General features: G+C 42.7%; 6 protein-coding genes across 13 annotated transcripts; 3 read left to right on the top strand and 3 right to left on the bottom strand.

Annotated features, from left to right (window-relative positions):
- The first annotated feature begins 5,880 nt into the window (after positions 1-5,880).
- sars1 (seryl-tRNA synthetase 1) lies at positions 5,881-14,002 on the top strand. Its single transcript, XM_068733483.1, has 11 exons — positions 5,881-6,056; positions 7,170-7,240; positions 7,394-7,474; positions 7,642-7,800; positions 8,782-8,925; positions 9,529-9,684; positions 11,060-11,281; positions 11,363-11,492; positions 12,322-12,479; positions 12,631-12,760; positions 13,082-14,002. The coding sequence occupies exons 1-11, from the start codon at positions 5,921-5,923 to the stop codon at positions 13,240-13,242; spliced, it is 1,548 nt and encodes a 515-aa protein (XP_068589584.1). The 5' UTR covers positions 5,881-5,920; the 3' UTR covers positions 13,243-14,002.
- A 5,701-nt stretch (positions 14,003-19,703) lies between these two features.
- On the top strand, positions 19,704-23,825 carry LOC137889316 (PTB domain-containing engulfment adapter protein 1-like). The gene is made up of 7 exons (XM_068733113.1): positions 19,704-19,777; positions 19,867-19,943; positions 20,163-20,234; positions 20,670-20,768; positions 20,894-21,031; positions 21,143-21,247; positions 21,364-23,825. The coding sequence occupies exons 2-7, from the start codon at positions 19,896-19,898 to the stop codon at positions 21,424-21,426; spliced, it is 525 nt and encodes a 174-aa protein (XP_068589214.1). The 5' UTR covers positions 19,704-19,777; positions 19,867-19,895; the 3' UTR covers positions 21,427-23,825.
- A 1,781-nt stretch (positions 23,826-25,606) lies between these two features.
- tmem106c (transmembrane protein 106C) lies at positions 25,607-32,346 on the top strand. 2 transcript variants are annotated; one of them, XM_068732666.1, is made up of 8 exons: positions 25,607-25,692; positions 26,041-26,306; positions 26,630-26,693; positions 27,953-28,112; positions 28,883-29,023; positions 29,571-29,620; positions 30,160-30,213; positions 31,022-32,346. In XM_068732666.1, exons 2-8 carry the CDS (start codon positions 26,099-26,101, stop codon positions 31,173-31,175), a joined length of 831 nt encoding a protein of 276 aa, XP_068588767.1. In that variant the 5' UTR covers positions 25,607-25,692; positions 26,041-26,098; the 3' UTR covers positions 31,176-32,346. The 2 variants fall into 2 exon arrangements, with proteins under 2 accessions (XP_068588767.1, XP_068588766.1); XM_068732665.1 differs by having other exon boundaries at positions 25,637-25,774.
- A 136-nt stretch (positions 32,347-32,482) lies between these two features.
- tns2a (tensin 2a) lies at positions 32,483-85,315 on the bottom strand. Of its 7 annotated transcripts, none has more exons than XM_068732657.1 (28): positions 84,561-85,315; positions 65,026-65,131; positions 64,071-64,108; positions 53,163-53,201; positions 52,678-52,719; positions 51,491-51,540; positions 51,137-51,320; positions 50,823-50,873; positions 50,597-50,719; positions 49,006-49,070; positions 48,513-48,596; positions 46,716-46,828; positions 45,762-45,822; positions 45,318-45,393; positions 44,840-44,969; positions 42,807-42,872; positions 42,534-42,650; positions 40,772-42,343; positions 40,355-40,520; positions 38,281-39,488; positions 38,063-38,194; positions 37,852-37,947; positions 37,610-37,687; positions 37,235-37,312; positions 36,973-37,141; positions 36,787-36,855; positions 36,423-36,452; positions 32,483-35,053 (listed from the first exon to the last, which is right to left on the bottom strand). In XM_068732657.1, the coding sequence occupies exons 1-28, from the start codon at positions 84,687-84,689 to the stop codon at positions 34,915-34,917; spliced, it is 5,211 nt and encodes a 1,736-aa protein (XP_068588758.1). In that variant the 5' UTR covers positions 84,690-85,315; the 3' UTR covers positions 32,483-34,914. The 7 variants fall into 7 exon arrangements, with proteins under 7 accessions (XP_068588758.1, XP_068588760.1, XP_068588759.1 ...); XM_068732659.1 differs by having other exon boundaries at positions 40,772-42,340; XM_068732658.1 differs by having other exon boundaries at positions 52,678-52,716.
- Positions 85,316-113,031: 27,716 nt separating this feature from the next.
- Positions 113,032-115,884, bottom strand: LOC137889645 (keratin, type I cytoskeletal 18-like). The gene is made up of 7 exons (XM_068733602.1): positions 115,384-115,884; positions 114,737-114,819; positions 114,498-114,654; positions 114,144-114,308; positions 113,925-114,050; positions 113,604-113,827; positions 113,032-113,215 (listed from the first exon to the last, which is right to left on the bottom strand). Exons 1-7 carry the CDS (start codon positions 115,801-115,803, stop codon positions 113,086-113,088), a joined length of 1,305 nt encoding a protein of 434 aa, XP_068589703.1. The 5' UTR covers positions 115,804-115,884; the 3' UTR covers positions 113,032-113,085.
- A 2,122-nt stretch (positions 115,885-118,006) lies between these two features.
- Positions 118,007-124,175, bottom strand: krt18a.1 (keratin 18a, tandem duplicate 1). Its single transcript, XM_068732650.1, has 7 exons — positions 123,612-124,175; positions 121,481-121,563; positions 120,862-121,018; positions 119,364-119,528; positions 119,145-119,270; positions 118,712-118,932; positions 118,007-118,599 (listed from the first exon to the last, which is right to left on the bottom strand). Exons 1-7 carry the CDS (start codon positions 124,047-124,049, stop codon positions 118,485-118,487), a joined length of 1,305 nt encoding a protein of 434 aa, XP_068588751.1. The 5' UTR covers positions 124,050-124,175; the 3' UTR covers positions 118,007-118,484.
- Positions 124,176-127,529: the final 3,354 nt, after the last annotated feature.

Below are 127,529 nucleotides of genomic sequence, written 5' to 3'. Positions count from 1 at the left end.
GACTCACTCACCGATTCAGATGCCTACACACGATCACAGACACGGAGCACGCACCAAGAACATGCTGAAGTTCTTACCTTAATCTTATATTAAAAAAAGCTTTCCTGGCCAAGTCCGCCTATGCACACAAACATGACGGTTGAATCACCAACAAGACAAACCACAGTTTTTAAAAGGGGACAACAAGATGACATCACACAGGATGTTTTATCAACAACAAATGTTCATGAAAATTAACATTTAAAGTGGACCAAAACGAGATGTGTTACCAGAAAGTATTACCAGACCGAGTTCTGATAATAAAACCGTGTGACATAGAAAAGAGGATCACACACAAGGCCAAACATCTGGAGCACAGGTTCATTCATTCAACATTCATGGAAAACAGGTCAAGTCTCACAAAACAAAGAACTGGTTCGAAGGATTTCCAGCTCTGAAAGTGAACATCCAAAACTACATTTGTATTTTATTTTAACTTTGTTGAACCAGATAAGTTGAGCTAAGGGTGACCGTGGATAAGTGGAGAGCAGGGCCGCCTTTCAATCAGCGGTTCGATCCCCGGCTCCTGCCAATGTGTCCTTGAGCAAGACACTTAACCCCAAAATTGCTCCCGTAGCTGCGTCTACAGTGTGTAGATAGATACTGAATTGTAAGTCGCTTTTGATAAAAGCGTCTGCTAAATGACCGTAATGTAATGTAATGTAATGTAAGTCAATTGAGGACCAGTTCTCATTTACAAAGACAACCTGGCCAAAAAGGCAGCAACAGGAGGCGAGTCGTTACAAACAAATAAACATGGAAACATCTCAATCAATCTCGTACAAAAATGACATCATAATATGTACAATAAATAAAATGAAAAAACAGTGTTGGAATGACCATGTTGATGACATTGCTAGAGAGTAAGTTGCGGTTACTGTTTTTTTTTTTTAAATCAATTTTACAGATGAACTGGATTTAAAGTCATCATTTTAGAGGTGAAAACTATCATGTTTAAAGCCTCCTCTGGTTGGAATAATCTATTTGATCCATGTCATCTCTACCCTTGTTCAAAAATACCATCTGCCTTCTTATTACATGATCATTTGTCCATGATAACACCTCTGTCATTAGTTTATTACAATGCTATCACTGACGTGGATCATTTTCTGTAATCGATCAGTAAATGATCTGTTGTCATGCTGGGACTATGATCTCCTGATTTATTTATTTTTTATGTAATTTTTTTTGTGATCACATTTATTTTAAATGTTTCGTACTCTGGGAAAGAGTTTCATTGTAATTTCAATTCGATACTTTCGATTTCATCTCATACTTTGCATGGTCAGCGTCACTTATATCTTCTAATTTGATATTTATTAATTTATTGTTTTTGTCACATTATCAACATTGTTTTCTGTTAAATGTCTTGTCTAATTGTTTAATAGTTTTAGTTAAATCATAAATATATAATAGTAGCATACAGATTATATACATTATATTGAATGTAATAGTATTATGTCAATAATCATAGACACCCCTGAAGCTAGAATAGATGTGTTCAGAATAGAGCGGTGCTTCCTGCAGGTTTTATGGTTCATTTACCTTTTCTGTCTGCTGCCGTTAGAAGTAAATAAGTAAATAAACTATTCTGACCATCTTTACTGACATTTCCACATCACCTTATAATATCTTGAACAGGTAAAGCAGCCGTTTAGAAGAAATGTATAAGTTTGATGAATCATAACTTTGTTTTATGCATGTGTTATTGAAAACCACAAAAGCGCACAAAAGAAGAAAAAAAAATACAAACACTTTATCTCTTTATTATTACCATCTCGTAATTACGAGAAAAGATCTACTAATCATGAGACCAGGATCTCGTAATGATGAGGAAAGTTGAAGTTGGAAAGATTTTCACATATTCAGACTTCCCGGATCAATAAGATAAGATAGACTTTATTGTCTCGAAGGAAATTTGTCTTGGAAACATACAGTGTCTGCTGTTAAAACAATACAAAATAACATATTGCATACATACATTACATGCACAGACTGCCACCAGCCAACAAATACATTTCACACTGCCCATACAACACACCTGTAGTGTATAGTTAACATAATAAAAATCGGTGTTAGAGGGGTTAGGCTCTGGCTAGCTTGCCATTTAGGACTTTGATGGACAGGGGGACAAAGGAGTTCTTAAAGCGGTTCAGCCTGCACTGGGGGACTCTGAAGTGTCTGCCTGAGGGAAGAAGCTGGTATTCAGGGTGGAGGACATAATGGGGTCTGAAATAATCTTGTGGCTCTGTCTGATGATAGTTTCATCAAAGACAGCCTGGAGTGTGGGATGCTGTCTGACTCCCATGATGTTCATGGCTCTTTGTCTCTTTGTAATCTAAGCTTTCAGCTTGTACACTGAGGTCGCCAAACCAGGCTGAGATGCCAAACCGCAGGATGCTCTCAACTACGGCGTGGTAGAAGAGGAGCAAGACTTTCTGGTTGACACCAAAGACCCTCAGCCTACGAAGGAAGTGTAGCCGCTGTTGGACTCTAGTGCAGACATCTTCTACCTGAACACTCCATGTCAGTTTGTTGTCAATGTGTATGCCCAGGTATCTGTAAGAGTCAACCTGTGCTATGTTCTGGTCATGGATAACCACTGGTGAGTGGTCTCCAATGTATTTGGGGTCAAATACCATCTCCTCTGTTTTCTTGACGTTGAGGATGAGGAAGTGTTTGTCGCACCACTGGACAAAGTTCTGAATCTCGTGTTTGTATACAGCTGTATCTGATGTGTCAGGGGTTGACATTCATCAGCTGCAGGGATTTCAGGAGACCATGAGGCTGTAGGGTGTTAAAGGCTGAACTGAAATCTACAAACAACAGTCTAGCCAAGGCCCTTGGAAGATCAGCAAAAGGAAAACAGAAGTGATGACTCTGAACATTCCAAATCCCTCACCAATTCAGGTTAACGGAGAAGATCTTCCCAAAACTGACGAGTTCACATATTTGGGCAGCACTGTCAGACACGATGGGGGCACAGATAAAGACATCAAGAATCGTCTTAATAAGGCAAGGAACGCTTTCAAAGTACTGAATAACATATGGAGGTCACAGCTGTACACCATCAAGACTAAACTCAAATTGTATCAGATCTGTGTTTTATCCACCCTATTGTATGGTTCTGAATTCTGGAGAATGACACAAGAAGACCTCAACAGACTATCTTGAACTGTATGACAAACAAGAATGAGAAGAGGATGGAGATGGATAGGACATGTGTTGAGAAAAGACCCTGCTGATATTACAAGAACAGCCTTACATTGGACACCAGAAGGGAAAATAAAAAGAGGCCGACCAAGAAACACATGGAGAAGAACTGTGGAGAAGGAGATGCAGAGCCTAAACCACTCATGGGGCACCATCCAGCGACTCGCCCTGGACAAATGGGAGTGGAAGACTTTTGTTGTTGCCCTACATGCCAGGAGGCATAAAGGGCAATGATGAATAACTCATAAGCGACATGTTGTTAAAACACAAACGATGCCGCAACGAACTCCACCCTAATGTTTTCTCAGAAGGAGCCGTTCTCTGAGCCGGACTAATAATACTGGTTTCTGTCAGCGGTAAGTGGAGTGAGCAGGGACCGTCTACAAAGTGCAACAATGAAAAGACACACGGTAAACATGTTCAATAACTTTATTGTCACGTGTGACCAAAATCACTTCATGCATCAATGGTATCCTCCGGATTAAAATTGAATTACAATGGTCATATACATACAAATCTGACCTCAGCATTTAGCCCATAGCCTTTAGGAGTAGTGGGCTGAAGCGCCCCGGGGAGCCTATTGGGGTTCAGTGTTTTGCTAAAGGACTCCAAGCAGGAGGCAACCTCCGGTTCTGCCAAATGAAGCCATGCAGCAGTGTCTTAAAACTGACAATATGAACATTCAGGCTCCCTCATGTGGCTCAAAAGGTGAACTGCAGATATACAAGTTCAATTAAAAGACCGTGGAAGAAATTGTGCAGATTTATTTGGCGACCCTAATAAATTCTCCTGTGACCCAGCATGTGGGTCCCGACCCAGTCTTTGAGAATCACTGCTGTAAACTTTGATTGATCTGCAAACACTTTTTCCTCCGCCGTGTAAAAGCAATGACAAAACTTTGATCACAAAAAAAAAGTGTCTTTTTGCATCAGTGAAAACATGAAGTCACATAGAGAACTGTTTTTTTTTTATTTGTTTATGTTTCAGCTGTAAAGTGTTACAAACAATTTCAGAGATCAAACATTGCACCCCTCACACTTCCTGTTAAACTGATGTTTTAGGAATTTATGGTTGGGATGATTCAATAAGCAAATGTTTTGCAAATCCATTGGCAGAAATGGTTGACGGGTATCAAAAGCGTGGCAGTCGGTGATGGAAGAACTATTCAGATCATTCACTTAAAGGCCCTTCCCTCCCGAACCAAAATCTGAACACTGTACATAAGTGAAATACAAATGAATGTGATGATGATTATATGAAATGGTGCAACAAGCGGAAGCAATGTAATTCAGATTTCTCCAGTGCATTCAACACCATCCAACCACTGCTGCTGAGTGAGAAGCTGCGGGTGGTGGGGGTAGACATGTCCACCGTCTCCTGGATCACTGACTACCTCACAGGCAGACCACAGTTTGTCCGACTGGGCCGTGTGCTGTTTGACACGGTGGTCAGTGATACTGGAGCCCCACAGGGAACTGTTCTGTCTCCCTTCCTGTTCATCTTATACACCACTGACTTCCAGTACAACTCGGGGTCACGCCATCTGCAGACGTTCTCTGATGACTCTGCAGTGGTCGGGTGTGTAAGGGACGGACGGGAGGAGGAGTACAGGGCAGTAGTGGATGACTTTGTGGAGTGGGCCGGTAGAAATCACCTGCTTCTGAACGTGGCCAAGACCAGAGAGACGGTGGTCGACTTCAGGAGGAAGACGACGGCTCCACAACCGCTGAGAGTTCTGGGAGAGGACGTGGACATGGTGGAGGAGTACAAGTACCTGGGTGTCTCCATCGACAACAGACTGAACTGGAAGACCAACATAAACGCTGTGTACAAGAAGGGGATGAGTCGACTCTTTTTCTTGAGGAAACGTCGATCCTTCAACATGTGCAGCAAGATGTTGGAGATGTTCTATCAGTCTGTTGTGGCCAGTGCACTTCACTTTGCTGTAGTCTGCTGGGGGAGCAGCATTGGAGCCGGAGACACCAACAGACTCAATAAACTGGTTAAGAAGGCCGGCTCCATCATCAGCTGCAAACTGGACACTCTGGAAAAGGTGGTGGAGAGGAGGACACTGAAGAAACTATTATATAACCTGGATCACCCTCTCCACCACCTACTGCAGGGACAGCGGAGCACTTTCTCCAACAGACTGATCCAGCTCCGCTGTCACAAGGACAGATACAGGAGAACATTCCTGCCCACTGCAATACGACTCACCTCTGGCCAAATCACTCACTCACCTGTTTGTTTAAATCTTTGCACTATTGTTTAGTTAGCTTATCTAATATTATTCTATTGTATTGTATATGTAGTGCATTTTTTACAATTAATATTTTTACAACGTAAAGTATCTATTTATCGATCTGTTTGCAGGTGTTGCTGATGCTGTAGGTTGCCAGGCAAGTGGAAACACTTCCGTCTTTTTGTATCTAAAATAACAATCAAAATGTTCTTCATAACTTTATAACTTCAACTGAATGAAATTAGATTGTGTTTTCAAGCAACGTATTGGTGTCTTAATAATGAACCTTCCATGTATGTATCATTAACGACTCAAATTGGGATTACGGTTTAGTGACTTGAGCAACAAGACCTGGCAACCCGATTGGAGTCGTCGTCACTGTGAGCTCAGTCCGGCTCTCTCTCTGACAGACAGCGTGGACAAAAGATGGTGCTCGACTTGGACTTGTTTCGCACCGACAAAGGTGGCGATCCGGAAACCATCCGTGAAACCCAAAGGAAGAGGTTCAAAGATGTAACGCTGGTCGATAAACTGGTCGCTGCAGACACGGAGTGGAGAAAATGTAAGCGCCCTGTCAGTTCAGTCATAGTGTCTAACGTTAGCGCTGTGGCTAATGATGCTAGCGTAGCGTCAGGGTATCTTCCGCTGGAGAGGAGCTCACGCCCAACTCCTTTAAGAAATCGGGCATTTTTATTCTTAGTACATAAATAGAGCTGTCTGTTACATCCCATCTGGGACACTTAAAGACATCAAGCATTTATAGGACCAAGTCTTCTATTCGGTACCTTGAGATGTATTAAAACGGCTCTAAAAATGTCTTTTTTACAACGAATTTGCTTGTTAACTCCACGCTCTTCCACGGCAGTAACGCCGGCTGAAGGCTCGCTCAATGCACTGCAGTGGACTGCGAAACATTTCAGAAAGTAAACTAGTGAATAGTTTAGAGTGCTGCTTGGTGCATTATATTTACGCCGTATTTACCACTGGATACAATTTTAACGGGGTGTAAACGAATTTACCTTGTACAATGAGCGAGTTTTTGTCTGAAGCGTTGGCAACAACTCATAGCCAGATTTGAACGAGGCTCGGCATGATGACACCGCTGAGGAAGAGAACAGCACGCAGTGGGGCTAATGTTAGCGCGGCTAGCGAATCCAAATGAACCATATGGTTACCCTCCACGGAGCGAACTGTAGTTACTTAATATCAGGCTTTTAAGAGATATTAACCAGGCTGTAGTTAATCACACATTCCCATAAGTTGTATCGGCGGATACGATACAGAAGGTTGGCTAATGCAAGGGTTAGCTTTGCGATGCCGGCTCATAGCGTGAAATCTGATGCAATCCCAGCCTGCAACACAAGTCAACCTCGTCCCGCAGTGTAGCTACGCAAAGAGTCATTCTGATCCAGCATGATAGCACCAATGATTTGTATCAGTACATTGTTGCTGGTGTTTAAGTGACAAAGGTAGTTTTTACATCTTTTAATCGGGTTTCATTGCGTGAGGGTGAGTTGCCACAGACGGCCACACCTGTCACCAGGTCACCAGTCCTGCAATTCCAGCTCTCTCTCTCTGTCTCTCTCTCTCACACACACACACACACACACACACACACACACACACGTAAGCAGAGTCCCATGCACTGACTGACTTTTATTTAACCTCCCAACAGGCCGCTTCACTGCAGACAACCTGAACAAAGCGAAGAACCTCTGCAGCAAGAGCATTGGGGAGAAAATGAAGGTACGGAAACATCTGGACATTAAGAAGACACAATGAGTCATTGTTGATGTAGATTGAGACAGGAGGAATAAAACCTCTGTCAGTATTATGTGTCCATTAGACAGTCCTGAGAGGGAGTTCTTCTTTAACACCTTTCTCATGTTGTAAATGCAGAGGAAGGAGCCAGTTGGGGAGGATGAGTCTGTACCTGAAGAAGCACAGAACGTGGAGTCCCTAACAGCTGAAACGCTCTCGGTATGACGGGTTTTGTGCACTAAGCCACTTACCCCCCCCCACCTGTGTGGCTGTGCTTTTGCATGTTGCTACACACAAATCCCCAAAAAACACAGACGGACCACACACATTTCTTTCCTCGCTCTCTCTCTTGTTTGCACATCTACATTTAATTTTTTCTGCGTCAGCCCCTGACGGTTACCCAGATCAAGAAGGTGCGTGTGTTGGTGGACGAGGCGGTGGAGAAAAGCGACAGCGAGAGGATAAAGCTGGAGGCGGAGCGCTTCGAGTACCTGAGGGAGCTCGGCAACCTTCTGCACCCGTCTGTGCCCATCAGCAACGATGAGGTGAGACACAGTCTGGTTAAAGTAGGAGCCCATTACATGACTCTGATTTAATCATACATTTCAAGTTGCTGTAAATCCATTGATTGACGTGGTCTTCTTCAATAAATAGATAACAAATAATGACATATCTTACCTACAGATTGAAATATCGTTTTTCTACATTTTTGCATCATGTTTATGCCTGTTGAGCAGGTGTATTGATCAAGTATTGGCTTTTTACGTGCAACGGTTTTACTGCACGTACAGTAACGAGCGTCGTCAACCCGACTACTTTTTGAGTTCACTCCACCGTTGCCTCTCCGCTCTGCTGTCCGCTGACACTGCTCTGTGTGTGGATGAGGACGAGCAGAGGAGACGCTGCAGCGTGGAGATAAATTATACCAAAACGTTAAAGAGAACCGGCAAACGTCTGAGCTCATCAATGCTAATACTGGGATTCAAGGCTGATTTATTGTCATTATGCAACACGGGGATGCACCACAAAACAACAAACGCATGACAAACAAAAGAAAAAACAGTAGTACCTTCCTGTAGTACATTTTTTGAATTTGCGTCATAAGGAATGTAAACGGCAGCAACGAAAACAATTCTCTGGTCAGATAATATTGCTGACATCTTCACATTAAATATTCTACATGAGAAAAAAAAACATAGTTCATCAACTGTGACTGTGTTTGAGCACCAAGCATCATGACGTGAACACAGAGTGCTCCTCCTCTGGTCCACCAGAGTCCTGAGTCATCAAGTGCAGCTTGATCCTGGACCACGATGGATCCAGGTCTCTGAAGATCTGGGCTCAACAGTCACCGAAACGACAGAAAAAAGTAGCCGATCCTCACATTTTCGAAGTTAGAACCAGAGAGTTTTTGCCATTGTTTTTCGATAAATGACTCCTTTAATCATCTAAAGTGTCGCAGATTGACTTTCTGCCAGTCGACTTATTATCTTAATGTAATACTCGCTGTTGTTTCCTCCTGACAGGACGCAGACAACAAGGTGGAGCGTACCTGGGGCGACTGCAGCGTCCAGAAGAAGTACTCCCATGTGGACCTGGTGGTCATGATCGATGGCTTTGATGGAGAGAGAGGAGCTGTTGTGGCTGGGAGCAGAGGCTACTTTCTGAAGGTGAGTGCAAGTTACACCCCAAGTCCTGCACCTCTATGGAAACAACAGAGTACTCAACAATGCTTTTTTCTTTCTGCAGTATTAACAAAGTTACCATTCCATAAATCATAAAAAATACGCAATTTGAATTTCTTTGATAAATGATTTTACAAAAATTGGAAAACGATAGAATCTATATATCCAACATTTTTGTCCACAAGTGTTACAAATGGAGGCTCTACCAGTTCAGTGAAGTTTCACAGAATTTTTTACACGTGACTGTTGGTCTCAGTTGAATCAATCATGGCTTCCTAGTTGTGCCGATGAGCGCAGAATTTATAGTTGTTGTTTTTTGTTTTTTTTACAGTTTTTGGTTAGAGCAAACAGTTTATTTGGGGGCAGATTTTGAATGAGACAAGTAGAATAAAATGGGTCAGAGGGTCAACACATGCATGACACACACGAGTAAGGACGTCATTGCAGACGGACCAACATTCCCTCTACTTTTGAGGTTTTTCTCCCCACATAGGAGAAAAATTTGCATCCACAGAAGACTCGCAACCGCCCTCTTGTGTCCTGCAAATAAAGAAAGCCGTTGTTTTTCCTCTCCTCCGTTGTGTTCAGGGCCCCCTGGTGTTCCTGGAGCAGGCCCTGATCACTTACGCCATGAGGATACTCTACAGCAAGAACTACACCATGCTCTACACGCCCTTCTTCATGAGGAAAGAGGTCATGCAGGAAGTCGCCCAGCTCAGCCAGTTTGACGACGAGCTCTACAAGGTACGGAGGCCTTTACTGAGTTCCTCAACTCTCTCTCTCAAAGAGGGATATTCTGTCCTGCAGAGTCCTGCAAATGAGCTGACTTTATTTTAAGTAGTTTGGAAATCAAACACCAGCCATTGTTTTGGAATGAGATGTTCAGGCGTCCACATACTTTTGGTCATGAAGTGCCACCTGGAGGCCCAAACGAAGAACTGCGCATCATTAGATAGTACAAGCAGTAGTACATATTGTACTGTGACGTTTTCAGCTTTCAGCCGCCACAGAAGTTTCTTCTAAACCTTCAAAATTAGCAGCAGAGCTGTCAAACAGTTCACTGCATTAACACTCTATTTGATTATGTTACATGATTTTGCATCACTTGCCACATCATGATATAGACTTCATATGGTCAATTATTTTAATATTGTGTTATTCATTGTTAAAGGGAGACACTACAGGTGAAGAGTGTAAAAACGTGACAAATAGAAATCACTATTAAACTTCCCCAGTTTATTACTTTGATTAAGATAGTTACATTTTGTTATACAAGTTTTCTGAAAATGTATATTTTAATATGGAAATGAAGCATTATCTTTATAGATATGTGCTAATTAACATTAATTCACAATATATATACAGTCCACAGACATAAAATGTTTTTGGGAATAAATATAAATAAAATAGCCCAAAATCTCAAAATTGCTCAGTGCTTAAAAAAACCCCAATGTTTTTGCCAGTAGTGTTTCCCTTAAAGGAATAATTCACCAAAGAACAATATTAATTATACATAGTACACACATCCCGAGGCTTTCTGTGATCGTAGAAAACTTTTTCTATCGAATGGCGTGAAGGAGAGCAGAGCGCTGAAAAATCAAAGCATATCATCAGACCTCGACGAAGGACGACAATAACAAAGACGTTTTCAAAACGTGCGGATAAACTTATTGAAATTTCTTGTACAGTATTATCCAGTGTCTTGTTTCCTCTTGTGGAAATCCAAACACTGTGTGTGTGTGTGTGTGTGTGTGTGTGTGTGTGTGTGTGTGTGTGTGTGTGTGTGTGTGTGTGTGTGTGTGTGTGTGTGTGTGTGTGTGTGTGTGTGTGTGTGTGGCGGTGTGGTTGTAGATCGCAACCAACTGTAGGTTGAGACACTTCCTGCGTAGTATGTCGTCAAATTGTTGATTTAAACAAATACACAGGTTATTAATACTGATGATCATCAAACCGTAGAATGTTTATGATACATGTTCTATGACTCTTCCCAAAACATTAGGATTTCACTTTTTCCCTAAACTTACCTGAACCTGAAAAAATCCAAATTCAAATTCAGCGACCGTTTCCAGGTTTTTTGATGACCGTGAACCTTTCTGTCCGTTGCACTCGTTTTCCCCAGGTCATCGGTAAGGGCAGCGAGAAGTCTGACGACAACTCCATCGACGAGAAGTACCTCATCGCCACCTCCGAGCAGCCCATCGCGGCCTTCCTGAGGGACGAGTGGCTGAAACCCGAGGACCTGCCCATCCGCTACGCCGGCTTCTCCACCTGCTTCAGGCAGGAAGTGGGCTCCCATGGCCGAGACACCCGCGGGATCTTCAGGGTCCACCAGTTTGAGAAGGTCTGTCGCGTTTTCTGTGACTTTTCATCGTCATTGGGGTACAACATTCAGATAAATAAATGACGGAGGATCTCTTTGCAGATTGAGCAATTCATCTACGCCTCGCCGCACGACGGCAAATCGTGGGAGATGTTTGACGAGATGATCGGGACGGCAGAAGAGTTCTACCAGACTCTGGGAATTCCTTATCGCATCGTCAACATCGTCTCTGGTAGGTCTTCAGCACGCACTCGTAGACCCTTCTACAGTATGTGAATGATGTAGGGGTGGGAGACGCCACGTAAAATGTATTACAGTATGTTTGCGGGGGGTTACTGCAGTGATGGTAATTCATCACAGTATTAGGAAATAGGAAAGGGTTAAGCAGCTCTAAGATGATTCTACCAATCTCCACTTTATTGTGAACACATCTTAAAACCCTCTGAACCCAAAACCCACCAGAGGGATGGAAGAAGCATTTCTTCAAAACTACACCGTTTAACATAGCCAGAAGCTGTAAAAACATAATTGTCAGATTTTCTTCTTTCCCGCGGTCTTTGAACACATCATGTGTGATGAACGCTGCTGTCAGAAAATTCAACCGAACCCAAGCTTAAAATTGTTATTTCATCAAAAACCCTTTTTTTCTGAATGCCTCATTAAAAATCTCGCCCCCAGTAAACCGTTTGAAGAAACCACATCCTGTAAAAAATATTAAATTCTGAGCTCCTCAGCGAAACTTAGAAGCCATGATTGATTCGGCTGAGACCAATAATCACGTGACAAAAATTCTGTGAAACTTTGACTGAACTGCAGGATGCTGAGCACAGAGAGGAGAGGAGGTTGTAAAAATGTGAATAGAATAATAATTATTTTTAGCACGTGGACCCTCTATTTTTTTTTCCTACACTGGTAACACTTGTGGGAACTTGGAATTGCCAATTTTTAATCACTGGAGAGAAATCAGGACTTAATTACCAGCTGCTGTTGGAGCAGTGAGCGTTAGCATGAAGATCCTACCGTGATACCGGCTAACTGTCTGCTGCTCTACGTCTGCACAGGCGCCCTGAATCACGCCGCCAGCAAGAAGCTGGACCTGGAGGCCTGGTTCCCCGGCTCTGGTGCCTTCAGAGAGCTGGTCTCCTGCTCAAACTGCACGGACTACCAGGCCCGGCGCCTCCGCATCCGCTACGGTCAGACCAAGAAGATGATGGACAAGGTGAGGCGCGCTGTTCCAGATCTTTTTTTCCGACAATGCGACCTCGGCTGTCGTTGGGCGGCCAGTTTAATTCCAGAATACGGTAGACTAAGGCTTTATCCAGACTGCAGCTGCATACTGTAAACACACCACCTCTCTGTGCGTCACGCAGGCCGAGTATGTGCACATGTTGAACGCCACCATGTGCGCCACCACTCGCGTGATGTGCGCCATCCTGGAGAATTACCAAACCGAGGAAGGCATCGTTGTTCCAGAGATGCTCCGGCCGTTCATGCCTCCTGGTAAGCTGTGCCGAAGGGTTTCACATCCAGTGTGTGTCGAGTATAACTAATAACAAATAGATCCTGTGAAGCATTGTGGTCAATGAAGACCTTAAGGCAAAGTGAATAATGAAAAGGGACTTATTATTATTATTATTATTATTATTAGCTTAACTTGTAGTTCTTTTGGTCAATGTATTAATTAGAGCTACACTGATAAATCAGCCAGACCCAAAATGTTAAACTATTCCTTTAAGTGCTGTCGCAGTAAAAACAAATTTGGTGGTGTTTTCCAGGATGTATGTATTTTTTATTTTTTTTTTCACCCCAACTTTCCTCCAGGTTTGACGGAGATCATAAAGTTTGTGAAGCCCGCTCCCATCGACCAGGAGATGTCTAAGAAAGCCAAGAAACAGAACGACGGAGGGAAGAAGAAGAAGCAGGGAGGGGGGGGGCAGAACCTTCCCAACGCCATGGAGACCATGTCCGTCGACGACTCGTAGGCCGCGGCCACAGCGCCGCTTCACCAGCGCCACGCAGATAGACACGGATGGAACGGGGCCTCCCGGGTGATGACCGTGGGTCAGCTCTGCTGTTACTGTTGTCCTCATGAAGGAGAGCTCCGTCACGTCTGTGTCTGTCTGAATGGATGGTGTTCATCTCAGCTGTTCCTCCCCACGTTCACATAGAGCGCACTGACTAAGGCCTCCTACATCTACTGTTCACTTTCTCACCTCTGCAGCAGTAAACGGACAGATGACACTACTGCTAAAATTCTGGCTTCACATCATTGCAGTAGTTACGAAAACTTAAACATTACAAGTTAATGTTTACCTCAGCATTTTTCGGGATCTGTAATATACAATAAAATGTGTGGGTTTTTTTTCTTTTCCACATTACTGATCGGTAACTGAAATCTCCATTCATCCGCTTTTTTTACGAGAACGACTCCTGCATCTCTTCTGTGAAACTTAATTCTTTAAGTCTGAAACGGCTTTGAAGTTGATCTAAATTCTACTCTTCAGAAATCAATCTCAATCAACGATCGGGTATTTGAACCTGTCTGATTTAGGCTTCCTTTCGTCTTCTCTGACCACAATCATCATCTTCGACCATTGATGCGCAACGTCATTGTTGACCATAATGCTTTTCCTGGCTTATGATTGAGACATTGTATGAACTCGCTTCAGATATATGATTGAGCATTCAAGAAGTGGCACTTATTGTAAAACAAATATTAAAAACAGTTGATATGGAAGAACATTTTTGTGTTTGTTTTTTTTCCCAGTGAGTCTACAGTACTTGTGGTTTATTTGTGCAGTATGTGTATATTTACAGGGAATTACTTGAAGTATGCATGTACACAAGAAAGAACTCACTGGGTTAGTTTACACAACTCTGATGTAGAAATCTGTTTCTCAAAGCATCTGATAGAGGGAAATACCAGCTTACCATGTTGGGGTCGGAAACATAGCCTTATTTTGGCAAAAAGAAAATGGATTCGTTCATTCCTTAGAATGAACAAATCCAGTCTCCATCAGACCATGGGCCCAATCCCAATCTCCACCTTTAAGTACTCGCAGACTTTGAGGCGCACTCCCGCAAAATCTGTGTGGGTTTATTTCTGTCCCACTGTCAAATCATCGAGTGTTTGAGGGCTCTCTGGCAGACAAGTCAGCATTAGATACAGACTTTTCCCAAGGGAATTACCCACAATTCATTGCAATGGAGCGTTAAACACGGGGTAACCAGTGGAAGCATGGAGACGTAAAAAAAAGACGGCACAAGTGTGTTCAGCCTGTCATATTAAATTTACTCAGATGTTTATTTATTCATTAAACATTTAATTTTGTCATTGAAGCTGTTTTGAGAAAAAATAGTAAATAGATTACGTAATGACCTCTCATCTTGTGAGAGAGCCTGGAAGCATTTTATGAAATTTGGCCCAGGCTCCATATTCCTTTTTTATTATTTTAATTTCAATTAAATCTAGAAGATTTGATGCCAAAATAAGTGTTTTCAAACCTTTTCACTAGTTGTTAGCACATTCCACAGATGTCCCGCCTTGACATTCTGTCCCTCAAATAATCATTTTACACGAGTGTCTGTTTCCACCAAATCTGTGTTTTTCCAACAGGCCTGATAGTATGTTGTGAACTGTTCACCTTTAAACTCAAAAAATTTCACTCATTTCTACACTGAGAACACTTTTAAGGATTCAAGGGGATTCTATGTTGCAAAAAGTACATTATTTTAAGGTTACCCAGGTCTCAAAGTTTATTTGTGTCCATATAAAAGGTTCTGGCATTAAAGTAAAATTCCTTCCTCCGATACTCTTTAACTGTACAGATGATCAGACATTCAGTCTCAGCTTTCCTTGTTTACTTCTACTTCAGTTAGTGATTTCTTAAACTTAGTGGGAGCGCAAAGAAAACTACAAATGTCCAAATGTCCAAATGTAGATTTAGTAATATGAACATGAGGAGGTCCAAAGTGGTGCGTGCTGCCCAATTCTACCAACCATCATGTAGATGATGTCACCGGACCAATTCCAGCTGCTGGAATAACCCAAATTTTGTTATAATAATGAAAACATGATGAAATAACCAAATGCTGGATGTACAAATAGCCTAAATGTATTATATAACTACAAATTTATTTCAAATATGTGTATGCTGTTAGACAGTTAGTGGTTTGATATTGTACACATGCATTATAGGTCTAATTCCTTTCAGGGTTAGACAAACTTTGTTCATCTGACAAAAAAAATCAGTCCTTTTCACAGAAGTGAAGTTCTAGTCAATGTAGGGATTTCATGTGAGTAAAGTGTAGAGCAGGGGTATTCAATTAAAATTCCAAAAGGTCCAGATTGAGAAAATCTCCTTGCGCAAAGGTCCGGAAAATTACAATAATATCTAACTTGCACTATATATATATATATATATATATATATATATATATATATATATATATTCAAGAAGTCTAGTAGTAGTAACGTCTCTGTGTAGTCAACAACTGTTAAATCAAATAAAGAAAGTACACATCAATTATATTTCAACAATTATTATTCTCAGTTTTCAAATTGAACTGGATGGATTATAAATAATACATAGAAATACATGAATAAATGTTCTTCTCATTACAAGTAAAATAAAGGCTGGATTAAAGAATAACTGACATAACTGCAAACTTTCAAAACATGTAAAAGCATCTTAAGAGGAAATGGTGCATAGTTACGAAATCATTTCACCTCAGGTGCATAGCAGACCACCTCAAGGTTTCACTCAGAGAGAACCAGGACATTCTGATGTAACATTTCAAAATTAAAGCCCTTCAAAATCGCATGCATGAGCTAACTTCAAATCACATTCATGAGACAATTTGTCTAATTTCAGATTAGAGTGACACCTTGAGGTGGTCTGCTATCAACTGAAATGATTTCGTAACTATGCACCATTTCCTCTTAATAATCGTCACGGTCTCTGAACATATGAGACACACTGGTTTTAAACTGTCCGTGGGAAGAATTAACCTATAAGAGTCTGTTCATTCTTGGTTAAAGACTCTGGTCTCTCTGACCACTTTTCTCTTTTCGGAGAACGTCATGTGAAAACACTCCTCTGACTCACGTAATTATTCACCTGCCCTTCGTTCTTTTTCCTCTCTCAGCCCCGTGTGTGTACATCTCACTCGAGTCGGGAAACGTGTCAGAATACCCATATTTGATTGAGTGAGCTGCATCACGTGATGTGATTTACAACGCATGAATTGGTCGGTTTGTTTCCTGGACCACTGACCGAGAGCCGTAAAGGCTAGAAAAGCTGCGACTATTAAAATATAGGCGCTCCGTCAAAATGTAATAATTCTCAATTATCTATCGGTTTTAGGTCCAGGGTCCGGAAACAACGGCGTCTGGGTCCGGATCCGGACCGCGGTCCGCTTATTAGTGACCCTTGGTGTAGAGCATTAACTGGGTTATTGGTATTTAAAAGATAATATATTATATTAAAATAAATTGGAAGACAAGACCTACATGTTCACACCTACAAGTGTGAACATGTAAAGAATAGACTAAATAGTCTGAAAAATAGTATTACATTGAAAATGTATGGCTTGGTAAAACAAAATACTCTATAGAGCCTTTAAAGTCAAGTAAAATCAATTGTATTTATATAGCCAAATATCACACATTTTTCACAGGGATCATCATAATCTGTGAAACATACGACATCCTTTATCGTCAATTTAAGTGAGGAAAAAAACTCCCAAAAAACCCTTAAACAGGGAAAAGGGAGAAACCTCAATATTTTACCATCAATTTGAAATGGGAGAAAACTCCCAAAAAAAACTTTTAACAGGAAAAAAGGGAGAAACCTCAAGAACCTCCATAAGAAGAACAGAGAAGGGATCCCTCTTCCAGGAGCAGCAGACATGCAGTATATGTCAGGTGTACAGTTTAGACTGAAGGATCAAGAGTTACAATTACTGTTAAAATGAAACAGAATTACAGTATTAAGTAGATTAAGTATAAAACATGTTGTGTTACGTGAATATGAAGAGTAACTGGACATGGCTGCAGAATACTATAATCACCAAGAGCTGGTGGGGCCTTGGCTACTAAACCTCCACTGTACCACAAAGATGCCTAAAAATAAGGCAGACTACAGGAAACTATTTTGAGTTTCCATTTTATACCTTCATCACGTTTTTTTGAGTTTTTTAAAAGTTTTTTAAAAGTTTTACAATTGCTTTAAGTTGAAACTGTTTTGATGCATGGTTTAAGTATTCTAAGTTTTCATTTTATAACTCCATTAAGTTTAATTTTTTTTTGAAGGTTTACAATTGCTTTAAGTTGAAATTGTTTTGATGCATGGTTGAAGTATTCCAAGTTTTCATTGTATACCTTCATTAAGGTTTTTTGAAGTTTTACAATTGCTTTAAGTTTTATAGTTTTATAGCAATTTCATTCATAGTATACAGAACTCAGTAGGCTACTATAATACAATCTTTGTAACTTTGTTATTTAGTTATAGACACAATTACCACATCGGAATATTGTGTTTATAACATAATCTTTAGTTTTACAGTTGCCTAGTCAAATTTGACCGTTCATATTTAGTTATCGTATAGTTATTTTGCTTTGTATGCTGTTATTAATTCTGAAATGTGGCTTATGGTGAGCGAAGTTAGCTTATGTTACAGCATACAGAATAGCTAACGTCATGTTAGCTATGCTATGTGCTGCATGAATTGGATGAGTTAAAAGTTAACAACAGGATTCATTTCTGTTTGGGAGGTGTGTTGATGTTTAAATAAGTGGGTCAGTGATTTTATTTCAGTCCTGAGTGCATATTACGTGATTTCAGGAGAACAAGACCCCAGTGTAATGTCAGCTATGGCTAATTAACGTTAGCTAGCGTTAAGGCAGGTACTGGTATATGTCTAGACTGAGCTCAGTGTTTAGGTTGATATCTATTTGCATTTCGGCAAATTGATTCCATTAAATTATGCAGAACAAACGTAAGCTGTCAGCAGTACCTGTCCGCAGTGTCATGAATGAACAGACTATGACTGGATGACTTTAATACTGACGAAAACCTAAACATGTTCTGAAGCTCTTTTTATATATATATATAAGCGAATTAGTGGACGTAATTTGGCAATTTATATGTTGGCGATGTCATCCTCAGGAACCTTAATCACGCTGAAAGGGCTGCTCTTTGAGAAGGAGGTAGTGGTGTAACGGACGGTTCGTCAACGGTGTCGATCCGTACAGACAGACCCCCGCAGTGTTGGTGAGAAACTTTATTACATGCAGTTGTTTGAAGGAAAAGTTTTCACAGCAATAGACATTTGAGAAATAATTATGACCCGTTTACCTTTCTTACACTAGCTCGAAGCAACTTCATATCATTAAAACCACTAATGACCAGATTTGTTTTAATCAAAATACAATCTTATAGTGTCTAGAATAGTGTGTTTTTATGAAGGAAAAAACACTCCACAGAGGGGAAATGGACATGCTTTATAAGCACAAAGACAGATTACCAATAAATAAATAAGTAAAATTAAGAACAAATATAAAATAAGATAAATATACAACTAGTATATGTGTAAAAACTGTACAAGTATGCTTTGTAGCAAATATATTCTATAGCATATAATGTGGTAAGACATTACTACACATTAATTAAAGTACAGCCACTCTCTCTGTGTGTGTGTGTGTGTGTGTGTGTGTGTGTGTGTGTGTGTGTGTGTCCAGTGGCTGAGTAAACACTAAGACACAGTAATGTAATGTATTCTAATTATGTGTTCGGTTGCAGCTTACCGATCATTCACATCTGTTGGACGATTACCTCATCCTTTCCTGCCACACAAGAGAAGTAAGATCCAATAGTTTTGAACTGATTATTATATTTAAGATGTTCAAATCAGGGAGTACAAAGTATCAAATAAATACCCACAATTGTACATCATATTTTTGTTGTTTTCACGGTAACGTGGTCCCATTTCTATTCACACCATTTCAAGCCCTCACAGTCTCTCACACTCAACCACTTACCAGGTGATGTCAGTAAGTCCCTGATGAGGCCTTAGGGAGGACATTGGTATTGGGTCCTGGTATCAGTGGGAACTCACCATAACCATGTTTTCATTTCAATTTATACAAATCTGAACCTTTTTAATGTAAGAATTTGCTTAATTAAGATGGTCAGAATGACCGTATTTTGATGAAAGAACCCTAAATTGTAAAAAAAAAAACGTTCTCTAGTGAAAGCACTACCCTACAATTCTGAAACCTTGTAATGTAGAAATGTGTTTCTCAGACCGTCAAGCGTGAAATACCAGATTCTTGAACATGCGGTTACATTCGGGACTCTACGGTGGTTTTGAATTTTCCATGCACCCTAGATCTCTGATGAAAGAGCAATAAGGAAGACACAAGAGTTACTCATTAACACCAACAGACTTTACACCCTTAAGTTTGTAATGCAATAAAAAGCCGATTTTCTCCGGTGAAAGTACATTTGCACACAGGTAAGATGAATTTACAGTATCTCTTTCATGTTTAAAACATTCATGTCACCATGAATATTTTCATTTTTCATCTTTACGTCCGCCTGCAGGGTTCGGTTTGACATCAGACGGGTTAAAGATGAGTGACACCTCAGAGGATGATAATGAAATTTCCTTTCCAGTAAAGGTAAATACGGATTTTTGACAGCTCAAAATGGCATTCTGAATGTGGAGAATCAAGTAGAAGGTGAGACAGTTGTGATTAATAATGGCGGCTGATCAATAGTGTGTGCGTTTGGTTCCATTAGGCTCGTATCAGCAGCTTTTCTTCATGTGACTTTAATCTGATAATCAGCCTTCTTTAAAACTTTCCACTTTCATGTGTATTTCTTTCTCCAAACTGCAGTTTCTTGGCCGAGTTGAGGTGGTCCGCCCTGATGGACTACAGATCCTGTCTGAAGCGGCTCAGAGCCTAAAGGTCAGCCACTACCGCTCACATCCCATTTTAGTCGGGTATTCCTCATTAACAGGGAAACAGACTTTCCCTTTATATCATTTCCATGTAGATGTTAATGCAATTCTCTGACTTGGATGCTGGGATTCTTCTGCACATCAGGAACTTGTATTCTAGTGGGAAACTAAGTTTGTATCCACTATATTATATCTCTATATGAGCTTAACGTGTCGGCTCTACAGATGCTGTCACCAACTATCTTATATTCTGTTTTTAGGTTTATTTTGTAACATCTGCCTCTTGGGACTACAGATGAAAAATAGCCTCTTGGCTAACTCTGGTGCATTTACAGAAATGTTTTTATTAATGTGCACTGTCCCTTATCAAATTAACCAATAAATATAAAAAATGTTATAAAAAAACTAACATGACGTGTAATCCATCAACTCTCATCCCTAGACACCAGATAAATTCTCCTCAGAAAAGGCAGCGAAGAAGAGCAAAGTCCATCTCTTCCTGTCGCTGAGTGGAATTGACGTGTTGGAAAACAAAACCAAGGTGTGTGACAAAGGTGTACCAGTTAATCGCACCAGTCCAAGGGTGCAAATGATTTGATCGAACGTTTTCTTTACTGTTGAACTATCACTTTTAATCTTCTCTCTCTCTCTCTCTCCTACCCTCAGTTTTTGTTGTACTCGTGCCCTCTGTCCACCATTTCCTTCTGTGCTGTCCTGCCGTCTTCGCCCAAAGTCTTTGGGTTTGTGGCCAGACACCCTGCAGCAGACATGAACCACTGTTATCTGTTCCAGAGCAAGATGTTTGTGAGTTAATCCAGTGCAGCTATCCATTCCCTACAGGAGGAATTTGGTTGTTTATTGTTTTATTTGTGTGGGAGATCATCGATATTAATATTGGAAGTATGAATTTTTTAGTCTCACGTGCTGGTCTCAGTTATCGGGGATGCCTTCCAAGCTTCAAAAAAGGAGGAGAGCACCAGGGGAGGAAGAGACCTGATCGTGGAGGCCCTCAGACATAAGGTCAGTTCTGCTTTGGATTTGACATTACTATCAGAGCTTGGGTCAGAATTTATTTTTTCCTTTTTTGGTTCTCAGTTTACCTTCGTTTTTCTCATTCTTTCCTCTTTTTTTCTCAGAACAAAATACTGCAAAGAGAGAATGCTGAGCTGAAGAGGCTGCTTGCAGGACAGACTAACTAACTACAGCTACTAATATATGCTGTTGCACTTATGCAAACATACACACTAAAACACTTGTAAAAGATAAACTACTGACCCTGTTATATACTGTTTACCCTCATAATTAATAATAATTATGATAGCAATAATTGCTGATGTTGTGTTATTATTCTTTTTCATGTTGACTCAATTGTAGGTGCGTTCTTGTGCCTTCAGGAAGAACTTAAGGAAGTCTGAAGTACCACAGAAAATATATATATATATATATATATATATATTTATTGTAATTAATATATTACAATGAAGGGCAGCAAGTTTGATCATATTCAATAAAAAAGGAACAGTTACATTTCTAGTGTCCTGGGGCCTGTTCCAAAAAGCGAGTTTACCAAATAAGCCAGGCTTATTTTGGTTAGTCTGACTCATTTTCAGTTTATTCGGTTCAGTAAAGCAGACTGTATAGTTTAAATAAGTAATATAGTATGTTAATAGGTAGTAAAAAATGTTTTAAAATACCATATATAGTGTGTAAAAAAGTCACAAAAAAGAAATTAGAAAAAAATTATAAAACCATAGAATGTTATGTCAAAAATAGTGATATTAAGGTATGTCTTAAAAAGTCATACAAACTTAATAGTAAAGTATGTTGAAAACATTCATAAACATGCCATAGTATATTATATTATGTTGAAAAAGTAATTATATTGTCATGTCTAAACAAGTCATAATATAGTATAATAAAAACAGTTATTTATAGTATATAAAAAAAATTCATTACATTTTAATGTTATATTATGTCATAAACGTTCATAAAAAAACCATAGTGTAGAATGTTGTAATAAGTCATAATAAAGCCGTCGCATAGTATGTTGATAAAAGAAATAAACGTATAATTATAAAAAGCCAGAGTATGTTATGTCAAAAAAGAATCATTAAAAAAAAATATAGCAGGTCACAAAAAGTAATCAAATAGCCATAGTATTGTATGTTGATCATTTATGAAAAACTCCTAGCATACTATGTCAGAAATTGTAATATAGTATGTAGAAAACAGTCAAAAGGAGTCATAAATATGTCATAGAATAGCCTGTTAAAAATAGTTAGAAATATGCTATACTATAGCATATTTCTAACTAGCTATAGCAGCTATAGCATATGATGTTAAAAAATAAAACAAAGCACGTTGGAAAGTCATGAAAAAGCCACAGTACAGTATGTTGATAAAAGTCATAAAAATGTCATAGTATAGTATACTAAACAAAGTCATAGTATACAGTATGTGGAAAAAAGAAAACAGTGTAGTATGTCAAAAATATCATATTATTGTATGTCGAAAGAAATAATAACATCATATTATAGCGTGTCAAAAAAAATGATATAGCCATAGTGTACTGTGTCAAAATATCAATATTTAAATTGATAAAATCATATTTTAGGAGGTTGAAAAATTCAGAAAAACATCATAGAAATAGCATATCAAAAAAGTCTTAAAAGTCATTGTATATTGTCAAAAAAATTATAGTATAGTATCTCGAATATGTCATAGTATAGAATTTTGAAAGAAATCCAGGAAAAGCCAGATAATAGTATGTCAAAAGAAGCCATAGTATGTCAAATAAATCATTAAAATGTCAGTATTGTGTCAAAAAAACTTTAAACTTAAAAATCTTTTTGGGGAAAAAAGCCATAGTATGTAAAAAAAAATCATAAAAAACATAGTGTAGTCCTTGAGCACAACAGTCAGACACAATATAATAATATAAATATATATAACAATATAAAACACAAAAGGAAATTCTTCACTACGCACAAGGATAACCCTATGAACACTGAGGCCAATATCTACTGCAATGATAGCGGTGACAATCTGCTTGAAAAGCATGTGATAAAAAAAACGTGTGTGTGTGTGTATATATATATATATATATATATATATATATATATATATATATATATATATATTATACTATGACTTATGACTTTTATAGACATACTATTCGATGTTTATTTGTTGATATTGTAACAAAAATAAGACAAAGTACACACACAAGAACAGTGAATAACTGAAAAACACACTGGTTACTGATCGGTGTGACTAGGAATAATCCAGCCTGGCTGTTAGACGGATCTGGAGCCGATTAGCTGCACAGACTAGTTGAATCTCTGGGGTCATGTATGTGCCACTGCTTTCATGAACCAGATTCACGGCTAAATTGAACCAGGATAACTAGAAAATCACAGATTAATCCACCATCTAATGTTTTTGATGCCAGCAACTACTGATTTGCTTCTACACAACAAGTGGATAATAAATCAAATGTGAATGTCTGGTGTATACTGTATTGTATAGCTTGAAGCTGGTATTGGAACGTTCATGTGTGAAACTGAAACTGTGGAATATTAAACACAATAAAAACAAACACTGATTTAATTAGTGATTACTAATGTTATAGTGTCATTGTTCTTGATATTTCCAAGTGCCTTCCACATTTCAAGTGTTAATCGTGAAAATAAACATCGTGTGGAGGGCAGAAACCAACTTTGAAAGTAACCAACATTGGGAAGGAGTATATCCAGAAGGAGTAATGCATTAAACTGCTGAAAAACCTCAAAGAAGAAGCAGAATGCATGTTTTTACTGATGGATCTGAAGACCCAGCTACAGACAGTTCCTAGTTCCAAAATTGAAATATTTCAACGCACTTCGATTGTTTTTGCTGTGTATACTGTTGTGTTTCAATGAAGAACTCCCGGAGGAACAAAGGACGCCTTGGATCAAAAGTTATAATAAAACGTATTTAATAAAGTAAAAAAGCGTTGTGAATAGAGAGTACAAACATCTCAGCTGAGCATTCGCCGGCTGCAATCCACAGGCTGCTGAGCAGTTAGACTGTCTCTTGCTCCACCCGCGCATCCTGAACAAAGTACAAACACAGGTATATATACACAAACAGAAGAGGTGCGATTCATCCCGTTGGAGCTCTTCTTGATGAAAGGATTAAGTTGGTGAGGTAGGCAGTGTCCACACCCCTGGGCACGTGACGTCTTCGGTGCGTTCAATGTAACTGGATATTTCGTATATGTCTCTCCGCCAATGAACGTGGCGGTACCATCAAGTATTACACTGCATGCATTTCTTTATTAATTACATAGTTTTAAATTCCTGGTACAATGGAGTATTATACTGAATGCATTTCTTTATTAATTTCATAGTTTCAAAATCATAGCGGTACACTGGTATTACACTGAATGCATTTTATTAATAGTAAGATTAATGAGCCGGGTTATAAGTTTGTTTATAAAAGAGTTGTATGCATTTTTTAAAATGTATTTATATGGATTACAGCTCACACAGGTATCAGAGGAAATTAAAAAGTGGACAAACTAGCTGAGCAAGCACTAAAGAAAAACAATATGGACATCTGTGGACAGCCTTCCACTCAGCACTTATTGTATTCATACTAGTTTGTAGCACTTATTGTATTCATATTGGTTTACTGCACTTATTGTATTTGTTTGTTTCTGCACTGTACTGTTGCTCTGGTTTATGCTCTGGTTCATGCTCTTAGATGGTTGTGTAAACAAGGAGATGCACTTATCACTTCTGGTGACTAGTAGTTCTCTTGAATACCTATGTTGAATACACTTATTGTAAGTCGCTTTGGATAAAAGCGTCTGCTAAATGACTGTAATGTAATGTAATGTAATGTATCAAGTTATCCAAAGCAGAGGGGAAAGGGCAGCATCAGGAAAAAATATGGAAACAACATTGGGACCAGAAGACGAGGGGGAGACCCCTACATTCAATGCAAAATAAAGCGGTCAATGTAAGATATAGGGGAGGAAACAAATATCCTCCCATATATCGCAATATCAAGGCTGAGAATAGAACACTGGAATCCTCCAACTGGCCTCTGTGAGTACTGCCCGGCACCAGAAACTGTGCTAACATGCTATCACCACTTACAATAGACCTATTTAAAAACAATGTTGGGGGAGGGGGGCATGCTGGAGGAAATGCAAAGTATGGGTATGAGAGGAAGAGAGCTAAAGAATATTGTGGAGTGGAGCTAAAGTATTCTGGGCTCTACCAACTTCTTGCGAGTAACGAGACTGATCGGAAAAGTTTAGCAGGTGGACAAGGTGGAAACTGTCTGAGACCGGAAGGTGGCAGTAATGCAACTAATAGTTTGCAAACTGCCGTTAAACACCACAGAAGGAGAAAAAGAAGCAGAAGAAGAAGACGACTGTTGTACGCAGCTATACGTGAAGGCAGCACATCATGAACGTAGGTATGGCGGAAGGCACAGCGTGTACGCCGGTGTAAACCCAATTTTGGGATGGATACGTTGAGCTGTTTGGTCTAGAATGTAAGTAAAGTTTGAGTAAGTAAGCTAACTAACGTTACGGATGGCTACAGTCACTGAACTTCAACAGCTCACTTGTAGAACACTTCTGTTAGCAAACTAGCTAGCAGAGAACAACATTGAAGCCCGCTAACGTTACATTTTGACTCCGTCAGCTGTACCGTTACTGGCGGACGCATGAGGGGCATTCTGTCGATAACCAGCTGACCTGAGTCAATATGCTGGCGTGTGTATTCATGGCTGAACGGCTCCCTCTCATTCCCACGCAGACCGCCCGGCTACTCTGTGGGAAACTGGCTTGACCGTCCACGCGTTGAGCCCTCCGCAATGGGGACACGGTGGTCTCGCAGCGGCAGCAGCCTGTCGCTCCTCCCGGAGAGGCAGCGCTCCGAGTGGCGAGAGGAGGATGCGGACAACGCCTCTCTGGACGGGCTCGTCCGACCGGAGGACATCGCTCAGTTCCCCTACGTGGAGTTCACCGGCAGGGATAGCATAACGTGTCCAACGTGCCAAGGCACCGGACGGATACCCTCAGGTGAGTAGGACCAACGCTAGCGCAAATGAAGCTACGCCCCTCACTGAAGATGGACTCTAACCTGGACAAAAATATTGATAATTAAACTTAAACCAAGGCTTAAGAAGTGTGTGGCCTTAATGATAAATACACATGTCATACATATTCAATTCCAGGCTCAAAAGTGTAACATTGTTGTTTTTGCTTGATGAACATTTAATAAGCAGATCATTGAATGCATTGATGCAATCTCAGAGGCTTCGCCCTGTGTCCCAACCAAATGTAGTCGAAGGGGGAGACACTAATCAGCATGTTGCGTGATCCGCTATCTCCCCTCCCGATAGATCAAGTGAATGAACTGGTCGCATTGATCCCGTACAGCGACCAAAGGCTGCGGCCCCAAAGAACGTGAGTAATCTTACGGGGTTTATTGGTGCTGAAAGAAAGAGACAGTGAGTGGCGTTACTGACAGGGTCAGACCTCAGGACCTCGGGTAAGCGAGCGGCACCCGCCGAGAAGCTGCCGAGCGGGCGGGGCCACAATTAGAGAGAACACCTGTTACGACAGGTCAGCTGCCGTAAATCGGTTTGAATGATTATTAGTTGAGTCACCTGAGCCACCCGTTCTCTTCATACGTCATTAGAGCAACCACGTTGTACTTTTGTTGTTTCTCGTTCATTTAAATTCCTAATGATTTCGCTCGTTTTGAAACGGGTCGAACAGATATCTGCACACTTTAATTTACGCAGAGAACACTTTTTTTCTTTTTCTTTTAAGCTTTCGGTCTTAAGGACCTTCATCAGAGCACCTGTGGTTCAGCTGGAGTGGCAGGTGTACAAAGGAACACATCACACCCTAATCACTGGATGCAGGACACCTGTGCACACTCTGACTCCGCCTCCTGTAATTTAAAGTGCTGAATGTAGTACTGAGAGGTTTACAAGTGGATGCCACACTTGCTCAACAACAAATAATGCACAGTGGGTGGAGCACAGTGTATATAGACAGAAATATATACAATCATGGAGCACCCTATAAGTATTGTATAACTTTATTACATAGTAAATTGGGCTTAGAGAGGGATCAGACTGGAGCCATCGTTAATCAAAAATCCCCAGAGCTATAAGAAACAAAAAAAACATCTCAAAACAAGTATAGAACAAGGTGCTGTGAAGGGGTATCAGGCAGGGGCTGTCATAAAACATGGATCTCAATTTCTAAATTCTATAACTTTGATGTATGTTAACTAACTTGGACGATTATTTTTAAAATTTATTTTCATTATTATAGCCGAATGTTGTAAATGACTGTAAAAGTAATTATTTGTAAAGTGTCTTGTTCCTTTTTGTTTCAAAACTAGTGAAATTGTTGGTAAATCAAATGAATGAGGAACACAAAAAGTACAACGTGGTTGCTCTAAGGATGTGTAAAGAGAATGGAGGACTAAAATCCTAAAAAACAATTTACAGCAGCTGACCTGCCGTAACAACAGGTGTTCTCACACATAAGAGCAGCTTCTCCACGGGTGCCGAGATGAGAAGCTTTCTGTTGCACGCTGTACATTTTCTGTAGTTCTGAAAGTCAAGTTGTTTTTATACGTCATTCAAAATCTGTATCCAAGCTTTAGGTGAGAGAGGACCTACTTTTTGTTTGTTGTTGTGTCGTAGGAAGCTGTACGTGGTCCTGTCGGTGGTGTTGTGCCTCCTTGCTTCCTCGCTCGTGGCCTTCTTCCTCTTCCCTCGCTCCGTGGTGGTGGTGGACGATGGGATACACTCGGTGACCGTGCTCATCAACCCCTCCGGCATGAACGTCCTCATGAACATGACGGTAGGGTTGTTTCTCATTTTGGAGGATGAAGTTTGTGGCATCACACACAGAGGTGTTTCTCCCTCAGTGATTATAGAAACGTCAACTCTCTAAAGTCTGATTTGTGTGGCTCGCATAATAAACCTTATTTGTTTGCATCCTCACTTTTGGCAGATGTGGTAAGTGAGTGATCCGGTTCAGTGGAGTCCTTGTTCTGTTCTATGCAGCTAAATGAGAGCTCATGTGATGAGTAGATCAAAGGAGAACATTAAGTGATGATGGTCAACGTGTGTAAATGTGTTCTCTTCAGTCGTGCGGATTGGATGCTTTTGTTTTTGTCATAATAACGTCAACAAAATGTTTAAACTTAAATTTATAATTTTTATAATAATATAATTGTGTGTATATTTATTTTTTGACCGAACGGTGAATCGATGCATTTAGAAAATATTTTATAATGGTGTTGAAAGTAGTTAGTTGCAGCCCTAATCCAAATGTCCCTATAAATTATTAATGTCTCATATTTAGTTTAATATTTGCTCTTATTCTATTTCTGTGCAAGTATATCAAGAGGGATGCAAAACAACAGTCTAACTCCATGTACTTGGCAATTAAATGTGATTTCTGGTCTGAACCTGAAGTGTCTCATGGAAAAATCTCATTGGAGCTGTTCTCTGCAAATGGAGCCTCTGTCATACGAGAGTCACATGTTTAACCCGTAATCTAATATAGGAGCCACGCAAGACATGTTTCCTTTTGTGAAGCTGCTCTTTTTTTAATTTTTGACACAGAGCACTCTGAACCTCAGCAACCCCAACTTCTTCTCGGTGCTGGTGCAGAGTGTGAGCTGCCAGGTCCTTTACATGAAGACGGTGATCGGAACTCAGCAGCTCGACAGCGTCACTACCATCCTGCCGCTCGGTCACAGTCAGGTAAAACACAAAACCCTGTGTGTGTGTGTGTGAGCAGTGGTGATGTTTACTTTGTGCATAATAAACATTATCACTGGTTGCTCCCGGTACAGAGTTCAGTATGCAAACAATCCCTTTTTAAAGCATGCATAGGCGCGCTGCAGGATCTGTTTACAACACGAGCTCCACTGCAGACTCTCCCGCTAAAGGGTTAAATGCTCCTGAAGACACGAGTGCAAGAAGAACACACTGAAAGAATGAGGCTGGCGTCATTCTTCATTACTCAATGTCAACAACACCAGGGCTGACTCCAGCTCACCGGTGTAGCCAAAGCCTGACATGTCTCCTCTTCCCCCTGCACTGTTGACTAGCATGGAGATGGGAACTGTAGTTTATAATCCATCCAACACAAGTACAGCACTCGCCTCCAATATGTGCAGATTTTTTATATTTTGAAGACATTTAAAGACATCGCCTTGGGCTTTGAGAAACCAGGACGGACATTTTTTGATGTTTTGTCCTCGGCTCTAGCTACCGTTAAAGCATGCTGTGTTTCTGTCTCCTGCAGGTGAACTACACCGTCAGCGTGGAGATTGGTAGCAGCGCGCCCTACGTCTAGTAAGCTTCTTTTTTTTAAATTTTGATGATGATTTTTAAAATTGATGATGATCTCTTTTTGAGCTGTGAATTCTCATCGGCTTCAAGGGTTGCTCCAGTGGTTTCTACATGTAGACTTCCATTAAGTAGGGGGAGTCGAGAGAGACAGATTAATGAAAGAATGATCAAAGTCGAAGCTTTAAGTCCCTAGTGTAGGTCAAGCTCTAAACACGGCCGATCCTGTTTCCCACGATGCAATGCGACAGCCTCTTCTGTTAGAGCCTCCCTGTCTCCTAAATGTCTACATCTTTTCAGCTCCACACCTCCAGTTTGTAACACAGGCTTTCTTATATTGTACATTTGTACTCTGCTCCTTTTTTTAAATTTTTTTTTTATTTTTACTTTTTAACACATTAAAGCAGGTTTTTTTCAGTTTTTTTTTTTTTTTTTTTTTTGTGCTGTGTTGGCAATAAAGCCATGTGTAAATTACACAAAGAACACGGGTGGAATAACGTTCCAAGTCAGTATTCCAATCTAAACCTTTTCTGTTTCTTTTCCAGCGCCTTCTGCTCCATGCCCAGCATTAAGGTCCACAACATTGTCGTATATATGCAGTAAGTATCTCTCTACCTTTCAGGAGTACTGAGGCGCTATACTTTAGTAAAGGTACTGATACAACTGTGTGAAAGTACTCTGTTACAAGTAGAAGTCCTCTGTTCAAAATGTTGCTCAAGTAGAAGCTAAGAAGCACTGGCAGCAAAATACTGTACACTTGATTAAGTACAGTTCTTATTACCTACTTTCTAAAGTTCAAATCTTAAATATCTCAATTTCATAAACACATTTCTGTCCTAAACTATTTTATAACTACTCATTTAAATTAATTTAATATTTTTCCTTGAACATGAACGGATACTGCAGGTTGCAACACAAGAATATCTTTAGAAAATTCTCAATCAACTTCGAACATTTGGCATTTTTTTAAATAAGAAAATAAAACTAAGGACTAAAATGACTTGATTGTTGGAGAATCCATCACATTTTAGAAGCTGAAAATATGTTTTGTTAAAAGAAGAAAAAAAAATACAAAATCTGCAAAGTAACTCCAGCTGTCAGATAAACATAGCTGAGTAAGTATGAAGAAGCATAAAACAGCAGTACTCGAGTGCTTATCAGTCAAGAGGCAGCTGTGTGTTCACACAAGAGCCACTTCTTCAAAATTAGTGCTTGTGACACTGCGGCGCACCATTACTTATATAATTGTTGCTTTTGTAGTTTAGACAGAAAAAAAAAAACGCTCTTTCTGCAGCCTTTCCTCGCTAGTTATTATGAAATATGACGGCACATAGAGAATTATGGTCATTGCTGCTGCCACATCATTGCTCTTTGTAATAAATATTGGAATGCGCTGCTTGTTTCCAGAACCACGGTAAAAACCTCCTACATGGTGCGAACGTCCCAGAACAGCCTGGAGGCCTACCGCTACATAGACTGCGGCTCCAACACCACGCGCTACCGGACGGCCGGGCAGCACCGGCACCACCCGCCGCCAGCGCAGCCGCCTCTTCTGCTGTGAGCGGGAACGGACGGATCCCTTCTCCGGAGATCGGGGGGGACGTCGTCGCCCTCCCTTCTCGGTCACCAGCAGGCAAAATACCAAATGGTGCTTTCTATTGAGCTCACTCCGGCATAGGGAACCTAAATGTTAACTTGTGCCATTGAATGATGAAGTCTTGTTTTGAACTGCATATTGATTTTCATCAGACATCCCAGAATGCAATAGAAATAGGGGTTTTGTCGTGGTTGTTAGGCTTATATTTTTCGTGCCACTTATTTCAGGTGCATTATTGGAGCTGATGGTTGCCTGAACTCACCATGTCTACAATACCAGTTTAACGGCTGATTTAGCAATTTCAGACTTACTGAATATTCTGCTGGTGAGAATTTGTCACGAGTCGATGCAAACGAGAGCGCCGGCCAATGTGTTTTGGTATTGCAACACAGTCTCAGACAGAGTCCTGCTGACTTTTCTTTAAAAAATGCAAAGACTGACATTTTTTTCTTCTTTTTTTTTCTTCTTTTCTTTTGGATGCGATGCAAAGGAGGGATAATTTAATGACTTCTATTTTTCGTTTTGTTTTTTGGGCACCTCAAAACCCGGGACGCATTCTTAAACATATTGCTTTTACGGTGTTATTTAAGAACGACATTCAACGTATCCCGGATGTTTTTAAATGTTAAGTTCTTTCACAGCAGGTCTAAGCACACTGGTTTTAGATTCGGGGTGTACGCCCGTATTAGTGTCATAGAGGGAAACTGCTGACGAGGTATCAGCTGATGAAGGACTGGGTCAGTGAGGTCTTCATCATTAGCGACTCAGAGGAATATAATGTGCTTGCTGAGCGTCTGTATACAGCATCTACACCGTTCCTTTTGCCTCATCTGTGTTTTCACACCGTGTTTTTCACTCCTCGGTGTCGGACCAGGAAGTACGTTTATTACACATTGGTGGATTTAACATCACAAAGTATTCTCAACTGAGTTCTGTTAGTGGATGTCATAACAAAGTGTCAAAGCAATTGTGATTTTTTTTTTTTTTTTTTTTTTTTTTTTTTTTTTTTTTTTTTTTAAATAAAAGGGACAGTTTGTAAATTTGTGAATGAGAATTTTTACCAGGGTTTTTAAAATAAGTTTATATTGTCATGCAATTAAAGGGACGTGTGAATAAATAAAACTAATTAACTCCAGTGCTTGTTTCAGATTTGATTTTTCAATTAGTCGCTGGAAACTAGAAGCCTCGTCTTAAAGCGAATATTTAACCTGTGTAAATTAATAATCAATAGCCGCACCAATAACCCAAAATAACCACTGACCCAAAAGCACTTCAGGTACCACATCATTTCAGTTTAATTCTTTTTTTTTTTTTTTGCATACAAAATAGCATAATGTCCTTTTCAAACATACAAATGTTTCCTTTTTTATGTCTCATACGTTGTCCTATAGCTGCATGTGAAAATATATTACTACATAATACAGATCGACAAGACAACAGACAATATATTATCGCTGTAATACAAAGTGTTTTTCTAGTTTGTTTTTTTATTTATTTATACCAAACAAGGCAACACACTAAATAAATGCAATAAGTACAAAAATATAGCTGGATAAAAAGCTTATTAATACAAGAGTGCTTTGTCTTTGGTTAAGTACGTCTGTCTTTAGGCCAGCGCCTTGCTTGTGTTTACCGGTCCTCTCTTTGTTAACTTGTGTATTTACCGGTCCTCTCTGTTAACTTGTGTGAATATATTTTATAATCTGTGGACACCAAACATTTCACGGCAAAGGTGTGCTCCAAACACACAAACATCCTTTCCCCATCTAGCTCTTTCCAAGTTTCACATACCTTTCTCTTTAAAAATGGACGTTACTGATTCCCTTAGCCGACATTACCTTCCGAAAATACCCTCAACACGCACGCCACTCCCTCACACACACACACACACACACACTCGTTAAAAGTTAAAAACCTCACATTCATGTTTGCTTTCATCAGAGACTTTCGTCTCTCGCTCGCTCCGATTATTAAGTGTACGTGAGTTGGAAAAATAAAACATGATTGTCGATTGTGATTAAACGCGTTACGACTTTTAAAAGGTGCTGTCGAAAGGCAAGAGTGGCTGTAAATGCGCTGTACATACGTCTGATATACCTGAACATCTCTACATATAGGAACTAAATTACATCGTCAGGGCTTTGGCCACCGTATATTCAAACGAAGAAAACAGATTATCGTGTGGAAGTGTTACAGGGCTCTGTGGGCTCTGTGGGCCCTCTAGCAGTGCAGGGAAAGGCCTTCTTTGTAGCTGCTCCACAGTCTGCATGTGTGCGTCCTTAGAGCTGCTGTTTGGCACCTCTTCTGTCATCAGTACACTGAGCGTCAGTCGGACCCAGATGATAAAAGCTGTGTTTAACCAGGGCGTCTGTGCCACGCAGTGAGTTCAACTTAGTCTGCCACTCTGGATAACCGGTGTCATGAAGCTGTTACATAAGCAGAAGCACGAGTGAGTCTCTGGACACTTGAGCCGTGTTCCAAATCGCGTACTTTTTTGCTTTTAGTACGTACTGTTGGAAGCAGTATGCACTAAATTGCGTCAAACGGCTTCCTCATAACATTGGCACCTTGAACGTTGCCCCTCTTGCTCTGCAACGTAAAGGATTGTGGGTCAGAACAGCCAGAAAAGCCCGCTGGCTTGCGTATTAAAAAATGCGACCGGATGTAGTAGAACATCCTGGTATTTTTTACGTACACTGCATTTGACATACTTTGTATTGGGACATACTAAATAGTTCAGTAGTAGGGGTATTGGAACGCACAGCGAGGCTTTAATTCACAAGTGACATTAAATATTCTTTTTTCCTCTCCAACGAATAAGTGAGAAAAACAGAAATACTAACATCCGTCACGTGAACTTCCTTTTGAACTTTTATGTTCCCGTTACGATCCCATTGCTCACAGTAGGAAGCTGATTTAGAAAATGTGTTTTGGGGGCTTTTAATACCCACAAGGCTGCTGGGCTACTGATTCAAAGTAAGGACACTGCTATCACTAGAGTGAGGATTGTTAAATAGGCCCGTTTGTCAGTCGAGCACGAGTATGGAAAATAAATAGAGTAAACATTGACATACTATTGTCAAATTTTGGTGGGGTTTTGTCCAATGAGTTATGAATTATATGTCTCTATAAGTCTGTTATTGTGGCGCTAAAAGTCCCGCTTTGACACAATGTTTCTTCTTATCGCTTGACATAATTATCAGGCCATCACACGTCACTTTGTTTCCTAGTTTTTGTCCAGATCAGGACCATGTTGGCTCTGAAAAGTGAGCCAGCTTCATGCCACCAGTAAACCCAGAGATGTGCCCAAAGACAGCAGGATAACCCTCTCATTTCTTCTTCATGACGCAGGCCCCTGGTAGATGGTTGTTTTTTTTGTTCTTGGAAAGCTTCAGTGGATTCTTCTGAAGCCTCCCTGTCCTTGGAGGGGTTGTAACACTGTACATATTAGAAACAAATTAAATGGAGTGTTATAACGTCAACCAACCTTTCAGGAAAAGGTGGATATTTCAGGAGCAGAGAGTGGAAAACTGAACTGAAGATTTTCAGCCTTCAAAATGGTCTTTACGCCAACTGATTGGCAAAGACTGTGTTAGCGTCACGGCCCGAACAGGCGCTGGCACTCGGCCACTTGTGCACAACATAAGCAGTCGGTCCTGCCTCCGTTAGTCTGCTCTGAGCTGGCTCTCCTCTCCGTCTCCCTCTATCGGCGCTGTGACAACATGACCTTGTTGATGAAGTTGACGATGGCGGAGGCCGGCTGTTCGGGGTCCAACTCGGCAAACAGGTGGCAGACGTTCTCCGCCAAGCTGCCCGGCTTCTTGGCCACGAAACCGAACACCCTGAGAGGGGAGGGGGTCGAAGGAAGAAGGGTGTGAGGATACAAGTTACCGAGTGTGAGAGGAAGCTCTGGTAAGTCTATAGATAAAAAAAAACGGTGATCCATTTTCTAGGTCTGATCTAAATAGTTTTCTCTCCTGGGGTTTTATTGACTTAAAGGGCCAGTGTGTAGCATTTCAAACAAAACACTGGTTCTAGTGCTACTTTGGAGTTTTTACGTTACCTGAAGGCCACCGTAGTTCTCCGGCTCGCTAGTGAAACTGCGGTAACGTGAGCCGCATAAAACCGTGGTATCGCCAGCTGCAGTCTGACTTCTGCTGCTCCCAAAGTAGTGTTATTATGGTATGGATGGCCTCTGAACGGCGTTACCGCGGGTTTTTTACAGTCAGCGTCTCACGTTAGTTAAATCCTACACACTGTCCCTTTAAGAACAGGTGAAAAAATAAGTTGTTGTTTTTTCATCTGTGAAAACCGATGGAAATTGTATTTGTTGTCAAGATCATTTTATTCAAGTGTTTGTCGTTGTAATACTCATTTCAGCCACAGGAGGCTGGCGAGCAACACAAACCCATAATTATACTTCTCACTTTAAGTAGATTTTCTCCTTCCCTTTCATTTAAAAAAAAAAAACATTTAGATCTTTTCCTTTGTTTGCCACGATATACGATATACGATAACAGATAATTGTTGATTGGAGTCATTTCATTTAAATGAATCATTCTGTCTCTTGATGCATTCGTAACTTGATCACATAACTTGCTAACAGATAATATGTACCTCATGTTCAGAGTGCATGGAGAAATAAATCTCCGCTGGAAGAAAAACTTGAATGCTTTTAGAACACTTAAAAAAAAATACTTTCACAGATGAAAAAAAGGAAGAAAAAAAACCCCTTTTATTTATCCATTTTGTTTCACCAGGCGAAACCGTTCTCCCCTCTGGTTTTACTTTTTTTTTTTAAGGAACTAAGGAAAGATTATTCTGGAACACCTTTTTCTCCACTTGTTCTTAAGTCATGAACACCGGAGAGAGAACAGTTTAGATCAGAGTTAGAAAATGGATCTCCTGTCTTTTTCTTTTTCTCACTTGCCTCTCGGGGCTTCCGTAGGGTTGACTTCCATGAAATTATTAGTATTATGTAATATGGGGTCACATGAAACTTGATTGTCAGTGTTAAATCATGTTTGCTGGAATTCATTTTTGCCAAGGCTCACACGCAATCTGATGCCATGCAGAGGCTCTAATGTCACTTCTCAGCCACGGGGGGTTAATCTACACTCCCCCCCCCCCCCCCCACCTTTTTTATTTTTTAAAAACACATGCATACACTCCTCCTTTCTCTCCGTCATCAAACACAAACAGAGCACTTACTTAACGGCGGTGTTGTCTGAGTTAGTCCACCTAAGGCCAAGAGAGAGAGAGAGAGAGAAACCAGACTCAGACACACACACACACACACACACACACACACAAACACAGGCAGAGCTGCCAAACAGGCCGATGCAGCCTCAGCCTCGGCCGTCATGCTTACTAACGAAGACAGACGTAAGGTCCATGCGAGGGCTCGCAGCAGCAGAGCGATCACGGGTGCAACTAACTGCGGTGACGAGTCTTTGATTCCTGCTGATTTGAGGTTAGTTATGGCTGCAGCTACAGGAATCAAAGGAGATCCTATATATATATATATACACAGTATATATATACTGTGTATATATATTGTATTTTCATTGCCTACCTCCTGTCCTTAGGGTCGATGCTGCTGAAGGTTACGCTGCTCACTGGGTAATGTCTCCTGAAGAAAACCCTAGAAGAAGAAGAAAGACACAGATGTAGCGAGACAGGAGAGACATCACTGAAGTGTAATGACAGCACAGCGCGTTGTCGCTACAGTGTTGTCCGTTGTTTATTAGCACCGCCTTACCTGCGCTGGCTGTCGGTCAGCGTGATGCCCTGCGACGTCACCTTGAACTGGACCACAGTGGCAGCGGGACGGGGGCTACGACCCAAGGAAGCGTCTGTCGCCTTGGCGATGGCCTGGGGGCCGGTTAGGGACTCCGTTTCCACCGAGTTCAGGTAGAGGACGTTGCAGGCTGGGGGGGGGGGGCCGAGAGGAGAGAGAGGTGAGCATGATGACCACGCCTCCAAAGGTGTTTCAGGAAGAGGAGGCCGGACGGAGAACTCACCTGCTCCTTGTTTCAGCAGGTCAGCAGCCGTGCTGATGTTGTTCACCGGTTGAACCTCCGGCACCTCTCCTATCAGATCTGAGGTAAATAGAATAAGAACAGTTACATCGGATAAAAGAACATTTCCTGTAAAATACGTCAAAAACACGTAGAGCTTATCAATGTGAGGTTTAAAGGATCGATCTGTTCAAATTTGATTAATCTCAAACAATTTGTAGATCAACAAAAAATTAATCAACCACTATATTGACAATCTATTCATTGTTTTTTTAAGCAAAAATGTATGTATTTATAGACAAAATGATGAATGGAGAACATTTTTATCAAAAAGATTTATCAAAAATATGATCTTGTTGCAGCCTCTGGAGTACCAACCTTTCTCTGTGATCCTAAGGGCGCAGGGCAAAGAGATGGGTGTGATGGAGTGCTGGTAGACTAATGCAGAGAGACTCCCTGTGGATAACAGATAGCAGTAAAAAAAATATTTTAAATTCCCTAGAAGTAACAAGATGTACAAATAAAAATAACGATCTTTCCTGAAGGTGAAAAATCCTGAAAAATATTGTCCTTGAAACACAGATGTGAGATCATCCTAAAGCCAGAGCAGGAAAACCTACCGAAGTAGGGCTCATTCTGGCACCCTTTAATCTTGACTCCTCGAGGCCCGGTTTCTATCAGGAAGTGTCTGACCAGCTGTTCCAGAGGGTCGCTCACTGTAACAGCAGAGATTCACTGTGAACAAGCTGCAAGTGTCATTGTCTACTAAGGACAAAACAACTGCTGAGTAAGTCAAATGCTGCATAAAACAGTTGGAGGAGTCGTCTTTACCCTTGCTGCTGTGGTTGCTGGCATTGGGGGGAGGGGTAGCCACCTTCAGGGCCAGACCGTAGGCCCCCTGGAACGAGTTGCTGTCCCTGATCAGGAAGGTTCCCGGTTCTCTCTCCTTCAGAGCAGCGATTGCTGCAGCGAAACACAAACAAAGACGTCAGGAAATTTAGTGAAATTTGTTCAAATTTGAAAAAAGACACAAAAAAAGAATGGCTTACCTTGCTCTCTGGAGATTCCAGGCTTGTACCAGAACCTTGAACTGTCCTGGACAAACTTCACACTGACCCTGTTCACATTCTCACTCTCCACAGAAGTCACTCCGTCAGTTTTGACTGCGGGGGGTGCAATTTCCCCCACGGTGGGAGAGAACGTGACATGGAGCTGATGCTGGGCGGCGGCGGTGGAGGAGGGAGGCGCGTGGCCCGCGGCCGGCCTCAGAGTTGCCGCCCCGTCGTTGGGTGAACACGACTGAACGGGCGGGTGGCGCTTCTCTGGCAGCGGCGGCTGGGGGTGAGGAAGGGGGATGGAGATGGTGGAGTAATTGGAGTAGGAGGACGGGTAGAGCTGAGGCGCGTGAGCGGAGTAGCAGGGCCTCTTGTTGGTGTCCGGAGCGGATGTGTGCCCGGCAGCGCTGTGCTCCGTGCCTGGGTAGTGGTGGTGCGGGGGTCCGTGCTGCTGGATGTGGCTGGGGTGGTGGGGGTCAGGCCCACCCAACATTAGCCGCCTACCCAAAGTGGCAAAGCCAGGAACTGGGGCATCAGAGACCGGGGAGCCCTCCATACTGCTGGAGGCCGGCTGGGCGGATAAAGATGAAGCTGGGGCGGGAGATGCGGGAGCAGACATGGCGGTGTGGGTGGGGGTTATCGCAGGTTTTGTGGCTTCTGGGTGTGGCTCCCTGGTGGGAGAAGATCCGGGGACCTGGGTTTGGGTCTGGCTCTGAGGCTGGGGCACCGCCTGAGCCACAATGGAAGGCAGAGCGGCAGCCTCGGAGGGATGGGGGGTCTGGAGAGCGAGAGGACCAGACTGGGAGTGTGCGTCTGGTGCCGACGAAGCACGGATCGGGGACGAGGGAGCCCGGCAGAGCCCCTGGTTTGATGTGGTCGGCGCTGCAGAATCTAAAGGAGACGGGTTCTGCATCGCCGAAGCTGGCGGTGTATTTGGGCAACAGTGCTGCTGTTGGGGCGCGGTCGTGGACGGGTCTGTTGGTGCAGTGCAGTGGTTGTGGGGCTTCGTTTGCGCAGGTGTGGTTGTGTGTGGTTGCGTGTCTCTGGCCGACGGCGGCTCCGTGCTGCTTCTTTGGCTTTCCGGGGATTCCCGGGCGATGAGATCGGCGCGATAGTGTCCGTCCTGGGGCCCGGAAGTCTCACAGTCACTGCCTATGATGTCTGTGGTCCGGATCTCATACTCCCTCCCTCCTGGACTGGGGCTTAAAAGGGACAGACATGAGAATTACTGTCACAGATCTGCTCGTGATCCAGTGAAATATTTCTATATGTAAGAATAAATAAATCTTTATTGTCATCAATGCTCAATTTTCACCATGCTGTAACATGCGAGCTGTATCTGGATATCCTATCTAAGGATAAGGAACACGGATGATGACTGATGTGTAAATGAAGAATGCCATGTGATCAGATCAGCCAGATCACATCTGGAGGCGGTCTGGCTCGCACTGTGATTAGATCTCTGCCGGGTGTAAATCCGATCACATTCTTCCCATATGTGGTCCAAATCAAGGTAACAAGTTTGATTATTAAAGGAGCCCTTCTGTATTTGTTAAAGCCCATGTTTTGGTCCAGTATTGAGTGAGAATGTTGCAGACAGCAGCCGCTAAACGGGCTGCAACGTAATCACTCGGTGCAACAAACAAACAGGTCGGATCAAGCGAAAGGTCAAGAGAAAGGTTTCTTTATTTCTCTGTAGGGTTCTTTCCATAATGTTATAATAACAATCTGAGCCTGTCAGCCGAAAAATGTAGCACTTTTATTGGAGGTACCTTGACGTAAGGAGTTGCCTGATATGATTACATTGCAGCCAGTTTAGCGGCTGCCAACTGCAGCGTTCTCCCGCAATTCAAAAAATGAATGTCCCCAATTAGTCACTTAAACATAAAAAGAACAAAGAGTCCAGGTAAAAAAAATACCAAAGTTACCCTTTAATACCAGGTATAATGGCCCATGGATCAGATGCCATTATCCAGACACATTCATTCATGTTTCTCTCCACCCCGGTGGTGAGGAGCACCCTGACTGACGCCACCGTCCCTCCTCAGTATGAGAAAGCGTGGAATACCTTTCCTGTGTGCGTAGAGGGCTGCTGGTGTGGACAGGGGTGGGCGGTCCAGACATGTCGGATGGCGTGGAGCATGCGGCGTGGCCGTCTCTGTGGATCCTCTTAAAGGAACCGTGGGTAATGTGATCCCTCCAGCCCACACTTTCCCCGGAGCTCCGGAGGCCATCTGAAAAGAAAGGGACCAATGGAGAACATAAACAAAATAAAGGAAGCTCAGTGGAGATATTATGAGATTATGTGGGGCAAATGTAAAATCAAGAAAAGATGGCGAGAAGACACAATTTGTGAGTAATGTGTAAGGCATCTGTCTGGTTAAGCATTACTGATTCAGTGCATGCTGTTGTTGGTTATGGATAATTCAAACATGTTGTTCAGGGAAAACACATTTTTCAGTGTCTCTGATTCAGTGTGACTCACCAGTGTGTGAGTCAGAGCTGTATGACTGCTGTGAGTCTGGATGGTGATGGTTGTGGTTGTGGTTGTGGTCTGCCGGCCCGTTACTATGGCTACAGGGCCCCGTCATGGAGGAAGCCGGGGGCAGCGGGGATGTGGACTCAGACTGGTAGCCCGAGGCGTAGCCCCTGCTTTCAGACGGTGAGGGCTGGTAGGGTGAGCAGGGGCACACCTGGCGGGGTGTTTGGTAACCGCTGCTGCTGCTGCTGTACTTCAGGTCCAGGTGGGAATGAGCATGGGACCTCGACGCCTCTGGATAAGCCGGGTGACCCGATGGCAAGGGGTCAAACGTGAAGGCCGGAAGATCGTGGCCCTGTGGGCCGTAGGAGGCCACGGTGGCCCTCCTGTGCCAATACTCCGCCTCTCTGTCCCGCTCCCACTGCAGCTCCGCCTCCCTGTCTCTCTCCCAGTGGAGGGACATCTCTCTGCCTCGTCTCAGCCCAGGATCCCTCTCCCAGTGGAGCTCTGACCCTCTGGGTAACTCAGCCTCCCTGGCTCTCCTAAGCCCCACCTCCCTCTGCTGAAGCTCCGCCTCTCTGTCCCAGTGGAAGCCGTCACCTTGGTCCAGCCTCAGGCTGTGATAGGCCGCCGAGTCATCTCTCCTGATGCTGCAGTCTCTGCAAGGGCAGCCAGGGGGGGGCGGGCCATCCATTAGCATTATATCGTGGTAGGTAGGGCTGGTGGAGGGTTTGGGGTGGTGCGGGTGGGGATGGTGGTGGCTGTGAGGTGGAGGAGGGTGGTGATAGGGGCCGTACTCGTCCTCTCGACAGCAGAGGCGACCCGGGGCAGACAGGGGGTGGTGAAGCGGGTGGTTGTGAGAGTGAGGGTCTGGCGATGGGTAGGGGCACATAAGTCGAGATGAGGGAGCCTCCGAGCAAGAGCGGTGCAGGAAGTGCGGAGGGCCACTCTGGCGGTCCCACACCAGATCTGGAGGCGGAAGGTTCTGGTGGGAGTGGGGGCTGTAGTGCTGGCACAGATCCATGTGTGACGGAGGAGCTGGGTTGGGGCTGGCAGAAGGGGTCGCCCCGTGGTGCCCATTGGTGCCGGGGGCCCGGTCGAGGCAGTAACCATTGGGCATGAGGAGGGTGCGGTCGCAGCCAGGCTCGGCGCAACGCTGGGACCGGTACCCATTCCGGCAGGAGCAGGACCGACTGAGCCTCAGCGTCCCACTTCTGTCGGAGGGCAAAGAATCGCCGTCATCTAAGATGGCCGTCTCTCGCTCTCCATCCCGGTTTCCCTCTATGCCTCCGAGAAGACGCTCCAGCTCCTCTCTCTCGTGCCTGGTCGGGGGCAGCAGGTGGATGGGATCCTCCTGACGTTCTGGATGGACGGATGATTGGTTCAAATGGACGGAGTGGGCTGAGAGGGCGGAGTCAGAACCGTGAGCGGTAACATGATCTGGCCTGACTTCCACAGGGCCCGCCGCTGGGCTGCTGCCATTGGTTGAGGTGAGGGAACCAGAGCCGGGACCTCGGCGCTTCTTTATCTGAGCGTAGAGACTGCCATCTACGGGACCTTTGGTGTGGGCAATATCTACTGTAAGAGACAAAAGATGACGACGCTCAGCTCTCAAATTGACAGTAGTCATTGGCATAATGACATTTATGAGCCTGAAATCTAATTGAAGTCTGTCTTTACTAACGTCTGCCAACTTTTTGTACTCATCCCTCTTTAGTAATTACATAAAATCATGCTGAGATTGGATCTGAAGAGAACAGTGTGTTACCCTCCAGGCTGTCCTGGTACCGCTGGTTAAAGTTCTCATAGGAATCCCAGCGGACCACAGGATCAGCTGTGTTGTAGTCGACTGTGACAGCCGGGTCGTTCTTCTGGTACTCGCGGCCTGGGGAAAGACACATCCAATTTACATTACTTTGGCTATTAGCATTAGTGCAGTTGAGCATTTAATTCAACGTATCTTTCACCCATTTGACAAATATGAACTAAACTTTCAAAGTAGAACAGGTATGAAGGAGGATTTGAAGTAGAGAGAACCCACCTTTCATTTTCTCAGGTCCAGAGGAGAAGACAAACTCAACTGTGGCATCAGATGGAAAACGCTCATCTGGGGAGAAGGGAAGGAGAAACAAAACATAGAGGGAAAAATATGTTAAAACTCTCAAAGAACATGGCAAATATCACTATATCCTAACATAAAAATAAAGTTTCTCTACATCAGTCACAGATTTATGAAAGCATGCTAATGCTTTAGAAAGGGATCAAACATGGCCTCTGCTCCAATACATCAAATATGCAAAAAGTTGCGTGAACACACAATGGTGCGTTTATGTACATTTGAAAACGAATAGTGTTATGGATTGAAGACCACACACACACACACACACACACACACACACACACACACACACACACACACACACACACACACCAGACATTTTTCATTTCAGAGAAAGTGAAACCAAGGAGGAAATGAGGTAATGAGCATATTCATTACAGACTTCAGCAACAGACCGGTGCTCACTAAGCCTCCTTTGCTCTCTCTGAGGGGTAGTTAGAGACACTCCCTCCCTGCACACAGTACAACTCATTCTGGATATATACTCACCTCCAGGGAGCTGTTATTATGTCCAGGATGGAGCTTAAGATACTACTATTAAGGGATTTATTCAACCACAGTAACATGAGGCCATTCTAGGCAGAAAAACACATTCCCACAATGGTTATTTTCAATGACTATGTCAGTTAGTTGTATGTGAGGATTATCCTACAACAATTTACAAATTGTGCCTGAATGAGTATCAAAGGAAGAAAAAAAAAATCTGGATGGCATTTAGTGGGCAAAATACTTAATTTTACACCTGAAGTGAGACTGCATAACTTTTGATTTTAAGATTTAACACAAACTTAATTTTATGAATCAAAAGATGAACTCATAAGCAACTAGATAAGTGCACTAAGATCTCTGCCAGGTGTGTCTGCAACCACCACTGCTGTAATGTTTGCATGAATACAAACTCCAATGGCCCCCTGTCTAGATTGCAAGAGTACCAGACGTATTTTTCTGCTGTGTGCTTAGTCCCGTTAGCTGTTAGCTCTGTTAGCTGTAAACTCTGTTAGCCGTTTTAATTGTTAGCCCTGTTAGCCAAACACACTGCAGCCCATCTGCTACGAACAACCAACTAGCTCTCCTCCTACCGACATGAGTAGCAACCACAAGAGGTCCTTGACCATACCAATATAAATGAGCACACAAACTAATAGGCTGATGGGTCAAGCAGTATAGATTAAAAGTGGAGCTTTTCTCCAAAATTTGAGCTAGCATGTGCTAGTTATTATCAATTTAGATGACGCAATTGTGAATCTCGATATATGTTTTCATCACGATACGATAAATTATTATGTTAAATTCTCTCCCAGCCATACATGAATCCCCATTTACACATCCAGCAAATATGGAGCCACATTAGCAGACGTTGGTCTTGTTTGTGTCCACTCCAATATTAATTCTCCCTTTAGCTCTGTTTTTGGTCCACACAAATTCCCTTGAAAAATGACTGGCTATTAGCTGCCATTTTGGCATGTCATAGCTGGGTAAACACAGGTGTAATTGATCAAATTATCAAATTTAGTGTGTCACAGTCATTCCAGTGAGACAGCATGCACAATACCAGGGCCCATGGCCCACCCACATGTGACAGGGCCATAATAAATGTTACTATTCACACCTGTGCTTACTCTGCAATGACATGTCAAGATAGCTGCTGGGACACGGGCCTATTCATGTTCCCACTGCAGAGTAGAGCAGTGGGAAGCTGCAGAGTTGGGTGATAATTCTCTGTGGGTTCATAACTATGTGTGACCCGTTTCATGTTTAAGTAGCCGTGTGATACAACATTAGAGACTATTATAGATGCTTTAAGGGGATCCTGATCAAATTGTTGTCATTGTACACATCCTATGCTACACAGGATACCTGCTTCCCAAAAGAGGAAAAGTTAATCAAATACTGTAGTACCAAATGTATACAGGTAGAGGATTAAAACATGCTCTATACCACCTAAATAAACGTACCAGTACAAGCTTCGTCCAACTCCCCTTTGCCAAACCAGAGCTGGGATCCGTGGATGGTGCAGGTGTGAAACTGCAACCTGAACACGGTGTCTCTGTCAGCGCTCTGGGCTCGCCTGTGGTAGCATTTGACCTGCAGAGGGCGGCAGAGCGGGGGGGAAGAGACGCAGCTCAAAATGCATGTGGGATAACGAGGGCAGTAAATCTAAGGCTTTGTGCTCCAAACGGAGCGGCACCTACACTTTCCGAAATGACAGACAAATTGGGACTCTTTGTTAACAAAGCGAGAAAACCTTTTTCCAGACCAACATGTATAATTTAGAGATGGGATATGGTAAACGTTTAAAGAAGTCAGTGTATGTACTATTTATTTAAATATTTCTCCTCTCCGTTGAAGATTAAAAAGCTAATAAGTTATTATTGCGACCCCACCCACACCATGGGTTCCTCTGTTTGTCATTTCCTTCCCATGAGAACTCACCATGATGTCACCCTTCAGCAGCAGCGCCGGTTCGATGGTCACACACAGCCGCCGGCCTCCGGTGCCCTGAAGGTCACTGTCGACACAAACAAGCCCGTTAAATAACTAAAATATATAAGAAACGCAAGCAGATATAGTGTGTGACCAACTGATTTGTTTGTTTGTGTGTCACAGACACTTTCATCATGTTTTCACTTGACAGTGGCTATATTCACGTGTATCAGCTTGGAAAGGCCTTGACGTAAACAATCAAGTTACAAGATATGAGTTCAAAGCTGGATCGAAGAAGAAAGATGCCCTTTGTGTAATTCCTTCACTCCTATCTCTTTAATCACTCCATGACGGTGTTGAAACCTCAGCTCATGAGCCAAAAACACCCCAGAGCCAACAAGTGCGCCCTGATCTGTGCTATCAGTTGGCCATGTGACGGCAAGAGAGACTCACTATATGCCTGAAGTGTAGACCAGCTGCATGGACTGGTAGATCTTCAAGAAGGGGTAGTAACCTAGGAGGAGGAGGAGAGAAATTCAGACTGAGCAATCTTTATCGACATGAAGATAGAGGAATGTGCTGTGTGCCACCCACCCTCCCTCTGGACTCGATCCGCAGATTAAAGATAAACAAGACTAGAATGGTTTGCGTGGGTGGAGGGTGAATGTGACCAATTATGAGCGCTCTGCAGTCAGCAGAGCAGCATTGCTGCGATTCAGCAGGGAAAGCCTGTCAGAGCGCCGTCACATCACATGTACATTTAAAGATGCAAGGAAAAACAAGTCGCCTCTTAGGCAAAAAAAAAAAAAAAAAAAGAACTGTGAGGACTCAAAAAGACAATGAGTGTAACCCAGAGACTGTCCCTTAGAAGTCTATGGGTGTAACCGGCAAAAAGCCATAAATCAACCTCTACAATGCCGAGGAGGGATTATCTGTAAAGTCATATTCATAGACTACTTCATTGCCTTTGTACAAGCTCTGTAAAGAAAGAAGTCAAGTATTACATGCATTATAAAGAAACTAAGGTTGAATATCCTGTAAACTATTTGATTTGGCTGCAAAATATTTACTCAAATTACGATTTTTAAGTACACCTGTTTCTAAAGCATTTACATATGAATCGGCCTTCTTTGTATAATCCCCTCTTTTATCAGTGAACTGTTTGTGACAGTCACGTGACCGCGCTCGCCGCACCATCTTACAAAAAAGTGCACGACCAAGCTCTGAACCACTTGCGAAGCCTAAACGCCCCACATGATTGGACAATACTACTCGGACTACAAACAAAACAATTGTATTGATATTCTGTATGTAAAAATACAATTGAATACTCTAGGTCCCATCATTTTGAGAAATAATATAGTAAATAGAACTGGTGATTTGGCTAAAAAGACTAAACAAACACACCTCCTTCGCCCTGGAAGTTGGGGAGTGATGGGATAAGAACTTGGTGGAGGAAGAGAGGGCTGCTGTTCATCTTGATCGCCCCGGACAGAAGGCCCCCGAAGTAATAGATGTACCTGAAAGAGACAGATTGATGCGATACGAAATGAGTGAGACTAACATGTGGAATAACAATAACAGATGGAGACGTAGATGAAGAAGTGTCTTTACGAGGGTAGAAAAAATGCAAACAGCCCCGGAGCAGACGAAGCTGTTGTCAGATAGCCAGCCAGCAGTAGTTTCTTCAAAGGAGAGAGCGAGGCAGGTAGAAAGACAGGAAAAACATCTTTCTGAGTCTTTTCCTAAATCGATTTGCTCGTCGGTTTAGGGCATATTTCTTGTGTCTGTCACAGTTGAACTGTATTCAGGGATGTTCTTGAATTAGTTGTCATTGTCTTGACAAGTTTTCTGCCTTCAACACGAGCATGCAGCCCAGTCGCCAGGAAAACATTTTGTAATTGTACGTTTCTGCAAACCACGGATTGTTTTTTTTATTTATTTTTTGTGGAATTTTGCATTTGGGCAAAGCATGTGATGTAGTATATGGAGCGACCGTTGTTAAAGGTTACTTACGTGGTAAAATAACAAGTACAAGAAAGGAGAAAATCCAAACACACACAGGACTTTCACCCAGGAGATTGCTGTTAGTTTCCAGAGTTCATTTTAAAGTAAACATTGAGTTGTTACTTGATGTTAGGTAAAAAAAAAGTCTGCTTAGTCTGCATTTGTTTTTTATTTAGGCTAGTTACGCGACGTTGTTACGTAATCATTTTAACACAAACCATGACCTTATCCAAGTAGTTTTGTTGCCTAAACCTCATCAATCGCTTCACAAAGTTAACCACGTGGCAAAGTGTGTTTCTGCATGTGATACGAGGCTGATATGAAACATATTTTTTGCTTCTGAAACATCTGTTATTCAACGTGTCCAGTGGTTTGCTGAAACGTATAATGTCAAAAAAACGTCTGCCGACTGGGTTGGAGTATGCGGTTATGGCAAATCTGTGAGTGTGTTTGGAATTTCAGACACCTAGAGCCAGGGCTGGCTGTTTCCCCCTGCTTCCTGTCTATATGCTAAGCTAGGCTAAGCTAACCACCTCCTGGTTCTAGCTTCATACAAACATGAGAGCAGTATTGATCTTCTCATCTAAATCTCGACAAGAAAGCAAATAAGTATATTCCCCAAAATGTTGAAACGATTCTTTTATCTGTGACAATGCGAATGTATTGTTCTGTATCATTCTGTCTAGTGTATTTGTTTGCAGTGAATGAAATGGGAAAGCACTTTGAACTTTGTTTCATTTTATTATCATTATTTAATCATTTTCTTTACTCTCAATGACTATCACATTGCTTCCTTACATTTATTTTGACTGTTTTCTGTGCCTATTTCACAGGAGATATTTTGACTCTTAGTAGGAAAAACCCATGTGTTACTAATAACATTAACAAGGGCTCTGTTCTATTCAAGTGTCCCAGTAAGCCAGCGTGCACAATACCAGGACCCTCAAACTGAAGCAGCTAAATGGATTCGGCCATCGTATAATCTACACCTACTGTGACATGTGAAGAATGTCAGATGTGAAAAAGACCTAAACCTGAGGTTAAAGATGAATCAAATCCTGCAGTTGTACGTATGAAGAGCTGAAAGCTAAAAGCCGTTTTCTCTTTCCCTTAAATAGGATGCTAAATTTAATAACGTCTCTTATGATGTGGAACCCCCCCTTTAAAGAACGCCCCCCCGTGCCAATTTCCCCTCACCTGTTTTGGGACGGCTGGAGGGAAGAGGACACCTTATCTTCACAGAACTTCCTCATGGCCAGAGTACTGAGAGCCTGGTCCGCCCTGCACACACAAACAAACGCACACATACACACGCATGCTTTAAGCCAACAATTTCCATCATGGGACTTGCACCAGACCCTCCAGATGCCAGAGAGTACATGGAGAGGATACAGCTGGCATTGGCTACAGGATAAACCAGTTTCCACTGTTCCTGCACAAAATCCACTTGGCTTCATTCATCAAACACCCTATCAACGAAAGCCTGAATGGAAATCATTGTGCTGCGTATACTTGAATCAGAGATCAGCCACTACATGCACTAGTTTTTAAACACACTCGTGAAATGTTGACTGTAAATCCAGTGTGTTTTAGCGCGTCAGTTCAAATAACCTTTAATGTGTTCCATGTGTGGATATTCTGACGAACCAAAACATTTTCAATTGTGGCTTTTGGATGCCTCCACACTCACCCCGCGGAGATCTTGCTGTAGTGCATGTAGGCTGCAATAATCACGCCCGTTTTACCTTTGTGGCCCTGTAGGGAGAGAGAGGGAAGTCACGATGAGCTGGTTTCATCCACTGCGCTAAGACATCTGATTTCCACAGCTTGTAATATGTGACATTTTATTTCTGCAGGGGTTAGACAGAGAGAAATGACGGAGACACGCCAGGGACAAGCAGCTTTGAATTCAAATTAAAAAGCTCCCTGTGGTGTTTTTTTTGTTTTTTGTCACACCGGGTGCTCCGTACTTCCTGACACATTCCGAAGACATTCCAGCCTCAAGCTCCAAATGCGAGCCCTCCAGATACCAATAAGGAGGCTGCACCTCCGCTCGGAGCACAAATTAAAGCTGGTTTTGCTCCGTGTGCCTCTCAATGGAAGATTCTTCATTGACACAAACTTGTGTTTACTCCCGTCCCTGGCGTGATGTGCAGCTGGGAAAGAATCGCCTGTAGCTGGAATGTTCTGGGAAGTCAGCGGACCGCAGAAGCAGTCTGGTTTTAGCATTTAAATTCTCCTGACCAAAACCCATAAATAAAAACAACCAGACAAGCTGTGTGAGCTCGGTCGCTCTCAGTGTTAGCTGGTCACCGCCTGGTAGCGGGGCAAAAGTTCATATTGACACTTCTTTCCTTAATGGTGACGTAAAATGGGAGTTAAAAATCGAGTTGACACAGTGTAATGCAGATTGTAGGGTTCATTTTCTGGCTCATTGATTACGTGGTGCACTCTGCAATTTTGGTTTTAGTCAAGTTATATTTTCACTGCAATATCCAACTGAATTTATAGCACTTTTACATCAGAAGTAGTGAATGGAGAGATTACGATCGATTGAACGTACAAGTGAGATGTTGTCACACATGGTTATATTTATCCATGATGGCAGCTGCAGAATGTAATCATAAATAAGCATTCAGGTGGTTAGTTGTGTATTTCTGTAACATTGTTCCGTTCTGTGTTAAGAGCCTCTCCAACTATCTGGCAGAGGGGGAATGCAACTAAGAACATTCAGCATACTTTAGTATCATTTGGGTGTACTTGTACTTGAGTATTTCATGCTACTTTATACTTCTACCCCACTCCATTTCAAAGGGAAATATTGCACTTTAACTCCATTATATACTTCTGGCAGTAATTTAGTTGCTAGTCTCTTTGCCGATCAGGATTTTACACACAAAACACAATTTACTTCTAAAGATGACACATTGTTACAGACCATACTGCAAACAGCGCAGTTATACAATTCTGTTGCATAAAGAGAACTCTTGCTCTTGATAGCTTAATTACATTTTGCTGATGAGACGTCAGTATTACACTTCAAACTTTCCACTGTGAAACTTTCAAGTGCAGGACCTTTTTGTTTGTTTGTTATAACTTAAAACATATATTGAAAATGCCGATGTTGCATAATGAAAAATTCTCAAAGTATTCTGTGTACTACAATTCTGCTGTGATACTTCGAAACTTCACTAATCACTACACTTCGATACTTCTGTCCGTTTCCGAGCCTGGGAAACAGCGCGGACGGAAAGACCCAGGCGGGCCCCCTGAACTCTGACCTTGCAGTGCAGGACCACCACGTGCTGGGGGTTGGAGGTCAGCCACGTCTCCATGGCCTTGCATATGGCGCAGATCTTATCCAGCGGCGGGGCGTGGAGGTCGGGCCAGCCGAAGTCATGGACCTGGTGGTTGAGAAGGAGGGGAGAGATCGTGTGGTTGAAGGAGATTAAATCAAAAGGCTGTGAACTGAATTCAGTGACGAGAACTACAAGAAGAAAACTCTACCTTAGTATTCAGCCGGTTGATGTCGTGGCGCCTCTCGGAGAGGTTCAGGAGCTGAAGGAGAAAAGATGTTTATCACTGTGGCCAGTTATCGTTTCAGATGGTTTATTGTGGGTGTGACAGAAAGAAAAACAGACTGCTAATTTGTGGGTTGCTAAGTGTACTTCCTGTGTCAAAACCTATGGTCTCTATTGTGCAACAAGCATCCTCAACTGAATGAAACTCTAAGGAGGGAGGTAGAATCTATGCTACAACAAAACACCACAGACAAACTACTACTCCTGTAATTACTGTGCGGCGCATCTCTGCTCCCTCACCAGAAACTTGTCCTGGTGTTTGGACTTGAGCATGGCAGCCACCTCCTTCAGGTTGAGGCGGTACCTCTGCTCCTCCAGCTTCGGGGGGAAGAACACGGAGATGATCCTCTCGGTGATGTAGGTCAGGTCGAAGTCGTAGTGGCGCTCCATCACTCTCTCCATCACGCGGTCCACGCTGAAGCTCCTGGAGGAAACGGGGAGGAGAAAAAAACGGAAGGGGAAGGGGAGCGGCGCAGACGTGGAAACCCATTGGAGTGATTTGCGTTGAATGTTTTCTGTAGAAAAAATAGCTCTTTGGAGCAAAGCGACAGGCACTTCAATAGCATGTTTTCAAGTGAATGAGAAGACCTTTACCTCGGCAGGGTGTTTCTCTGTTTGGTATAGGTCAGCGACTTGGTGGACCCCTGTGGAAAAAAAAAAGAAAAGGTTGGTTCATGAGGCCATCCCATAACCCAAATACATGGTGCAGTCAAGCTCAAATGCTTTTATTTTATTACAGTATTTGTCTACAGTTACAATCACATAAAAAAAACAAGGAGGGAGCAAATTACTAAAGCATTTAAATTGAGTTATGTAATTGTATTTCAAAGGTTTTCTCTCTAATACAATTTTTTAATGATGGAACATATTTCTCAAAATCACTGATAAAAAAATACAATATTCTATAAAGATTTTTTATAATGTCAGACATATAGTTTTATTCTTATCAGAGTCATCAGAAAGAAATATTTTTTTTGTATTAAAGGTGCTACATTCTAAATTCAGAGCATATCTATGATTGAGAGATTGCCTCCACTCGCTCTCTTGACATGGCGACGACTGAGCCGGCAGCTACAAGCTAACAGTGCTGACCCAAGCTAAGGTCTTATTATACATTTTGACTTTTAAAGCTAAAAATACACGGTAGCTAAGGGGTTACAGCGCATGCCATATCACCTAAACCTCCCAGGTTTGAGTCCGGCCTTGGGACCTTTGTTGCTTATCATACCTCTCTCCACACAGAAATATGCCTTCAAATATATCAATATATGCCAAAACATTATTCCATTCCATTTATTATTTAAACAATGACATTGGTATACACATCCCCAAGGATTGAATTCTAATGTTTTTGGTGACGCGCTGACCTTTCTTCCAGGGCCACCACCAGGCCAGATCATCCACTCTGACACAAAACATCACTCTGATGGGCTGATTGTCATGAAAGTCACTGAACACATTTGTGTTCTCCCAAGGATGCAACATTTCCTCTTGCCTAAGACATCAGCTCTAACACGTCTCGTCATCCAGTAGGCAGATGGCCATCAAATCTGCTTTTGACTTGAATGACTTTTCAAGACTTTTACTCGAGCGCAACCCTCAGAACAAACGTGTCTGACACTTTGAGCAGGTCTATGTGCTAAATCAAATTCAATGACGCCACAAACGGGACATTTTCAAGATGGATAGCATGACACTGGGGGGAGGAAAAAGGGAAGGTGCAGAGGAAAAAAAAGTGTGCGGGTTGGGAGGACAAGGGATAGAATGGGAGGTGTGCTCACCAGGTGCTGGATGTGTCGGGACGGAGCGGTCCCTCTATGCTGCTGGATGCGTGGAAGGAGCGGTGACAGGACGAGGGAGAAGAGAAAGAGGAGGATGGGAAGGAAGTAGGGCGAAAGGAGGAGGTCGAAAGGAGGTGAGAGAGAGGAAGAAAAGAGGAGAGAAGGGAGCGAAAAGGAGGGGAGTATCAGAGGAAGGAAAGGAGAGTTAATTAAACAAACAGACTCTCTAATGGATAAACATTACTACTTCCTGTAGCAACATCAACAATTTTCTTGTTCTTTCTTCGAGACTGGAATCCTCCAGTGCTCCAGGAATGAACCCGAGCTCTAACCGGGTTGAGAGCTCGGCTTCCCAAAAGGAATTCAGACGGAGGAAACCATACGGTGGCTTTTTGGGAAGCCATACCTTGTAATGAGGCCAGACGAAGAGGGAAAAGTCGTCGATGTAAACCGAATGCTATTGAGGAAAAGAAAAGGAAACTCACCAGATCATTGGCAGGGGCCGGGATGCACGCCGAGGTCACCTGGAACACACAGAGACAGACAGTCACATGTGAATGCAGAGGGACAGAGTCAGCGTTGACAGATGATGAAGAGCAAATGCTTTCCCCCTGCTATTGAGTCTTTGTGCTTAGCTAAGCTAACCGTCTCCTCGCTCCATATTTAGCCTAACTGACGGACAGGAGAGTGATATCAATCCTCTCATTCAACATTTGGCAAGGAATTAAATGGATACTTCTTAAAATGTCAAACTAACATTTTAAGATTTTTAAGAAAACATCTAACAGTCTGGCTAATATGTATCTAGCTTAGCACTGTAGCCATAACTTTTGTCGCTCAAGCAAGGCAGGAGACCAAACCTTGTGCACAGGGAAGAAATAAATAATTTACAACAGACAATAGACAGTAACTGCCTCTGTATTGTTGTGCAGGAAAATCACGCGTAATTACCCCAAACAAAAAAAAAATCCTGACATTTTTACATTGTATCTCAATTTGTCAACCGCCACCGGGAAGGCTGCCCAATCGCAGATCAAGATAGTATTTCACCACTTAAAGCTCAGCAGTGCAACTTGTTGAGGCCAGGCTGTGGGAGGGCACACACAGAGAAGGACATTTTTAAGAGCTACATGACGGTGAACGGAGCCCAAACACTGTCTGTGAAGCTACTTAGACGCACTTAAACGCCGGGTAAATGCAAGAGCAGCTGATGTTTGAGGGCATGTCTGTAAAATGTAAAGCATACTGAAGCCAAATACACAGCTGGAGGAGCGCCGGGACAGAAACGCAGCGACGAGTCCAACTCCCATGTCTGTTATGGGCCGACAGGTTAGTGAATTGTGACCAAAGGAAGCAGGAGCCGAACAGCAGCCCTAATGAAGGGGGGGGGCACAGTCATGCTTACGTAACACACACACACACACATAAAGCAGTGTTCCCGCAACATAGCCCATTTTTGGACTGTTTATTTGGATACAGGAAAAGGGCAAGGGCTTGTGTATATCTCATTGTGCACAAAGGGGAAGTTGCACAGGCCCTGAACCTACGGGTGTGTCACCACAGTGTGTGTGTGTGTGTGTGTGTGTGTGTGTGTGTGTGTGTGTGTGTTGTACAGTTAATCTTTCTTTCTTCAGTCTTTCTCAAGCAATCTAGCCCCGTCTCTTACCGATGCTCGTGCGTAGCTACAGACATCAACAGGAAGCCAGAGGAACAGATAATGAGCTAAATCCAGACTTGCCTCGTTTGACAGAAGTTGCAGGAAACAGGGTTCAGGTCCGGCTATCAAACGACTAGTTGGACAATGTTCCTGTGTGACTCACTCAATCAGGAATTGAATCTCAAATCGTATCCAGTGTTGTGGTTAATATGCTTTCTTTTTAATTCCCTGCCTGAACCCAATTCACGACCAGATAGTTTGGAGCTGGGCCGGGCCGGGCTCTAAGTTCCCTCTGGCTGACGCAGATCAGTTTCACTCTATTTTTCAGTTTCAATGCCCTTTGCATGCTGTGCCCTGCTCCTGTCATTCTTGTAAACTAAATATCCAACTGCCATGGCAAGCAAGCAATTACCCTACTTCCTGTCCCGGTCAAATGTCTCCCTTTACAGATAGCAGCACTGGTATTTTGCGTAACACATGTCCACAGTTGGATGCAGGGTTAAATATTCCCCTTTCCCGGCATGAATTCCCGTGGGATCCTGGGATTTTTTTCAATGTATTTGCTTGTTTGTTTGCGTGTGCCTGCATTTACTGAAACACAGGCGCCTTCTCCAGACCTCAGTGACACTTTTGCGCAACTGCGAGACAGCCTGACCTCAAAGAGCAAGTTTTTTAGAACAGCTGTGTGGCATAAAAAACATTTGGCGTGCAGAATGTGATGACAGTTCAACATTTCTCCGTCTCCCGGAGCACGACATCATGTTATCAATCAGAAAAGGGTAACGCTGCATGTGTACTTTTACGGCCTCTGAAAGCCATGACGATGGTGAAATGTATTGTTCTATGAGTATTTTCTTCTACCAAGCGAGGACGATGTAAATTGGGAAAGTCCTCGGAAATCTGGGCGGTTCGGCGAGTACTGCACGTTACCGGGTCAGTGAACGCATCATTCCCCGCTTTGCCAGACATTGGATGAAAGCCACCGCGCAAAAGTCATGATGAAATGCGGTGAAATTGAAGGAAAATGCCAAGCAAAGACAAATGAAAACCTTCTGGAATCATCTACTGGTTCCAGTTTCTCCTTAATCCTGGAAGTACTTCACATCACTTCCAATTTAAACTTGTTATGACAAGAGTTTTAAACCCTTAACTGCTTTTACTTCTAAATACAGCGTGAATCAGGAGTCACCTATAGGTTGCTATTGCTCTTTCTAATTTCTCCCTCCTCTCCTCCATTCGTTCCTCTTTTCATCCCTCTCTCCCAGTGCCCAGTGAAGGGGCCGGCTGAGGGGCAGTCGCTAAAGCCAGAGCAAACACACCGAGCCAGATTCCATCTCCCTGGGCCAACGCTTACGCACAAACTTCCTGCTAACAGACCTCCACCCATCTCAACTCATCCAGCTCCGCTTTACATCCCTGTTCACGTCCCTCTTCGCTTGGGCTTTTTGCTGCGTCGTGTTTCTGCAACTTCAGCTCTTCCAAATCTTGTACTTTAATTTTCTCTCTTTTCCTGCCATTTTTTCTTTCCCTCTATCTTTTTTTCCATCTCTTTCGTTCTTGATTATCTCTCCAATTCCTCCTAGCCTTCCTCTCTCTTCCCTTGTTCATCCTCTCCACTTTCCCTTCCCTCGATCTCAACACTTCCTTCCCCCTTTCTTTTCTCCTCTAATCGATTTCTAACAAACACCTTTCTGTTTGTCTTCACCTTGACAGGCTCGTTCCCTGCGCCTCCCTTTTTGAACCTCCACTGTTGTTCTTGCGTCTTTGTTGGTCCCCCGGTCTCGAAATGTCTTAAAAAAAACTCACACAGGTTTGAAACCAAATATCCTTGAAAAAGACAAAAGACCCACGCCTAGCTTGTTCTGACTTGCTCCGGATTCAAACTGCCCGTTACATGTCTAAACTGTTCTTAACAAATAGAAAAGTAAACACTGGAGCACCCCCCCTCCCTTCCTCCATCCCTTTCCCTGCCCTCTTCCCTCCTCATGTCCGTCCGACCCGCCCTCTGTCCTCTTCCTCCGTGTCACGTTTCTTTTCGCTCTGCCACAGTGGCTCTGGCTCCTCCAGCTCTTTGACACTCTCTTTGATCCATCAAAGTCAGAAGCAGCATGGCTAATGGGTAATGCACAGCTCTCTGCTCTCAACGCATAGCTTAAGAGCTGTGGGCTCCGAGAGGGATAACTAGGGGGTGAGGTAGCAGCCTTGTTATGTTATTAGTGTGAGAAACGGGTGCGTTTGTGAGGGGCCCGCCAGTTTGACAGCGATTCAGTGTGAAAAATATAACGTATTTACTATGTTGTTAATTTTATGTATTTATTGTGGAAGTTGCAGTTTGATATTATTCAATCCCTGGTTTAGAACATCTCAATTTTCATTTTAAAGTCAAACTACAAATGTTCAAAATATTTCTGTTAAGACCTGCTTGAAATTCAAATTTCGTGTCACGACCTTTGGTCCTAGAATATGCTGTCCACAGTCATGGGCATCCCTGTTTAGTCTCTCTTTGCTTGGGCTTTTGCGATGTTTCTGCAACTTCAGCTCTTATAAATCTTGTACTTTCTGTTTCCCTCCTTTCATTTTTGTCGCTTTCTTTCCTGCTATTTTTTTCTCTATCTTTTCTTCTCTCTTCCTTTCTTCATCCCCTCCTCTTTCCCTCCTCTCGATCTCAACACTCCCTTCCCTTTTTCTTTTCTCCTCTAATTGATTTCTAACAAACACCTTCCGGTCCACATGAGCCATTTGCTCTCCTCATGTGTGACTTCTGCACTTCACACATCGCTCTCCTTCCCGACGCAAACATTAGGGGAACTTCACTGTTTAAGGCCAGCCGGCGTACATTCATCACCTCATCATTTTATCCTATTAGACATTTGTGTGAAATCTTCCTAATTAGCAGGTGAATTCTTGAGTTATGGCCAATAAACATGTTTTGTGAGAGCGCAGTGAGCTTTGACCTTTTCACCATCAAATCCAGGTGGATGGAAGTTGAAGAAATGCCGCCCAGGTGTTCCTGTGTTATCGCTTTCACAGGAATGGACTGGACGGACAGACAACCCTAAAACATAACGTCTCCAGCCACTGCTGAGCGATATTGCTCAAGCTGGTCACGAGTTTGAGCAATATGGTATGTCTCAATGTCTTACACCTGTTTCCTGTCATAGCTCGAATTCCAAACAGATGAACGACAAAAGGAATGTATGTCAAGAAAATAGCGGTCTGAGCCAATTACAATCATTTTAAACAGGAGGAAAATACATAACAGGGAATGATAACGTGTGTGTGTGTGTGTGTGTGTGTGTGTGTGTGTGTGTGTGTGTGTGTGTGTGTGTGTGTGTGTGTGTGTGTGTGTGTGTGTGTGTGTGTGTGTGTTGAGACTAGAGGTTGGCAATCACATGCTCTATTTTTGGACATGTCCACGTCTGTATCCACAGCAGAAAAGCACCCAGCCTATAGCGCGAGGGGACTTCAAGGGCCACGGCTGAGCAAAAACAACAGCTCTGGGTGAAACACTTCTATTTTCTGGACTCTGTATGTTATCCTTGTTTTCTTTCCTTCTTTGTGTTTCTCAGCACGTGTTTCCCGCTCTCTCACTCGTTTGTCCCTCGTTCCCACACTTTCTTTCAACCCCCAGAAGGAAAGAGTCTTGGTCTGCAGCCGTTTCGGTTCTCGCTCCGAGCAGCTGAGAGGGAGGCCAAAGACATCGCAGGTCACGTGGGCTCCCCGCGGTGGAGCTTATTAATGACCGAGGGGGACGCAATTCCCTGTTATGGAGCTGGGTCAACACTTTACACACATGCGCAGATGTACTCCTAAAGATATGCAGACATCTGCCCATCTTTACCCTCCAAACACGGCCTGGAAGCCCTGAGCCGGACGAAAATAAACATAGGTAAATAAACAAAGCAGGAAGTGGTTCAGGGTGAGATTGTCGGAGAGAGGGAGGTCAACAATGAGGTAAGCCTTCTGTGAACCGACCAACACAGGACGTTATTACAGATCAGGCCTCCCCTCGCTCCGCGGTTGAGCTTCGCCTCGACTGCATCTCTGTCATTTATCCTGTTAAAGAGAATGAATGCTATTCCCCAGAGCGTAACTTCCCCTCCTCTGCAGCCTCAGTGTTTACCACAAAAAAACGCATTCAGACGGACATTGTGCACAGTTGCTTCGATCTCTGCTTTAGCGCCGGGGCTCACCAACAGGCCGGCTCCGTCGTCTTTATTGTCTCCCTGTGATTTCTTTTTTTCATCCTCGGAGGAGTCGAATTTAGAAAGACAGCGAGACATTTGCTATCGCTAAAATCTGTGACTCCTGTCCCGCACCAGGAAGTGTCCCCGGCAACGTAGACTCCCAAATGGGTCTCTTCCTCCGTTAGATTCATGAAGGGCCGATCCCACCAGCCAATTAGTACGTTGGCCAGGTCCCAACTCGGCTAACTTAGCTTAGTCATGCTTATGGTTTTAACTCTGATCAACGTCACTCAAGGCTCTAACTCGAAACACGCCGGCCTATCTCGGCAATTACCGAGGCCGTCTCTGACGAGGTGGCGGCTCCTGTAGTCACGGCCTCTGTGATGTCAAAGCGATACAGTTGAATCCTGTTATCCCGAGCGACTCACGCTGAATAACAGGAGTATCTGGTGAAGTGCAGAGCCTGCAGGAGGGAAACCAGAGGCCCTGGAGCTCAAGGCCACAAAACTCCAACCAGAGATTAATCACGTATTGATGTCACTCAGATCCCCCCCTCCTCCCCCGCCTATTGAATTGATTCAGAAGGTTGCTTACAGTAAACTGTTTCAATGCATGGTTCAATACCTTAACTTGCAGCCTTGGCACTGAAAACCGCTAAACGCTAAGCTGCGGCGGACATGTTTTAACAGCAATGAGAGACATATTCCTGTAGCAACATCACAGGAAGCCATCTGACAGGAAGTCTGTGGAGTGAGGGTCAGCTGTGTTTGAGCTGGGGGGGGGGGGGGGGGGGGGGAAGAGAGAGAGAACACGGTGCTCTTTTTCTCATCAATCAGTCTCCTCATCGCTTCCTTTGTTCCATTTCTGTTAGCCGGACAAAAATATATATATAAAGTGACGCAGACTTGACGGGAATGGCTCCAGCAAAGAAAGAACGGGCTGAAACAGTAAGTCTAGTTAGCAGACTGCCGCCCCCCCCGCTGTTGCCCTCTCATCTAGAATGCATGTTCTTTACTAAAAATAAAGAGGGGCTGCGGAGGGAGCGGGACTCCAAACCGCAACTGTCCTTTTATGTCGGAGAAACATCAAAAGTTGTTGCTCTTCCTCTCATCCCTACATCCTCCCCCACTTCCGCTCCATCTATCTGTTCTTGATTGGACATCCTCTTCTTGTAAAGAGGAGCAGTTCTCAGCTCGGTCTCATGTCAAATGTTTTTTTTTGTACGTGTTCAGCGGATAAGAACGAGAGACGAGGATGGATCCTGATGCGCAGAGGGGAAGCAGGGATTGTAATTACAGTGATACATGGCTCTGCCAACATGCACCATCTGTAGGATGGTTTATCAGTCAGTCAGTTAGAGTTTGAGTCTGTTAGTCGCATTTGTGAAGAATCGCACAAATGTCAATAGTAATGGTAAATCGCGCCATTCTGTTATATCATTCTCATTGATTGATGTCAAGTACACCAGGAATGTAACATCTTAGGAAATGTGAGCTAAATGGGTCCATTTTTCTACAAAGAACCAGGCAAACAAACAGCGATTTTTTATCTTTCACCCAGGAGACCGCTGATCGCTCAATGTTGATTTATTTGTCACGAAACATGCGTAATGTAGTTACGGCACTAACATGATTTATTTTAACCCAAACAACAATATTTCCTAAACCCAACTGAGTAGTTTTATTGCCTAAACCTAACTGAGTAGTTTTGTTGCCTAAACCCAACTGAGCAGTTTTGTTGCCTAAACCTAACTGAGTAGTTTTGTTGCCTAAACCTAACCGAGTAGTGTTAGTTTCCTGTGAAGACGGAACTGTATTTTGAAAAGACCGTAAGCATGTAACGTGTGGAAATTGACACACGTGTCTGGCTTGCGTAGGGACTTTTCGTAAGATATCATACATGTTGTCTTAAGATACGTTGACGTGGAATATAGAGGATAAGTTTGTGATAATGCTAAGGTACTCACAGATTGTTTAATACTATACTTCGCAGGCTTGTAGTTTCATTCATAGAAAATTATCACTATTTACAGTATACTACAGTAGCAATATTGAAAATTGCAATTAGAAATTTTGCTCACATTGTTCAGTCGTAGTATACACCATGAGCGATGTTAAACAAACTAAGAATTTGCTCAAAGCTCCATTACTTGATGATTCGATTAAGCGGTTCTCTATCGGAAAAATGTTACGTTTGTTGTTAGATGGCGACCTCTAGTGGCCTCAGTAATTATGACAAGAGCAAAGGAGGATGTCAGCTGATGAAACAAACAAACAAACAGGACTTTCACCCAGGACACCGCTGTTCGTGTCCCACATAAAACCAGAAGTCAACATGTTGAGTCATTTAAAGTTACGTACCTAACTAAACAAACCACAATCTTTTCGTAAACCTTACCAAGTAGTTTTGTAGCCTAAACCTAGCCGAGTAGTTCCATTCCACAACATTAACCACGTGCTTAAAACTGTGACAGTTTCACAAACGTTAAAAACAACGGTAATACATGTTGTTTTGGGAATCATCGGCAAACAACTTGTTCTATCATTTAGGTATCGTGTTGGTGAGTTTTTCTCATAAAGTGGTCACATGTGGTCTGCTTAGGCATAACGGTCAGACGATCGCCAAATATTTTGAGTTAGCCCATGTCAATTTCTAGTCTACTCGTGAGACAGCCAATAAGGGTCCTCGGTTTTCAGCTATGCAGTCATTCAGTGAACCATTTCTCCTGGGTCTCTCTCTGTGTCTTTTTCCCCCCTGACCAGCGGAAATGCCTTTTCTTGCCTAATTAGGCCGGCATGCCAGTCAACTCGTCACGGACTGCATTTCACTAATTCTAATCCTTCTTCCTCCCACTGTTACACCTCCCCCCCTCCCCATGTCTTTCACCAACCTTCAAGTCCCTGCGGACTAGATTTTCCACTTGGGATCAGAGATAAGGAGGAACGGTTATCTGAGAGAAGAACATACTGGGGTAAAGCTGTTGATGACCTTCTGTTCTAGAGTCTGTGTGTGTGTTTTTAATAGAACAGAGATGAGTCAGCTGGAGGCTGTTGTGGCCAAAGATCAGGGAACACAGTGACTGAAGAGCAGAAGAAAACATAGACTTCACATCATTACCAATCGTTCTCTCTCTAGGAGGGGAGTTTCACAATTAAGTGAAGGGTTTTTCCAGAGAACTGGAGCAGAAGCACTGATGGCGTACCAGACGATGTGGTGCTAAAATGATTTGTCACCGAAGTTACGGTAACCCCATGCCGGGCGGAAATGTAAATAGAAGCCTGGGGCGAGCGGGATGGCTTACAGATGACAGATCTCCACGGTGAATATGCTCGTGGAGGAGGGTGAAGGGGGAATGATTCGTACACAAGGTTATTGGTAATAACTGCCAAATGTAAATGAGGTGCAAGCGAGGGGAAACACCTTGAACTAATAAGGGCTTGTAAGAAAAACGGAAAAAGGTCTAAAGCTAATCAGCTTGGCAGGCAGACCGCTGGGATCTGCTATTCACATATATGAATGTCTCCATCGTTGCAAAAATACTCCAGAACCCAACAGATTGATGGCGTCCCAGCTCCCCCCTACATGCCATGTTAGATAACAGCTGAGATGGACACAGCAGCCTGCCTTATCAGACCTCTCCCTTCCTGGGCAGCAGCGATGGAAATCACCGTCTAACAACCAGACGTCAGGCGGTCACAGTAAACAACAACCCACTCCTTTCTGTAGAGCAATACATTTCTTTGCTTAATTTGCTATTTCAGCTTTTCTTTCCAAAAAAAGAATAACACTACGACTAATGAGATGGTTCAAAGGCAACAAAATACACCTCAAGCACCTTTTAAGTTTAGTAAGGAAGGAAGTAAGGAAGCTGCTTTCTACTGCTTTAAGTGTTTGTGGTCAGCTAAGTAGCAAAAAGGCTGTAGTTTCATTTTAGTTGACAAATGCAAACACGCAGGGGGCATGAATAAACAACACAAAAATTTGAAATACTAGCTTGTGAATATTTTGCATCAAAACTATTGATATCGTCATTTTTTTCAATAAATGTTGTATAGTCAAAGCAACTGTGAGCTATTGTATCGAGTTTCCTTTGAGCAAAATGCTATGAGTGAATTTAAGTTCTCTCTGGTAAACAGCTACGCAGTATATATATATATATATATATATATATATATATATATATATATATATATATATATGTCGAGGGCTTTTATTGTGAAAAGGTAAGAACGGAAGGGGTGGATCTAGTATTTGTGTAGTGTGCGCTTTGAATATGTCTTTTCCGCCAAACGTGGATGGTTGATGCCTTGATTTCAAGAGCCAAAAGCTCAGACAAATCAACCTTGCTACAAAAATATTTTTGTACTTTTCTGCCTCTGATATTCATGTTCTGTGTGGAGTACTTATGACAGAAATAACAGTTGGAAAAAATATATTAATGTACAAATTAATGGCGAAAGAATTCAAATTTTCAATGTGTTAAGACCGGAACTCTGCAAGTAAGTAAATAGGCACACTTCCCACAATGCCACTCAGAAACAAAAGAAAAACGTAGTCCTCCTCAGATAAAAGACGAGAGGACAGAGTGATGCTCGAGGAATGAGGACCGTCTTTGCCACATGCCTTCGCCCCTGGCCGTCTCTCCTTCGCCCGCTGGCTCGCTGCCTCAGCCTCTATACCCCCTCTTCATCACTTTGGCCCCGGCTGGCATTCTCCCCCTCTGCATCCCTCTGTCTATTCATGGCGCCGTCCCCTCCGTCAATGACCCTTTCACAGGGGCAGCAGCGTGGGGTCGGAGCGCGGCTCGCCTCTCTTTCTGAGGAATGCGACCGAGCGGCCTTCATATGAGCAGAGATGTCCAGACTCCTGCCCCTTGTAGGGCCACTGCCGTTTGTCTTTTTTCCCACCTCACTGGCATGACAATCAACTAAACAGCTCAGATACGCATTCACATGTTATTCCTTGACAAGGGCGGCTATCTCCCAGAGGGCCCAGTAAGATTAGTGGATCAGCATCTGGGCTTAACCTTGAATTAGTGGGGTCATTCCACCTGCTACAGAGAAGGTTGGGTCAAAACTAATGACTTGAAATAGTTTATCATACTACAGTGATCAATACTGATTGATTTACTTCACATCAAGTTGTATTGATTTCATAGAAATATATCTAATTTACTGTGACAAGATTTACCGGAATTGTTACCGAAAATATGTCACCAATGCTTATTTATATGACCTATGTTTACAGAAGCAATCCTTTTATGGCTTACAAGTAGCATTGCCTTTCACATTTATGTTCTATTTTTCTTTATCTGTTCATTACTTGAGTGTTTTCACTTTGTTTCATGTGACATCTCTCACTTGAATCCATTTCATTCTGCTCAGTGGAGAATAAAAGATAAACATTTGGGTTAGTAAAAAAATAATTATATCCTCTGTCCCGACTGATTACAGCACATTCAACACTGTCTATGAGTGTATCACAACTGATGATACACTGATTACTCTGAGGCCGTGCTCTGACAGCGTGTGTGTGAGGTGGATCCCTACCTTGGCCTCACACTTCCTGTGGGTGGCTGTCTTGCATACTAAGAGGAGTGAGAGTAGAGAAGGACGGAGGGGGAAAAGAAGAAAGACGACAAAATGAGTATATAATATGAGTCTAGTATACATATGAAGTAATGACGTCAACCTGCTTTGTATTTGTCAGAAAAGCAACTACAATCTTAGTTGCATGACAAATTCTACAGCGAGACCCAAGTAAAGATCTTGACACCATCCTGCTGTATTACCATACAATACATAATCTCTGCATCCTACGTCTTACATGCTGAACAGAAACACACGCCGAGATTATGACACGTGTTAAAACACTAGTTCCTTTTTTGAATGTGGTCTTATAATATAGACGCATCAGGATAAGTAACTGTCCTACATTGAGTCGACTCGTGATGAAACTCTAGAAACCAGGCGGAAACCTCAGATTCTGAAAAGGGAAGTCAACGTGGAGGTGGCTTCAACCTGCATTCTTTCTAATGGCCATCAGGGGGCGACTCCTCTGGTTACAAAAAATAATCTGATTTTATAAAAGACTGAGAAAGTGACTCTACTTTTCACTTCATTTACTAACTCAGCAAACATTGTGAACATGAGTTCATGTTCAAGTCTTCTTCAATACAGCATAATGTTAATTTAGTAAATGATGGTCCATTTAAAGTAAAATTGACCGAATTTAGTTGTTTCATTCGCTCACCAGATTTGGCATCCGTACTCGTATTTTGTCCGAATGTCAAAGTCCAGTATGAGCGACGGGGATCGACAGGATGCAACGTGACGCAGCTGATGCGTGCGCTGCCCTTCATTCATTCATACGTGACACATCCTGCATCCTGTAGCCTGCCATGACGACGCTTAGCACATTTCGTCTTGGTGCTTCAGACTCACTTGGTCCTGTGTGACCCAACTGCTCGACCACCAACAACTACACAACGCTCGTAACATTTACCTCTGCAGAAGGAGCCGACGTTGTCCACGTTCTGGCGGCACACGCTGCACTGCCGCTTCTTCTTGAAGTTCTTTTCCTTGAAGACGTGGGGCTCTCCCTTCCCCCCCTGCACACACACACACACACACACACACACACACACACACAAAAGGGAAAACGAAATCCAGGCTCAGTTAGAAACCCGATACAGCACAGAACCAGACGTGGCAACGCAGTCTGTGGAGCTGCCTACTCTTGGAAACAAATGCAAGAATCCTTGTTTGACCTTCATCCAAGAGTTTAACCCTCGATCCACTTCCATCTGACAGGATGAAACCAAGAAAGAAATTGAACTTCTCCAACTTTTGCAACGAAAGCAAAGTAATGGTGTGTGAGTTAGCGGACTGTAATAATAATGACAGGAGCTCAGGACTCAGCATTAACCTGTGTGTAAGACAGACTTGGGTGCATGGTATGTATGTGCGCAATATGACTACATCCATTCTCTACTCCCTTTGCCTCTTGAACTCCTGTGCTGGTTGTGTAACTGTCTTCCAGTAATAATCCTTGTGGTTCCCGCCCATACCACACTATAATCCTTAGTGTGTGTGTGTGTGTGTGTGTGTGTGTGTGTGTGTGTGTGTGTGTGTGAGTAGGTTTGGGAAAGAGAAAAAAGAGGAAATGTGTTGGTCTAATTCTTCATCACAATTCTTTATCGTGTCCATATTTGTCACAATGTGTGTGTGTGTATACCTCAGTTTGTGTGTTTAAGTGCTTGTACGTCTATCTTTTGTGAGGACCAATTTGAATGTAGACGTTTTTGGAAGGACATTTTCGCCGGTCCTCACACCTTCAGAGGGCCTGTTTGAGGGTTCAGACTTTGTTTTAAGGTTTGGGTTGGAATTAGGTTACGGTTAGGGTAAGGCATTTAGTCGTGATGGTTAAGGTTAGGATAAGGGGCTTGAGAAAGCAGTATTTCAATGAGGGTCCTCACAAAGATAGAAGTACAGGGACGTGTGTGTTTGTGGTATTCCCGCCCAGTTCCTCTTTGTTACCCAACATGGGATTACGTCTACAGATGACTGGGCCTTTGAACATGAGAACTCTAACAACCCAGGGCTAAGTATGGGGATTGCTTAGCATGTTTTCTTGCATGGCTACATGACGGCAGGAGAAAAGTAAGTGTGGGGGGGTGGGCCTGTGAACTAACAGTGTGTGCAATGTATTGCTGAGGGGAAGAAACGCATATTCTGGAAACTGGCAGGAATCCAGTCAAAGGTGTAGGACTTGTGGCAGAAAGTGTTTTATCCGTTCACTCCTCTGAGAGCAAATGACAGTTGTTGCGACACCAATGCTGGCAGGGTAAAGGCCTTCCATACAACCTAAAAAGCTGGACCGGATATCAGCAAGGACGTGAGTGCATGCACTGATTGGATATCACGTCATGTCATATCATTTATCAGCTCATTTATGCTACACAGGAACAACAACACACGTCACTGGCTCTCCAATCCGTACATCGTGCCAAATCCGTACTGCACATGTGCAAACTGATGATGATGATAATGCATTGTGAACAACACATCTGCGTTGAAATAAGCAGGAGGAGAGCTAGTTAAGGTTAGCTGTTAGTAGCCGGTGGGCAGCACAGTCCTGCTTGGCTAAATAGCGGAGCTAACCGCTAACGTTAACGGAGGATGCACTGACTTACATTAAAAGATTTACAAGCAGCTCATGTTACATAATTAAAACTATGTATGCCATATTTTTTTCTCTTTTGCTTTTAATTTAACCAAATATTTAAATACAAATACAGTCATTTACTTCCTAATCATTTGAATGGTGTTTATATGCAATATACAGCTTTTGCAACAGTATCGGGAAGGAAAAAAATGGTATCTGAACATCTCTAGAGCAAATATAAGCACAATCAACATCATCACCATGAGAAAACAGCTTTTCATGTCTGTAGCTTTGGATAATTAACCGGATACACATAAACCCTTTTTTTGTTTCCTCTGTGCGTGCTTTTCCTTGGTAACAAAGAAAGGGTGCTGTTTACACACTCCTTTTCCATTATCCTGGCTCTTGGCTCTGTTCTAGGGGCTGGACAGTGTTTGGACAGCTGCCTGCCTGGCATCACCCTCTGCCCGCCGTGTGAAGCGCCGGCCGCAGCACGGAGGGTGGAAGTGGAACTGGGTGGGCGGCTCAGGGGCTGGTGGTGGGCTGTTATGTAACATGTGTGGTCATGGGGACTGGGATTTAAAACCTGTGTCGTCATTACTTTGTGGAAAATCTCACATTTCTTATGGTTTCATTAATCTCCATTTGACTCAGCATGACTTTGCCTATTCTCGGTTACACTTTTCTAGCAGCAAGAAACCAAAATCCACACAGACTTCATGAAAGTTCTCATCTCATCTCGATCCTGTTTTGATGAATCCTTGATTTATCTCTCCTTCCTTACTCCAAGTCCACCCTTTCCTGAACCCTAAACATGACAAATGCTGCTTCGCCTCGCGACCAATTCAACAACGTCACGTATGCCTCGCTCATTATCTCTGCCTTGACGTTTATGCCTGCTGCTGACCACACGTGTTGGATATAAACTTTGACCCATTGTCACAAAACACCAAAATTATTCTTATCTTTTTGTAGATTTAGTCTGTAGCATGCCCTCCTTCTATTCCGTGAACGTGTGCAATAATCTTGTGATGTGTGTGTGTGTGTGTGTGTGTGTGTGTGTGTGTGTGGATATAGGCATGCATGAGTCTATAGACTGTGAGTTTAAAAAAGCAACCAGTTACTGTCAGCTAAACCACAGCGGTGATGTGGGCTGAGAGATAAACATATAGATGAGAGGTTGGCAGCATACTTCCTGTTACAGACACAATCAAGACCACTTTATAGTGTAACCACAGGCACTCCTGGTCAGACAGTGATACACCACTACGCTACTGGATGCTGTATAAAGTCTGGTGTGGATAAGCTGCCATACTCTGGAGCATGCTATGAAGTGGATTTTGAGTATAAAAGGAATGACGTGCTGAAGGAAAAAATGATCTTCTAAATGTTACAACTAATATTCAGATAATAGTTGTTTGCTGCTCTATTAATGCTCAGAATTTTTAATTTAGCAACTTTAACATTAACATATTATGCTAAGAAAGAAAAAACAAATGCCCAACAGAAATATTTCCAATGCGTCATCACCTCAAAATAAGGAAAGCAAACTTGGTTAACTACCAAATCTCTCAAAACAACTTTCACTGAGGAAACCTCAGTGAGGGAGGTTTACAACTTTAAGGAGGACTTCAACAGAGGAAGCAGAAAACAGCTGGAAGAGTGTAGTGTGTAAGTACAACAAAAAAAACAACAACCTGTGATGCTGAGCCCGGTCCCCAGGATAGTAATTACCGTGACCACTATAATGGAGAAAAGACATCTTCCCCTGGTAAAAACATGTGTTATTTGTCACGGAGTGGGCTAATAAAGACACCGGGTTAGATCATTTTATGCTGCCGGAGAGAAAAGAGCTGAAGAACAGAATGAAACGTTCAAAACAAGAACACAATTATCATCTACTTAGCAGGAAATGAACATGTAAATCCATTCAGTCGTGCTGTAGATGCACGCAGGTGAACCAGACCGGGACCATCTGCCTTCACAGACAACAACATCAACATGTGACCATCTGAGCTACCAGCTGGGAAACTGCCCATATTTCCACAGAAGTGACACGAGTTGTAAACAGCTACCTGAGACCACAGGAAGAAAAACACCACACACACACACACACACACACACACACACACTAACACTAACACTCACTCACGTGTAGACGTGTATCCTTGCAAGACAGTCCGGTGGAAACAGACAGCCTTCCCCTTTCCTCTTTTCTGTCCCTCACCCCCCCCCCCCTTGAGCAGGACAGACCCCACCTCTCCTAGAACATCTGCTACGCACAAGAAGGTCCTTTTTCTAATTTTTTTAGCTTTTTTGGCAGAAAAAAAAGAAAAAGGAACCAGAGGTTTACTGGAGTCAAAGAAACGCTTTCTTACCAGAGATCCCCTCCCCTTTCCTCGCTGAACGTCTGCCACCCGTCACAGAACAGTAGCTGGATTGAACGAGGGAGGGGTCGGACGCTCGTACAAGAGACGCACACACACGGGCAGACATTTATGCGTACGAATGTAAAAAACAAGATACACAGAAGCTATTTGTGCGCACACACACGCACATCCCTGGAAACTCTCTCGCTCCTTTTCTCTCTAAAAATAGTCTTGATATTTACACAATGATGGGCATTGTGTGGGACTGGTACATTACTGACTACCGGCCTGTGACCTCAGCTTCAGCTGCAGATGGTCAGTGAGGGCACAAATCGAAAAAAAAAAGCCTTGAGGGGAAAGTCTTCCTACTGATTTTGTCATTAGAAGAACTCTGTGAAATGTACCTTTTGTCTTCAGATAATTTTTTCGGGTCAGTTGTGCTCAAACCAGAGGTCTGATCATTTGATCACGCTGACCTGTTCTCTATGTGACGCTCTTGAATTTGAACGTCTCCGATAACCACCAGGTCAAAACTGCATGGAAACGTTCTCATCATTTCATCACCGACATGGCTCGCCCGCTCACTGACAACTGCAACTAACAATAGTTTTCTTTAATAAATAAAGATGATGATTACTCTGCTGATTAACTTCTTTATTAAAAGAGCACACTGATTTAGCTTTACTCACGTTGTCAGATGTACGATGGATAGTTAAAAAATCCATCGTTTTCTGGTGAGTTTTCAGGTTTCTTGTGAGAAACCTGGCGCCTCTACATTACACACAATGCAATGTGACTCCATTCACTCAACTGTACAGATTTGGGTGGGTTATTCTAGTGTTATGGCTAATGTAGCCTCTAGCAGAGAGGTTGGGGAAGCTAACTTTTTTTCTAACTCAACACTCCCAGATTTTGTAATTTGCAAACTTGCAGTCTTTATATTCATTTTCATGTAAACCACTTAGTAGGCAATACTATCTTTATTTCAGAATATGGGCAAAACCCAGAATGTTTTGTGCATATAAACGTCGTCAATGGCTCAAGTGACATCATGGAAGTACATTTATCGGACTTTGTGCCGCTCCCTCTGCAGCCACAAAAGGCTTTATACAAACCATTTGTTATGCAGTAGTGCTCAGCAACACCTGGAGTTCCCCTTTAATCATTTGGTCTCCAAATGCAGAAAGTCTTGGAAAAAGTGACATAAGATCCTACATTGTAAGTAACATGTTGAAATTGCTTGCTTAGTCTGACTGTAGATTGTGTATTCAAGTGGCAAAGCTAAATTCTTTGGCACATCTTCAAGAAATGTGTTGTTCTATTAGCTTGGTGACGTAGAGATGACAGCGGCAACATGCTAGCACTAGTCAGTGACAAAAGCTCTCTGGGTTTCTTTCTACTTTGACTGTACTAAACTGTTTACTCTCCTCCCTGGTATTTGTTCTCAGGACATCATTTCATTCAACATAGAGTCAATGGATGGTAAAATGCTCTCCCCTCCTCACGGATAGTTAGCAAGCTTGTTAGCTTTGTTGCTAACATGTATCAACCTCCAGATCTGAAAAGTGAATCCAATGCAGAAGTGACCTCAAATTTGGCAGTTCCAAAACCAAGGGGTGACGTCACGGTGACTAAGTCCACTTTACAGTGTACGGTTGCTAATAGGACAACTATTTCACAAAGCTTATTCAAGAGATGTATTTGTTACAGTCCAAACCTTTAAAGATAATGACTTAATATCGTATAAGACGAAGAGGGGCAGCAACATTTTGCTGATGATTAATCAACTATCAAAAGCGATGCTGATTATTATTTTGTCAGAAGACTAATCAATTAATTGTTTGAACCGTTTGCCAGATCAAGTTGCATCATGGTTTCTCAAAAGTTTGAGTGAAAAGCAGGTTTTCCCACAAAAAAAAAAAAAAAAAAATCACAAACCTCGTCTACTAAAATAATATGAATTTCTTGAATATTCTTCAGGAAATAACAGACTTGAGCCTCATTTTCAATGGAAAACACCCCGAGTCTCCTTTTCTGTGAAAGGAACATTGAATGTTCATTAGAAATGGACAACAAGCCAGATCTTTGTAATGTCTGCTTATTAGAGTATGTTTTATGCACTACAACTCAAACAGCCATTCAATTCAGTAGTGTGTTTATGACTCCTTGCATACTTAAACCCCACCCTCCATTGAGAGCGTCTCACATGGGTCTGGGCATCCGAGTTCCTGCCTCATTCTGTTGGGCATCAAGGCCAGCATGTGTGTTCATAAAATGTGTCAATTCACTCGTATGCGAGTGAGCATGGGTGGGAGTGTGTGTCCAAAAGGGTGGGACAGGCTGTGGAGGGAACAGAGACTGCCTGTTCCCGAGGTGAGGTCAGGGTGATGCACTTCCGTTCACTAGGACTCCTGCTGCTAACACACAGAAACAAACAAACGCACACACGCACACACACACATCCAAAAACACACTGACGCCGTCTACCGTGGTTAATTACAGCAGGACCTCTCTAAAGGTCTGAACCTGAGGAGGCTGGTCCATAGCGGCACAAGAGGTTGTGCTCTTCTTCTTTTTTGTGACAAGAGGATAATCAAAATATAAAAAAAGAGTAATTGGTTGAAATAAATCATTACCAAATCTCAGTATCGTAAAAAATTATCATTTGCTATGAACAAAAACATTGAAATTGTAATTGAAATGCTTAATACGTAACCTATTTCAGTGAGACGTCTCTATTCCAGTTGTCATGGCATATTGGAATCGGTTTGTAAATGATCTATAGACTTTTGGGAAAAAAGGTCTGGATGCTTCCTCATGAATACTAAATTGTGAACAAGGTTAAGGAAATGTTATTCTGATGAGCCAACTGTCGTTGCATTTCCTCCAGTTGTTGGTCAAGCTGGATGCTCCGGGTGTACTGCCCATGACCCTTGGCCCTCTCTCTCTGGCAAGTCTCTGTCTGCTGCTGTCTCTACTGTCTCTCTCTCTGTGGAGCTCATTGGTCACATACTCTACCTGGTCCAAGAGAGTCTTGGTTTCACTGGTCTCTAACTCCAGGTTTGGAGTTTGGAGGTTGTGAGTTGTTAAAATCCTGAGCATGGACTTAGAGTCTAAGTCTAAAGTCTAAAAAAAATGTAGTCAAGAGGAGACTGTGTGTGTGTGTCTAAATCTTAGACACACACACACACACACACACACACACACACACACACACACACACACACACACACACACACACACACACACACACACACAGACACAGACACACGTCTCCTCTTGACTACATTTTTTTTTTTTAAATCTCCAGAGGATTTTAAACATCATTTTAGCATGATTTAAAGCATGACCAACCGGGGACTTCCAAATGTTGGCTAAGGAGTCCCCTGTTGGTGAATGTGTAGTGAGGCCGAAGTCCACTGTTGGATAGGAAAGTGCACACGCACGATGGCCTTATTGCTCCAGCAGCACATTCCGCTGCAGTTGTTGATATTTACTGGCAGAACACAACATCTGTTCTCCCTCAAAATGCTACCCATGTATTGTAAAGGGGTGTCAGTAAGTGGATCCAGGGGTGATGATTAAGTGTTGGTTAATTAGGACCAGATTTGATCAGGATGCAGCCTCAGACCATAGACTGTTTATAAGAAGTGGACTTAGTCACCGTGATGTCACCCACTGGTTTGTGGAATACAGTTTTGAAGCCAAGAGTTTCGCATTTTGTCATATTAGTTTTTGGATGTCGCCATCTTGTTTTATTCCAACCAGAAGTGATACAGAGGGTGGAGCAAGTACAACTGAATGAGAATCTTTTTTAGGTGACCAAAATGTTACAATAAACTTTAAAAGACACACTTTAAAAAGGGTTAGAATTGTAAGACAAATACACAGACAACACCAAGCTGCTGTGGTAGAGACCTGTCAATCACAAGGTAGCCCCGCCCTAAAGCATACTCTGCTTTATGGTCTATTTGGCTCTAAATGGATCATAGTTTACTAAATGAACATCATGCTGTATTGAAGAAGACTTGAAACTAGAGACTGAGACCATAAACTCATGTTCACAATGTTTACTGAGGTAATAAATCAAGAGTCATTTTCTCATAGACTTCTATACAATCTGACTTATTTTTGCAACCAGATGAGTCACCCCCTGATGGTCAGTAGAGAGAATGCAAGTTTTGAGGAACTAAAGTATCGGCTCCACTTTTCTGACCACGACTGACTCGCAGAAGTTCTGTTTCAAGGAAACCTGTAGCTGCTCCTGCTGGACTAAAACGCGAATCACTTGGAACCATTCTGTTTTATTCCTGCAGGATTTTTCCAGGTGAGACTGGATGGCCGCCACTGTAGATTGGAACTCAGCGTAGCTGCATCCGGCACGAGGGAATGTGAACCAGACTCTGTTTCAGCCTCTCAGCTTGGCAGTGAACAAGTAAACCCTGCCATCATTGGCCATTTCTGGACCATCAAACCTCTCAGTTACACCCAATAATTACAAATATGAAATACCGACTGGGGGTACAACATCAGTATTGTGCTGCTGCTTACTCCAGTGGAGCACTCCCGTGTTTTGCTCCAAGGCAACAGTGTTTGTTGTTGCCCAGGTTTTCCCAAGAAAAATGTATAATTCTTAAAAAAAAAAAAAAATACAAGCTCCTTTTTCAATCCGATCAGAGCGCCGACTGACCACCGCTTATCCACATTACATACGGTCCACGCAGGAGAAAAAAGTGCTAATGACCACACCGTTATCGGCAGAGGAAAGCTTGGAGAGGTTGGACAATGTTATCTTGTTGTTAATGCGTAGCCGCTTTCCTCGTGTCACAAAAGCAGGACGGGAACTCTGACAAGGGATTCTGATACGGAGCCAACACTAATTGAGAGGCGTGCGAACCGCCATTAACAGGCATTAATCAGTGCAGCCATGCGTACATACACGCACCTACAGTAAAGTGTGATCATGCACACAACAATGAAAACATGTGCTTGTTGAAAGCATCCTTTTAGTGAACTCGTGCTCTTGTTGTGGTCTTATGGAAATTGTGCATTACACGCGCTTGTGTAACTTGAGTCTGCATTTTCTTTGACAAGGCACTACTTTTTTGACCAAAATTGCTGTGTAACTCAACTATCTGGGCACCTGTTTTTCCCATCGCACTACAAAATGGTTAATTAGCAGTGTGCGTAAGAGAAACAAGGTGAAGAGCTCTTTACTTAACGAGTAAAGTTATTCCAAAAACTTTAAGATTGGCTGCTTTCAGCTTAAACATACGTTTTCTACCTGCAAAAAAAAAAAAAAAATCCTAGTCATTTTCAGTTAAAAACTTGCTCGCACACACGCGCTCATAAGAAACATGCGCGCCCCCCCCCCCTCCCCAACATGACTTTGCGACATTAACAATAACTGACCGGCGCTGACGTAACTGAGGGGCTCGTGGAGGGGGCGCTAGACGCATCATATGACTCTATTCAGAACACGTCTGTGTCAGTTTAATAAAGTGCGACGTCTCAGAGAACAAGTCCACTTTAGTCACCACGTTTTTTCAAAATGTTTGCAGTAAAATAACAGCCAACACATTAATAAGCATAGCCTTCTACAACACGGGGTTATCAAAAAGAGAATGTAGCGTAAATAAACACACCGTCAGGTCACATTAAATCTCTCTATTGAACAAGCTCGAACTATTTTCTCATAATGGAGCCGCCTCCGAAAAATAACCAGCAAGCAGACAGCTCATACGGGGCAAAACGGCAACAAGGAGACACATTCACCCGAGAGCGCTACTGCCCAGCCAACACATGAACACTCAGCATCTCACGGACATCCAAAACTCCTCCATGCTGACTTTTAGGTAGCTGGAACTCGACCGGACCCTCACTTTCTCTCTCCGCGGACTTACAGACTGTACGGTCTTACCTTGTTCATTTTGCCGCTAATCATATCCCCTGGTTTTCAAGAGCTGCCCCTCATTCTCAGAGGAGACCCTCAATAACATGGCCCGCCACTGGGATAACTTGTTTTCTTTTGCCCCGGTCCAGCCCCTCCGTACAGGGGCTGCTGGGCGGAGCTGAGCGCAGCTGAAAAAGCATGTGTGGAGTACAATTACTGGGATTTCAAGCCCCCTCCCACCTGATTGGCCGCTTTCTGGAGGGGAGCGTAGGATACTGGATCTGGATTGGCTGAATTAAACTATGATATTCCCTGGAAAAAAAAACTCTGGTGAGATTTAGGTCATTATCTGATCATCCCGCTTCATAGTATTTATTTATTTTTCCACATCATATCACATACCTTTACAGTATTTTTTTTAATTGAAACTTTATTTATACAGGTGATCACATTAAAACGCCAGGTGTTGTATTCTCAAGAGAGAACTGGGCAACAGTGATACAACACAAAGTTTCAGACAGACAGAAACAAGTGATGAAGTGCCAAAGTGGTAGTAATTTATGAATGATGTGGCCATGCAATATTATGGTCATAAGAAGTTCAAAAAATACAAATATAAATAACTGTTAACCACAGAATCAACCCCTTTTCCTTCATAACAAGGTCAAAACTGTGGTAGTGGATCTGGGTGTGACTTGGTCATAAAATAGGCCTTAGCATGTAAACAAACATGTATCCAGCTCACAGACACTCACACACACACATATTGAGGCGTTTGTTAAATTACGGACTTTGTGTGCTCCGGGGCCTCCTCCTCTCCTCCTACAGTATAACACCACCATTATTACATGCCTAACAGACATGTTCATGTCAACAAATAGTGCGTGAACTTAATCCAGTCTGAACGAAAGATGTTTTAGTCAAGACACTCTAACTCAGTGGTTCTCAACTTTTTTTTTTGCCCGACGTCCCCCCCACCCCATCCTGTTCCACATGTCTTCATTTGTATTGATTTTAAACCAGGTGTTATTTATAGTCATTAATGCTAGGGTAGGTAATCTTGATAAACTAGCGAGAGTATTCAATATAAAAAGAATCCACTGTCTATGAGTCTATGAGAAAATGACTCTACTTCTCATTTGATTTATTACCTCAGTAAACATTGTAAACATGAGTTTATGGTCTCAATCTCTAGTTTCAAGTCTTCTTTAATACAGCATGATGTTCATTTAGTAAATTATGGTCCACTTAGAGTCAAATACACCATAAAGCAGAGTATGCTTTAGGGCGGGGCTTATTGGGATTGACAGGTCACTGCCGCTACCAGAGATGTATACGTCTCTATGTCACACCTCCGCATTCTAAATATGGTAACTTTTGTTCATTGGTTGTAAAAAAAAACATGGCTGTGATCCAAGGTTGGTGGCAGTAAACTTGTTGAACTCAAGACTTCAAAACGGCAGTCCATAAAGCAATGGGTGACATCTCAATGACTACGTCCACTTGTTATATACAGTCTATATGTAAAACCCAGCCCAGAGTCACCAACTCTTTTCCAATGAAGGTAGCTAGCAGCAAAATTACCATAACGAACGTAAACAACCAACATGGCTATAGAGTCCCGCAGGGATGTGTTTTTGTAGGCCCACGCCTGAAGTTAGCATCACACTGGTTCCCTCGACAAAAAAGCCAATGGGATTTTTCCTTTTGATTTTGGATTATGTTGGAAAAAAAGCCCTGTGGCAAACACAAATGTATGATACTTACACGTTTTGTTCAGCAAGATGCATTTTCAAAGAGAACACCACTTTTATGATTTTTATGAAATAAAATGCTAACGCCAGGCTATAAACCATCTACATCATGGTTGGGTTTACTACAGTCCTGCGATGGCCGCAGATACCAGATTATTTTTATTTTATTTTGTCAGAGCATTTGATTTATTGATCGCTGTCAGGATGTAAAGAAAATTCCAACAAATATAACAAAATGGATTTGAAAAAGATTACCAACCCTACCTTTAAATGTGTACACATTTGTATTATTACCATATTCTGGTAAGCATTGTATTTGCACTGCTACCAGTTGTTGTTTTTTTCAAATAAACCCGACCTGATCTACTCTACAATCTGACCCCGGAAAACCCTGCTAACTAATGGTTGGGAATCCTTGTTCAAAATTCCCTCCCTCATCTCGGATGCTGTCAGCACCCCTGTTCTCTCACATCAAGCCCCCCAACACACACACACACACACACACACACACAGATGTGCCTTGATCAACATTTGCGTGGATGCTGCTGTGTAGTGACTAGTGTGCTAGTAGCAGCACCAAGTGGTGGAATAAGAGAAATGCACCAGGTTAGGTATGGTCTTGACAGTTTAAACTTCTCTGTATCTCGTGAGTGTCGGCAGAAAATGTTCAACTCCTTCCTCACCTACAAACATCTATTAATGCAGTGATAGATGTTGGAAATTAGCTTGAAAACACTAATAAAGCAACTTAGCTTTTTTTTTTCAAAGGCAAAACCAGTCTGAGAATGATGATATAAATCTTTGCATCCTTGCCAACCTTTCTGTACATGCTAACTGCTAACGGCTGTGTTTACACTCCACATAGGCCCATGTGTGTGCGTGGACGTTCATTCCCGTTGAGACTTTTTGTTTGTTAGCCCGTGATATTCCCCGGCTTCAGACTCGCTAATGCACAGAACATTACTTCTGTCTGTTGTCTCGATCCCCTAGTCGCCTCCATATGTGTTGGATCGACGTGCAGATACGGCACATGTGAAACATGACTGTAAGTCACGGCGTATGCGGCGACCCCCCCCCACCATCCCCCTCAAACAACACGTGCAGTAATGCAGTCCATTCCTTTTCGCTCATAACCTGAGAATTTCCGGCTCATGACAGAAAAAAAGGAAGACTGATTGGTGTGGATTGTTTCTGGAATTCTTATGCTCCCTTTTCTTTTGGATTGTTACAGGGTGAGGGGAGGGGGATAAAGAGGAGAGTGTTGGAAGAGGGGGCAGGGATGGATTAAGAAGCAAAGTAGCAAGGTGGGAGAAGGTAATGGGGAGGGCCATGGAGGCCACATGAAAAAATACAGAGAGACAGGAAACCGGTACTTGGGATTGGAATGAGTAAAGTGGGGGAGGGTCGTGTTGGAAGAAAGATGGAGATGAGGAAAGAGGGGGGGATGCTTTTGCAGAAACACGGAGCGAATCCGGAATCAAGCTTCCTCTGTGCTTGGAGCTAAAAGGCTGAAAGGCCGCGGTCGAGGTCATGAAGCAAGGCGCTCGGTGTCGGTAATCGCTGGGATGCCAGGTGTCTAGAACAGAGAATTTGGGAAGTGGAAGGACTTGGATCACGCATGGAGATAAATGAGAAAGAGGTGGACGGAGTGGGAGTCGGGGCGAGAGGAAATGAGGGGAGGAGGAGGCTAGAAAAAAGGGGGGGCCGCGTGGCTCGACGAAGGATCGTGTGGGACAGCGCTACGCCAAACACTGATAAGGTGCAGCTGTTGAAGGAGCGAGAGAGCGAGAAAAGCAATGGGCGAGATGCTGACGTCACAGTTTGTGCCAATGAGGTCAACAAAAATCCTTTCTGTAGGCCCAAAAGACATTTCTCAAAACTGGGGCAAACGTCAAGTCATTTTTGAAAGTATGAGAAGAAAATATCTCGTGCATAGTTTGCTGCGAGGTGTTGCTTTTAGGAGCGGTGCTGGGATTTGTTTTTTTTTTTCTTCCCCAGACTTACTGAGAGAGGAAATGGTTTATGTCTTTCCCTTTTCTCTTGATCAGCTTTCATCTGCTCGCCCGCTACACATAACAACAAGCATTCCTTCAAAAATCCTGCTCAATTTGTGGTCTGATCATTGTTTTCAATCTAGTCAACCACCCGCCGAGTCCGGAGTTTACATAGGAATTCATCTGTTTTTTAGTGTGAGAACTACCTTTATTTCTATTCTATTCACTCTAAATGCTTTTTTTGGGGGGGGGGTCTATATTTAACCCTAACCGGTCAGTGCTCCTTCCTGTGTTGGGTGTGTGTTTGTAGTGAATGCCTGTGGCTCAAGGCCTCAGTATTGGTCACGGCCAATCTAAACTTTGTTGCTCATGAGAAATTACAGGGAAGCTGAACAAATACACACAAAAACCACTGTCACAACGCCAGTATTTCTAGAGCCAACAACATAACTAGTGGGATTGTGAAATTTTACTGTAGTATTCCCAGTGGTACAAACAGTGTGTTTGAAAGAGTAGAATGAACTTAAACTTGTAGATCATTAGCATAATAAATAAGCAATGTTAGAAGCCATAACACTTCCTGTAGAGTTAAGAACAAAAGCAGTATAACTTTACAGAAAAACAAATCAACATATCACCCCTGAACTTAAGACTAAAGCCACACTTCCACCACCTGGTAAGGCACAACTCAACCCGACTCGACTTCCTGTTTATTGGTTTTCCATTAGCAAAAATTGTGGATCATAGTACCTGGTCTTTTTTCTGGTGCCATCTCTGTCCCACTGGTCAGACAGAATCATACTTGCGCGACACGAGACTTCCCACACAAACACGCCATTTCTAAATAGGCAAGCTACCGTCAATAGCGGCCCCAACTTTTTTAATCGCTTGACCCCGAGTTTACAACATGGCAGCCCGTAAAAACTACGCCGTACGATTGACCAAGCGCAGACGTTCCTCTGATGAAAAGGATTTAAGCGAGCGTAGCGTTGAAGATGATGTCACGGCAGCTTAACTCAACGTCACTGTGGTGACCAGCATACTACTAATCGCAGTGAAAAACTAAATATGGAAAAAGGCCCTGTCACCAAAAGTCAGTTGAGTCAAGTGGGAGTCGAGATGTGACGAGAACGAGACATGAGACTCTACAGCCGCGTTAACGACTCTGTGAGGCTGTGCTCGGAAACAGTAATGCTTTGCGCTAAATGCTAACGCCAGCATGCTAACGTACTTGCAGTGACGACGCTAACACGCCGAATGTTTAGCATGCATGATACCACGTTAACCAAGTTTTAGTGTGTAAGCAAGGTAACGTTTGCTAGTTAGCACTAAACACATTTCATGACAATCCATCCAATGGGTATTTCAGTCAAAACCAAAAATGTCAACTTTACGGTTGCACGATAGGAAAAGTCTTTGGATCACCAAAGTTATGAGGACATATCTACTGAATATCATAGCAATCCATTCTTTAGTTGATATTTTAGTATGGACCAAAGTGGTGGATCGACTGACAATGTTATCTGCTAGCGTGGCTAAAAACACCCTGCCATTCCACAGCAATGGAGGCAGTGTGAGAGTATGTTTCATATTATAATTCAACTTCCGAGTGATTCCGTTAGTGACTCTCAGACTTGAGCCATACTTGGCCGTGACGTGGGGGAAGGTATTCATACTTAACTTTCAATGCCAAAGTGATCTGTTTGTGATCATAACAAACACAAACAAAAACTGCATAATTCGACACGGATTGGCGCTTTATTTTTCAAAGAGAACCATATGAACTATTGTGTCCAACCACCAGAAACTGTTTATTTCAGGAACCCATTTTTAGAAAGTTGTTTATTGATGCTCAGCTACTCTCCGTCAACAGCAGTCCAAGAAGCATTGGACGGTGAGGCGGTGAAAAAAAATAATAATATTGCTGGCGAAAAAAATTAATGACACTGGAGGATGTGTTTGGACCCCACCCTGCAAACTGCAAATATATATACAGCTCTTACGCACAACAACTCGAGATGATAAACAAAAAGAAAATAATAATGTCCGATAGAAAAAGTCCAAAGATAAAAAAACATCCCTTTCCTGTGTTCCTGATATAACATCATAACATTATGTAATCACACTGAGAGCAGCGTGTGGATCATTTCTGTTGCCAAGTGTTTCCAGCAAGTACTTGGCATGAGTTATGTGTGTTTATGGCGTATACCCAGACATAGAAATTTAAGTCAAGTCACATTCTGGTGTCACAACTACGATTGTCTGCAGCTCCACGGAAAACAACCAAAAAGTCATAAAGAAAAGGTGGAAAAGCACTAGTCAATAAAAACAAATGAGCATAAATAGGTGAGAAGACGTCTACTCCTCTAGGATGATCGGTGGGATCCGACTGGTTCCCACACCCCTGTAGCGGGGGTCAGTCACGGCGGGATGACGTTGTCCAGAGGGCTCCACATTCCCACGCTGCTCGGCATGTGATATGGAGCCACTGGGACTGTGGTGTGGTGCAACAGAGCATGCACGCACGCACATGTTTAGAAAAATGCACGCAAACACATTTAGATAATTCACACATCTGGATGCGAAAGCCACAGAGACTCATGTGTCCGTATGTGATTCCATGTGATGTAAACTGGTGGACCTGAGGTCAAGGATCGCAATGTCCTCTTGGTGGCTGATGTTAATTTTACGATGACTCTGGCCAGCTAGCATGCCTCTGTTTACACGGCGGTAATTCCTCAGCAGATGCCGAAGACCGCCACAACAGTGCCATTGTCTGCACAGATGTGAGCTCAGCTCGGAGACGCCGTCGTCATCCGCATCGTCTTGTAAATCAAAGGGTCGTACAAAACACACACACTCCTTGTAAGGGGATAAACTTTTAAAACTTCAGATGTCCCGCACATGTCCATGAGGCATATGTAACGTAAATATACCCAGACATACCCAGTTCTTCACTACTGATTCCCACTTAATTTTGGCTCCATGAAAATGCGAAGCATCATTTTGGTTTCAAAATAAAATCAACTAAGGCGATTCACAATACTCAAACAAACCTGCTCATCTGTTAACAAGGGGTACGTTGTGAACTGAAGCGTCATTACTTCACCTTCTGTGAGAATGCCATAAAATTAAAAATCTATGGCTGGGGAATTCAAAATGTTTGCCCCAAACATGTATTCTTGGAGATCTGAATGATTATCAATTCAAATAAAACATATTTTTCAAAAAACAAAACACATTATTAAATATTATTGGATTGACTTCAAAATTGTATCAAAAGAGAACTCCACTGATTTAGCATTGGTTGGATTTACAATCGGCAGTTTCACAAAAGTATCTCAATCTATGCAGCACAGCCAGCGATATAGTCTTTTTTTATTCCACGTATTCTTATTCCTTGTTAAAACTTGTCGCCTACATTACCCACAATTAGCTTGCTAAAAAGTTTGGTCGCAAATTTATTATGCTAGTAGCGACTGATGTAGCTTCTAGCTGCTAGCCTCAAGCTGCTCCACATCCTCACTTTTTTCTTTTATCAGATTCCGACCTAGTCGGCAGAACATTTTTTGGCATTGGACATACAGTTGTGGTCAAAAGTTTACATACACTTGTAAAGAACATAATGTCATGGCTCTCTTGAGTTTCCAGTTATTTCTACAACTCAGATTTTTCTCTGATAGAGTGATTGGAACAGATACTTCTTTGTCACAAAAACATTCATGAAGTTTGGTTCTTTCATGACTTTATTATGGGTTAACAGAAAAAGTGACAAAATCTGCTGGGTCAAAAATATACATACAGCAACATGAATTAGCAATTTTGGTGACTTAGAAAGTTGTGTCAATGAAATGAGCTTCATAGCATGGCCTCTTAACTTCTTGTGAGTGATTATGAGTGATTACAGCTGGTGACTTCTCTGAGGCCATTTAAATAGGGCTCATTGGATACAAACGGCCACAAACGCTACAATGGGAAAGTCAAAGGAGCTCAGCATGGATCTGAAAAAGCGAATCATTGACTTGAACAAGTCAGGAAAGTCACTTGGAGCCATTTCAAAGCAGCTGCAGGTCCCAAGAGCAACAGTGCAAACTATTGTTTGTAAGTATAAAGTGCATGGCACTGTTTTGTCACTGCCACGATCAGGAAGAAAACGCAAGCTATCACCTGCTGCTGAGAGAAAATTGGTCAGGAGGGTGAAGAGTCAACGGAGAACCACCAAAAAGCAGATCTGCCAAGAATTAGAAGCTGCTGGAACACAGGTGTCAGTGTCCACAGTCAAGCGTGTTTTGCATCTCCATGGACTGAGAGGCTGCCGTGCAAGAAGGAAGCCCTTGCTCCAAAAGTGGCACCTTAAGGCTCGACTGAAGTTTGCTGCTGATCACATGGACAAAGATAAGACCTTCTGGAGGAAAGTTCTGTGGTCAGACGAAACAAAAATCGAGCTGTTTGGCCACAATGCCCAGCAATATGTTTGGAGGAGAAAAGGTGAGGCCTTTAACCCCAAGAACACCATGCCTACCGTCAAGCACGGTGGTGGTAGTATTATGCTGTGGGGCTGTTTTGCTGCCAATGGAACTGGTGCTTTACAGAGAGTAAATGGGATAATGAAGAAGGAGGATTACCTTCAAATTCTTCAAGATAACCTAAAATCATCAGCCCGAAGGTTGGGTCTTGGGCGCAGTTGGGTGTTCCAACAGGACAATGACCCCAAACGCACATCAAAAGTGGTAATGGAATGGCTAAATCAGGCTAGAATTAGGGTTTTAGAATGGCCTTCCCAAAGTCCTGACTTAAATCCCATTGAGAACATGTGGACAATGCTGAAGAAACAAGTCCATGTCAGAAAGCCATCAAATTTAACTGAACTGCACCAATTCTGTCAAGAGGAGTGGTCAAAGATTCAACGAGAAGCTTGCCAGAAGCTTGTGGATGGCTACCAAAAGCGCCCAATTGAAGTGAAAATGGCCAAGGGACATGTAACCAAATATTAGCACTGCTGTATGTATATTTTTGACCCAGCAGATTTGATCACTTTTTCTGTTAACCCATAATAAAGTCATGAAAGAACCAAACTTCATGAATGTTTTTTGTGACAAAGAAGTATCTGTTCCAATCACTCTATCAGAGAAAAATCAGAGTTGTAGAAATAACTGGAAACTCAAGAGAGCCATGACATTATGTTCTTTACAAGTGTATGTAAACTTTTGACCACAACTGTATCTGCCAATAACAGGATAAGTTGATTGTCGACATTTCTGAACTAAAAAAAGCGTTTCAAAAATACGTTTCAAATCAGCCTCACATCACGTTCGCAAAAACGCACAATGCCACGTGGTTAACGTGAAACGATTGGTTGGGTTTAGGCAACAAAACTGCTAGGTTGAAGTTAGAAAAAGGATTGTGTTAAAATATAACGTAACAACAGTCAAAACGTAACTACCATAAATAAACAACCAACCAACCAATAAACGTAGTGGACTTCCTTATGTAATGTTGCATAACAAACGTAACAATGTTATGCAAAAAAACATAAAGTCACCAATTATATTTGGTTTAACACGGGACACGAACAGCGGTCTCCCGGCTCAAAGTCCTGTGTTTGTTTACACCCCGTATCTTTCAATCACAGTTGCTCAATATACTGCGTCACTTGCTCTGACCGAGTGCAAAACACATGTGCACTAGTACTCAACACCTGTAAACAGACTCATCTATTTTCCCTTAAATGTACCTTTGATCAACAAATAGCACCCTGTGCCATGCGATGTCCAACAGCACTGACTACAAACGCCCAATCATTGTGGACATGTTTATCTAGAATGCCATCACACACTCACGTGAACACCGCATGCACACTGACCTTCGTCAGCCTCATCCTGCCACTCTCGCTCCTCTCCAGGCTCCTTCTCTTCAGGGACGAGCTTCTAACCGCCACCAGTTGTTGTGCCTCGTCCTCCCCGCACCAGTCCGAACTCAGGACGCAACCCATGTAGATGGACAGGGGTCCTGGACTCTGGACCCTTTTTTCCCTCCTCCTCTCTGTCCTCTAAGCAGGCTCCAGCTCCAGGGCAGCTGTTTTTGTCAGCTGGAGTTGGAGGACAGGGAGGTCCGTCCCCCTTTTCCTGGCTCTCGTTCAGCCCCGCTGCAGGGACAGAGGGAAGGATACACGCTCTCGGTCACCCACCACCCTTCTCTTTTTCTACACACACTTTGAAAAACACCTCTCTCTCCAACTCCGTCCTGCTGCAGTCACATGTGGACTCCTCATTTTTTCTGCCTCCGCCTCCCCGTCTCTCAGTGTGCTTTCTTTGTTTCACACACTTAAGCTCCCTACTTTACTTTTTCTCTCTCTTTTTTTGTTGTTCAGTCGATTGCACTCACTACATCCCCCGGGACGCAGGCACATGACCCTCGACTCGAGAATGTCAACGCTTGAGGATCCCGCGTCGCTCTCCTTCTCCTTTTGCGTCTTCGCCCTTTTCTCTCACTCTCCCCCTCTTGTTGCTCCTCTTCCTCTCCCCCAGTCCTCCCATCCCGAGAACACACATCTTTCCCCTTTCCTCCTCTCTCTCTCTCTCCCTCTCCTCCCTCTCCCACCTCTCCACTGGGGTTGCCTCACTCTTACATATACAATTACCTCTCTGTTCTCACCCCCACCCACCTCTCCTTCTAAGCGGTTTCCTGCCCCCCCCCCCCCCCCCCCCCCACACACACACACACACACACACACACACACACCCCCAGACACAGGCAGAGTCTCCTTTTAGCTCGGGCTTACACATTGTTGGTATTGTCCAGAAAACAATTCAAGAAAACCAAACAGTGAGGGCAGCTGTTGGGATTCTGGGCAAACCAGTGATTCAGAGCGGGCCGAGCCCTTCGCTGGCCCGAGCCTCCCCATTGTTTACCATGATGCGAGAGTGAAACAAGCTCTCTTTCACCCCAGAATGCGTGCACCTAACATATTACAAAGGATGCCAGAAGTTGTATCAAGGAATGTCAGAGGCATCCTTGTCTTTTGTTTTTGATGATTTCTGCCTGAATAACGGAGGGGGATTTCAAGCACAAAGAGGCCCTGTGGATGTTTAATATTGCTAAAAGTGTAAGAAACATGGGCGTCGCTCAAGTTTCTCCTCCTTGCCGACCTCTCTGCTGTTGTTTATTTCTTCTCCCTAGAGTGTTTTTTGGCCGCCGTGCCAGAGCTCACGAGGCCTGGACGAGTGAGACTGTACCCCTTAAAAGGCAAATTCTTGATGCGGCTCCAAAGGCCCCCCCTTCTTTGTGTTTCTCCTCCTTTCCCCTCTGTCTCCCTCGTTCCTTTATTTTCCTCTCCTCAGACAGAAAGCAGCGGCGAGGCGGTCTTGTTGTTGCAGGCACTTTGCCCCAGACAGGCCTTCCAGGTGTCCTTCCTTTTACTCCCTTCCTATACCCTACCATCCATCCATCCCTCCCTCCTCCCACTTACTCTCTGCCCCAGTCCTGTTTCTCCCAAGGCCCCCCCCCCCTCCAGTTGACCTCAGCCCCACCTTTTCCTTTGCCCCCCCTCTCTATGTGTATGTCTTTCAGGCTAGGTCTCAGACATGAGCTCAGCTCAGCATGTAGCCCCCTCCCACTGGTTTTACATGCCATGAAATTAACTCCTAATCAACTCAGGTCGAGCAATAATCCTGCTTTTGCATCTGGAAAGTATAGAGAAAGAAGGGAGAGCCATTATCGGCTTACTGCCAAATAAGATTTGATTAGGAAATATGGTACTAATACTAAGTCTTTTTGGGCAAAGATGTGGCTGCATTCCGTTGCAGCATATTTGGCTCCTGTTAGGAGTCTTGGCAGAAACCAGTTTCAGTCTGGATCAGTGAAGATTAAGGAGAGTTTTCCAGGAGTTTTATTTTTGATAAGGAGGAAAGGAGGGAGAGAAAGGATGTCATCTTAGAAGACTTTGGAGAGACAAGATAAACCATGTCCAAATATGGAGAACACAGAGCAGTGTCGTAAGGTAGTGACCATGGGTCACAGTGCACACTAGCTACCAGTCAAGAAGCACACACACACACACACACACACACACACACACACACACACACGCAATCATCGTGTTGTCTCGTCACATGATCAAATAGAGACTTGACATTGGACAGCGAACATATTATCCACTAATCATCATTGCATATTTGTATATGTTAAAAAAATACCAAAGAAAAAAAAGAAATTATTTATTGAATTGAATATTTTTTTTTTCATAGTTTTTGCAGTTTATGTAGAATAAGCAAATAATCGCTACTTACTATTTTACCAAAAAATAACAGCTAGATGGCAACAGACAAAAAACCAAGATTGCGATGGCCAAAAAGAAAAATGTCAACGGATAAAAAACAAAAACAAGATGGGGAGGCTAGAAACCGAGATGGCGATGGCCACAAACCAAGATGGCATCGGCCAAAATACCGAAGTCCAGGCTTTAAATCTGCATTCGTCTGTGACTACATGCACTTCTTAGTCTATGGTTCTTCTTTGTATACAGACATATTTACAGAGTGGCAACTGGAATCACTGTCATCAGCTCGCTCTTCTTTCAACACATTGTCGGATGGGCCCCCGGTGCCTTGCCTGCAATGTCTATATTTACGCCCCTGAAACAGAAAGAAAGAGAAGGGATTGTGCAATCTGAAGACACAAAGGAGTACAGAAACAGTCGTGACGATGTCAGGGGGTGACGCTACCCGAACAGTCTACATATGTCAGAACATCTTTGACTGAAGATTTATCTCAAGTTGATGACTTCCATCATCTCCGATGACATCTTCCCGATGTTGTAAAATAGTCGTGTGGTGTGCCCATGTTAGCGTCCCCTCATGCCAAGCAACCCTCTCGCACCCTCTATTTGGCCTCTTTGCTGTGTCCAAGCATCTTATTTTGTGGGTCAGTCTTGAACTACATCATAACATCATAGTATTTTAGGCCACAGACCAAGGACAGCCATGCCAAAGGTGTGAGTGCCAGTCAACACTCAAAGGATTGAAAGGACAGTACGATACTGTCAATGTCATATACAGACACTATTTAACCTTTATTTAGGCTGGATAACCCCAGTGAGATTACTGGGGGGTCCTGGTCAACATGGTAGTGTAAAAATGTCATCATATAAAAACACATTGAACAGGATTTTTTTTTTAAACAGCACAAAAAAAACTTAAAAACAACCTAAAAATACATTTAAAAAAAATCATATATAATAAACCAGCAAATTGCATCAATCAAAGAAGTTTCATTCAATGCTTTTTTAAAATCTTGCATGCTTATAAAATAATCTAGTTTTAAATGTCTCTGTAGCTTACACTGAGAAGATGGTTCAAAAACATAAAAAGCACTTTCAACAAACACGGTGTGAGTTTAGGTATGACATATTTAATTTGTCCGCATGATCGTAGGTTGCACTGTTAGCTTTAGGAGTCAGAAGAGAACATAGATAAGGAGGCAGTACAGAAAAATGTAGCAATATTCCATCCTGCGGTTATATAAAGAGGACAAACCAACCTTTTCATACAAACTGCATTGATGTGTGCATAGACCGGAATCAAAGACAAATCGTAGAGCGGCAGGATTTAATGAATTTAACATTTTCAAAGACGATGAACCGGCATGCATATATGAAATATCACCATAATCAATTGCTGATAGAATTGTCGCTTGAAATAAATGTTTCCTTGCAGCAAAAGAAAAACAGCATTTGCTTCCAGAATAGAAACTTAACTTCACAAGTTTTTCTGTCAGACCCTTGACACGAGAGCTGGGTTTTTCTGGGTTTGTCTTGGAGTTGGTTTGCCCTTAGTAGGCAACAATAACTTAATGCAGCTTCAACACGTAAACGATAAGGGTGGTGATATCCTTCTTGTAGTCAATAAATCCTACCAAAAGACCAGAACCACTGACCACTGAGTATCCAACGTCTGATATATCTTCTTCTTCTGTGCCGTAGAGCTCCACTGATGTCCAAAAACTGTTGAAACACATCAGTGAGCCCCAACTTTTACATGCAACTAGCACAACAACTGTGTATTCAAGGAAAATATAAAAGAAGGAAGAGTCGTTAAGTCACTGTGTAACGTGTCAACATTGGTGCCGAGCATGTTGCCAACATTTTAACACATTTTTTGCACAAAATTTGAGAGAGATAAGCGTTTTGTGTACATAGAACAAGTCTCTTATTTCAACTTGTACAAAATGGGAGCAAAAACAAAGGATGTGCCTTAATGGTTTTGTTCAGGGCATATGAGGGCAGCAAAGTTTTTCGCTCATGTGCGCCAAGGTCAGGGACATTTGCCTCCATCTTTGTGACTGACGTCAGATTTGACACGGAGCACTCAGCGACTACAAAAGCCGGAAACAGAGTGTTGAGATCTGAAAGGCTTCTGCCTTAGTCAGCATGGAAAATATGAGGGGGAAACTAAAATATAAGAGTTAAGCTAGGCTACAAATTCGTCAAAATCCTCTGGCTGACAGGGTCCGCCGCTGCATTCTCTTGTCTCAGAGAATAAAGGAAGCCAAGAAAAAAAACCCTGTTCCCGTAAATGTGCACTGTAACTCTCCAGCAGCTTACAGTCGTATTCTGAAGGAGGTTACTGCCTTGTTTAAAAACGTATAAAGCTTTCAGTTAAGCTCAAAACTCTGGTACTCATTGTCAGTTTGAACATAAAGAAGTTGCTTGGCCCATTGGTCTTTCATCAAGTAAAGTTCCAGTGTTCACACGCAGCGCCTGCACCCCCATCAGACAGTGCTGTCTTCAATGGCTCACGTAAACTGGTTACCCAGGGAGAACCGAATGGCAGTAATGTCAGTACGGCATCCCAGCAGGTGTGACACGGCAGTGTGAAGCGGTATGAATTGCGTGCCACTTTTAAGGGCTTTTTAATCACTTAAGCAATTTAAATGTGATTTAACATACGGGTCTCACTCCCAACTCGTCACATACGGACGCACGGGCTTCAAACACGACGTTAACAAAACTAATTATAAGTTTAGGAAAATATCATGGTTGGCTTAAAATATGGACGTTTGTTACATCAATTAGGTTAAAAAGTATCGGCAGTTACGTAGTCAGTGTGAATAAGTGAATAAGCCTGGATATGAGTCAGCATTTTTGCACTTCCAGTTCCCTCGTCTCAAAGTCAATGTTTTTTTTCCGAAGGGTTTTTGGTTAGATGCCCTAAATAAGGTCTGTGATTAACACAAGCTTAAGAGATTTTAATGTTTTGTTCTACGATAAAAAAATACACCAGTAGATACCCCTCTGGTCAATTTTAAAGCTTTTACGTGTCTTAAAAAAAGCGGTTGCTAACAAGTGTCTAAACGACACCAGAAAAACATCATCACGGCGAAGTCATGTGACCATAGTGTAGTTCGTTCATAGAGTTAGCTTTTTCGTGCGTTCACTGTGTTTTTGTTTTTAGGGTGACTGTGGCTAAGTGGAGAGCAGGGTCGTCCTTCAATCAGAGGAACGGTGGTTCGATCCCTGGCTCTGATGTGTCCTTGAGTAAGACACTTAACCCCAAAACTACGGTGTGTGAATGAGTTAGGTAGGTGGCTCTTAGCTGCCATCACTGTGTGAACGAGTGAATGATGACAAGTAGTGTGAAAGTGGTCGGAAAGACTAGAAAAGCTCTATACAAGTACAGTCCATTTACCATTTGTTGAGGGAACCAGTGTGATGCTAACTACATCATCCCGGCAGCACCCTTGGCGTGAAATGACAAATGCAATATTGTTATACACTACATGAATTTCTGTGTTATTCATACTTCATTTGGTGAGACCAGGCCGGAAGTGTACAGAGATACTACAAAGTTTACATTATCCGAGGACGATTGCAGCGCTTTTGCGTGTTTCTGAACATTTTACGACGGGTATTACTTTTGCATGCAGGTCCTTTTTTTTCAACCCATTCTCCGAAGCCATGTGTGGAGTTTCAGATTCCTGCATGTACTTAGGATTTGGTGTGAAGTTTACCCGTCACAATGAACTTCATCTTCCTATCACAATAACAATCCCACAAACTATTCGCGTTCCTCCAAGACGAGAATCTGGCCCCTATGCAGGAGTCTACGTCAATGGACAATTTCTGGGAAACAAATTGTGGATTATGTCCACAACAAGGGACACAGAGAGGAGATGCCGTGGAAATCTTTAAGTGCAGACAGTCGGTCAATGAAAGAACAACATTTTCCTATCATCACGCTTTCAAGCCCTCGAACAAGGATTCGCCCCAGGAGTTGATACTCTGCTGTCACACCGCCTTTACTGCTGCTTGGCGATTTAATACGTACCGAATATCTCGATATCGTAGAAATGGAACCACATGCCAGTGTGAACCACATGCCAATATACTACACAGTGGACTGTCATTTGACTGGTTTTTTGAAGGGCAACATTCAGAAGGCCATAGCACAGGAGGACCGAAATATGCGGTATACCCTTTACTTTCAGTTCCCTCAGCGGATGAGTAAGTAATAAATTCCTCACATTCATTTTGGTTAACTGGCACCACTGTAAAACAGCATCATGAGCCGATTAAGAGGACTTCACTCTGATATTCCCTTAGCTGTCTGGTGGTATGAGAAATTTGTTTTCCTGAGTATTTTGGACCATACCGTATGTCGTTGGTTAAAATTAGCGTCTAGATGCACTTGGGGTGGTTAACCAGACGTCCATTTGTCAAACCAACCAGTTATTCCTCACTCTTGAGGTCTTTTTTTCTCGTAAAACCGAAAACACAGTTTGAAGACACTTTGAGATAAAGCATAAATGTCACCTGTTTTATGCCACTCTGCCCTAAGGACTGTGTTGGCATTCGCATCATATTATATTTCTATATTTTAACTTTCTTGGTTCTTCTTTGTGTTACTTTCCCTCCGCTGCTGCTCAGTGTGGAAACACAGTCCCAAGGACACATCAAAGATGGACATTTGTTCTGTAGTCTGAGTTCTGCCTGTTATGTGTTTGTGTGGCCGGTACTCTCTCCAGGTTCCATGGTGGGGAGGAGGTCTCCAGGCTCAGACTCAACACCTGAGGCCTGTTCTACGAAGCAGGATTTGGGGTTAGCGAGGTAACTTCAGGGTTCACTCTAAGGTTAACTGTTAGTGTCGTCCCTGTAGACATTTGTGTCCATTATTTTTAAGAAGATGAGGTCTTCCATTGATGGAGCCAGTTTGTTGTCATGCTGAGTTTGATTGAACACTGTCTCACCCAGCATCCTCTTTGTTATCTTGTCAGGCCCGTTAACGTTCTGCTGTGTCTCCTTGACATGCATGAAGTTTGTGCAGGGTTGAAGAATTGAATGACGCCCATTGTCCAGCACGTTGGTTTTGAACGTGTTGACTGTTGGCTTATGTGCATTACCCAGGCACACGTCTCTTATTACTACCCAGCCCAGGTCCCGACTGAGCAAAGGGGGCGTTGTGTGCTCCGTTGACTTGTTGCCTGACCTTGTGTGCCTTGTGATGGAGATGGGGCTGATGTAGAATGGCGCTTGGTGTTGGAATCTCTGACCGATTGTTCGGTATTTCATGGAACTTAATGAGTGGTGGGAGAGAGATGAGAACCTTTCAGTCCTAGGTTCGCTGCCATGGTTACTTATGCTGATGTTAGCGATAAGATAGCTTGTATAATAGCACCAACTACTGACCAATCAAAGCTACGTGGATCGTTCGTTTCACAAATACGAAGAAGTTAAAGTCATAATCCTGATTAAAAGCAACACAGTTTAAACTGACAAATGCAGAAAGGGCAGCTGGCAAGAAATCACCGACTGTGTGAATGCAAAATGAACAGGTTTATAATACCACTGCCCATCTAGAGCACGATAGATCAGACTATAATTACACATAATATAATTACATGTGTGTATTGGGTTGAATTCATGTTTTATAGATGTATTCTTATGGTGTGTGCGGCAATATTTTAGCCTTATTCATTCAACCACAACCCCGGCGGTGTGAAACAGAATTGGGAGGAAATAAAATGTTGTATATATTATATTCTCTTATCATACATTCATAATATATATATGAACTTTCATGTGTCAGCTTCTTGAGCCGTGTGTTGCAGTGTGACATGTCAAAGTCTTGTCTTACAGTCACGGACTGGATGCAGTGTTACTTTGCTCCGGTTACAGTGGGGGATATTATAAGTTATGCAAGGAAACCTTGTTACCTCTATGAAATATTTTTTTATATTTTTTTTTATTTGCCCCTGAGTCCGTTTCACATCGCTGGAGTTGCAGCTGAAAGAATAAGAATACATCCAAGCATCATGTGGATTTTAATTTAACACGTGTAATTATAGTCAGATCTATCGTGCTCTCGAAGAAGCAGTGTTATAATAATCTGTTCATACAGTTAGCGATTTCTTGCCAGCTGTCCTTTCTTCCATCTGTCATTTGGCATTTTCAATGTTCTTACATTCAGCCTGAATAATGTGTTTAAATTGTTCATATTTGTCAGATTTTTTAGTTTTCTCTCGTTTTTTTTAAATGAGCCGCTCTGCTGACAGCAGACTTGTCCATGTGTGTGATTGGTCATATGTTGCAAACCCCGCCCCTTTATGGGAACGCGCTCATAGCCAGATAGAGAAACCCTGGGTTGATTTTTCCGAGTTGATAAGCAGCTTCGTAGGACCGCTTAGCTGCCATTAGGGTTATGTTAAACCAGATAACCAAAAGATATGTGGAACTAGCCTTGTAGTACAGGGTAATGTAAAGATTTGAATGCTCTTCCCCCTCACAGTAATTGCACATCAGATGCAATTTGATAAGGCACATGTTTGTAGTAAGTGAAGGGCTCATTGCAGACGGTGGATGACATGTTGTGTTCAATGACTAACAAGTCCCATCTATTATTTATTTCTTTTGCATTCTGATGACGCTGCCTACATCTCCTAATGTGAAAGTCCAAGTAAAGTAGAGCCATTAACCACACGCTTCTATGCCTGACTGCAGAACTATTCTGTATGGAAAGAGCACCACCATGTGGTAGAAAGTTGTTTCTACATGCTCCACACAGCAGCACTGCACCGCAATCCTTTGACATACTTAGTGGACACCAGGCCTAATGGCGGAGTTTTAACTCATCTCATTGGCTTTGAGAGACAGCTGTGATGTATGAAACAAACTCAGATGATGGAAACACGCTTTCTTCTGTAACAGGCCACCAACATCAATGACCAAGTAGCAGACGGACTGAACAGCTAATGCGCTCTCTAAATTCAGGGTTACTTGTGGTTCCTAGAGTCTTAAAAAGTAGGATGGGAGCTAAAGCCTTCAGTTATCAAGCTCCTCTTCTGTGGAACCAGCTTCCCGTTTCAGTCCGGGGGGCAGACACAGTCACCACATTTAAGAGTAGGCTAAAGACTTTCCTTTATGATAACGCTTATAGTTAGGACTGGCTCAGGTTTATAGTTAGGACCGGCTCAGGTTTATAGTTAGGACCGGCTCAGGTTTATAGTTAGGACCGGCTCAGGGTTATAGTTAGGACCGGCTCAGGTTTATAGTTAGGACCGGCTCAGGTTTATAGTTAGGACCGGTTCAGGTTTATCGTTAGGACCGGCTCAGGTTTATCGTTAGGACCGGCTCAGGTTTATAGTTAGGACCGGCTCAGGGTTATAGTTAGGACCGGCTCAGGTTTATAGTTAGGACCGGCTCAGGTTTATAGTTAGGACCGGCTCAGGGTTATAGTTAGGACCGGCTCAGGTTTATAGTTAGGACCGGCTCAGGGTTATAGTTAGGACCGGCTCAGGTTTATAGTTAGGACCGGCTCAGGTTTATCGTTAGGACCGGCTCAGGTTTATCGTTAGGACCGGCTCAGGTTTATAGTTAGGACCGGCTCAGGGTTATAGTTAGGACCGGCTCAGGGTTATAGTTAGGACCGGCTCAGGTTTATAGTTAGGACCGGCTCAGGGTTATAGTTAGGACCGGCTCAGGTTTATAGTTAGGACCGGCTCAGGTTTATCGTTAGGACCGGCTCAGGTTTATCGTTAGGACCGGCTCAGGTTTATAGTTAGGACTGGCTCAGGTTTATCGTTAGGACCGGCTCAGGTTTATAGTTAGGACCGGCTCAGGTTTATCGTTAGGACCGGCTCAGGTTTATCGTTAGGACCGGCTCAGGTTTATCGTTAGGACTGGCTCAGGTTTATCGTTAGGACTGGCTCAGGTTTATAGTTAGCCCCTAGATAAGCTGCTATAGGCTTAGACTGCTGGGGGACTTCCTAGGATACACTGAGCTCCTCTCTCCTCTTCTCTATCTCCTTCTGTATGAATTCATGTCCCATTAATGCACATTACTGACTTTGCTTCGTTCCCGTAGTCTTTGTGAGACTACTGAGAGTACAGTAACAGCAGCATCTTGTGGTCAAACTCAATAAAAAGAAAAACCCTCCACGTTCTTCTACTCAAACATCACCAGGGAGCAGTGCAGGCCAAGAAATCCGAAGGGTCAATCTCCTGCTTTCAATTTAAGTTTCATTTCTCAGTCTGAATCTCTGCTTTCCTGTCGTCACTGCATGAGTTTCATTATTCCACCGTGACGATTTTTTGTGTCTGAAATCCGTGTAGCTGAACTATCCAATGGGCTCTGGGCTTTGCACTTGAGAGGAGGATCGGTGAATGGGAGAGAAAAAGTAGTGTATTTGTTGTCCAAAAAAGATCACATAGAGTCGAATTTTACCTTTCCCACTTCCCCAGAGGCAAATCTTACCTTTAATGTGAATCAATATACGGCTCAATTGTTGGATGTCTATGTTATCAAATGACACAGAAATGCTCAGATTCTTATTTCTATAGGAAAAGAGAACATTTCAAAGTTTTGTGGCTTGAAACCATGTGACTGAAGGGACAGTGGACTGAGGTGACACCAGCTGCTGAGTCAACGTGTCACAGGGTTGTCATGTTCATCTCCTTTCACTGCCACACACGTGTCCTAATAGATTCATCGCGCCACCGGTTTCATGTGCCACTGTCACACATCCATCGCCACGTGCAGCTGGTTCTACCACTGCTCCGTTTTGCCCCCAAAACCCAACCATTGTCTCCTTGGCATCCGATGCAATTGTTTCTGAAAGACTACGTGTTTTCACGTCCGTCTGGATAACATGTCGTCGTGCAACAGTTTGTGTGATATCTTACCGAATAGTTCATTTTTTTCATGCATTATTTCCAGAAATGTTCAGCAATACAAGCAATCAGCGTGCCAAATTAGTCAACTTTGGGTTGAAATAACTACGGAAGTGGCTATACTTAAGCACCTACGTAAGTAACGTGACAAATAAGTCAACATTGGGTTAGCATAACAATGAAAAAGGCGTTACTTAAGTACACATGTTGCATGACACATAGCTCATTGTTGACTTCTGGTTTTACCCGGGACACAAACAGCAGTCCTGTGTTGTCTAGAGACCAACCCATCCAACCCGACCTCCTCCGTATGCAAACTTTGTCGCTCTTTATACCACATCACCTGTCGGGCTCACGATTACAGAGATTACTTATAAAATTGATTACATGAGTTATAAGCAAATTATAGTGCATTACTTTTCATAGGTATAGCTGAAAACAGTGTATGAGAACAGCCTGGTCTGAATGGGTAAGTCTACAAAAGTGTGTTTATAGGGGCCATATAATCTGAGTGAGCATGAGGGTGAACCTGAAAGAAGATGAGAGAGAGAGAGAGAGAGAGAGAGAGAGAGAGAGAGAGAGAGAGAGAGAGAGAGAGAGAGAGAGAACAAAAGAATACCAGCTCAGGATGGTTTTTCTTTCTCCTCAGATTTGTTTCCTGCTGGTCATCAGAAAACCGAATCCTGAAAGTCTTAGTAACTCCCAAACAGTTCAGTCCTTGTTTTGACAACAGCGACTCCCCCACACATTCCAGCAGTAGCTGCTGGACCTGAACTACTGTAGACAGTTTGATATGGTTTTCATTAACGTACCACCAAGGACGAATGCTTGTCTTTTTGTTTGGACACTATAGTATCTGTCTGGCTAATCATACACCAGCAAAAAAAAAAAAAAGAAAAAGAAAAAAAAGGGAACTTGAATTCGAGAAAGAAAATGTGACTGTACTGAGACAGAAACAAATTATTCACCCAGTTAACTGACATGCTTTTGCAACTGCAGTCGGGACAGTCACATGGTGCACTTCCCATTCATTTTTTTTTGTATTGTCATGACAACGCTGAAGAGCATAAACGCACACCAGATTACCCGTCAGCAACCGACAGGAAATGAGCTCTATTATTAGTGTGAATGAGACATACAGTGATAGGAGGGAGGGAGAGCTTTGACACTCATACAGACGAGAGTGTGTTTTAATAGGTCAGGACAAACTCGTTAATTAGCCTGACAACGCTGCGGTTCACGCTGCACAGAGGGAGAGTTTGTCAAGTGTGATCGCTCTTTAAACACTGGACTTTGGTCCCGTTCCGGTGCGGGAAGCCTTCGTCAGCGAGATGAAAGACACTTTCTCCAATGCTGCGATGACTAAAGAGACAGTCGGACGTTGCCGCTTTAACCCTCCGTACACCCCGCCGCTCGTGAACGTGAACGTGAACCACACACACACACACACACACACACACACACACACACACACACACACACACTCACATATAACTGTGTTGATGTGTGTGGTGCGGTTTGGCTGGTCTCAAGATCTTCATTAATTACAGGGATGATCTTTTTTTCTATCTTCCCTTGCCAGAAAGCTGTCCAACCAAGATACAAAAACACACATGGAGCTGGGAAAGACATAAATGATTGTACTATGAATAGACCATGTGTGTGTGTGTCTGTGTGTGTGTGTGTGTGTGTGTGTGTGTGTGTGTGTGGAGGCAATGTGTCTACTTTTTGTGTGGAAAAATTTCCCAGAGTAATTTTTTCCACTGCTTTTCCCAGAATTGAACCTCAGCAGAGGCCTGCCATGTAGTAATACGTGTCCCAAAACTTCATTGAGATCAACCCAGACCAAACTAAACACTAAAGGCTCCTGGGAGTACTGGTATTATTGACAAAGCTTCAGTCATCGCCTCCTAATTCAATTTTAGTCCGACACTGTCAACAACAGCTCGTAGTTAATGAAACCTGGTGTGATGATGGGAATAAAGAAATAATGACATGCTGAGGTGTGTTCGAGGTTACAGTGGCAGAAAGGAGCCACAGCTCTCCTCCCACAACCTCTGGTCTGTGTACTCCTGGTAAACACACTAAAGCTGCACTAATAATGTTTTTTTATTGGATCATATAATTACATTTCATGTGAGAGTATTAGCACCCCCCCTCTTTTCAGTGTTTTATCTCCTAACAGCTCACTGCTTTGACGATGTGGCCCACAAAGTTACTCATATCAACCTTGTATCCAGATGCAGCAGGCAGCTGTTTTACATTGACCCATCTGTTTAACTGTTACGCAGTGTGTACGTCATTTTGAATACCTCTGTTCCGCACAATGTGATTGGTCGATGACTTTATTCGCGGTGCGAAAGCTCAGAGAAATCAACCCTGTTCAAAAATGTTAAAATTTAAAATAAGAAACGCCGTAATATTCAGTGTTAAAGTACTCATGACAAACACAATAAATAAACTACGGTTACTGCACCGTCACGGTTAAGACAAGTAAAACACTTGGTTAAGCTCGGAGAAAGATGGTTGTGGTTCGCTGCACAGTCAGAACACACTACTTCCTGCATTGGCACAAAGCAGCGGCATACAGGACTGACTGCAGATGCCAGGGTGATTACCCCTCCGGAGTGAAAACATGGCTGGATTTGAGTGAGACCTCTGTGTGGCTCCTGGCAGAATCGTCTCCAGATTCCTCAGCGTGAAGACGCTTCAGAAAGACTCTTTGCTGAGCTTGAACTGAAGGGCTTTCAGACATTTCAACCACATTACCCTCCCCCACGACCCTTTTCAACTCGCTCTCCGGCCAAGCAGTGAAAGAACGACATTGTCTGATCCTTTTTACAGCCTGAAGAACATATGAATCAGTTAAATTGTTCCAAATGTTTCATAGAATATCTTGGTCTTAGAGTTTGGTTGGAAGCATACTGTTTGGTCTTTGTATTGTTTGATTTATGGAGTCAAGCAGTGTTAATTTTGCCCCTGAAAGGCTTTTAAGGCCATGCTTGTAATCATGTAATCACACTAACTACGTGTGAACGTGTGAATGCATGTGTGCGTAACACATTAAGACCTTTAAACCTTCCGGTGTCCTTGCATGTTTGAGAGTCACAGAACAGGCAGACAAACCCAGCTGATTTACCGCCACATAAAAATGACGGACAAAGGCACTCAGTAGTTTTGCAGTTGTAACCAGCTAGCCTTTAAACTCAGGAGTATGACTTACTGTGGGTTCTGACAAGATCACGGACAAAATGATGAAGGTAATGCCTGGTCTGTTGCATCGAAGGAAATTATCTCGTATTTGATGTGAAACACATACGCTAACATTGGGTTGAATGAGGATACAATGCTGAGGACGGCTGCTTGAAATAATGCCCTTGTGCTCATTTCTTGTTGATGGGAATAGTTCAACGTTTGGGGAAATGTGCTTTTTTGCATTCTTGCGGAGAGTTACAGAAGGAGATCAATACCACTGTCTTGTCTTTTGTGTAACCAGGTGGCAACTTCTGAAGAGTGAAGCCAAAGCGGAAGTGCTTTAAACCTGCATTCTCTCTACTGACCAGCAGGGGGCGACTCCTCCGGTTGCAAAAAGAAGTCTGGTTGTATAGAAGTCTATGAGAAAATGACTCTACTTCTCTCTTGATTTATTACCTCAGCAAACATTGTAAACATGAGTTTATGGTCTCAATCTCTAGTTTCAAGTCTTCTTCAATACAGCATGATGTTCATTTAGTAAATGATGGTCCACTTAGAGTCAAACAGACCATAAAGAGGAGTATGCTTTAGAGCGGGGCTACTTTGTGATTGACAGGTCCCCACCTGAGCCTTATACGGCATCTCTACAACACTTTAAACATTTTAAAAGACACGTTATGAACCATTTTCTCTTGACAGAGGGCTGTGTGCACCAAAAATGTAAATAGAAGACAACAAATATATTATAAATGCCTACATGCCTTGATGATGTCTTCTTCGCATAGCCTGTCTATCAAGTGTTTTTAAGCTCAGTAAACACTGATAATATGTGGCCGTAACTTCAACTAATTGAAGTCTACCAGGGGCCAGCACCAATTATCATCCTGGATAAATAAAGGTTCAAATGAAGACATGGTCATCTTTTAGGACACAGGGTGGAGCTGGCGGATATGAGAGTGCTGTCCACCTTGTTGTCCTCACATGCGTGTAATCTCCCACACGCTCTGACGACGTCGCCGTGTTGCTGAGTGGCTTCACGGCGAATCCCCGCAGAGATAACAACGTGTTTGCCAGTTCATCGTGCATCATCGGAGGCCGTTCAAGTGAAAGGCTTACCGTGGCACTAAGTCACTTTAATTGACTGCTGCCACATTTATATCTTGCCTTATCTCAACACTTTCTCTAACTCTCTCGCTTCTTGTCTTCCACTCCTAAACCTCTTTCTCTGCTTTTTTTTTTCTTTCCCCCTCACAAACTTGGCACGCAAAAAACAGGTCTCATGAGGTGTTCCGGAGGTCTGGCTCATGGAAATGTCCGCTGGGTTCATATTCTGCTTGGAAGTGAAGAAAGTCATGAATCAGAGAGAGGAGGAATTAGATGTCCCCTTTATAGCCTCACATTTATTTATCCCTGATTTGACTCTAATACCGACTGTTTCTGACTACCTTGAAAAATGCTTTTACAGCTGCCATGTTGGTGGGTTACATCACCTGTGGACATAGAGGTGGCGTGTGAACCCCTCCGGTCAAGGAAAGCCGGTGGGATTATAGTATCACACAGTGATGCCATTCTGAGTTATACAAACTGACATCACCACTTTGGAAAGATTTCCCAAACATTCTTGTTATTGTTTAAATAATCGACAAACTAACGCTCTCTTTGAGACAGGTGTTTTTTTTCTGTTGCCAGGAGACCAAGCTGATTTGACTTTTTTGCAATCCCTGGTGTTTTTGACACGAGGGTCTGTGGTCGTCCGACATGCCCGGGCCTTTGGACTGGGCTTCTCCTCTGCTGTTTGGAGACAGAAGACGGTGATCTCATCTTTAATTTAGGTCGGCATTATCAAGCCTCCAGATTATACGAGGTCCCATTGTTGTGTGTGTGTCTTTGGTTTAAACAAATGTCTTTTTTGTCTTGACAATTCACGGGATAAAGGAAAAGCTGTGAGTGCACCAATTTTGGGATTTAAGGGGTTTTTAATGTAGTGTGGAGACCGGTTTGAAAAGAAATGTTCCCAGGATAATCCTGTCCAGTGATGAAGATGAATGAGAGAAAAGCCAGACATGGTGGTAATACCTGTAGCATAATTAATAACAGACACAAAATAAAAGGTTTAAGTGGCTCCTCGCCCTTAAACTAATGTTCAAGTAAAGACAACAAACAGAAAGAGATCCAGTAGCGGCTCAATGTGAGCGGGGCAAAACTAAAAAATGTGATCCGACGTGGAAGGTGTCGCTTAGAGATTTGAATTGCGAATTACGTTAATGTTAATTGGTTTTAACATTTCTTCTAATCTATATTAGTGACTATCTGGCAAACATAGTGGATCATTTAGTGTCTAAAGAGTTAGATATGTCCGTCAGGAGTTGGTGGAGACCAAAGAAGTTTTTTTCTGGTGACTTGCTTTTTAAAAATGACAAATCATCGCGGAACAATTCAAAACAGTCCTTAACTATAAATCCTGAGAAGAGAGAAATTGTGCCTGAATGAAAGTTTCCGACCATTTTTACGGTCATCTGCACATCACCTAATATAATCTTGATTAGGTAAACCAGTCGTTTAGAAGACATATATACGTTCGAAAAAACGTTTGTTTAATGCATGTATAATTGAAAAGTACATGTTAAATCAACTAAATTAATGCAATTCCAGGCTCTTGTTTTCTTCCCTCTCTTCAAACAAACAAAATTCAATGTTATAAGTAGGCTACAAGTATCAGAACAATACGAACATTCAGGCTCCCTCATGTGGTCAAAAGGTGAACTGGCGATCTGAATAAAATCTCCTGTGACCCAACTCTGGGTCCCGACATGGAAACAGCAGCTGACAAACACTCGCTCGGACCAATCGCGAGTCGAGCACGGCCACAGCTTGGGAGCGAGAGAGAATTACAGCTGTCAGTCATGACATCACACCTTTTTTTTAATGCAGCAAATAACTAATCAATTTAACAAAAAAGTGAACACTTGAACATACATCAGCATGATAAGAACTACCTAAACTGACACAAACATTTGTTAGGAAAATTGTATTTGATGTCCCATCTGCTAACATGGACGGAGTGGGACTTATGCCCAATATTGCAGCCAGCCACCAGGGAGCGATCGAGATGTTTTGGCTTCATTTTTGGGGAGTTGTCCGCAGATGTATACAGCTCCTGTTCATTTCTATGAAAGTTGCTCAGTGGCTCATGGAGCCAAAACTAAAATGACCCAGATATTCGGGTGTTCTTCCTCCCATGGGCCCATAGAACAAGAGCACCGCTTAACCCCGCCTCCAAGCCCTTGTTATCGGACTCATTCACATGAACAGCAGCAAAAAAATGACTCTGGATTTGGCCTTTAGTGCATTTTACAACTTTTGCGAGCTGATTTAAATAGAGGCTACTCAAGTGTTCGTACTGGGAAGTTGATTGAGAAAAAATGATCCACTGAGTTACAGACGTCTCTTTCCCAATGTAGATCAATGGGAAAAAGTGTACTTTTCTTCTGCACTGTCGGTTTTTGCATCACCCATGTGGTTCTGTTTTTTTGAGTTTTGGTGGCTTAAACATAAAGTAGGCTGATCATCTGTCACTGTGCATCAAACCCAAAAGTGTCAACGCTGCCATATTTGTTTCACGCTTGGAGTCACATGTTTGGCGTCAGTAGCAAGCAGAACACAAGGTTATTCCTTTCACGCTCTCCCCGGTAGGGAAGCTGCACTCTCCTCTCTGCTCTTATAAGGAAGGTTTGTTCTTCACTAAATTGAGCACAGACGAGGATGTGATGATCTGCGGGTATGCAGAGGTGAGGCCAACCTCTGCATACCCGAGGTTGGCCTGCATTCACAGAGGCCTCTGTGAAGTCAGGACAAAACATCAAAGATGCCTTGAAAATGAGATCACTGCAGGAGTCCCCCCTTACATAGTCCTTTATGTGTCCAGAAGCACAAAGTGTTCCCCAAAGACCACAGGAAGACCAGACTATTTAGTCTGCTTACGTAACAACACGGCGTTTGAGCCAAGACTTGAAAAAATGTATGCTGTGATCAAGCTGTCTGCTGCGATTCAAACTAATTTCCTCACTCGTTTGAAGTTTCGCCTCATTACTGTAAGGATTTGTTTGCACAGTGTGATTAGAGGGAGCATTGGCCGTAGGAGAATATCAGTGGCCATTTTTTAGCGTAACCCCAGTTAACCCCGTAACTCTTCATGTGCTACGGCTACTCTCCCGTAAAGCTGTCATGTGGTAATCTCCCGGGCCATGAATGTTTGCCAGGGCAGATAAAATAACTTGTTCCCGCACTCCCTGCCCTGTATCAGGTGGATTAGTTAATAAGTACACGCACTGTGTCGAAAATGACGGAAAGGTCTCACTGTTTACCTGCTTTCAAAGGTCACAGGCTCATGTGCGTGTGCTCAAATGCTAAACCGCTGCTATCTTCCTGTCTCTCTCGTTCGTTCTTACCAAAGCCCCCCCACCCCCCTTGTTGACCTTCGAGCAGAATTTTGCAACAGTCCGACTCTGTGTGGGTGACAGAAGAAGGGCCGGGTTCCCAGTAGCAGCGAAAGGCCTTTTTTGGTCATATCCCAGTAATCAGGAGGGCTGAATAAGCCAGCTGGAAGAAGTCTGTGGATTCAGCACGGAGCTGTGTTACTGCTGCTTGACCTACCGCTGGCAAAATTCATCGGCATGCACTGGGTGTCTGAGAAAGGGCTGTTTTGGAGATGAAGAGAATAGTTATGATCCCGGTGATTAAATTTGGATTCAAACAGAGGATTTTTTTTTTCTCCCCCCCAGGGAAAGGCATCCTAAGAATTGGATTTGCTTCGTTGTGTCTTGTGATTAGACTTTTGGGCTTCTCCACGGGGGGGAGTGAAGTGCTAATATTTGCAGCCGATAAATAGATGTAGACACTAGCTATTATTCACATATGAACTGTCCCTCGTGTGTCTCAGAAATGAAAGTCACGTGGGAGAGAAGAGCGTGCTGCCCTGTAGCACTTGCTGAAATCCAGCAGCACATCCTGTACAGTGAGCGTACAAACTGTGGCACTTCCTGTCTGTTAGTCATCCCTAAAAGGGGCTCCCTTAGGGACGGCGCTTCCATTGGGGAGGATGTGCTAAAGAGAAGGGGAAAGGGTGGACATTTACCACAAGTTGTTGCAAGATGTTAATGCTTGACCCGGCTGGGCGGAGTCCTACGCGGTTCACACAAATCTAAAGTACGATTCCAACGTCAAGCTTTTAACATAATAACCAGAAACTAGAATTTGGGACCCTAAGAACAAAAGTTATAGGGCCGTTGATGTGTGTGTGTATATCTACTTCAGGAGTTAAGAAGCTCTCTTGCATGACTGGTCCGCAGAGGACTGTGATGCATCCTTGTGAGGTCACAAGGGAGGTGTTGCTGCGATGACAGACACTGGCTGGCCTCTGTTAACACTGTAGGTGGACCGCTACGCGCAATTGGACTCAAATGCAGACACGAAAAGACAAGATAGGACACACACATGCACTTAAATAGATCCAGTTACATATCCAGAATGCATTCGGTAGAGACACTAAACAAAAACTAAAGAAATTGCATGATTTTAGAGAGCATCATTATCCACTATTCACTTCTCCTGTCCAGCTGTTAGGCACATGATTCTTTCTCTGCTCTGCAAAAACTAACCCCAAAAGTCTGCTGCTGGAGCCAATGAACTAAAATAGTAGTAGAACGGACATCAAGCTGTTTTCCATGGTCGTTTGACTTGTGCAAAAGAAAATGCCGATTGTTGTTAGTTGTTATGGTGAGAGCACACATCAGTAAAGTGTTGTAGCATCTCGTCAGGGAAGAGAGCCGACGCAGCTATGGAGATGGCCCTGAAGTCGGTTTAGTTTATACGCAAGTTAGCCAGGTACAAAGGTCCCAATGGCAACGGTACACATTCAAAATGGCCGCCGCTCCGACCATCCTGCTCTGTCCATTTGAATGGGAACGTCCTTTCTACTCGGACTCTGTTGCTATGGCTGCAGCATACAATTTGACAGAGCTCTTTCGTCACTGTGTCACCGTGGCAACCGAGTAAACAGAGAGCAACAGTATCCCTGAATGGCCCTAACCTTTGCCCCACAACTGTACAACCATCAGCAAGTAAGATGGAATTGCTATTCGTTTTCTCTCCGGGTCTTTGAGCTTGTTCCCACTCAGTAGACACCCAAGTACCCCCCAAAACATTCAGGGTAGACAATGATGTCCTGAGAATATATGAGCAAGTAAAAGGTTTGAAAGAGATTTTCTTCATGAGAGGAATGCGGGGCAAGACCAAGGACTTTTACTAAGAACAACAAACAATGAGCTGCTCAGAGTGTTTTAATGCAACAACCTACTCTCTAATCTCTCTTGACCGCCAACTACATGAAAACACCACATAATTTTGCTCAGGTGCTTTGTCACAGTGACATGGGAACCGATTTGGGATTTTTCTGTTGGGTAACTGGGTGCATATCTTCCCTGTATTTAGAGCTAGAGTTGGTTATTTTCTTCGAAACCATTTTTTGGTAATGTTTGTTAAAATTACCATTACATCCCGACAGCATTAAATACAATCAAATGCTCTGACCGAAAAAAAAAAAGCTAAATTATCTGTTTCTATGTTTGGGTAGTCAGTGTTGCTGAGGTCAAGTCTTGCCTATCATCGAATCATCTATTTAAAAAAAAAAAGGTCATTGATCCCCTTCTTTTTAATCTTTAAACAACATGTTTGTCCAAGATACTTGTGTCTATCTTTTAGCTGTTGCCTCACAATAATCGACAACCTGTTTGCTGTGTGTTTGTGTGTGGACTGTCCGTATTACTGAAACTAAGAGGAGGAGATCTGTGGAGAGACACGGTTTCTTGGCCCGCCTGCTTTTGTTGTTGTAAATCAGAACTTTTGGTCCCGATTCCATTTTTGCCCCATTGGGGCAATCTACAGACTGAAGGGAATGTCAAGTCAAGCTGCAAACGGTGGTGCCGCAGATTTAGATGTCTACACGGTGTTTTATTCACGCACACTAAGGAGATTGATTGAAAGCACATGAGTTATGTTCTGTTTTTTATTAACAGTATTATAAATAGACTAGAATAGGTTATATATCATGATCTATTGGGATAAACGAAGCAATTTTATGTTAAGTCAGAAATGCAGCTCCCCCTAGACCGAATGGAATGATCCTTTGTTTCATAACCAATGGAATCGGGTTCCTCAGATCGAATTGTCCACTATTTGGGATCACCAGCATTTAACAGCCCCATGTGAAGACTGAAGGACAACAAGGAGAGAGACCACGACCCCACTACACACTAACATTGTGATCTGCATAGCTTTTGTATGTTTGTCGACTAGATTTATTTTGCCCGTAAATAAAATCTATGTTCTTTATCTTTGTTTGGCAGTGTGCCTCCAAGTAGGTTGGTCGGTCCACCACTTTAGTCCAGACTGAAATACCTCAACAACTACTGGATGGATTGCCATGACATTTGGTACATGTTTTCCTCGGGTTTGTTAAAACGTTGGGGATCCTTTGGTTTCATCTAGCGCCATCATCAGGGGAAAATTTTGATTACTTCAATTCTTTGGTTTAAGACCAAATACCTGAAAACCAACGACATTCCCATCAGACTAAGATGTACTTTGATATTGATTTGCAAATGTCAGCATGCAAACATGCACACTAAGACAATGAACAAGGTCAACGTTATCACAGAAAGACAAACTCACAGAAATACATCTAATCAAATTGTTTGGGCTAACAAGTATGCAAATCACCACTTACTTACACATAAAGAAGAACAGCATCATCTTACAAGGCCACCTGGAGTAAGTTCAATATTCACTCTCCATGTGGCTCTGGGTTGGTTTTCACCAATACAATATAATGTTGATCTTTTGCATGCTAATGCTCAACATAAACAGGAGCCAATCTGTTTTGCGTAGTGCAGGTAATGTTCACATCAGGCTGGAGAACCAAAGCAATGAGCTAAAACCGGGTATAAACTGTGTATTTGGTAGTTAATTCTTTGTTTTAAGCAAATAAGCACATACAATTATATCGCTACCGTATTAGGAATTTTACAATTTACAGTATTTATATTTGGATATTTGATGGGCCAATCAGTGCATACATTAAGTTATTTAGTGCTTATCTATTCTCATTTTTTATTCACAAGACAGAATGGAGCTGAATATGACACGTTCCCATGCAACCAAACTGCATTCTCAATTAAGTTTTGGGGGAAATGTATTTTCTCAGGGATTACGGTTGCAGTTTTAAAAATGTGGTTAAAGAAAAACAAACAAAACTACTTGGTTAGGTTTAGTTATAAAAAGAAAACAGGGTTTGGATTAAAATAAGTATGTTTGTTACAGCTGTCTCCTGGGTGAAAGTCCTGTGTTTGTTTGAGCCATCCATCCACCCCAACATGTGGGCTTTCACGGACTATGATTAGAAACATATTTGTCATAAAGAAACGCAATCCGGTAGAAAAAAAACATTTACCTCAAAGTGTAAATGACAATGCAGTTTTGTTGTAGTGGAACATTTTTAGGAGATCAGGGTGGACATAAAAAACAAAGTTGGAAAAGTTTAGTTCCCAAAGTCACACCCCTTGTCTTCCTCATTCTCACTCTCTGCCTCATCTACTAAGATTTAGATTTCATGTGGGGAAACAAGACAAAGCTTCGTCAAGATTATGTTACACCGGCCTTTTGTATCACAGCTCAGGGCATGAAGATGAAGCATGCAGGTGTGCCTGTGTGTGTGTCTTTGAACTGCGTGTATGTGTGTGTATATGTGACCATGCGTCACCCCTCATGGGCATGCTGGAATTATGGTCATTCCAACCTTTGCAGCTCTTTGTACACAGACTCTCCCTTCCTGTGATGGAAATTCCTCCCGTCAAAAAAACAAATTCTCCCAAACCATCTCTATATTTAGAACTCCCTCTCGAACAGCATCCTGCAGTAAGTGCATTGACTTTGATAAAGATAATTGATAAAGAAACAAAGAAGTCTGTACAAATGGCCATGGCTGTTATGAAAATAATGGTTTTAATTTATTTCATTTCTTCAACCCCACTTTATTGTCCTCAGTTGGCATCATGAGCATTTTTGAATTATTAAAAAATCACAGAGTTCCTACCCTGTAAAAAGACATTCTATTTTTTATCATTTTTATTTATTTTAGAGAGGATATGAGAGAGGGTCACATGTCCCTACCAATGTTTTGGGAGGGCAGAATTGGTTGGTAGACAGAATTGTCTACCAACATTTAAGCAGACTCATTGTCATCGCAGTGAAGTCATATCAGGTCATTTTGACATGCCCTGAGGGGTTAGGCCTAACTTTACTTTATGGATTGCATAATATGCCCCTGAAAGCATGTAAAGGGAACCCAGCTAATATTGAAATTAATGACAGATGTGTGTGCTTGCAACCAATTACCGAACAGTAGTTTTAAAATGTCTAAAAGAAAGAATATCATTTCCGAACAAGAAATAGCAGAAAACCAAGGAAGGAAAAGAAATAAAAACAAGGTTTACAAAAACAACGCTCTGCACTGCTTTCATACACTGCATCATACCTCATTTACATAGAGCTGGACTCCGTCAACAGAAGCTGCTTAAGATCTTTTCTAAAAGAATCTGAAATTATAGTTTAAGATATTTTTACTGCATAAAAGTCTGTAGAAGTCTGTAGAAGTCTGCAAATCTATTAGGCAAGGAATTAGGCACGTGTCCATCAACTGGTTTAAAGCGAATCAACTCGGCTATGTCATAGTTTTATTAGAAGTTGGAGTTTGTTTCAAACAGGCAATTTTTAATTGTTCTTTCATGTTAGCTTGTATTGATCATGCTGTCCAGAGACAAAAACAACATGAAACAGCTGATCAGTCATGTGTGATAAATGTTCGCTGGGTCAGACTTTAGTCGGCAAAGGCGTTTCCATAATCCACTTATCATCAACTCCTCATCAAGACCACTACAAGTGAGCGTAAGGACTGTGTGGAAACAATTGTGGAAGTTTGATTGATTTATGTAACCTATGTACTTAACCGCGTATGTAAGCTACCTAACAAGCATGACAAATGTACTCATTTAGACTTAAACCAGAATGTTTTCCTAAACCTAGTAGTTTAGTTGCTCAAACAGGTTCTACACTGAAGGGGCTCTATTTTTACTTAGTTGACTTTTTATTTTCAGTTTTTTTTCTTATTAATATAATTTTCATTTTTGAGTCTCAGTTTGGTTATGTTTAAGGAACAAAAGAAAAACAAACATAACCTATAGGCTACATTTACACATGCAGTGTCTAATGTGTGCCTGGGTCGGCTGCAAATTGCATATTTGGCTATGGACACCTGGGTGCTTGTTTCTGCCACACCCAGGTGTAAATAACCACATTGGCTATTCCGCCCAGATGCAAATAGTATTGTTGGCAGTTCCTCTGTCCTTTGTGTCCTTTGACCACAGTATCATGAATCGGTGACGTAGCATACTCTCGTGTTATCCTGTATGGATTGGTGCTACAAGCCCGTATCAGCTGTGCCCTGATCTGCATGACAGTTGAACAGAAATCTGTTATCACACTGTATCCTCAAAACTTCTCTATCATTTAACAAAGCAGCACACACGCAGTTTTAATCATTTACCCTTTGCTCTGGAATGTGAGTTAGTTACTCATTGAAAAAAAAATGCCAAGGTTCATGAAACCACTGGGGATAACCAAAATTCGAAAAAGGCAGCTTGTCCGAAAGGAAAAGACGAACGCTGCTCTGTCACGAAGATGAAGCATTTAACTCGTTGAACTCAGCTTCGGCATGTTCTTTCTGCAGCAGTTGTTTCAGGCCTGGTTCATCGCACCGCTGTATTTTTAGCAGAGCCGTAGCCGGTAATTATTTCGCTCCTTGTGGGTGTACGGCCTGCGACTTTCTGGTCACAGAGTTCTTTTTCGGTTAGTTTCCACAGAAAACCAGACAAATGAGTCATTCGTCGGGTTCAGCCAACTCAGCTTCAGTTTGGGTTTGGATTTCCATTTCTCTCTCTCTCCCTCTCTGTCTCTCTCTCTGTCTCTCTCTCTCTCCTGCCCACTCTACAGGACTGGAAAATGAAAATGGGGAGAGAAACCGGTGGCTGGATGGCACACTGCCCAGTTCTGTTCTTACTTAATCTGCCCCCTGCGCCTCCTCCTCCTCCTCCTCCTCCACATCTCTTGCTCTCTGTTTTGCCACCTTTCATCCTTCACTCTCTTTCAGTTTCTTCCTCCCCCCCCCCCCCCCCCCCCCCCATTCACCTCTCCACTGCCCGGGAATTCCACCCCTCTTACGCACATTGGTAGCTCAAAATACTGGCGAGACTTCCAGTAACTGTAAAAAAAGAAAGTTTTGTGTTCCCAGAAGTCATTTCAGGTGAAATCTTTAGTATCTTTACTACTCTGTCATGTTCTGTGATGTTGCAACAGGCCAAAGATCTCATTTTGACGAGTTGAGATAATTTACTAGCCACCATTTGGCTTTTGATTGCAGCCTTTGATTGGGAACACTTCCTGTGGTTGAGTGTTTATTCTGACAATCAGAGGGAATCTCCTGCAGCTTTTTTTAGTGATTTGTTTTTTTCTCTCTCCCTTCACTGCCTCCATTTCTCTCCACTAACTTTACCCTTATTTTATCCTGCCCTTCGGTCTGGGTGTCCTCACGTCTCCCAAACTTGTCCTTAGACACAAAAACACACACACCACACCCTTCTCCATCCACCACTGCTCCCTCAACCCCCCCTCCCCCCCTGTTTTGCTCCCAGTGGGAGCACTGGTCTGACTCACACCCGACACACCTAACAGATGTGTGGAGTAGAGGGGAACATCAAGAATGTGTGTTTATGTGCGACAGAACGAGAGAGAGTGAGAGATGATTTACGGTTTATCTATGCTAAGCCTGTAAAGTATTTTACTGGGGGAAAAGGGAGAATGAGATGAAACAGTGGCCTCTGACTCAGTTCTGAATGAGCTCCTACGCTCCAGCTAAAACTGTTTATCTATACTCATGATAGCTGCTGATAAACCTTTACAGGCCTCTTCTCGTTAACGTTAAATAAAAGGATCTAAATTTGAAAAAGGAGGCGGTTCGGATGATGCAATGCGCCTGCAACACTTAGTATGTGGAGTTCATGTCAAATTTATTCAGAATTTTCTTTTTGGGGCGGGGGGGGGCAACATTTCTCTCGACATTGACTTAGTTTAGTTTAATTTAGTTTTGTCACGTAACTTACGTAATGCTGTTTACGCAACGCCGTTTACGTAACAAACTTACTTATTTTTACACAAACCACGATTTTTCCCTAAATCTAACGAAGTATTTTTTTTTCCAAAAGTAAGTAAACCTACGTTCAAATTTTATTTTGAAAAGGGAGACTGAATGCGTGTAAAACCTACACGCCGTCCCTGCAACGTTCAAAACTGGAGGGGTACCTAGGGTCATAGTTTGAAGCGTAGGGCCACTGATCAAACGTCGGTACTTGACAAGTTGGGAGTGAAAACACATTTGCCAATAAGCCATAACGAAAATGCTGAGTGAATGCTGGAGCTGTTTTTAGCCTCGTTGCAGCATCCAGTTTTACTTGGGTTGCTTCGACTCTTTAGTGATTAATGACAAAGCAAAGTGAACCCTCAGAGGGCCTCCTCTCTCCATGCAGAGAGAAAGGTATTGTTTAGCCAGTTCTCTGAGGGGACCGAGGAATTACAGGCATTAAGCAGAGACATGCACTGGTGTCCTCTGTCCTATCTCATCTATCTCCTGTATCCGTCAGTCCAGAGTCCCCTTCTTTTCTATTCTTTCTCTGAATTCCCTGTCTCTCTGGGCTAGTCTGCCCAGCCTCTGTCTGGCTGAAGAGGGTGGCAGAGCCAAAGCTGCAACAAAGGCTCAGAGTGTTAGGGACGACAGCTTTACGACTTCACCCACAACAACTGACAGTGAGACTGACACACACACACACACACACACACACACACACACACACACACACACACACACACACACACACACACACACACACACACACACACATACACACACACACACACACACACTTTACATAACAGCCGTAGGGAAACTGGCACAAATTAGGAAACTTTTACTTGTTGTCAAATGCAGTTGGGAAACCAATTTTGAAACAGATCTGGCAGAATGATAAATGAGGCTGTCTGTGGAATGTTGCAATTGAATATTTAAAAAAAAACATGACATTGTGATGATGAATAGTGGATTGATTGCTAAAGGTTGAGTTCAAGCACATAAGCTGTCCAAAAATGTCCCAGCCAATTACCCAAATCTGTTGCTCCCCACAACTTATGATTAAGTTATGCAGCGATTCATCCGAGACCAAAAGAGGTCGTATCACACAGGAACCAGTCTGACTAATGTGAACATAAATAAACAGAAAACAGAGACAAAGCACTGCTTGGACAAGGCATGGGAATAGGGGCCTCCTGGCTTTTACGAGACAGGGCTTAGGAACTGCAGGTCAGAATGTGAATTTCTCAGAAGCTGGAAGAATTTCCCGCACAAACAGCAGACTTGGGTGTGTGTGGGGGAAGGGAGGGGGGGGGGGGGGGGGGGGGGGGGGGGCAGCCATTAGTGTTTTATGTGCATAATGGGGAAGTCAACTTACTGTATGTGTGCAAGTTGAAGTTGTAGAATGATATAGGATCATTTTCAGCTTCTATATTTCTGTGTTTCATTATCACATTCTAAAAGTCTGTAACTGATATACTAGTTTAAGGTGTATTATAAAAAATAACAACATTTGCTCTCTTTTCTTTAGGGTTAGATGAGAAGATTGATTGGTTAGCGTAGCTTAGTATAAAGACTGGAAGGGGAACAGCTGTCTTGACTGAAGTGGTTTTGTTACATTTTGTGACATTTTGTAATGATTGTTTGCTCCTCAACACAAAGCTTAAAAAAAACAGTCAGACAGAATGGTATTCTTCATATTCATTTTATTTTTGCTACAAAGGGGTCCCCCCAAATCAGTTTTTAATCACCAGCAACCTTTTCACTGGATTTGATGTCCTTGCTCTCTGATACCACTTTGCCATCCACCAGAGTCTGAGTGACTGTCACCACTTTGGTCTGGACCTTCTTTGAATTAACTGCATCCTCTAGACTGTAAAAGTGAACAAAACAGCAAAATCAATACAAGGTTGTTTATTTGTAATGAGTAAAACTAAAAGTAGTACTCGTAATTAGATCCTTTATGACACTATTTTTGCATCAAATATATACTGGTTCTTCAGCTTATCTGGTCTATCCACATACAATTTAGCAGTTGAAATTAGAGCCATGGGAAGAGTTTTGATGGATGAACTACTACTTTCCATATCAGCGTCCCTCCATGTTTGCATGCAGCTAATTTGAATCAACTTTGCAAAAGCCTCCCCGAGATGACCAAAGCTGTAATATCCTTCAGCTCACAATGCAGAGCAATGCATGTTTGGCTTATAGCAAAGGTATGAACGAGCAGGTTTTTTTTCCCGTTTCTTCCTCATACTCACGTAAAGTCTGATTCGCCGTCCAGCAGCCTCCTGTACTCGGCGATCTCAGTCTCCAGTTTCACCTTGATGTTGAGCAGGTGCTCGTACTCCCTTGTGCTGTGTTGGATGTCGGTGCGGATGCGAGTGAGCTCCTCCTGCAGCCTCAGGATGATCACGTTGTATTTCTCCACCTCCATGTTGTAGCGCATCTCGATGTCACGCAGGGTGGCCTCCAGGGACGCTTTCTGTCAAGAGGCGAAGAAAAAGCGTGTTCGATTGATGCACGGAATGACATATCTGTATGATAATTATGCCCTGATCACTGAGCACAAATGTTCTTACCAGACTAAGTGCGGACTGCATTTCAATGTCCATTGCCTGATACTTCCTCCTAGTATCTGACATCACAGTCATGGCTTCCTTCAGAGCTGTTGAGCTCTCAGTCACTTGGACCTGCACCTCTGTGATCTGGACACAAGATAAAATACTAATAGTACATAGAATAGGTACTTAACAAACAGAGCTTGTTAACCTAAAGAAATCTTGGCATTGACGAATTACCTGAGAATCATGCCACATTTTAAGCTCCTCCTGGTTCTTCAGGGCTATCTTCTCATACTTGGCCCTCATCTCCTCCATGATCTTGGCCAGGTCCTGTCCTTTAGGAGCGTCAACATCCACACGGACGCCAACCTGGGTGATCTGGGCATGCAATTCAGCAACATCCTGTTGAGGGGGGGAAATAGTCAGGGAGTGATTTCCTGAACAAGGTTGGAGGGGTTATCCGGTGCAAGGAGGTTAAGGGAAAAAACTGATTGCCATAATGTCTCTTTGAATTGCTATTCCATCGTTTAGTTGGATTAAGCCAAATGCAGTTGTCGTCAACACAAATAATTTCTGACCAGTGTCCCTTACCACTTTGTGGTTGTTCCCCAGGTTGATCAACTCTTCCTTCAGAGACTCGATGTCGCTCTCCAGGTGCAGGCGAATAACGTTGGTGTCATCCAGAAGCTTCTTCAGTCTGCCCACATCGGCCTCCACCGTCTGACGCATGGACATCTCATACTCCATCCTGACAAATCAAACCGCTTATCAGATACGTTCACACCGGATGGAAAGCTTGTTTCATTTTGGATGGAAAGCTGAACACTCACTTCATTCTGAAGTCTTCAGAAGCTAGGCTTGCGTTGTTGAGAGCGATAGCAAGATGCGCATTGCCCTTGATCATGTCAAATATCTGGAAGAAATTAAATTGCTTTTGAAATTTTCAGTGTGTAGAATGCAAACAAACTGCAGTGGCACTCTATCCTCCCACAATCAATTTAATGGACTGCAAATTTTAACTTTCACTTTGTTATATTGTGCATATTAAAGATTTGCCTTTGATAGCATGCTCTAAGTCATAAAAGAACAAAGGGGGTTATCTCTTATAGCTCGACACTGAGGTGAAGATAAGAGTGTGAATAGATGTAATAAATATTGCGAAATCAGTCTGAGATATCCATGAACTCTCAATGCCAAACCCATCATGTATGATAATAAAAAAGTGCCTCAGGCTGGAATGGCTTTTGCTTCAAGATCATGTGACAATTTCAAGGGAGCAAGTGGTCATAGCATTGAGATCTTGGTCAATTAAAAGTTCCACCACTTACACATGGATTTTGGGCACCAGTGTGAAATGACCAGAACACCTCAGGAGACCCAGATTTATCTCTCGAACTATGTGGTGAGGTAGAATATAAAGAAACCTTTTTGCTTTCAATTAATGATTCGCAACAAGTATCATTAAAGATTGACTCACCTTGGCCCTCAGCTTCATGATGGTTGCATTGTACTTGCTGAAGTCCCTCCCCTCCATGGGGCCTTTCTTCTCTTCGGTCTCCCTGATCTTGATCTCCAGAATGCCTTTGGCCTTCTCCAGACTCCTCACCGTCTCCAGATAGCTGGCCAGCCGGTCGTTCAAGTGCTGCATGGTGGTCTTCTCGTTCGTGATGGCCAGGGTTCCAGAGGTGGACCCAGAGGACAAGGACTGGTAGTCATACCCACCCCCGAAGCTACTGCCAACCCGATTGCCGTACGCCGTGGAGATCCTAATCCCATGGCCACCCGCCCCGCCGCTGACACTGTGGGCGTAGGACCTGTCCATCTGTAGGGGTCTGGGAGTGGATGTCGAATGGACACCAACAATTTGAGAACTCTGGCGTCTGATCATGGGCTCCATCGCTAACAGAAGTGTGCTGATCAATCAGAGGGAGAAGCCGTGTGTCCTGGCGCAAAGAGGTTTGGCAGCTGAGAGGACGGAGGTGAATCTTTGGGTCTTATATATCACTCTGAAAGGCAATATTCCGTCCTGCCACTCCTCCCCTATCTATATTACATTTGTACCTTTAGTCCTCTAGCTTAGACTTTGTCCCCAAAACACCCACTGTGAACAAATCAGTCAGAGGCAAAACAGTACACTGACATTTTCATATCAATAATGTGTAGTAAATAAGCTGTATCTATAGTAACCATGATAAACAGCAGCTTAAAGCATAAGGCTGACAATGCTAAATATTGATCTTATTGTCAGCAGATTCCATGAAAAGACTAACAAAGAAATGATCCTACTATATAACAAGTATTGACTGTGTATTAAAAGCCTGATACATCTTATTCCTCTGTGCCATAGAGCTTGATTGTTTTCCAAAAACATTTAAAAACACATCAATGAGTCACACTGGGTAACGTGTTCCTTCATTATACTATATTTGTGCAATTTTAAGTAAATCATACAGCATTGTGATGCTGTTAATACTCACCTGGGTCTTCATTACAGAAAAATATCTTAACTGCTTGTCTTTTCTTAACATATGTTTCAAAGATAGGAAAAGTCCTAGCTTACTATTACAGAATCAATCCATAAAGTCAAGGCGGTGTCCTGCAAAGGCCATTCTTCAATTGGCACTCATCCTGTCATGCCTGTATCTATGTTGAGGATATTCATCCAACCGCCTGTATCTTTGATCAGAATGGACTGGTGAGCTACTCCAGATGGACAAGCAATGATACCAATGCAGTGACGTGCGATGAGGCACTGACACTTTCAGAGTCAAATTTACAAATATATGAACCCAATAGAGTAGCTTAATGATATCCTAAATTAGGATTCCTAACTTGTTCTACGATAAGAGAGGACTTTTCCTAGATGCAGTTAGGAAACATGTTAGAAAGTATTGAGGGATGGACTGGTTTTTTTTCATGGAATTTGTGGACAATAAGTGAAATATAGAATTACACCGGCCTGATCCTTTAACTGAATGGGTTACATTGGTACATACTATTTCTAAAGAATAACAGCAGTAATAAATAAGGCCTATAAAATGATTGTGCAGCGGTTTATGATGGTATGGGAATGTATTTTACAACCTTTGAAAGTTGTCAGGGCAACAATCATTTCCTCTCCTTCATCTCTACGATCGCGGTATAAGCAGCAGAATTACCCCGGTCAGGTTACAAAATAATCCAGCAGGAATGTGCACTTGCGTGTACTTCTACACTGTGATCCCGCATTTGCACTCTTTCCCATTCTGGCAAAGCGGCGTTCTCATTGACACAGGGTGTTAACCCAACAGTAAGATATCCTTTGATAATTGTGGTACAGTGGTTGTAAAGGTAGCAGTACAACTTTCAAAGTGGGGAGGAAACAGACTGCAAGCTAAAGTGACCAGAATGAATGACCTAATGCTCATCATACATGAACTCTGGGGCTTGATTTAGTCTCAGATTTGTCCTAGTGAAAAGGAAGTAGGAGCGTCTTTAGCTTCTGTACTGGGACGTATTCCACTGTGAAATGTTTGAGCCGTGTATACAGTTAAAACAGCAATTTATATTAAAACCTTTGCGTATGATTGGACCACTAAAAAGTGGGCGGGCTTAGAATGTAGCGCGACACGCAGCTATAGAGGACTGCTGCACCACACACACACACCTCCCTTGATGCTAAATGTTACATAAATATATTGATGGATGGATGGTACATCATTGATTGAAATTGGTTGGTACTAGCTTACGTAAGCACACGTCATATTTCATACATGACTGGATTTATACAATAAATACATTTTTTGGTAGTTTTTTTTTGCATATATTATTAAATAAGTGCACAATATGACAGGGGATGTGATCTAGAGGGTTAAAAATATTTTTTTTAATTTGTTTGTCATTTATTTGTAGTTTAGACACCAGCCAAGATTTCAGTGTTTCACACATTTTATTCTCAAGAATTCACATATTGCTATTGGGAGTAAATGCTGTTATCATTCCTGTCACTATCTTCTGTCTTATGTTAGATTTATTCGTGTTAAAGACATGATCACATAATCTGATTTATCTGACCTAACTCATTTTTAGTTTCAAACAACAACACCATGTTCACACCGAGATAAATTTCTGAAATGGACTTTATTGATATGTGGGAACATCACAGTGTAACAGGCAGATTTAACTGGACAGAAAGAAACCAAAGATGATGACACGTAAAGCATGTTTGGCATTTATTTGGACTATTTAATTACTTTGAAATATTCAATCACTTCAATTAGTTTCGCTCTGGGAGAAAAAAAAAGAAGAAGCTCAAAGCTCTCCAATTCTGAACTTTTGTTAAGCATCTGCGGGTGAAGACACAAACTCATAAATAAATCATGATGAAATAAATAAAAGATGATTCAGTTTTCCTCTGATCCAGTTTTATTTCATCGGCCCGTGGAAAAGCTGTACACCCATGAAGTCAAACAAATTGCAGCATCAGCGCTTAGTGCTCTGAGACTAAGAAGGAAGGAGATAAATTGTGGCCAATCATATGTGAGTGTTAGGATGCAGTGACGGTGATTGATGGGAGTGTCAGGCGGTTGCTTCCGGGATTCAAAGGTTCTTGGTTTCTGTGCTGGAGGACACCACCTTGCCGTCCACCACGGTCTGTGTGACGGTCATCACTTTGGTCTTCACTGTCTTCTGGTTCTCCAGAGCGTCCTGGAGCCTGAACGGAAACATCAAGAACAAAATTGTCAGGTTGTTCCTGTAGAAGGATTCAATAGTTTGCCTTCTGAAGGGTTGGTTTTGACAACTCTGTCATAAGATTTATTACGTACGTGAAGTCTTCCCCGTCCAGCAGACGTCTGTACGTGGCGATCTCAGCCTCCAGCTTCATCTTGAGGTTGAGCAGTCTCTCGTATTCCTGCGTCTGCTGCTGGATGTTGTTGCGCAGCTGCGTGAGCTCGGCCTCCAGGCCCAGGAGGATGGTGTTGAGGGCCTCGATCTCCATGTTGTAGCGCATCTCTGTGTCCCTCAGTGTGCCCTCCAGAGAGGCTTTCTGTGAGAATAGGCAAGGGGAAAGGAAAGAAGGGGTTAAAGTGATTCATAGTGAACACAACTCGCTGAAGACAGCTCCATAGCGAGGGGTCACCGGAGTGTAAAGCTTGTGTCAACAGAGTCGTTGTGAGAGCCTTGAAGTGAGAGTGCTGAGTTGGCCGTTGCAGCGTGCGTTGGGGTAAATGAAGTGTGTGCTGACTGAGTGCTTCTCACCATGTTCCTCTGTGACTCCAGCTCGATCTCCATGGTTTGCACCTGTCTGCGCAGGTCGTTCACCTCTGTCTGGGCCCCCTTCAGGGCCTCTGTGTTCTGGCTGACCTGGGTTTGCACTTCCGTTATCTGAAATAAGGATTGAGATTAAAGAAATACGTATAATTTTAAGACCACACTAATGGGACTTTGCACGTGATAGTTCCCTTGTTAATCGTTTACCTGAGATTCGTGCCATGTTTTGAGTTCTTCCTGGTTCTGCAGAGCCATCTTCTCGTACTTGGCCCTTATTTCTTTCATGATCTCAGACAGGTCTTGTCCTTTAGCGGCGTCGACATCCACGTGGACTCCTGACTGAGCGATCTGGTTGCGAATCTCCATGACTTCCTACAGAAATAAATGTGGATAGGAGAGTTCAAAGACAAAATCACAGATCTAGTGCACTCACTCCCAACTCCAATACGGCAGCTTTTTCAGTAGTCCTACACCTCAAACTATGACGCACTACGTGGTCATTATTATAGCCAGAGTAAAGGAGGAAGTCAGGTTACGTAGTATAAAGAGCGACAGGAGATTGCTGTTTGTGCCCTGTCTAAAACTAAAAGTTTATGTTCTTTTAAGTTATGCAACAACACTACATCCTGTACATAATTTGGCCAATTTAAGTATGTTACATATGTTAAGTGCGTGTGGGAATCAAGACTTGTTTTTATTGAGCTGTGACTTAGCTCTGTCTTCTAGCCTTTTCCAACTATAATCACGTTATGGTTAGGTAAATATACAGGGGGTGCATCTTAACCTCTGTCTGGGGTCACACAGTAATTCTATAAACTAATGGTTGCATTTTGGCTTATGCACTTAAATGCTAGTTATTTGAATTCTTTGGTGTTCTCTCCGTTGCCAAATATGGACGGGGACCATTTTTTTTTTACGATGAGGCTTCCCACAAAATTCACATAAAAGACATTTCAGATTTCCTAACGAACCTCCCTCTTCCCACTGTCGTTTACTCCAGCTTGCATTCAGGAGCGCCCTGCGGTTGAGTACATGTCGCCTGCAGTCGTGGCGTTACACACACAGTGATGATGTTGGAGGGGATTATGAAGAGGTAAGCAAATATTTATTCAAGGCTTCTGAAAGGCGTGGCTGCTTGCTGACATGATGTCCATAGGTCTTTTAAATTAGGCTTTTGTTTGGATTTCATTAGACTTTGTTGAAAGCAGGACTTAAAATGTCAACATCGAAGGCAGCATGAATACAAGCTTTGACTTTCATTGACAAAATGTACGAAACCACAGCTTAAGTTTCTATCAAAGGCCCTGGAAACCTTCATCAGGTTGCTATTTTTTCTACATTTCCATTTTCACTGGTTTGAAGTGGGCAGCTGGAAAAACGTGAGTTAATGTGAGTACTAACAATAGCCATGTTCGTTGTTTATAATGATAATTTTGGGGGAGTGGCTTTAGAATGAGGCCTGAAGAGAAGGGCTGTCAGTGTTTGCTGACTTCTAGACTTTAGTGACCCTTTGAGCTAGTGCTGCTAGATGCTTTCATTGGAAAAGAGTTGGCCACACTGGGCTGGGTTTTTTAAGGGTTAAATAATTATTTAAATCTTGCTCACTCTTGCTAGTTGCCAAAGATTACCTACCCTATCTTTAAAGTTTAGCCACATTTTGAATCAACATGACAACAGTTGTGGGGTTGTTTGCCGTCATACTCACATTTTCGTGGTTCTTCTTGAGGTGGATGAGCTCCTCCTTCAGGGTTTCGATCTCGCTCTCCAGGTTCATGCGGCTCATGTTGGTGTCGTCGATGAGCTTCCTCAGCCCGACGATGTCGGCCTCCACGGACTGGCGGATGGCCAGCTCGGACTCATATCTATGGCAGGGCAGTGAGGGTACAGTCAAAGCCTGGTACAGGTGCTCCCATTCCCCTTGTTAAACTTTGTCAACTGTTTAACATAATGACCAATGCTACTGAATGGACCTACACCTGGTCGCCAACGATCTTTTTTTAAGGTATATTTCCATGTTGAAATATATGTGGTAAGTATTTGCTCCATGTTTAAATACTGTATATGCGGTAAGTATTTGCTCCATGTTTAAATACTGTATATGCGGTAAGTATTTGCTCCATGTTTAAATACTGTATATGTGCTAAGTATTTGCTCAGCATACAATATTCAGCACAGCTGTGTTTACCGTGACATTTAAATTACGACACAACTGAAAGGGCTCCGCTGGCTGTGATGCAAAGGTGATGAGTTATGAAGGCGACATTGTGCATGTGTGCCCCGCAGCTCTCTGGCTTAGAGCTTTACAGTCGGCGGTCAGGACTTACTTCACCCTGAAGTCATCAGCCGCCAGGCGAGCGTTGTCGATGTTGAGAATCAGGCGGGCGTTGTCGGTGGTGGCGTCAAACACCTGTTGACAAAAGAAAGAGGGGGGGGATTTAGGTTTGCAAACTGAGGACGGGCAGCACAGACAACCAACAGTATAGAGCTGACAACAAAGTTTCACACTGTTCCTTTGATTAAAGTCAACCAGCTACTTGGAAATATTCTGGGAATTTGATATAAGAAACAAATGCTATTTAAACTGCCTACACTTCATTTTTTAAATTCTGTCTTTTAAATAATTTCTTAAAACCCATTTTTACTAACTGGCTTTTATGTGACGTCGTCTTTTTACTGATTTATTTTACTATTATAATTATTATTTTATTTATTTATTTTTTAAATAAATTTCCATTCTTCGTTTTTTATTTTTATTGTATTGATTGGTTTTATCGTTTCATCTATTGTACGGTTTTATCAGGGTTACAATTTGACCTTAGTTTGTCTTGCTTTGTTAGGCCTCTCTGTTAAGCTTTCTGTTGTTTAACTGCCCTGCTTTGTCTGTCAAAGCACTTTGTAAACTCTGTTTGTAAAGGTGCTACATAAATAAAGTTAATATTATTATTACTTGGTTGAATGTCTTTATTGATATACTGTAAGTAGTAATAGGTTTAGCTTGAGAGGAAAGAGTGCCAATGTCTGTGCAAATGAGGACAGCGCGACAGGGCTCCTTCAGAAAACCAGATGGTTGCAGTATTTGCGTTAGCTGTCACGATACGGCAGATAAGGGCCGGTGAGCGGGTGACATCCAGGTGACAAAGTCCACGAGCCAATCGACGGCTGCCAGGCAGCAACTGTCCCGTCTCCGCCGTGGAACAGGATCTATCCTGTCAGCAGGGCCGAGGCAGGGGATTTGCATGAGGAAGTTGGTGATGGTGGTTGTGTGTGTGTGTGTGCGAGTGTGTGTGTGTGTGTCTGTTAGCATGGGTAGTTGATTGTGTGTGCTTTGCGCTTTGAGTCTGTGTTTTCTCAGATGGGGGCTGAGTGATTTTTGCATCACTCCAAAAGAGAAAACAAATATGAGGCAATTTGAACCCAGGGCTGTTCTCCTTCCCCTTCTGCCCATTTCGTCTGTGTCATCATTTTCAAAAGGAAGGTTTGACGTCAACTTGTCTAAATTTATGCAGCTCCCACAAGGAAAAAGTTCAGAAACTCTCACACACACAGTATTTAGGTGTTGCTCCAGTGGGCCCAACTGGAATGTTCCATTTGGAAACTGCACTTCATTTTCTACAAAGTATAATATAACTTTGAATAAAGAGCATCAGCAGGACAAGGGTCACACAGTCCAGTTCTCTTTCAGTCAATACTGTCTTTTTTTTCTTCCTCTTGCATTCAGTGGGGGAAAAACCCGGCGTAAATAATTAACTAATTTTCCCGGGTCGTGTAATGTCTTCACTTACTTTCAGTTCAAAAAATCTTTTGTGTGTATTTGGGGCGTGACAGGTAAGTGTGAAGTTAGTTACGCTATCAGATTAATTGCTCATAAAAGAAATTCAAGAAAAGCTCCACCTCAGACTATTCGATTCACATTAAGTGAGTTGAGTTTTCCTCCCTCCCTTCCCTTATCACCTTCTATTTAATGTATACACAGTAGCAGTGACTGTACTGAGTGTGTGGTGCCATTGTCCCACCAACAACACACCAGGGTTTGTGTTGCGCTAAACAAAGTGAAAACAGGTAGTTCAAAGTCATGATGTATGTGTGGCCCTTTCAAGTCCCTGGACTCTCTTGTATTTCTCCCTGCTTTCCTGTTTCTCTGACCCCCCTCTGATGCTCCAACATTCCTCCACCATACTGTTTCCGGTCCCACCCCTCGCCCCTTGACCCCCCCCCCCCCGGAGTGGGCAGGCACTGGGCCAAGCAGCACTGATTGGGTTGCATTTAGGTCGGTGGGAACAGAATGTTTGTTTTACACATTTCATGCTCAACCCTACTTGCATCACATCCTTTCAAAACATTCATCATCCCATAAGTCAGCCTGGGTTTCATCTTCTAATTCCCTCCCTTTGGTTGACACTTAACAAATCACCACATGCCTGCTCCCTCCTGTCTGCTCCCCCCCCACCCCCTCACCTTCTTCCTCAGGTCGTCCAGGACGGCCTGGTACTTGCTGTAGTCCCTGAAGTCAGGCCCGCTCTTCTCCAGGGCCTCCTTAATCTTGATCTCCAGCTTGTGGTTGGCCTGCTCCAGGGTCCTCACCGTGTCCAGGTAGCTGGCCAGCCGGTCGTTCAGGTTCTGCATGGCGAACTTCTCATTGCCCATGATGTCGCCGCTGTTCCCGCTCACCTGCACGCTGCTGGAGAAGCCCCCGGCCCCGGAGCCCGCCGCTCCCATGCCGGCTCCCAGCCTGCTGCGGCTGCTCGAGGAGATGCTGATGCGGGTCCCACCGGCCCCGCCGTGGATGGTGGGGGCCCCGTAGACGGGGCCAGAGGAGCGCTGGAAACACATTCCGGGAGTCTTGCTGCTGGTGGAGGAACGCACAGAGTATGTGCTTTGCCTGGAGGTTTTCATCGTGACTGGAGAGTGTGGGACTCAGTGAGAGAGACTGTGAGTTAGAGAGAGAGAGAGAGAGAGAGAGAGCGGCTGGGTAGGCAGAGACAGGAGCTCACAGACACAAGGCAGGAGGAGAGTGGAAGCTGTAACACTATATAAACCTTGTGGGCCCTCAGGTCCGCCCCTAAGAACACTCCCCCTCACCCTGAGTCACCTCCCTTTTTCCACCGGCCTAAACCACGGAACTGCTCACAGCATGCCTTTGTCCTTCACAAGCTTCCAAGAGCCCAATTCTGAGCACTCAATGGAATTCAATAACTTGGAGCTAGACATTTTTATTAGACATGGATAGTGAATATTGCTAGGACTTTACTGATAGGACAGAAAAGTCCAAAAACATAATTTTATCTATTCCAGCAATTCCCTCGAAGATATTAAAAAACAAGAATACCTTTTTTCTTGGCTTTTGTACAACAATGGAGTTGTGTGACAATGAAGCGTTTGATTATATTAGTACTCAGCAGAGTGCAGATCTCACCCACAATTGCCCTCCATCCAGACCGCAAGCGTATCAACAGCAACAGATACGCTATCTATATTATATATATATATATATATATATATATATATAATATATATATATATATATATATATATATATATATATATATATATATATATATATATATGTAGTGCAGCTGAACTGCTGTTCGCTGCATCACACTTCACATTGACCGTTTAACGCTTCCTCTGAACAAAATCTGTCAGTCCAGCTGCATGTTTTAAGAATAACGAGGAGTCAGCGGACAGCCACGATATGTAAAAGTCAGTCAAATATGTTGTCAATACAATGTGATTTTCAAAACGCGTTGACTGACTGCAACCGCGAGAGGCCCACGAGCGTACGGTCGTAAATGAGCACAGAGAATATTAGACTGGTGGGTCCAGCAGCACGTGAGATCAGCCGTGGACAGACAGAGATGCACACACGTACACACACACATGACCGAAAACATACTCTCCTGGTTGAGATAATAAGAGTTAGAAGGATGAATTAACTTTCAGTTTTCTCTTCAGGGGAATTGTTTTTGATAAAAAGATGAAATAACGGCAGCTATAATCTTTGAAGATTGTTACCTGGGTATGAAGCTATACGGGGGGGGTTGTTACATATGTGCAAGGTATCCCACAATCAAATATTTCAAATTGTGTCACCCACATTAGACTCATCAAAACATGTTACTGGTTGTGTTACACTCCCCGCCCTAAAAAACAGCTATACATTCATCAACTTTCGAGAACGTCTCGCAATCGGCTCACTATGTTACCGCAAAGGATTTCATCACCATCTTAAGTCACTCTGGGAGGGTGAGATCAGGCCGGGTCACACCTGGAGAAGTGAGACGTCTCATTTGACTCCAGACACTTGATGAAAACATTTCAAATTATACAGTATGTGCGTCAAGTTTGTCATGAAAAACAAATCCACTTTGTAGATACACATTGTGGAAAAGGAAACATCTGTACTCACGTGTATGGCTTTAATGGTCCATACATGTTTTATCCTAGTAACTAGAAATCACCCATAATGTACTTTTCATCAACAACAACAACAACAACAACAACAACAACAACAACAACAACAACAACAACAACTGTGTTTAACTGTAATTTTGAAGTTGAATTGTGTAATATGAAAATCTGTCCAGAGATGAATGGCAACTAATGGCTTCAAACTGTATCTAAAACAGAATGTATTTTAAAAGAAACAAAAAAAGATCAGCAAACATGTAAAGTACATGGTTTGTGGAAAAACACAATGGTATGTTCCCTTTAAAGCCTTAATGTGTGATAAACCTGGAGTTAAATCAGATAAAGATCTTTAAGGTGTTAGGTGGCTCCAGATGTTATGCACAGTACAGCATGTTATCTATCCTACATAGCCGGATGTGTGTGTGATTGTCCCTTTCCCATGAAGGATATGGTCAAACAAAGGAACAATTCCACAGTCTCCTTAGTAGATATGTAGGAACAATGACTTTTCTAAACCGGTAAACGTATTCCAGAAGCCCCCCTACTGGTTTTTAACACAAGTACATTCCACACACACAGTACGTCTATTTATTACCGACTTAAAACAAGGACAGAAAACACTTTTCTTCTGGGTTCTTTGTAGTTTCATGTTTACTTTCGTTGATCATTTAAGTATGGAAGTTTGTGTCACCAAAGCTTAAATTTTCTTTTTTTTCAGGGTAAAAACCATTAAGCAACGACAATTATCTGGATTTTGTATTTATCTGTGTCTGCATCAACTTGTTTTTGTGTTTGTCTGTAGTCGTGTTCGGTCCCATCCTTGTCTCCTCAACTCCTCTGTTTGTTTTTCAGGAAGGAACATGCAGCAGGATATTAAAGTATGAAGAGCTCCTGATGAAAAAACAACACTTGGACTGTTATAGAGCACGCAAACAAAAGGAATTCAGGCTAATCACAGCAATACAGTGGCTTTGAAAGAGGTAATACATGTGTTATATTAATGATGGTACAAATGCCAATTATTAAATCCAAGTCAATTTGTAAGCTCTTGTCAAAAAGGCAAAAAAAGGCTGGGTTTATCTAGACAAAGAGAAAGCAACAGGGAAAGGGGGAGACAGGGAAGCAGAGACAAAAAGAAGTATTTTTCATCAACGGATATACATCAGACATCCTGAGTCCTTTTTTTTCTGAGTGTAAGTGAGTAATCCCAAATACAGACAGAACCAGCATCAGTTACGAAGGGTCTTTTCTTTGGAAGAGGGTTTTCGTTTGTCTAGGGTTGGCAATGATGACTGCAGTGTTTTGTCTGGTCCCGATGGGTGCCACGCCCGGCACAGAAAACAAGATTAAGGTACAGAGATGATCGCCCGTATAGAGCAGATAAAGGTGTTGCGTTTCAAACCCGAGAGATAAATGATGGGGATTACTGCAGGGTTCAGTATCGGTGCTTTTCCCAACAACAAAGAGGTTTTTTTAGTTCAACAGTTTAGGAAAATTAAGAGAAGAAGATGGATACCGCTCTCATGTCTGTTTGGTAAGTACAGAGGTTAGCTTAGTTTAGCTTACCATCAAGACAAGGGGCAGCTTGAAAAATCTAGCCTGGCTCCGTCCAATGTGGAACGATATGCCTACCAACATCTCTGAAGGTCATTATTTAATTTTAATTACATTTTTTTTAAGTTTGTTTGACCTGTAGGGGAGATTGGGAATGGTTGTTATTTGGGGTAGTTGAAACACTTTCAATTTTCCCAACCAGGAAAAGGTTATGAATCACCTGATTTACTCTGCACATGCTCAGTTTAGTCCTAGTAAAGTATAGCAACTTATGGCAGACACACCAGTTAATAAGGAAAAAAATGGAGGTAAGACAGAATAAAAAAATAAATAAACAATTTTTTTTTTTTAGATAACATTGCCTACTTCTGCAGTTTGATTTTGCCATGTTGCAACCATCCCTGGTCTATA

This window comes from Cebidichthys violaceus, unplaced genomic scaffold (genome assembly GCF_023349555.1).
Source record: "Cebidichthys violaceus isolate CVI_PGR_0920_01 unplaced genomic scaffold, fCebVio1.0.p SCAF_6, whole genome shotgun sequence".
NCBI classification, from domain to species: Eukaryota; Metazoa; Chordata; class Actinopteri; order Perciformes; family Stichaeidae; genus Cebidichthys; species Cebidichthys violaceus.
Note: the sequence above shows the minus strand (reverse complement) of the source record. Positions and strands in the feature narration are given on the sequence as shown.

Bases quoted from the DNA above. Each gene is read 5' to 3' on its own strand.
- sars1 (XM_068733483.1), top strand. From the start codon at position 5,921: ATGGTGCTCGACTTGGACTTGTTTCGCACCGACAAAGGTGGCGATCCG. The intron at 6,057-7,169 runs GTAAGCGCCCTG...ACCTCCCAACAG, and splicing joins AGACACGGAGTGGAGAAAAT to GCCGCTTCACTGCAGACAAC. The intron at 7,475-7,641 runs GTATGACGGGTT...TTTCTGCGTCAG, and splicing joins TAACAGCTGAAACGCTCTCG to CCCCTGACGGTTACCCAGAT.
- LOC137889316 (XM_068733113.1), top strand. From the start codon at position 19,896: ATGAGTGACACCTCAGAGGATGATAATGAAATTTCCTTTCCAGTAAAG. The intron at 20,769-20,893 runs GTGTGTGACAAA...TCCTACCCTCAG, and splicing joins TGTTGGAAAACAAAACCAAG to TTTTTGTTGTACTCGTGCCC. The intron at 21,032-21,142 runs GTGAGTTAATCC...TGAATTTTTTAG, and splicing joins TGTTCCAGAGCAAGATGTTT to TCTCACGTGCTGGTCTCAGT.
- tmem106c (XM_068732666.1), top strand. From the start codon at position 26,099: ATGGGGACACGGTGGTCTCGCAGCGGCAGCAGCCTGTCGCTCCTCCCG. The intron at 26,307-26,629 runs GTGAGTAGGACC...CCCTCCCGATAG, and splicing joins CACCGGACGGATACCCTCAG to ATCAAGTGAATGAACTGGTC. The intron at 29,024-29,570 runs GTAAAACACAAA...TGTCTCCTGCAG, and splicing joins TGCCGCTCGGTCACAGTCAG to GTGAACTACACCGTCAGCGT.
- tns2a (XM_068732657.1), bottom strand. From the start codon at position 84,689: ATGGGTTGCGTCCTGAGTTCGGACTGGTGCGGGGAGGACGAGGCACAA. The intron at 49,071-50,596 runs GTCAGAGTTCAG...CTCTCCCTACAG, and splicing joins TGGTGGTCCTGCACTGCAAG to GGCCACAAAGGTAAAACGGG. The intron at 45,394-45,761 runs GTGAGTCTCTCT...TTGTGTCGACAG, and splicing joins GTCTACACTTCAGGCATATA to TGACCTTCAGGGCACCGGAG.
- LOC137889645 (XM_068733602.1), bottom strand. From the start codon at position 115,803: ATGGAGCCCATGATCAGACGCCAGAGTTCTCAAATTGTTGGTGTCCAT. The intron at 114,309-114,497 runs GTAAGGGACACT...CCCCCTCAACAG, and splicing joins TGGGGAACAACCACAAAGTG to GATGTTGCTGAATTGCATGC. The intron at 113,216-113,603 runs GTGAGTATGAGG...TCACTTTTACAG, and splicing joins GACGGCGAATCAGACTTTAC to TCTAGAGGATGCAGTTAATT.
- krt18a.1 (XM_068732650.1), bottom strand. From the start codon at position 124,049: ATGAAAACCTCCAGGCAAAGCACATACTCTGTGCGTTCCTCCACCAGC. The intron at 121,564-123,611 runs GTGAGGGGGTGG...TTTTGTCAACAG, and splicing joins TGGACGACCTGAGGAAGAAG to GTGTTTGACGCCACCACCGA. The intron at 119,529-120,861 runs GTGAGTATGACG...TTATTTCTGTAG, and splicing joins TCAAGAAGAACCACGAAAAT to GAAGTCATGGAGATTCGCAA.